The following is a 144,179-nucleotide window of genomic DNA, read 5'->3' on the forward strand; positions in this document are numbered from 1 at the left end:
TATCAACCTCCTGGTAGAATAATGAGGCTTTTTAAAAAAGCTGATAATAACCTGTCCTGAACACCTGGCCAGGGTCCAGGAAGACATTAGTAGGGGTCCCAGCTTGGACTAGCAGGAGCTCGACCAAATAAACACAACAGCTAGAAATAAAACACAGGGGTCCATGTTGATTGCAGTCGCTTTCAGAATAAGGAAAATAAGACATATTAAAATATGACATATTCCTGACATAGAACAAACACAGGCAAAGGGAATTTTGTTTTTCCTGAAGAAAGCCTGGACAACGTAACTATGGGTCTAGACCAGTATTTTTAGGCATTTAGGGTTTCATGACTGCTTTAGTTTGATGGAAAGAGGGACGATAACTTCAATACTGAGTAATTTTATAAGCAGAATGTTTTGATACTCCCCTTAGAGCTATACAACAGCAGGAAGGCCACCATATAAAAGCCACAATTATTCACATCCAATTACACACATACAGAGGGTATTATGGCAACAACATGGGTAGCTCCTCTTTTTGTAATAAGAGGCTTGAGATTTACATGCAAAATACACTTAGAAGTACTCTTAAGAGAAAGAAACTTTTACAAAGAACTGTTGCAAAACATTTTTCCTCTCACTCTTCTCTGAAATATACAACGTAACCAATCATTGCAATTTATCTACCTAGAGATTTTCTGAGTTTCACAATTCAATAGTTTAGCATATGAACTTTCAGAAACACTTAAAATAAGACCTTTGTGTATGAGGGACTGCTTTTCACAATACAGATACGCAGCACTGAAACTCATTAATGTTCTATTAATTAGGTCTATGAATATTAGACCTAAACTTTTGACTGAGGCTAATATTTGGTTTAAATAAACTGGGTGTCTGTATTAAATAGGAAAGCAAGATGAGACAAGGCCAGTCCTCCTACTGCCATGTGTATGCCAAAACATCCACAAGTTGTCATGCATCTCACACAGCAAGTATGATTCACTTGGTACCTATGAAGTATTAGGTATCCAAGACATCAGACTCTAGAATCATTAAGGAACGCAACATTTCCTTCCAGTGAATTTATTTTAAAACTACTGCTATTTTTTTGACACTAAACAAGATTAGATTGACCCAAATCATTTGAATTCTTGATTCAGCCTGAGTCATGTTATGTTGTGCAATATTCCGTTACATCCCATCTGGCACGATTTAACACTGCATGGTGCAACTGAGTGAAATCAATTAAATGTATACTTCAGATAAATGCTATCACTTAAATTAGGTTGTAAAGGCAGGCCAACAGGTAAACAGGCAATGTAGATTGGCAGGAAAATGAAATGAGTTACAACATACCTCCTCTGCTTCCCAAATATTCTTTGCTTCCTACCTAAGTAACTGGTAATCCGACAACAAACTTACCAGGCACTGAAAAGTTCTGTACCAGCACTGCATGGAATGTGCTCTGAAGCACCTTCTGCTTATGAAGTCTAGATGAGTTCATAGCATGTAACAACAGAAAAGTATGATGAATAAAGCAGAATATTAATCAACAGTAATCCAAAAAATGAAAATCCTGCTTCAGTCTGTTGTAATTTCTGGAAATGTCTCATTTATGCTCATGAAAAACTGAAGGTATACATAGCTAACAAAATCACGATCAACATATCTGGTTAGCAGATATCAAGGGGAGTCACATCTCATCTCTGTGTGATAATTTTATTAATTTTTTTTCTCTTCTTAGAGTCTCCAGAAGTTGTTGCAAGTCCTTTGACTCAATACCACTCAGGGGTATGTAAAACATATTAAGAAAAGGAAAGGTGCCATCAGTTCTATTTTTTGACTGAGCATCAAACTGTTGCATGCACAAGCTTGTCTGAAAGCCTTTAAAAATTGCTAGGAATGTATATGTGTGAGTTTTAAATGCCACAAGATCAGTGCACATGAGAACTACATTTATAAGCAAAGCCTAACACACCTCTTGCAGATGTGAAGCCGTATGAACAAAAGAAATTCCCGGTGTGAATTTTATATTAAACACCAAAAATTTGAAAGAAATCCCATAAATCAAAAATATATGGCCTCCACAGTTTTAGTTGTACCAGGTGCAAAAATCATAAAACTTTAAAATAAATTCCATAATCTTGTGCATCATGGGAGAGAAATATTCTTTCCTCCCTGCTTCATTTTACTGGAAGTACTTATATTGCGTTGCTGATGATGTGGTCAGGTCCCAAATTCCAGTTTTTTGGCTTTTCTGATGTTTAGAACTTTGTTCATAAAAGCTTTTTCCACAGCCAATATTTTCTCAGCCCTCACTACACTATCAGCATGATCCCATGCTCACCACAACTGTGGCACCTATACTCCCTTTAGAATGCAAATAGGAAGATTCACATTTTCTCATTATTTTTAACTAGCAATACCTATTTCTCAGGGAATCATTCCCTCCTCTTTGAACCTGCCTGATGAAGTCAGCCTCTGCAATGATGGCTAGTCCTCCCACCAGTGGTCCTAAAAACATACTCAGGCAGTTACCACTTCTTTCTTCAGAAGCTGAGAAATGCCCCTCCAGTGTGTCAAGAACAAACATGTCAATATTTGATAGCTAGGGGGAGATAACTGGGAAGAAGGTTGATGTTAGTTTGCCTAAATATTAAACTGTAGGAGAATAAAAACAAGTGAATAAAACTATAAACATTTATAATATTGAAACAATTTTAGGAACAAATTTGGTAAAAGCTATTACATCATGGAATCCAGTTCTCTGCTGTTACAGAAAAGCTTGTGATAGAATAATAATAGCAACCACCTGTGAAGCTCTTTTGAGCCCATTACTGTTGCTGGACATCCTTCTGCAGCATACTTCATGTTGCTTAACTGATTTGGTTGCAAGGTCCTTGCTTCAGACAGTCACTTGACACCACTGGAACTAGTTACTGGACTTCTTCCTCTAGCTCTCCTTAGCTGGGGAAATTAATGTATATTCTTTTTCGCAGACCAAACACACCAGAATGATATTCCTAAGGGTAGGCAGGCTGTCAAGGCTACAACAACTATATCATAGAATTGTTCAGGTTGGAAAAGACCTGTAGGATGATCCAGTCCAACCTTTAACCTAACTCTACTATCCTAGCTCTACCAGCTCACTGCTAAGCCGTGTCCTTAAGCATCATATTGATGTAATTTTTGAACACATGCTGATTCAACCACTTCCCTGGGCAGACCTTTCCAGTGCTTAAGAACCTGTAAAGAAGTTTTTTCTAACATGCAAATTAGACCTCCACTGGCATAACTTGAAGCCATTTCCTTCTTGTCTTATAGCTAGTTACGAGTGAGAAGAGACTAAACCCAGCCCCTCTCTAAAACGTCCTTTCAGGTAGTTGTAAAGTGCAAATATATTACTTTGAATATTTTTCATTTATCAAAAGACACAGTATGAACTATATGTACATATAAAATACTTGAAAAAATTATTTCAGACATTTTTTAAAATAAGAGGCAAAAAATAAATTTTTTCCTAAAAGTTTAATTCACATTATATTGCTTTTACTGAAACCAAAAAGTCTATTTAAAGTAATTAATATAATTATGCTATTTACAACTGAATTAAAACCTGAAAAACAAAACAGGAACATTTACAGACAAGTAACAGACTAAAAATAGAAAGACTAAAAAAATTATATATAATACTTTGTTGAAATACTTAATGTAAATATTTTTCTGTCTCCTGGTACTGCATTGGTAATATCTATCCAAAATAACACAGCTAAGAATAAACTGGTATCTTAATGCTAAGCATGAATGCATTTTGTTATTAACATCTATTTGACTTACTTCCAAATGAAAAACAACTTTAACATTGGGAAGTTTCAGTGAAAATAATTTAGCAGGTCAAAACTTCTTTTTAACTTTTGTATCAAAAGATTCTCATTAGAAAATTAAGACTGTAGGTTAGCAATTTACAGTAGCATCTAAAAATTACAGCAACATTGATCCCCTTAAATACTTGCATTGTCTTCTTAATTTCTTAGTCATAAACACAAGGAAATGCTCACAAAGATTATGGCCAAAGGTCCACTGTGCACTTCTCCATCCTCAAGTCCAAATGAAATTTCTTAATTTGTTCATATATGCAAGACACTTGTAAGCTTTAACAGGAGACTAAAATGAACTCATCTTCGAATTAAACAAAATCCTCGTGTTTCCAATAAGTGGTTTTTTCTGAAATAGTGCATTACTGAGAGATCATGAACACAAAACAATTCACTAGAGAGAAACAAAAGTCACTCGCTTCTTGTTTGCTATCAATGTTGCTTGAAACATTCATGAACTCAGAACTAAATCCTATTTTTTTTCTTATTATGAAGTAAAAGATTTTTTGATGTCCTTGAATTAACACTCAGTGCTCCATTTCCTGCAGAAAAGCTTCTAACTAAGTTTCTTGGCACATCCTGTTCTTGCTTCTGGTCCCTCATTTTCATTCCTAGTGGAGAAAGAAAGGTCATTACAAATAGGAGACACTCATCTAATAAACATAAGCAGAGTTTTTCCAACCTGAATCTCCTTTACAGAGCATGTATAAGACTTTTTACACATATTCTTGTACTTATTGAAAGCCTAATTTTGACATGCATGAATGGAGAATAATACAAATTCATATGTACTTGACTCACATCACTTCTTAGATTAAAACACGTATGTGCTGTAAAAGTGGCATATTGACTATGCCACTGGGAAAAGCTATGTGATTGGACAGCAAACTAAAACTTCAAGCCATCTTTGATCTCAAAACTGCTCAAAAACTTGCAGTAGGAAAGATTTTTAAGTGTATTTCTGAAGATAGACTGGAAAAAGAGAAATAGGTAAAGATAAAAGGAAAATTGTAAGGATTTAGCACATTAAAATTTACTGCAGGTGCCAAACACCTTAATGCCATGGACTAGGAAAGGCAGGTCTTTGGAAAGTTGTGAACAGAAGAGATTTGTGCACATCTAGTGAAAAAATTATTTGTAACTGATTTTGTTACAGTAAATGTGTATACCTCGAAGAGAAACCATGTAGCAGACTTTCACAGAATACCACAATAATATTACTATCACCAAATTGTTACAAGTAAAGTAACTCCTAAATATTGCTTTTAAAATAATTTTTCCTCAGCTATTGTGTTGGCCCAAAATAGCCTCAAAGTTTAAGCGATACATTTCTGAAAAACAACTTTTGTAAGACCAAATCAGTGCAGTGTTTGTTATAAAGCAAAGCAAGCAGATGAAAACAGGTATGGAAATTATTTTTTTCTTAATAAGCCACACTTGATTGACATAAAATTGGTAATAAAGGCCACCAAATCTCTCAGCAAGTACACAAATAATGCTTGGTGGAAGAATTTAATTCTTGGGAAAAGGTAAACTTGGTAGCAATCTCAGCTTTTGATTAGACACCATCAAGATAACTGGTTAGATTTGCAGATTTACTTTTTTAATGAATAGATGTACCATTCAAACTGATGGCTTATTGTACTGATCACAGCAGTTAATTTGACAAAATGTTGATTATCAACCTTAATTTTGGACCAAAGCAGTGTCATACATTCAAGTTTTGACACTCACCTACTATTTTGGGTACTCGCAAAGCTCTGTGGCTTAACAAGACCTCTCGACGAATGCGCTTTGGAGAAACATGGTCCTGCAGGCTGCCCAGCCCAGTGTTTGATGTGGAACTGGAAAAATAGTCAGAAAAGAGTTTGCTTTCAGTGAAATGATCGAACTACAATACAGTAGTTTAGGCCTTGCAATATAGAAATACATTAAACAATATTACCCAGTTTTGGTAGGTAGTTCATAATACAAGGCAAAGAATAAACTAATTTATGATGTGTATATTATCTACCCTTTTTCCTTTTCAAAACTTGACAAGAATGTTCCAACTGTAAAAATAGGAACTAACGTTGCCACTTATGTTAAAAGGCAGACCAGTAGGTCACAGTTTTTCTGGAAACCACAACCAGTTTGATTTGCATGCAAACACTATAATAATCTTGAAGCATGTGAGAAATCCTTGAAATGACCAAGCTGTGTTTATTGAACAAACTGCATTTTTAATTGCTACAATGTATTTTCTACAGTCTCCAGCTTCATAGCAGCAAATACTTCTTAGCTAAGCTGCAAGAAAGTTGTTATAGCTTCAAATTCATTAAGACAAAACCTCCATATTTTATAGACTTTTATGTGATGGACTTCAGATCTACAAGTGAAAATTATGAACCTATCTGATCTCACCCTTTTACACTTGCCTTTTTAACTTCCCCAGTTACATTCCGTAAGACAGCCTCATAAAGAAGCTAATTCTCTTTATGTTCCAGATTCCTATGCTTTTCCTGTTCCTCTAATGATATGGTATTATTCCCAATTTATATCCCTTAATTTACACTAGTTTTCTTAAAAATAATGTTTTGCCTAAATAAAAATATATAGCAAGCAATAAAGACCAAGACCTGCCTTGTGCCAGTTCTAAGCTCTATTCATGCATGCTTATTGGAAGAGAACTTCTGTCAGTAAGAATGTAATGCAGTAAAAGCAGCCTCTGTATTATGACTGATTTGTCTCTCATTCCTTGTCCTAGAAATACAACCGTTTCAAATTATATTTCTAATGTAGAGAACGTGGCTGAAATGTATATTTTTATTCTGTTGTTAGTAGATGAATGACTGAATTAACTACTTCAAACAGGGAGAGCTCAGGAGAGAAAAAAGGGGAAAATAAAGAGAAAAGGAGGTACTATGTGCAAAGTAAAAGCATATTCTTTTTCTCCTTCACAAATAAGCAACTTTTGTTCCTTCTCTTAATCACCAACTGCTAGACAACACCATCAAGAATTTTAGTTTCAGTCTGAAGCATAAGAAATAATGCTCAAAAAGGAGTAGAAGTGGTGGGGTTTTCCTGCTGTGTTATTCTAACTTGGAAACTGGAAAATGTATGTTTGAAACACAGAAGGAAAGAGAAAAAAGTGCAGGAAAAAAAGCTAGTCTTTTAGGAAGAAATAAGCATATATATGTTTGGAAATCATTACACAGTTATTGCAAGAAAGTACTCCTAAAGCCTGTCTTAGAGCATTTACCTAAAGATAAATCAGGCTCCAAAAGTTCCTGTACCTCTCTCCCTAGGGACAATCTAGAAAAGTAGCTCTGTTTCAGAGTAGGGGGATTCATTTTGCTCAATCCATAATCAACTATTTGAAAAATTGAAAATGTGAGATATAGCTCTTTTCTCATGCTACAGTGATACAGTTTATTCCTCATCCTAGAGCAATCCTAGTAAAACAGATAAGAGCAATAATTAATAACAACTAGAATAGGAACATGAAAGCAGATCGGGTAAATCTGTGATCTCCTAGGAATATTTTCTATCTCCAAGATGCTAATAAACCCCAAAAATGCTTAAGTTTCTTCCACATTCTCTGATTTATCTGTAGAACTTACTACAGCAGTCTTGCAGCATTCTTTAGAAGACCTATGAGGCAGCAGATGCACTCACTGCCTAGCAACAGGTGACGCATGATTTAAAAACGTTGTATCAATTTTTGCTTTCAGAAAAAAAAGAAAAAAGGGGAAAAAAACCCCCAAAACTGTTTCCTCAGTACTGCCCTGATAGCTGATCTTGAAATACATTACCAAAAGCAACAATTACAATTCCACTTAGTGCCTATTCAGTTTCAGCTTATCTGGTGCTCCTACTAACAAGCTTCTTTCAGGATCATAAAACAGAAGTGACGAAATGGGAGTTCTTCCCAGAGCAGACCACAAGGCTGAAGTCATCATAACAGAGACTGGAAATGAATTATCAGAAAAACAAAGGCACTGGCTACATAAGTAGTGTTAAGTATGTTCTCCACTTTCTATTTTGGTAATTTCTAATGTGTTCCAGCAAAGGCATATAATTTTCAAACAAATTAGATTTTTAATTGACGATGAAATTATTCTTTTCAGAATTACATGTCATCTTTCTATTTTGAGTGTACAGCAGATTTGGAATACACAATTGTCCTGGTTTGAGCCAGGATGAAGCCAACCCTCTTTTCACTGTTTTTTTTTTTTTTTTTTCCCCTTCTTCAGTGAGTTCTCTTTTAAGTAGCAGCAAATTTTCCAGCTAGTGGCCTGATAATGCTGGAATGTTTATGCTGCTGCTGAGACATCAAGGATGTTTTGCTCTGCTTGTTGAATCTGTGGCCTCAGATGTAAAGGAGCAGAAGAGTTGTATCTGCACCCCTCCCATGGGGAGGAGTGGACTAGACAGACAGCAAAATTGACCCAAGTATTCCATTCCATATATCTACATAAGCTTGGTATAAGGTCAGGGATCATGGAAGTCAAGCCCATTCCTGCTTATCCTTCCCTTCTCTTCAATTCATGGCCAGTGCCTGGGGAGGACTCCATCTGTCCATCACCATTGATCCCTAGATCTGTGTGTTCCTAACCCTCATAACTCTCTCCTCATCTCCTGTCTCCAGGACGTTCTGGAACTGCTCACAGCTCAGAAGAGTGCTGTGGGAGTTGCTGGGAGTTAGGGGAGGCAATAGGGTTTTGCACATTCCTGAACATACTTGTGTAAAATTGTATGTATTTTCTTATCATTATTATTTAATTAAGGCTGTCTAGTTTAGTTTCAATCCAGAAATTTTCTGTCCTTTATTCTTTCTCTCCTTCCCTACCTGGGTGGGAGGGGATCAAGAGCATTGTTATCTCTGGTTTAATTGTTGATCCTGAGTCAAACTGTGACAATATTAGCTTGTACTTCTTAAAACAACTTAAGTTTCTAAACCAAGAGTAATAAAGATTCTGCTCAAACTGCCAGAGAAATAAAACTGAATTGTGAAACACATTTGAATCAGAGTACCTCATATGTAGGTCCAGTTGACTTGTCTAAGTGGTTTTCAAATTTGAAATGTAATATTGAAAATGAAGTGAGAACGTAAGAAGTGGACACAAACTCATCTGTATAAGAGCAGCTGGTTTAATCTTACCTTAACACCTTTCTTTTTCTCTCTGCAGCAGAAGTCATTGACATGTATGAGGGCTTCTCAAATACTGAAGTAAGATTTTTGTTTTTTAAGGAAGACAGATCAAGTCTGAAACAAAGAAATTACATTATTGTAAAATCTATTCTGAGTGGAAATTAAGTGAACTGTAAATTAATATATATTATGTTGAAAAACAATACTAGAAACTAGTTTAATAATATTACTTGGGGCAGCTTTGCAGGACTTTACACACATGTGGCATCCCTCAAAGAGGTGAAGGCATCCATTTTACAGACTGAAAAAGTAAGGCTTAGAGAAAGTAACTTGCTTGAGAAATCACAAACAATTTCAAAAGTGCTTCATTTTCCTTTTGGTACTTGTCTTGTAAAACAGGATAAGCTTTCAACTTCATCTGTTGTCACTAACGTACCATTGATTTCAAATTATGGCACAATTGATGCTGATTGAGGGTTTGATTTTCAAAACGGTGGGTTTAAAAATAAAACTGGCATAAATGGAAAAACCCAGAAGTGAAGACAGACAGGATTAAACTGTTTGGGTAATATACCTTGCCCATATAAATGGAAAATACCTTTGCAGAATGCTATTGCTGCATGGCTGCGAGTCCTTCACGGATGAGTCAGTAGACATTTCAGCTGTTTCACCTGTCACTTCACTGAGAATTACTGTAGAGTTCATGTCAGTTTCATTGCACTCTGGGATTATGTCACATGTAGAGTCCAAAATTTTTGCCCTTTTCACTGGCATATCTATATTACATGCATCGGCTTCTTGAAGGCCTGTGAGGTGTAAAGCTTTCTTTACCACAGTCTGTGTGCAGCAGCTTTGTACTGACTTTCTGTACAATTCTGGTGTATACACAATGGGGTGGACTTCCTTGGTGAGGGAATCGTCCAGATGCTGGAGGCTGGATGGCTTGGATACAGCAGGACTTTGAGCTGTGACCGGCGAGTCCATCAGCTTCCGCCTGGCTCTCTTCTGTGGCGGTACCGCAAATTCTGCCAGTTGCGCTTCTTGTGATGATGTTCCAAAAGTTGTACCTGTGCAACACAGGCAACTATGGTTAGTACATTTACCTCTATTTACTACTTAAACCTTGCCTCTTCCCTCCTGAGATATGTTTACTAGCAGAAATTACTACATTTATTTCACTTGCATTTTAATTTGATCATATAACTTAAAGAATTTTTATTGCAGCATTGTCCATATGGTAGCATTTGTTCTGTGGCTCTCAAAGGATTATCAATATGGATAAGGCTGATAAAGTTAATCCAGAGATATACAAGTAACCGTAAGTAAGATACGACATGAGAACTGGGAATGGAAGAGTCAGAGTATTGAAAATTATCACATGATCATGACACAATTCTTAATTTAATTTAAAATGATATCACAGTAATCCACAGCTGCCTCCTGATCATGGCCATATTTTCCCTAAGCAAGTACCATGCAGTAAACTCAAAGAGACTGTTGCAAAAGCAATGATATAGACTCACTAAGAGGGACGAAACTCTTTGACATTGCAAAGGAGAAAGTGTTTTGAAAAAGGCGAAAGAAAGAAGTTACTTGGATCCTGTCATCTCAATAGACCAACTTTGAAAAATAGGTCTTTAGTAAAAACCCCACCCTTAAACATAACAAAGCAAGCAACTCAGCAGTAATTAGCCAGTCCCATTCATCTTGATTTATATTATTTTTCTTCAAGTGTCATAATATTTTTATTTTCAGGCAGGTAGTAATAAAGGCAATTGACAAATCATGAGAGAAAAGGCCTTTCTTTTATTTAAGTTTTTAGTAAAGAAGAATAATTTTAAGACAGACCACAATTCAAATGGCAAGGCTAGTGGTGACTTAAGCGGCTAAGAACAAAACATTAAGGTGTTTTTGTTTGTTTGTTTTTAAGCAAATCAAGAGTAGGAGAGGGCTGTTCAAAGTCCAACTGCTTTAACTTTCAGTGCAAATTTAAGAAATGAAGACTGCAATCCTTAAATTGACAATGGATTGCCCCCAGTTCAGCCAGTAGCCACATCATCCATATTTCTCCACTGCCTGCTCTATTCCTATGAGCAATCAAATTGCAGAAAGTGTTCTTGCTTTTTAAGTTGCTCCAACATACTCAGGAATTAACTATGGTATTCATGTAACAGGGCTGATAAATATTTATTTCTTCTAAAATTCCATTCCATTTTTGCCTCAGAGTAAGAAAGTTAGTTTAAACTCCTCAGTCTGAATGCTTCTTCAGTTCTGTCTCATGTGTTAATACTTACAGCATTTTAGCTGTTCCATAAACACTCTTTGAAGAGGAGGAAAATTGATTAAAAACATGTATTGCATTATTCTACCACACCCCAATTTGATTTCTTATAAAAAGCAAAGCTTAATATGTTGTAGTCTTTTCTGACTGTTTACAGCTTCTCAGCCTCCATTTAATTTTGACCTCATTGCTAAATTGCAACCCAATTTCCCATCGGCAAAAAGCTTTAAGAATGTCAGTTCCCCAAGTACCCTCAGCTGTTTTGGGGAAAAGGCAGAAATAAGAGCGTCATTGAAGGAAAGCCTTCAAAAAGACAAAAGAATGATTATGGTGTCAGTCTTTTTGTACACACTTTGGAACTAGATGTACCATATGATGAATTCCTCATGACCAGCTACATGAGATGATGCCCAATTAGAAGATACAAATTAGAGTTGTGAGAAGACAAGAAAGGATTTAAAGACTACCACAAAACCTCTTCCTGTTCTGTGTGCATGCACTCGTGGACAAGTATCAAATAAATTAGATGCTAATATATATGCCAAAATTCTCTTCTTTGCTCCCAGCACTTAATCCAGTAATGAAACCATTGAAAAAAGAAAGCAAACACTTATTCCTCACTCAAGGGCTCAGTTTCAGAAAGAACAATGTTTAAACTACCATGGTTCAACAAATATGCAACATCTTATCCAACAATGCATAAACAATAAAGCAGGTTAATTTAAGCCAAACTGCTTACGGGAAAAGATGTCTGGACAATTACACGAACAATTACAACTCTATTATGCTGTTTTCAGTTCTGAAGAAAAACAAACACAGAACTCAGACCTGAGAGGACTGCTTGACATGTAATGACTGAATTGTTTGTGTGCACATGTGCCTGTGTACAGTTCACTTCCCTGTATACGTGTAAAGGACTTTTTTCTTTTTTTAAAATGCAAAATACATTATTTTCTCATAAATAATCTTAGTCTAATTCATAGGCAGCATTCACTAGGTGAAGTGCAGCAAGTTGTTGAGACACTGTTGCTTAATTGTAATGTAAACATTAAGCTAACTCAGAATATTATCCATGAGCAGTGAAATTGAATGAGTAGTAAAACAGGGTCTACATCTTTCCCAAATAAGTCTTACCAGAAATAATACAGGTCTACTTTAATGAAGATATTTTTCTCCAAGTGTTGATAGGATTTTGTTAGTAACAAGAAACTTATTTACAAACCATTTTCAATATGTACTCTGTGAGACTATCAATAATGCTGTGCTTCATTAATGTGTTTGCTCTTTAATTTTGGTTTTATGAGTACAGCATTTTTCTTCTACGTAAAAGATTAACACTTCTTTCTTTCAAAAAAAAAAAAAAAATTCTAGGCATCACAATGGAAAATTGTGGCCAAAACTTTCTTGTAAAGATTTTCTGACAGCTTATATTCCTAAATACAACAATAAGCTTTATCTAAGAATTCCAATCTGGTGTTTGAAATAACTTCAGGATATATTATTCAATATTAATGTATTCATTTTTCCTCCTGCTTCTATGCATCTGAAAGTGTGTGTTTAGAGAAAAATAATGGTTAGAATTCTAATTGTCTGTTGATACATTAGGACAGGGAGCTTTCAGTTTCAGAAAGTTTGCTTACTGTAAGACACTGAGGTTTTGCTAATGCCCTAACTAGGAAGGAAGTCTGATAGAGAAACATTTTGGTGAGAGTGCCAAGTTTTAGAAGCTTGTCCAGCACTAAATACTGGAAGCATTTTTAAATTAACTGTAAATGCAAGCATTTAAACCATGAACTAGGAAAGGTAAAGAACACAAAAGTATCACCAACATTAATAATTTGTTGAATTTCATAATAATGAAAAGTATTTCATACTGTAATATAAATACATTAATAAAAAGATAACGGCAACAATTCTATATAGGGCAAATATGAGCTCTTAGTAAAAACCTAGACCTATTTTTAAAATATATTTATTTCTGGAATGAAACTTTTTGTAAAAAGAAGTTAAGACAAAACAAGCTTCTCTTGCCAGTTAAGTATTGGAAGGCATATAAAATATTCAAGAAGTGCTCCTTCTCAAAGCTTTTTGTGAAAGCATTAAGTTGCTCCTAACACAGTAAACAAAAAAGTAAACAAACACATCATCAGCAACATCATATTTAACTTGGTTTCACTAAATAGCATAAACCAAATACGATGTAATAAATACAAAAACCCAACCTCCAGTATATAGCTCCAAACAGCTATGATCTAAAATAAACATAAATACCGCAAGAACATTTAAACCCACAAAATACAGGAATGTCAGTGCTTTTTATTTCTGTCTTAATAAGGAAGCAAGATACTGAAAGCCAGTTACTAATTTTTTGCAGGTGCTTTTAGTAGCTGCCATTGAGAAGCTTAAATAAAAAGGGCTTAGACAACAATAGCTGCTACAAAATCATTACTCCTCAGATGGTCATGGTATTAGAAGTTTTTCTCCTTAAAAAAGTAAAGTATCATGAATTCATTTTTTGGTGATAATTTATTTTCAAATACTTCAAAGTCTACTCTATTATAAAACACTGATATTTAGAGGTATACTTTAAGATGTATAGATATAAAAACGTGTATTGAAAGAGAAAATTTAGTACCACAAGCTGACACAAAAGTAATATGCCTCAAATTGAAGCACCAAATCTTGTATTAATTTAGTATTGAGGGAAGACAATTTTAGCATACATTTGTCTCAATGAGCACTGAGTATTTCAGGAAACAATTTTAGAAAATTTGGTCATCTGTCACTATATGGCTTATATTGCAGTGGGACAGGTAAACCTTGGGAGAACTAGTTCCCCTAAATCCTATTCAAGAAGGGAAAAAGAAAAAGCTCCAGAGCAAACAACTTAAATATTTTAAAGTGGCAAATTCAAACTTCCAGCATTAAAGCAACAAAGAGACATTCATTTCATAGCAGCTCATGTCTACCAAACCCAAAGTATTTGTATGGCAATTTTAGGTAATGCTTTCTCCCAGGCTACCCTATTTTAACAAGTTTGTTGAGAGCTTCTAGGTGGGATGTATGTATATATGTTTTAGCACATGCTTTACCTTATTTCCTTAAATATTCCTATGAGTAAACACAGAAAATTGAGACAACAGTACATTCCTAGCTAGGAATGACTGAGGTCATATACAATACATTCATAAACGAGGACGAGGTTAATAAGAAATTACTTTATTTCCCATAGTAACAAACAGTATACACCCTGTTCATATTCCATACTATTTTTAACACCTGCCACAGAACAATGACACTGCTGAACTTACTGCAGTATGCTGTGGCCAAGCCCTTAAATATGAATGGGCTACAAGTTACTTAGAAGACATCTACTGGCAATTATTACATGTGATTGGTTCAATGGGACTTCCAATTGCATTGAAACTGGAAACTGCAAGTCAGCTGACTCTAGATTTGTTTTGCTATCACTAAGGAGTGTATTACTGGCAACTACTAAATGCAAGGTACTGAAGACAACATAGTGGTGGACCAAGTATGGCTTACTTCTATTTTCTTAAGGAACAAGTCTAAATAGTTCCTGAATAGATGCTTAATGCTAATTGTTACATATTGACATTATTTTTCTACTGAAAGACAAAAAAAACATTCCAACTCTAAAGAAAACCTTCAAACTTGTTCCATAATAAAGAACGGAAATGATGTTTATGGTTTGTATTTGATTAATATTTTATGTTGTTCAGTCTTTTGCATTGGATTACCATCATGATTCAGTCATATTTAGTTTACTTCTTATTTCTTATACAAAAATTAATGACTATATATTTTAAGAAACATCCTCAGCTAATCTGATCAGAGTAGTTTGAGTAGCTTAAGAGAATAATTTAGAAGTTGTATTTCCTTAGCTAGTGCTTTCAGCTACAGTACTTCTCTTTAAATACAAGCATTATTCCAAATAGATTTTAGATGAGGTGGTTTTGGTCATGAGTTTGTTGTATTATCTGTCCCAAAAAACTACCCAGAAGATCTGATTATCAGGAAAGAAACATTGCAATATTAGATATTTGCAGCCCTATGAGTTAATATGAAAAGCAGAAGACAGTATTTGTGAAACATGAGTCACAGGAAAAGTAAGTAGAGTTCAAGACAAGATGACTCTGATGAATTGGGTTAGTTCTAATTGATGTTTGGGACAAAATAATGGCCCAGACTTTTCCTCTGGAACTCCTGTTAATACACGCATAAGGGGATTATTTCTGGAAACTGTGCTAAATTAAGTCTAACAGGTTGTTCTGCTAAAGTGTAATAAAATATTAATGTATTCACTTCAATAAACATTTCTGGGCTACCAAGGATTGATCCAATTACTACACTAATCATACATTTTGATTCTTTTAACAACTGACTCATGGAATTCCAAATTGCAAATGAGGTCTAGCAAATACATTTCAATTATTTAATATTCATGTGACCAAATGGCGTCACTGTGATGGCCAGTTTCACAACAGTTTTGCAAACAACAGCTGTGAACTGAAAAAGGCTAAAATCTAGGCTGCATTCTTGTGGTTACCAGTGGTCAGTTGCACTATGTTACAGGGCATGAGGAAAAAAATGATATAGGAAAGCATGAAAAAGCTGCTCGATACAAGATCAATCTTCCCCATATACAAGACACACTTTTTTCCCTACTTCTAATCAATTCTTTACTACATATAAACTCCACCCCAGTTTTTCCAGTCATGCAAAATAATAACTGACTTTACTTTCAGATGTTTGTGACAAGGCGAGGTAATGGATACCTTTTCTTTCTTTTCCTGTAAATCAATTCCATTCTCTCAGTGGTAATGTACAGTAAGGCTTCCGGAAATGGGATGCCTGAAACAATGCCAAGAACTTCCCCATTCACAGAAATACTTGCAAATACCAGTCATAGCTCTCCACCCATCATCAGTCCATACTCTATGAATACTGTATGGCTTCCACTAACAGACATTCAAGAAAGGAAGCCTGAATATATTTAAAAGTTAGCTTATGCTGCTTCCATAGCTTATGCTTTACTTGGTACAAATAGTTGAGTTGTTCATAAGGTTGCGCATTTATGGTTTCGTAAAGCATGCACAAGCTGTTTTTTTAATGTACTCGTAAACAAAACTCAGAGTGCAAAAACCAGCATTTCCTCTACAAAACAACTCTAATTTTTATTTGAGGACAGAAGAAATAGCTAGTATGGGTGGACACCAAAATAGGAGTATACATTGATGAAACAATTTAAAATATCTTCCTTAATTTAAAGAATACTCCTCAAATTATAACATGAAAAATAACATTCAAGTAATAAGAAATGAACTGTAATGCTCCTTCCTGCTGACTGGTCGAGGTCCATGCAGTTATGTTATGTGCGAAATATGGATTTTTGTATAAGGGAATAATGACCACTGTGTAGCACGTGGCAGATTTATTTTTTTTTCCATCTTGGTACAAAACACTATCTCCTTCCCAACATCTTGAACAAATTATAAATCATAAAATATCAATGCGCCAAAGGTGCGAGAGGATCTGTATAAATCTTCATTTTTATTTGTTCACTGAGTTCTTAGGTCATCTCTTGCTAACATTTGCCAAGCATACTTCTGAGATGACTTTAGGGAAAAGGAATTGGATTCTTGAATAATTTATTTCATCTTTAAAGGAAAAGAGAAATTACTACATCCTTTGTATTTGATTGGGATGTTGCCCTTGTACTACTTCACATTTTCCTATACTAACTTATTTTTTCTGATTCATTTTTTTTTCCTAATACTTTGTTATATACAGTCTAGACAAGAAGAATGGATTTCCATAACATAATATGACCTAATAGTTAAACATATTTTAAATGTGAATTCAAGCAAACAACTGAAGAGCTATTTCATTCTGTGATCAATAGAAAAAAAAATGTAAAGCACTAGTAAGTGGATGACTTTTTTCCTGTTCCACCTCCCAGAATGTTTGAAAAGAATTGTGTAAACACCAGGAACATTTTAGGTAAGGAGACATTAAGATTAAAATTATCCTGTAAACAGGATGTTTGAAAAGAGTTTAATTTTTTTCTGAGCAGAATTGCTACTGTTCATGTTTATCACTTGTTACATGACTTGTTTATTCACCTGTTATCTCAATGTTTGAAAATTAAATAAGTGAATGTCTAATTAATAATTTTTAAAATTAAAATTTAATGTCTTCCAGAATGCAAAGCCAATTCTCAATTCAATTTCAACTCAATTTCAAATGTCTAATGTTGCTTTAGTACCTATTAAGAGTATGTCTTATTCTGTACAAGGACATGTTCAGAAATTCTTGTACAACAATGTCTGGCTGCTTTAAAGTAACTCTTACACTAATAAGGAGTATTAAGGGGAAAAGAGCTGTTGGAGAAAACTTAGCTCACCAACTTAAGCTGCCAATTAGCAGCTTGTGAAGATTTCAAGTCTTCAGCAATTTGGAAAAAAAATGCTGGTAACAGCCCCTTAAAGTATCAACACATTTATACAACTAGTCAAAAGTTAATTTGAAGGAGCACAGAATCAGATGAAGGGCATTAAAAAAAATTGAGAAGTGTCTTGTTAGAAATTATCATAAACTTTCCTGTAAAGGTTACAAAAATTGGAGGACAGTTGGTTCTACCATGTTTTCTCCTGTATCTAACAAGAGGAGGAAGGGAGTGAAAGTAATGTTTCCTTATTAACTTTTCCAAAGAACAAGTAAACAAAAATAAAAATACCACAAAAGATTTATATGGACATCTTCAGGAAAAAACACCATTTGCAGCTGAAAAAAGTTCATCTTAACTGAAAAATATCCATTTACTTCAGTGAACATACAGTTCCAAAACATGTAGAGCAATTATATAATTAGAAAACCTCTCTGTAAGACTTGCAAGACATTTCCCCAAATCATGTCTAATGATTTTGTTGGAGTGAAATGTTTATGCTTTAAGACTTCATGTGCAATTGAAATAATAGTTATTTTGGTGTTAATTTCAGTAAGAACATACCTGATCTCTTACAAAAAACCGGAACAGAAGTACATTAATCAAGAACTCCAACAAAATTTACAGGTGTCAGGAATTAAAATTCATTACAATGATACCCCACATAAGACAGAATCTCTACAATAATATTTAATTAGAAACTATATACAGTTTACTGGATCTCCATTTGGGAACTTCCTTCTACCTAGTCAGCCAAAAGGAAGTTGCCCTAAATGGAAAAAAATATATTAAAAATATGCCTATGGTATAAAATAAATACCATCAGGAGCATGGCTTTATGTTTTCCTTGCATATATACAATACAGATCTCCTAGCAAAAGCCCCACTGCATGTGAGTTTTGGATTCCTGTTCTACAAGTACTTTAGAAGAGTTCATACTTCTTTCCTTCTTCAGTCACAGACTTACACTTCCATAAATCCAACCTTGGCATGTCACACATGCTATTTTTTAGGCTTTTTTTTAAACTTATAAACAAATTACAAATTTCAGGCAGATAATCACAGTCTGAACGATAAATTAAAATACAGGCATATATAGATATATACACACAGAGGAAATATTAATGAAAAGAATGTTAGCACTTAAGATTCCAGTGTTCTAGCACTGAAAATAAGAGACCACAGTATTTGAATTCTAAAATGAGTTATGACAGGAGACAACCTGCACCTTCAAAACCTTCACTAATTTGCTTTGACATGACAGAATAAACGAAGTACAAAACCAGCTTAAAAAACCCGTATTATTCTTTTGGTTTAAAAATAGAGATAAAACTAGAAAGGAAACCACAATCTTTTATTTTAATTCCTTTCATAAAGCTTTGAAGAATGCATTTCCATTCCATTTTCTCAGAAAACACAAATGAAACCCATACCAAAAATCCCACAACCAAACACCAACCCCTCAGCCTTCCTAGCCTCTTCTCCAAAAAAAAAAAACCCCAGCCCACCCTCAACACAATCTGGCCTTTACATCTCAGACAGGGAAATATTAGGAATCAACTGTCTTAATGACACACTTAATGACAACAGAGGTAATAAATGGGTTTGGCAGAATAATTCTCAAGGTCAGAGTGGGCTGTGTAGACAGAGAAAGCTAAAGGAAGCACTTCACAGTGCTCCATGGTCAATGCTCTTCCGTGACTATCAGTTTCTGAGAAACAGAAGTATTATTTATCTGCCTTTCCCTTGTTACATATGGATGACTTTCAATGTTATGGATTACTAGCTGTAATCAGAAAGTTCTATTGTGTTGAGTGCTGCCTACCAGGAGCACAAGACAAAAACATTGCCCCACAGCACCTGCACTATCAGGGTGATATTTTGCTTGTAATCCCTCAGAACAGCAACTTCTGTAAGGATTCTTCATCCCTTTTTACTCAGACATCGCTCCAGTACAACTCACTTTTCAGCTAAAGAAAAGGCAGCGACATAGAGGTATGGGGAAAAATATGGGGCCTTCAGGATACAGTAAAGCAACAAATTCCATGGTAAAAATGGTGAAACCTTTGATTCTTGGAAAAATATAAGTTTATAAGCTATCATACTTGATTCCTGGTCGACATGTAATTAATGGGAAATCTCATCCCTCTCAAGGCTATTACTTGAAACTGTGCAAAACTGTAGCAGCTGTTTAACATTTAAAATCACTAACAGAATTATAATACTTACTGACACAGATTCCTTTGCCATCAATGTTATGTGAAAGAATCAAGTGGAATTATTAATGTCATTCATATCATAAACTCATTAAGGTTGGAAAAGACCTTCAAGATTATGAAGTCCAACTGTCAGCTCTACGCCCCTGTGACCACTAAACCATCTCCTAAAGCACCATGTCTACCCATTTTTTGAAAACTCCCAGGGATGTTGCCTCCACCACCTCCATGGGCAGCCTGTTCCAATTACCTCACCACTCTTTCTGTGAAGTTTTTCCTCATACCCAATCTGAACCTCCCCTGGCACGACTTGACCCCATTTCCTCTTGTCCTACTGCTAGTCACTAGAGAGAAGCGGCCAACATCCACCTCACTACCACCTCTTCTCAGGTAGTTGTAGGTCTCCCCTCAGCCTCCTCTTCTGCAGACTGAACAGCCCCAGCTCCCTCAGCCTTTCCTCTTAAGACCTGTTCTCCAGACCATTAATCAGCCTCGTTGCCCTTCTCTGCACCCTCTCCAGCACCTCAATGCCCTTCCTATCCTGCAGTGCCCAAAACTGCACACAGTGCTTGAGGTGAAGCATCACCCAGGCCGAGTAGAGGGGCAGGATCACATCCCTGGTCCTGCTGGTCACACTATTCCTGATGCAAGCCAGGATGTGGTTGGCTTTCTTGGCCATCTGAGCACACTGCTGGCTCATGTTCAAGCCAGCTGTCAATCAGCACCCCCGGGTCCCTGTCTGCTGGGCAGCTCTCCAGCCATTCCTCTCCAAGCCTGTAGCACTGCTGGGGATTGTTGTGGCTGAAGTGCAGGACCTGACATTTGGTCTTTTTGAAACTCGTGCAATTGGCCTCAGCCCATTGATCTATTCTGCCCAGATTCCTCTGCAGAACCTCCCTACCTTCAAGCAGATCGACAATCCCACCCCACTTAGTGTCATCTGCAAAGTTACTGAGGGTGCACTCTAATCCTTCATCCAAGTTGCCAACAAGACGTCAAACAGGAGCAGCCCCAGCACTGAGCCCTGTGGAACACTGCTGGTGACCAGCTGCCAACTGGATTGAACTCCATTCAACAGAACTTTGGACCTGGCTGTCCAACCAATTTTTAATCCAGCAAAGCCTATGTTCATCCAAGCTACAAGCAGACACAGCTTTTCTAGGATAATGCTATGAGAAACCATGTTGTATGATCTAGGAACATTGATGTATAGAGTATGTTACAACAAAAGAAGGACGGAGCTGTTAGCAGAGTGCAACTAGCCATTAACAAAGCAAACTTACTTCCTATAACCAATGAAGAGCACTATAATAGTTCACAGAAAGTGAGTCTGCAGATCAGTTTTACATTTGGCTTCAATATTGCATCCACTGTGTTTATGGATGACATATAGCTTTACAGGAGACATTTACAAGTTTTTCCAACAGAGAACAAAATTATATACTTACGGCATGGGGTGTTCAGTCTGTTCACGAGTTGTGGAAATGTAAAGATATCTGGCAAGTTTAGTTCATCTTTTTGATTTTGTTCCTTTTCTTCAGTCTGGTCAGCCCAAACTACTGATTTTTGTCTTTGAATTAACTGTTGTATCTCCCCAAATTCAGTCTCAGTTAAATTATTTGTCAACCCAGCTTCCTTCAAAGTCAGGTATTGCTTGCGAAGAACTGGAAGCAAAGTATTTAGTACTCTGTAAAATAAGAGGTAAGAAAATATGACTAAATAATAACTAATCTGATCTTTATTCCAGTATTAGGAATACAAGGAGTTTTTTTGCCCTTCTCGTTTCCCTGCCCTGCCCAAGCTGTGTAATTTATTTTAATTTATTTCTGGGGAATTCCATGACACTAAAATATTCATTACTAAGTAGAATGGTTTTTCTCTTTTGCAAAATTTGTGTTTCATTCTAAGCACTTACTAACTACAGCTTTTCCTCCATGTCCAAGATCTTCCATCCCTCAAACACCACAGAAACACAGTCAGCATATCTTGACTAAATTCTATCTTTCTAAAATTAAGAGTTCAAACCAAGCACATCTGAATTAGATGTGCTTAGAATCTCATTAGAAGCCTAGTCCAAATAAACATGGATACCAGGATCTTTTACTGAAGAATGGAATAAATTAAGATCCACACACAAATGCAAATCAAATTAAAGTGAACAAAGTTTAGGAATTATTTCTGAACACAATAATTAATTAACTGTGGAGTCAGCTGCAAGACTAAACAGTAGGTTCAAGCAATAGGGAAAGGGATGTGTAGATAAAAACCCAAACTTTGTAATCACCAGCTGTGTAGCTTTCAACATTTTCTTTCAGTTTTGCAGGTTTATGTTAGTTTTTGCAGTGTTTATGGTAACATCCTTTTATCCAAACAAGGAAGAAAAGCAGGTTACTTCATTTTGGAACAATTCAGTTATAAGCTGAATATACTTATTTACTGAATAGATTTATGATTACTTGCCATTCCTTATGTCATATTCAGAAAGCTAGTCTCAAAAGACTGACAATAGAAAAAGAGCTGATCCTTACCTGCAAATTGAACTTTTTTCACTCTGACTAGCTACGTAAGAATTTAATAGTAACAATTTTTACTACAGGTAAATTAATGTCTACAATACAAGAAATTAAAAGAGAAGACAAACACTCATAAACAATCAATATTGCTGTTCAACACAGAACAAGAAAATAAGATACCTTGGTCTATTAAACAATTTGTATAAACTATGCACAGAAGAAAATGAAATGGAAATAAGAAGTACTGGAGTAAACCTGCAGTTTCTGTTAAGCAATGGTAGGTACAGTACAAGATTTATGAGGTGATTATTATTTTACATGTATTTTTATTTAAGAAAACACAATTCTATCCTAGAAAAAAAAAAAGCTGAGAAGAATCTTGCTTCTGTTTCAACTACAACTAAATTCTATGGATATGTCTTCCAAAGTTACAAATGTCAGAATAGTCTCATCAAGTTTGCTATAAAGCCATACTTACTTTTCTGTCTGTTTATAATGCTGATCTTGAAGGGACACCAGAAATATCATGTGCTCAATCTGAGCTTTCAGGTCCTTAACTTCTAGGTTTAAATGGCAACACTGCAGATCTTTACTGAGTTCCTTGGGAAATTAGCAAGAAAAAACCAAACAGCTGTACACCAAACTGCTAGTGAGAAAATAAAATATACACTAAAAATAATATTTCTACATCCTATATTGAAAAGATGGAGGGAATTTCTATTATGGTAATAAAATTTTATGATAGAGAAGTATGATTAGTTGAATTTGTATTCACATGCATAAATATTGCTTTATAGATTCTTTTGACCAATAGTGAATGTGCTGCAATTAGCATTAAGAATCCAACAGGCACACACGTATACTTACCTATGAATACCCAAAAACATATTTGCTTTTTTCCTGTGTACTTGTCCCATATCTGAATTTCAGTGACAGTCTGGGACAAGTCCTCACTGTATTCAGTTATTTTTCTGAGATGTCAGTATGTTGTTTAAAAATCTTAGTTAATTTAAGGTATGAACACATTTTAGTAATCCAAATAAAAACAAAGGTATTGAAACATATTCCATTTCATATCACATAAGTGTGCATTACACTACCATTTAAGCCACTCCACCTTTCTTTTTCTCTTCTCTTTGCTTCTGCACAGACCTTTATCCCTTCCCTTCTCTCAGCTCTGGTGCTCACCTGAGGCTGCCTCTACTTGCTAAAACTTGGTTGAGAAATTAATACAACTTCCCACTTCTTATCCCCTTTCCACTCCTCCCTTAGCGATCTCCAATAAAAGAAAGGTTTTTTTGACTAGGCTAAGAATTAAGTTGTCACCTGGTTAGGTGAGCATCAGGAGGCAAGACTAGAAGCATACGACCAGGAGCAGGATCAACACTCCGGCAGCCATCTGAACTGCTCTGCCATAGCATACTTACTCTCCTTTAGCAACCATTTCTGTATGTAATTGTATACTTTCATGAGCAAGGAATACTTGCACAAACAGTGAAGTACTTTCAGGGCAGAAGAACAGAAACAGCTAACATTAGAATTTGAAAGCACCCTGAAAGAATGGCAGAATCCATGAACAGAAGCAAGACAAAATAAAATGCTATAAGTATAACCAGATGTTGCCTAGAAAGCACAAAATCTGCTCTTGGAGCAGAAGGCATTTTACCTTTGGAATACACCCATCGTGACTCAGGAGACGCATTTCATTTTCAACACGATGCAGCCAATTGGTATTTTCCTCAAAATGTTCAATCTCCTCTTCTTTCTTCTTCTGTGTGTGTTCGTGGCAGGTTCGAAGCCTTGCAAGCTTCTGATCCCGCTTGCAAGTGGCCTAAAAAAATATCAGCATTTAAGAAGAAAACTTTCAAATGATGTTCACAAATATCTCCATATAAAAAATAAATAAATCCATAGTTTTATACTCAACTGGGCATAACAAATATGTGGCACTTTTGACCAGTTTAATAGAAGTGAAGTAGCACTTTCTCCTATGAGCATTACTGAATTATATTTAAACATTTTCAATTTTTTTTTTCCTACAAGCCCTTATAACAGAGACTAGAGTGATTCTATTATGCCTTAGAAGAAAAATACATTTGGTTTGATAAATTTCTGTTCTAGGCCATAATTATCTCAAGCTGGAAAGACTGGAAAAACTACATGTGCACATGCAAACACACTTCTAGATAAAACAAACTCAAGCATGAATAGTAAGAAGGAATTTTATTTGCTTTGTTTTCCTAATGCAATGTGCCCTAGAAAAAGTCCACAAAAGGATAAACTATTTGCCAAAAGAAGAACCCTCCATCCTCAAGTATCAAGTTTCTTCCAATGTTTCTCTGAAATCTGATAACAAAATGGCACAAAACCAGCAACAGCAAGTTGGATATTAATGAGGTGGTTTCCTAACAAGACAAAGGAGACTCACTATTCAGAGGACAACTACAGTTTGCACTACACTTAAAAATTAGGTCACTAACACAACTAGTCAGAGAATGTTAACCTTAGAATTCTGAGTTCAGCTTTGCTGGAAACAGGGGCAGTTGTGTGGAAAATGGAAATGATTTATTAGTGGTTCAGGATGGATTGAATTTCACAAAATTAACTATGACAAAACTTTTGCAACAAGAAAGCTTTTGTAAGAACAGACATCCAGGTAACCTAAAAGCATGTTTTTTCCTCCCTCCCAAATTATTGTTAAGTTTTCAAATTGGGGATATTCAAGTACAGTTAAGATATAATTTGTTTCATGTTAACTTACCTAAAATCATTATTATATCTAGTTACTGAGCATGGACAATTAAGAGTAAAATGAGAAAATACTTCATAAATAAACTTTTCCCTTAAAAATTAGTGTTTCAGAAATATCCCTGTGATCTAACCACGTCTTTTACAAAGAGAAAACCCAGAGGCATTTAGGGAAATAGCAAATGTGTAAAAATACAAGAACAGAAGCATTCTTAGTGCACAAGAGAAACGTGCACAGTTACTTTGGTAATCAAACTACTCCAAATTAAAATCCAATTCATTCCAAGGTAGTCATAAAAGGACATTTAATTTTACCATTACAATGACTTACTCTTGTTAATAAATAAGGCACTGTACTTATAAGACAGTGACTTTTCACCCTTAGTAAATCACATCTATTAATTAACTAATGGCAAAACCACCATTTGAGTGCAGCACTGCTAACATGCAAACTAAAAATTAAATTAGCTCATAAGCACTGGTAGCAAATATAGTGTATGAAGTTACACCTCCTCCTTATGAAGAGAGAGACAGTTATACTCCATTGTAAGTAGCATATAAAACTATAGCACAAAGAAAATATTACTTTGGAGTTTCTGTGGTGTAACAGAGAATTCTAGAACACATTAGTCACTTGAAATATCTTCATTAGTGACAAGCAAACACGTGTGATATATTTTGACTTTGACATTTATTTAAGGACCAAGTTTTATGTGAATCACCGGGGAAAAAATAGTCATATGGTAAACTACAGTTTTTGGCCAAATACAGAGTGTTACTGTGACTAAGTGAAAAGAGCCCCATCCTCAACTTTGTATCTACATAAACCATATATTCCTTTAAGCTGACTTTTATGAGACAAATTAAGATACTATCTATTCACTTATTTGTAATTTGATTCTTCCAGAAAGACACAAGCATTTAATGCTGCACAACAGCAATGGTTCCTACTAAGCTCCCAAAATCTTTTCATAAAATCCAATAACTATTTCAGTCCACATAACTGTCCTTGAGGAGCTATCCAGATATTTTCCTGGTGACAACTGAAAACACCAATGATAAGAAACTGTCTTGTTTAGCAAGGTCCATGCTTTTCCTTATGAAACACAAATGAATCACTCAGCTTGATAACAGCTTCAAAGGCTAATTCAAACATACATTTACATGCATTAGTTTTGGACAAGAGCACCATGAGTCTAAGTCTAGTCAAGTCATAAGTAACTGACAAGCTGAAAAGGACAAGTTGAAAAGTTTCCGCAATTAGCAGTAATAAGCACATCAACAGTTTTTTGTGCAGTGTGGAAGAAATAGCACACCTGGCATTACTGCTACATTCTCTATATTAATGTCTAAAAATGCTACTTCAATGATAACCAGTGTGTCCCATTTTAATTACATATTTAAGCATTTAACTAATTATATAATCACTTGGGAAAACTCATACATTAGTAGAGCAAAATGAAGACGATATTTTATACCAGATTATAGAAAACTCACCTTTTCTACTCTTTCTTCAGAGCACACCAGTTGAATTTGTTCATGACATTGTTTCTGGTAGTATGTCTTCAGTGCATTTTCTTTCAGCTGCAGTTCCAACTTGAGGTATTCTTTTCTGATTTCCTCACGGTTTGCAAATACACTTTTAAGGGTTTCTTTGTATCTATTAGAACCAAAGGATAAGAATAAATAATGGATTACCTACTGAAGACTTTTTAATGACCACCTACTTTATAAGGGGAACTTTCAATTCCAAGTTAAACAAAACAAAAAAAGAGGAATAAACTAAAGCTTTTCATAGATAAGCATTAAATAAAGTCTCAGTACATCAGTAAAGATTTTACTTACTTGAACTGGAATGGGATGTGAAATTTAAGAGGTTGCTAAAAATAAACTTTATTGTATTTATGACTATGACACTAGGATTCAAAAGAAAGATACCTAGAACCTATTTTAAAAAGTCTTACCTCTACCTCCAAAAGACACTAGAAACCTATGTCCTCTACTATTTAGACCCATCTATTAAAGAAATCAGACTTCTGTTGCCATGGACTCAAAGTCTCCTTCAAAAAGCCTGATAACTATCTCTCAAATAAAGAATAACCACAAGAGCCTTCAGTTGCTCATTTTCTCTAAAGTTCTGTTCTACAATTTTAATCACTAACGGACGACAAAATTCAGAATGTGCATCACGTTTTAACACATACTGGGCTAACGGGGAAAAAAAAACAAACTAGTGATAGAAGGTTCTTGAGTTATTCCAAGGAGACCTAAGAGTCATTCCAACAAGACCATTGTTCAAGTGGCCTCAAAGTTTATCCCTGGTCTTCAACACAAATCAGAATAACAAGGATAAGGAGGAAGACTGGAAGCGTTACCATGTTGCAATATAAGTTGCAGTGGTGATACTTTTTCAGGTCACTCCTGACTACTGAAAATGCAGTACAGAACAGCCCAAAAGATACTGTGTATCTCAATAATGACCAAACTTGTGCACAAGCCATTTCAAAACATCCCATAGACTTGTTAGAACTTGACATAAGAATAATGATACAGTTTAACACACAAATGTCCTAAAGACATGTAACATTTGAAGCCATTACACAAACACCAGAAGGTGGATAAGGCTCTCTACACTGTTGCTAACAGAAGGGAAAAGGTGGCAGGTAACTTCCAAACCTATAAAGGAATAGGGTGCAAATAAACTCATCACTCAGATCATCAGTAGGATGAACCTGACAGGATCCTCATGAGGAACAAGAGAATGAAACATCCACTTTACTGATGATATCTTAAAGTGATGGGATATGCTTACATCTGTCTCTGTGGTTATTCTAGAATTTTAAAACCCAAGCATTCTCTGACTAACAAATACATCCAGCATTTTAAAAAAGACATTTTAGGGACCTTGGCATTGACTGATTCTTCCCACATATACAGAATGAAATAACTTTTAGTAAGATTCAATTCCTTATCATAAATACTGTTGATAACAGCAGTTCTAATGAAAATTTGATAGGAATAATTCACAGAATACTGTCAATTTAGTACATATTTACAGGAAAGTAACTATAGTTTCAATTAATCTAAATTGTGATGCCAGAGTGAGTTACATTAACTTTGAGGATCAGAGTACATGTATCTTAGTGTTTTACTGAATAATTTGCCTAGAAGGTTAATACCAGGATACTTATTCAAGTACACGATATTTGCTTTGTTTCAAATCCACCACCAAGTTGTTCTGGAAAGAAGTGATAAGCTACCCACACCTAATCTAAGTAAAGCAACATTAAGAATGAGGAAACCAATACTGAAAAGAGGTTTGTTCTCCAAATGCTTTTACAAGTTATGCAAAATCCAGTTTTGAAGCAAGATTTGTATGTGAATAACTTACCTTTGTATTTCCGCTTGCTGATTCTTTGAAAGTACTTCACCATCATGGTTTTCAGGAATGCCAGCTTGCTTTTCTTCATATTGTCTCAGTTTCTCTTTCAGCTTTAGGATCTAAACAAGAAAAAGTACCTTCTAGTTGGAATATAGTTGTTTTTTAAACCCACCATTCTGTCCTTATGTCTTGAAAAGCTTTACAATTGGCAGTAGGTAACATTCTTCTTAGAAGACAAAACATCTTACTTCAAAAGACCATATGGGAAAATTAGCACAGTACTGCCTTTTAGGCTCTATCCCATAAACTGTTTTCTGTATTCAAAGTTACAACAATCTTTCAAACTTGCTACAACAGATTTTTTACTTACCTCTTTCTTTTGTTCATTGCAAATTTTAACATACTGGCTTATGTGACTGTCCACACTTACAACATTGCTCTTCAACTGTTAAAGAAGAGAAACAAGTTAGAATTTAGAAAGCTCCTTCATGTTTTCCTGCATAATGAACACAGTGTAGAAGTACTACATAATTCCATTTGCACTGTATTATGAGGAAAGGGATTGATAAAATTCTGACTTGCACAACAGAAATGTGACTCTGAGCTTTTGCAGTCATCTGTTGCATACGTATGACCACGTCATTTCCCTCAACAGAACAATAAAAATAATTACATTTACATGTGCAAGCATATTTTGCATTTATATTCAGTCTAGCTTTATAATTTGATGTGTATCTTTCAAATTTTATTATAAAAATTATCATTAAGTATGTAACAAATGGAAACTACAGTCAACCCCATATTCCATAGAAGAAATCAGGAGCTGCAATACAACTGATTATGAAAAAAAATAAAATCAGAGTAGCAGAGAACAAAATACAGGACACCTCAGTAATTTGTAATTCATCACTGTAACCTCATTGTGTTTTTTGTCTCCAGCTGAATTCTACATGTAACAAACCCAGAATAGCTCCTGTACAGCTGCTCAGACATTTCTTTGATATACTTTATAGTTCACTGAGAAATTATTAGTAAGATACTCAAACTAGCTATGAATTCTACCAGCTGAGGATTATTCCCAAATTTAATGTTCACAAAACAAACTCTTTCAAACTGGCAGCATAACCCATTAATGGAGCTATGTTGCTTTTAGTCCAAAATTAGTATCTATGCTGTACCTACTCCACCTTCAGTCAGGAAGGAGCTGACTGTAAGTAAGAAGAGGTAACTGAACAAAATTTTGGGACAAAAGTGAAGGAAATTAAATCTTCTAAAAGAAATAACTCTCCTTGTAACCCTACACTATTATACTTTGACAAAAGATCAATAAAGACCAAGATACTCACAGAAGACTTGATATCCTTGGCTCGGTTTGCATACTTAAGAGTGTTGTATGTATCATCATAGAACATAGAAGACGGACTAACAGCCGCTATCATTACTGTGCGGCAGTTTCCTCCAAGAGAATCTTTCAGCAAGCGGGTAAGCTTGCTGTTCCTATAAGGAATGTGCTGTTTCTTGCTCTGGAAAGAGAGTTATAGGCATTTTAATGGATTAGTCAACTGTACTTCAAATATTCACCCCTCTGAAATCTGCTTTGAATTTCAACAATGCCACAAAACACGACAAACAGCCTTGGAACTTTCCCTTAAGTAATTTTTCTCAAAATGACATGTACTTCTCAAATGGTTTTAAATCTCTTGGAACTGTTTAAGACTCTTATAACACACTTATTAGCCAGGCTATTTTCTAATGTCCATATTTGTAACTATTTTTGTGATGTGGGCAACTAACGGTCTACTAACAGGCACATTGCATTAAAATACTTTCAGGTTGGAAAGGACCTCTCAAGATCCACCTAGTCCAATCCCTCTCCTCAAAGCAGGTGATACTCCTCTCTCAGAGTGAGGACTATGCCCAGCTGGGTTTTGAGTATCTCCAAGGATGGAGATTCTATAACCTCTCCAGGCAACAAAGTCTGCTCTGTGAAGCCTTATTTCAACTACACCTACAGAGTCTTAATTTCACAGTACCAATCTCACACTAAATTAGTGAACATGAAGAATCTTATATATATGTCTGCCTTCCATTCCAACCAGATGGTGATGAGAACATGCAGCAACAGGAACAGTAACAAAAGCTCTGACCATTTTGCATTGGGAAATGGGGGGGAACTGCTAGGTGACCAGAAGGACAAAAAGGATGCAGCTGTAGGCAATGGGCTTAACTGTGGCAAAAGTTTAGCAGGTTTTGTCATTCTCTCACACAGTTATTTCTACTCCTTCCCTCTAGCTCATGTGCCACATAAGGAGACTGACTTCCGTGAGCTGAGTGTGTGTGTGTGGACGTAAAAGCACAGAACAACTTCGGATAGATGTTGTTTTCTCCTATAAAAGCCTCCTCCCCTAAGATTAAATGGCACAAACCTCCGGAAAAACTCTTGTCCTTTTATTTATTTATTTATTCATGCCAGCTTCTCTGCATATGCTTGATTCTGATAAAGGTGGGTAAGAAAACCAGGTACATTCATCTTTGACATTATCCTTAAGTAGCTGGACATTATTTTTGAGAACTCTTTCCCATTGGGCCTGTCTTTCAGCTATCGCAGAGATAATGTCTGAAACCCGTAAGAACACCCACAAGGAAAATGATCATGTAAGAAGCATCAAAAAGGTAATCCCTACTACCCAATAAGAACTTACCATCTTTAAAAGTGTTTTCCGAATACTAGGAGGTAAAGACTGAATGGGAAAGCAGCACATACCTTTGGGTCTGCCAAGGCATTAATGACATTTCCAAGAGCTAGCAGGGAGCGGTTAATATTTGTTCCTTCTCTGAAACGAGCCCCCTTGGCATTTGTCACACTGGCACGTTCAGATCCTGCCAGGTCAATCAGAGACATTTTGGCAATGCGAACATTTTGATTTATACTGGCTGTTTTTTCTTGCTGCCTCAGATAAATCTATAACAAAATAAAATAATAATTAAAAAAATAATTAAAAGTAACCACTTAGCAGTCTGTTGTTACTCTAAGCAGTAAGTTAATGTTACAATGTAACAACTGTTTTTCAGAAATTCTTATTGGCCCTTCTTAACCAAGTTAAACCTTTCAGTAGGTATATAACACTAGCAAGCAGTTTGGTCTAATGGAAAGGTCTAAGGTCTTCACTTTGTAACAGAAAAAAAAAATGACAAATAGTGGGAGTGAATAATATTCTTATGACTTGCCATGAAACCAGACAGACACGTTTCTATATCAAACAATACAAGTTTTGTTGTACCATTTCTATTACAATATAAAAAAGGAAAAAAGAAAAAAAAAAGCCAGTTTCCTGTATGTAACTATCTCAGGCTGGTAGCACTCTACCAGAAGCCAGTAACTAGCACTAGCGAAGCAGGGAAAGGTGGAATGACAGCCAAACTATGTTGTATGACTCAAGCTTTCATAAAAATTCAGAAGATACAGGAAATGCCCCAAAGCAGAATCTTTTCTATTTCTTTGTCTGTCAGCAGAACACTTTCAATAGAACAGTGGTGCAACTGGGATTTTACTTTCAGATGCAGTAATTGCCTGACCTAGATAGAAATTTCAAACTTAAGACTGATGGTACAGTAAGGCAAAACTTGCATCTCTAAAATAATCTCAGAATGTCCTGGCCCAAGACTTTTACTACTTTTTAAGTCAGTCTCAGAAAATATCCTGCTCCAATAAAGTTAACAACAAAAACCAAAGCCAGCATAAAGGATAACTAATCTCTACAAACAACAGCAACACTTTAAATAACACAGGATTTAAAAATTAGGAGAAATCAAGACAGCAATAAGGATTTCTCATTTCTATCTGTGGAGCAAAAGAGGCAATAAAGGATAAGCAAGTAAGACATTTTGCAGAAGGTCACAGGTTTCTGGAAACAGATGAGAAACTGACTTAAGTGATTACTTGTAGTAGTAACTGACTAGATTGTAATTATTTCTTACAGGTGCCAACACTGCTATTAAGTGTGTCAAGTAGATAGGGTACCTAAGAATCCACTTAAAAAAAGTGTATAGTTGTGAGTTTGCTCAGCTTAAACCAGTACAATAACTAAAACCTGTTAAAGTTCCAGTTGCATTCATTAGACATATCTAGTTAGCAACAATAATATTTCTTTAAAGTGCTACATGCAGATGCAGCATTTAATTACACTTTTATTTACACACACATTTTTCTAAATGAATGACCTAATCCTCCACTCCTCTCAAGCATAAAGTCACTTCTGTGAAAAAGGCCTAAAACCCATTCACTCTTAAATGCTCTGTTATTCAAAGGTGGCACTAGTCTATCTTTGAGAACATATAATATTAGCAGGCAATTACATAAATCACACATTTGAGATAATTTCCTAACAAAACAAATCATTATTTTCACCAATAATTTGTGCACTTAATGGAAAATAACACCTAAGAGAAAGCAATTAAATATCCTGATTGACAGCTAAACCATCTCAAAAGACAAAGGCTTATCACATTACAAAAGTTAACTGGATTAGGAATCTTGCAAAGAACTCCAGAGAAAGCTTTTGCTAACTATACTATCCTTAAACAGAATCAGCCTGACAGTTCTTGTGAAGGAACTGTGCACTAGGACTGAATGCAGAGCATGCTTTGAGCCATGGCATGGAAATGCCTAATCTTTTCATTGAAGGTCTTTTCCTTCATGAAAGCTCTAACACTCAGATGTTTGTCCATGAATATCAAGCTCAGTCAAGCATGGCATTTAACTGACTGCAGCTGCACATAGAGACTGGCTGAGACAGCCAGTGCATTTTACACAACCTAGGCTACTTTGCTGGTCACTGCTGCTACAGGGACACAGACAAACAGAAAGACGACAGAGATTAGTCAGTTAACTCAACTCAAAGACAAAACTCTTCACCCTACTTTGAGAAATCTTAGGAATGCTATGATCAACAATGATGGTCTCAGAGAAAAGTTGTTCAGGGCTTAACATACATGAGCTGCAATAGTATACACCTCTTGCTTGTTAAAAGTCAGATGCTCACTGTAACAGTATTTGGTACACATTCACAGGATTGTTATTTGTACTTTCTCAGGCATCACACCAGTTTACAGTGTGTACATAATATGCACACACAAAAAAAAATCAAAGCTTGTTCATCTTATAATACAAAAAGGTTTTACAAAACCACTGAGCATGACATTCTCATTCAGTGCATGGCAAAAAAGCTGCATCCTAAATATATGTTTTTCTACATATACACACAGATAAATTATACATTTGCCGTTAGTACAATATTTAAATATAAGAGGGCTTGGGTTTTCATTATATTTTCACTTATAATGAAAAGAGTAAACAATCCTGTCACCTGCAAGCATTCATATTTGGTTCACTTTTGCTGTTTATAAGCTGGAAATAATTTAAAATTATGATTATTTCTTTTTTTAGAGTGTGAATCCAATTGGGGATACCAATCCATGTTTTGGTCATACATTTCAAGAAAACTGTGGCAAGCTATAGGAATTCTGATTTTGTCAGTATAGTTTCTTTGGTGACTATGCAACTTCAGCTAGCAAGTAGATCTATCTACAGCAAGACCAATTTGCCAGAATAAATATAAGGTTGGCTAGAGAAGACAAACTCTCCAACATCCCTATTCACCGAATTGTTTGTTGTCATCTTAAAGATACTATGAGTTTGCAATAGCTACCTAATTTATTTGCTTGCCACTATAGAAATTAACTTAGAGGAATGTAAAGCCTGACAGATAAGACAATCCAGAGCTTTTTCCTAAGTAAAGGTGAGGGAGGTAAGGCACTCTAGCCCAGCTAGGAAAGAAACAGAAATCAGCAGTTTGCTCTCTGATCTCAGTCTGTGGCTCTGTAGTTTGTGCCTCATTAAAGGCAGCACACTTATACAACAGCGCAGCTCTCAAACCAAACACCTTTGCAAGAAGTCTTTGCCTTAAATGCACAACCACGGGCAAGACTCAGCAGAAATTAAAACCTGGATGGGCAATGTCACAGAGAAGTCTCAGGTATGAAATAAAACATGGAAATGACTTTTGCTCCATTATATAACTTCAAAGTATTTAACACATTTATTGCCAATTAGCCACCTCTTTTCTCATTAGTAGTGACAGCAGAGCTCTGGAGTGCAGCCAGTTGCATTGCCATCATCTATGCCAAAATACAAACTTTTGGCTATAGTTATTAAGCATTGCCTAAGTCTGCAGATACAGTTAAGAACTGCCTAACAGTTAAATAGGTTAACTGCAATGAAAGGACCAGAATTCAAATTTATTTTAACATTTTGCAACCCAGAAGGGCAGCATATAAATAATTCAATATAATGTTCTTTGCAGTATGTACCAGCAAAAGAAAAAAAAAAGTTTTAGCTAACCAGGCAAATTATTAAGTATTTTTTTTAAAAAATCACAGGTTGTATTTAAGAGAAGTCGGAAGGATAAGGTAGGTGGGGGTTAGCAAATGGCAGTAATATTTGGAGAAGTCCTAAAGTTCTAACAGTTTGTGCAAAATGTGCAAAACTCTCATCTATGGATCAGTATTTCATCTTGGTGATGCAAGTATATATCTGGAGATACCTTCAGAGCATATACACTGCTTTAGTTGTTCTAAAACTTGCTCCATACCAGAATACTAAGAAATTACTTTAGTGTAAATATCAACATTAAGCAAAATGAGCAGTGTGAAAAAGTACCACTTGAGTATCTCAGTTTCTAGCCAGATGTGTAACTGCATTCTGTAAAATATTTTTCCCAGAAAAACACTGATCAACATAAAATCAGAGAGCATTTAAAGAAAACCAAACAAAACCCCAACAATTTTCAGTCTATGAAATTACAATATGGAAGTATCTTCGTATGTCAAAATTAGTTTTACAGAAAAGGTATTTCTTCTAAGCAGTGTTAGTTCAAACTACTGGAACTAGAGAGATCTTAATTGAATTTGTTTTTTTCCAAATAGAATCACTATGAATCTTTGCACGCTAACAAGGAATGAGAAGTCAACAAGAACAGTAAACTGGTCAACTTGATTCTCCTCACACAGTTTAAAACAGTTTTAAAAAACCTGCTTCCACTTAATTGAAACTGAAACACCTACACCTCACTGCAATGACCACAGTAGAGCTGCTATATCACTTTACCTGAAAGACAGCATGGGAGCGGGATGAGGAGGCATTTACATCTGTGGGATGCTGCGTTCTGTTTTTATTTCCATAATCCAACATCTGAAGGATTTCCTCTGCTGATTTAGGCTTTAAGGGTAGAGCACAAGATAAATGCATGTTGGTTTCTTATAGTTTTCATCAACTACAGGAGGTTCTACACTGATTTTAAGTTACATTAACATTCACTTTTGAAAAAAACAACCAAGGAAATTCAAATTTTAATTACATCAAAGTAAGAGAATTTTCCTGTTTTGGAGATGAAGCACTTCAAACAAACACTTTCAGTTACAAAGCAGTAAAGCAAACAAAGCAAGCACTTAAGTGCAGAAATTTAACCCAGATAAATTTTCTTTAGTAAAGAGTTTAAACAAATCTCCAAAGCTTCTTCATAGTTAGAAAATTTAAGTATTACTGCCTTTTTCTTGTAATAGTGCATTAAACAGTGATATATTAGTTTCTTTTCCCCCAGAACCTGAGCTTTGGGAAGTACAATGTTCATAGTGTGAATCAAAGTAACGACACTGTTACCTGTTGAATAATTATCTCATGTACACAAAAGCTGGAAGCTACATAGCATGTAATGTACACTAAAAGGCTGCAAGAGATTAGGTCCTTGAGAGTTGATTTTAATAATGGAAAATTAAGTTCTATCACTCACTTTACCCAAGAATTGTTATGCTGGCCTAGAAAAGTAATTTGAAGTGTAACTTTTCAAATGTGGTTATTTAAAAAGAAAAACAACCCTGACATATAGACACTAGACTTGCAAAAGTGTAGAACACTCCAAGGTGGCACAGCAGGCAGTGAATTTCTTTAAGAAAGGCCAAGATGTATTACTCAAAAAACAAATCTTCCACAACCAAGAGATGAGCAGCAAACCAATGGTACCCGTTCTACAATAAGGACTGGACTTTAATCCATTTCTTTTAAAAAACAAGTAGCAGATTTTTTGACAAGATGCCTTTCAATAATTAATTAATTAGGTTTGCAGGGCAATCAGGTACTGATGATCATTGCCAGAAAAAAAAAAGCTCACTAGGAAATGAGCAAGCTTCATACAACTTTAGCAAACCAATGGGAAACTTCATCATTTTCTCAAACACATTGTGAGACTTCCTGAATGTATCTATTTACACACCTGATGTAAAGTTAGCCCTTGAACTACCACCCCTTTCTCAGCATCTTCACGAACAGCAAGAGGTCCCGAGCTGACGAGCAGGTCACGGATCTGTTCATTGTAGACCTTTGAAAAGGAATTTAAAGTCTTTTAAGAAAACTCTCCCACCATAACTGACAGGCTTAAAATTAACTAACCAGAAACCACCATGGGCTTTTAAAATCTTTATTTAAGATAAAGTGACAAATTTGTTCTGTAGCATTTTTGCCAAACAGCTTTCCTACTGAGCTTGAAATACTCAGTTATTCAATTTGTGTGAACCTTTTTTTTTTTTGAGGTGAGAGTCACCCTTTCCTAGAAAATAACCTCTACTCTTTATAAAAAAAAAATAGTTTACTGTTTTTACAAAAAAAAGAAGTTTTGCAGCAAGCATGAATCCCAAGCATTTATTGTCCTCTATATATGTCCTTCATAGTCCATATATATGTAGCACAGGGCAAAGCAAAGTGTCCCCCATAGTTGTGTGGTTTCACAGTGCTCACAGGATTTTATGGTAACGTTCTGAAATATGACCCAGAAATAAATTTTCTTATACATATCAACAGATGTTAAGAGGGAAGCAACTGATCAGCAAGACAGCTATCATTAGAATGCTTCATGAACATACTAGATGAGACTGTCCTTTTTGGGCAGCCTTCTGTAAGACAGTAACAGGTGCCTATGGATAACATGAAATTAGTGGAGAACAGTCAGGTTCCATTCCTATCAGGGACTCACTTTTTATAGTCCCAGAACAGGTGGGGGAAGGCAAAAACCAGCTTGTTCTTATTTATTAAAATGTGCCTCATTAAAGCAACATACCAAATGAAGAAACTGTCTTACCTCTAAATAAGAGACAGCAACATTACATGTTTTCTCCTCTTTCATTTGCTCCATGCAGTTATAAAGTGTCATCATGGTTAAATACATCACTCCAGGATCTTCAGGGGAACCTAACATTGTATGAGTCTTTCCAGCTCCCGTTGCACCATAAGCAAGCACTGAATTTTCACAAAAAAAGCAAGCAAAAAGATGTACTTCATACCATTAAACTAATCAGGAATGCAAAATTCAAGTGGACATTCACACATCTCTGCCATTCTGCACAGCTGTTTTCATAAATTAATCAAATTTCTTACTTAGGCTTTACCTTTCACAGCTACAATCAGAAAGCTATTTCAAAAATCACATTTCTTTTTGAATTTTCAGTTCAAAATTCACCCACTGGCAATTCACATGAAAATATTTGCTTACTGCCATAATCCCAAGCCACCAACTTACTGTAGGCAAGTATTTAATTTCCTCACAATGTCTCACTTGCCAATTAAAAAAGCAAGTTATTAAAGAGAGTTCATAAAACAGGTTACCACACAGCCAGCGACACAACTGCTTCTGGTTGAACGTTTCCCAGAGGACTCTCCTCATAAGCATGCATATTTCAAATGAAGTTCTTAAGTCTATTATAACCCTAATATGAAGTAATTTTCAAAATAGAGTAGAGCTACTGTAACTTGTGTGGGCTAAGAAGTCAGTCCTTCATACTTATAAGTTAAAACAAAATGCATCATATAAATCTTAGCCTTTTTTAAGGCATCTGCAGAAGTTGGATACAACAATAGAAACTTTGAGAAATTTAGAGAGGTTTTTGAATTGAAGAAGATAAAGAGCAACACTACCTGTGCAGTTATATCCATTTAAGAAACCATCAATTAAGCTTTTGGTAGTATGCTCAAAAACTTCCAGCTGGGATGAACTTTCATCAAATACGGCATCAAACACAAACTTAAGATCTTTCTGTTTTCTTTTAGTAATGTCCCTATTGTTCAGTCTCTTCCCATGAAAGAAGCTAACTTCTTCCTCTTTTGGATCGAAGACCACTATGTGCTGGTCAACAACATGAACAACTCTGCTGAAGTTGCCATCTTTTTCCTTTTTGGACTCTGGACGGACACGGACCACCACTTTCACATGGTTACAGACGTCTTCTTCCTTATCAGCAGACATAACCACAGCCCTCTTGTGTCCCCTCTTTGCTTCCAAGACTCCTTCAGATCAAACATACAACCCTTTCCTGCAACTGGGGAAAAAAAGAAAAAAAAAAAAGTGTTATATTTCAAATATAACTGTTAAAATAGTTCACAACTTTAATCAGGACTAGTTTTTTGCACCTGTGCTGGATCTGCCCTTTGATTGTCAGCACGACAGACTGTTACAGTGACCACAAAGCTTCAGAAAGGGTGAAGAGCCTGAAGAGCTCACCCAATACAGCTCAGCTTTAACAAAATTGAAAAGCATTACCTAGAAAGCTGGCAAGCTTATTCAATATTTTAAACTACTCTTTCATCCATAGGCTTTCCTTTATTTCAGAGCGAGCCAGCAAGCAGGGTTCCCACAGACCAGAGCGGGTGGCTTTCTTGTCCTTCAGCAAAACAAAGGAGCAGCCCGCTTCCTCTGGGTTATTGGCTTGGTCACATTGCACAGAGACTTCCAGAGATATTAGAGGGGGGCTCACGTTAACGCAATCGACGTGGGACACAGAAACGCGTTCCACAGATGTCAAAACAGGTTTTCCCTTCACCGCCGCTGCTGCGAACTGCGGGGTGTTCCCGCAGCGGACCTTCGGGGGAAGAGTCCCGGTGACACCTTCTCAGCACCATAGCAAACTTGTCCTCCTTCAGCTGAGCCGCCCCAGGCGTGACCGGGACGCGGCCACGGCGAGAGGCCGGAGCGCGGCGGGAACAGGCCGGCGAGCGGCCCGCGGGAGGAGGAGCGGCGGCCCAGCCCCCCCAGGCCCTCTCGACTCACCCCGCCGCAGGCAGCACTTCCCCCGGGGGTCCGCTGCCAGCCTGACCCAGCGACACGAACCGAGGACGCAGCGGCAGAGCCGGCCCGGGCCGCCCCTCGCTCCCAACTCACCCGCCCCGCCAGGGCCGCGCCAACCGCCGCTCCCACCGGCCGCGCGATTCAAACACAAGCGGCCCGCCCCCCCCGCCTCCCTATTGGCCGCCGCCCTCGTGACGCCGCCCGAGCGACGGCGGTAAGCGCGTGCGGCCGCGCGGCTCCGCCCGCGGCGCGGCCTGGTCCCGGGCCGCTCCGCTCCGGTGCGCGGGGCCCGGCCCGGCGGGCGGGGAGGGGGGGGTGTCCGGGCTCCAGCCTCACCCCGTGTCGTGGCGGCCGCAGGCACCTGCTGCTGGGGGGGGGCTGGGGAGACGGGGTGAAGCTGGGGTGGAGGCTCGTGGGGGTGGATGCGGCGCTTCCCGCCTTTCTGAGCCCCTCCGGGGGAGAGCGGGAGGCCTGGGTGGAGGGGGGTGCGGTGAGGAGAGGGGTGTGTGTGTGTGTGGGGGCTGAGGGGCAGGGGCAGAGCCTGTCGCGAAGGGGGCTCCCCCTGGGGCCAGCGGGGCCGCTCCTGTCCTGCCGGCCTGCTCCGGGGGGAGCCAGGAACAGCCCTGCGGCCTGGCTTGGGCTGGGCTGCGGGCGGCTTCTCCGGTCTCCTTCGGGAAAAAAGCTTTATAATCCCTGGCTGCCTTTACCATCCGCTTGGCTGCAAGTCCCGCTCTGCAAGCGGCTCTCTCAGACTCTGCCCAGATGCTGCTTAAGACGCGTGCTGCAGGAAACTAGGTTTTCTGCTCACTTCTAAGAAAAAAAACAACAACAACTGTGAATTATGTAGGATGAGGATGGTTGTAAGGTAGCTGTTCTGTGCCCCTGGTATTGACAATACCTCCTGGGCTTGTACCAACCCAGGGCAGTGTGCTGCATGATGATTGTTGGTCTTCACTGTGCTCGTGCAATGATTGCTGTTGTGATTCGTAGCAAAACCTCAGGGCTGTGGTGTGTCTGTGCAAGGTTGTAGAACGATACATGCTTCCCAGGGGAAGTGCTGCCCAGCTGAAACTTAAATTATCAGAAGAATAACTTTCTGGAGGTGGAGACTCAACGTGTTCTTATCTATGCAGACAGAATTTGTGATGCTTCTAGCTAGATAAATCCAAGCAAAGCATGTACTAAAATTGTGGTACTTAAGGTGGCTTTTCTGTTAATGGTGTGAATGTAGAACAGCACTCTTGGAAGTTTTTATAGCAGAGCTTGCAACTTGCCTGCCTAACAGGAGAATATGCAGTACAGTATTACAGGAAGTCTCAGCTCCATAAAGGAATGCAGATACCTTGTAAAGAAAGCCTTATCGCTTATGTTAAACTTTAAGTTTATTTTTTTTAATGGAAGGTAGAAATGTGTTTAAGTTATACAGCCTTCTACTAGTAGGTTACTGATTTGGTTTTGGAATGTTTTCGACAGAGGAGTAAACCCATCAGTTCTCTGTGTAATTAGAAGACAAACCCTCTTTCCAGGGTTTAGAGTATTACTTCAGCTAGCTATAGTCTAGAGAACTCTTGCCTGTGGCTGTGCTCAAAATATTTGTTATTACAAGCTGTAAAGCATGATGAAAACCATACATTTGCTATGTGTATAACACTTAACTTGTAGCACCATTTTAAATAAGGGTGCAGGATTTGATTTGTCCTTTTCCATTATAACTAGAAATACACAAAACTTGGCAATCAGGGTGCTACTGTTCAGAGCAGTTGTCTCGTGTTTTGCGAAGCAGGGGGGAACAACTTGAAAGTAAAGTCACTTCTGGTTGTGCTGAGATTTGTTTAGTCATGTTAGTATCTCTGGGAGATTGTAACACTCTTAGAGTCCTGGCAGTGAAAAGGAAAAGAGTTGTTCCTTACAAAAAGAAAACCATCGCTGCTTAAATATGATTTATTGGTAGATAACACTGAAAATTCTAAAAAAAGTCAAAGTGAGAGGTTCTCACTTTTTGCTGACATGTCTAGAAGACCACCCATCTTGGACTGTGTAGTGCTTTGTTTTTTAAACAAACATATTTAAGTATTTGTTTCAAGTTAATTCCTGACATCTACTGTTTTTTTAGGTTGGTCACCTCCAAAATGTTGTCTCAGTGTCTGTGCCAACTTTACAAGTGTCTGTTTCTGCACAACTTAAAACTGAACTCAGTAACCGCGGCCACTTTGGCCAGATGGATCCATTCTTCAGAAAAAAAGCTTTCTGACTGTGAATTAAATAAACAAACCATCCAGCAACGTGAAAAAGAAGAGTTACCTGAAAGTACAGAAAACAATAATTCTGGAAGATTGCACATACCAGTGATGCTGGAGGAGGTTGTTAATTGTTTATCTCCTCAGCCAGGCCAGGTGAGTGAAATGATTAACATTTGTGATTCTGTAGCAGTCCAGCGGAAAAAAATTGTGCAGTGCAAGAGTATGTTTTGTTTAGAGGAGTAAAGGGATGCTCTTTAAGAATCAGTTGCACCTTTTAAAGGTTTTAAATTGTTTTGCAATTCAAGTTAAGGCTCTGTATTCAAAATAGTAATCTAGTATCTGTGTGCCTGAATCCCCAAATAAGCAGTATTAAAACTGTAGTAAGTATTTGAATTATCTCTTGCTTTTGTGCTTGTCTTTCTGGATTGTTCTTGTCTATTTCTAGGTTTGTGTTAATTACTGATAGTAGCAGGGAGTTCTTATACATAGTTATGCCATCAATTTGCTAAGAGCTGTCTTCCTTTTGCATAGGAGGTACTAAGTAAGTTTTAAAATCATCGTTATTCCACCTTGTTCTGAGATACTTATTTCCGTGGTTTCGTGTGGTTTGAGACACTATTTCCTTTGAATGTGCTTAGACTGCGTTATGTGTTTTGCTTAAAGGTATTGTAGTTATAAAATGGAAGTGTGTGGTACCAGAAATAGTTTAGCTTCGATATTGTGGAAGCATTACAAGTCATCTTACTTGGCTGTGGTTCTGTGAGTGGATTCCTTTTGTTATCTGGGTGAGCTCAGGTGTCTTTACACTGCAGTGCTGTTGTCTTCTCTGGAATGTGCTACATCCTCATTGCAAAGGCCACAGCAGGTGAAAGCAGGGACTGGGAGAACAAAGTACCCCCCACTGAAGGAGAACAACAGGTTCTTGACCATCTAAAGAACCTGCAGGTGCACAAGTGTGTGGTACCTGTTGAGGTCCATCCACGGGTCCTGAGGGAGTTGACAGATGCAGTTGCTAAGCCTCTGCCCTTGATATTTTAGAGGTCATGGTGATCTGGTGAGGTTTCCACTGATTGGAAGAAAGATAACATAGCCCCTATTTTTAAAAAGGAAGATCCAGGTTCAGGTTAGTCAGTCTTACCTCTGTGCCCGGCAGGACCATGGAGCAGATCCTCCTGGAAAATCTCCTAACGTACATGGAAAATAAGGTAGTGATAGATGACAGCTAGCTTGGCTTCACTAAGGGCAAATGATGCCTGACCAATTTAATGGCCTTCTATGACAAAGCTACGGAGATGACGGATAGTGGCAGAGCAGCTGATGTCATCTACCTGGGTTTGTGCAAGGTGTTTGACACTGTCCCATATGACATCCTGATCTCCAAACTGACAAGACATGGATTTGACAGATGGACCACTTGGTGGGTAAGTAATTGGCTGGGTGGCCACACCCAGAGAGTTGTGGTCAATGGCTCAGTGTCCATGTGGAGACAAGTGACAATTAGTGTTCCTCAGGGGTCAGCACTGGAACAAGTACTGTTTAACAACTTTGTTGGAGACATGGACTGTGGGATTGAGTGTAGTCCTCAGCAAGTTTGCTGACAATGCCTATCTGTGTGGAGTAGTTGACACCTTAGAGGAAAGGGAGGTCATCCAGAGGGACCTTGACAGGCTGGAGAGGTGGGCCAATGCCAGCCTCATGAAGCTCGGCAAGGCCAAGTGCAAGGTCCTGCATCTGGATTGGCACAACCCCAGGCACAGGCTGGGAGGATAATGTCTGGAGAGCAGTCCTGAGGAGAAGGACTTGGGGGTGGGTGTAGATGAGAAGCTCAACATGAGCCTCCAGTGTGAGCTGGAGCCCAGAGGGCCAACCATATCCTGGGCTGCATCAAAAGAAGTGTGGCTAGCAGGGCCACGGAGGGGATTCTGCCCCTCTACTCTGCTCTGGTGAAACTGCACCTGGAGTGCTGTGTACAGCTCTGGTGCTGTCAGTACAGAAAATACATGGAGCTGTTGGAGACGGTTTAGAGAAGGGCCATGAAGGTGATCAAGGGGCTGGAGCACCTCTGCTATGAAGACAGGCTGAGAGAGTTGGGGCTGTTCAGCCTGGAGAAGAGAAGGCTCCTGGGAGACCTTATAGCGCTTTCCAGTACCTGGAAGGGCCTGCAGGAAAGTTGGGGAGGGGCTTTTCACCAAGGAGGGTACTGGTAGGACAAGGGGTAACAGTTTTAAACTGGAAGAGGGGAGATTTAGGTTAGACACCAGGAAGAAATTCTTTAGTGTGAGGGTTGTGAGGCACTGGAACAGGTTGCCTAGGGAGGTTGGGGATGCCCCCTCCCTGGAGGTTTTCAAGGCCAGGTTGGATGAGGCTTTGTGAAACTTGGTCTAGTGGGAGGTGTCCCTGCTCATAACAGGGAGGCTGGAATACGATAATCTTTAAGGTCCCTTCCAACCTTAATAATTCTGTGATTCTATGTATCTGCATGGTACTGATGTAGGCGTGAATGTATAACCATTACACATTCTCTTAACAAAGAAGGTACACAGTGAAATAGTTTTCAGCTGAGGGTTGTTCAACACAATATTAAGCTGAAAGGTTTTCTTATGCAACTTAAATGCTTACATTATTTTCACATTCCACATGCTTCTGTCTGTAAAGTTAGTGCTTTTTATATTTGCTTCATAGAATCTTTTTAATTTAGGCTTATCAGTGTGCAGTTTTACTGCAAAGAATGAAATTATACATAAAGAAGTATAAAGTTCAAAGTATGTGTATGTTTGTTTATTTGTGTTGCCTTGAAACCAACACTGTCCAACAGCAGCAAAGGGATATGGATTCAGGGTTCAAAAATATGTGATCAAGTCTTGAGTCATTGCTTTGTGACAAGTTTAGTTTGGAGCACAGTGTGTTGTTATAAGTGTTTTGGAACCCAGAGAGAATCCAAATAGCATGATGATTGTAACCTGTGCATTGCTCCTGCATGTGTTGTACTGTTAAAGATCCCTAAGCTAGTGAAATACATCAGGAACTTAGAGTTCAGTTTTTGTTCATGTGTCAGAATTATGACAATTTTTTCATGCATTAAATGAACATATAAATTGTGACACTGTATGTGAAGTATTTTTCCGGTTGTGTAAATTTCTACTTAAGAATGAAGAAGAGGCTCATGCGGGGGACTGTTAATTTAACTGTGTTTATTGATGTTAGAAAAACTTACTTGGTGACAGAACTTGCAAAAAACCCTCTAGTTATAGTTTAAACCATGGAGAGTAACTATTGTTGTCCCTGAAGGCTTTTTGATTATTTGAATATTTGTGAATGTAAAATAGCTTATTACTGGAGTGGGATTTTTTTCAGGTCTTGTATACATGGTTTTGCAGATTCCCAAGCTGGTGGTGAACCACTAATGAGAGATAAGAGAGCACATGTGTGTTCTCTTGAGCAGAAGCATTTATAATATGGCTAACCTGTTTAGCATAACTAAAAATGAAAACAACAGTTGTTTGGTTTTGTTTTTGTGTTGTTTTTTTTTTAAAGGGAGATTAAATCTTATATTCCTAAAGCCTCAAGTTTTGAAAATAATGTGCAAAAGGCTACAATGTGTCAACTGAGTTCTGCTGGAGTAAGCAGCAGTGAAACTTTGAACAAAGATTGAGACTCTTTCTCACTGACATGAGTGGTGGTACAGTTTCTGTTAACATAGATGTAGAACTAGGACTGTTGCATCAATTTACAGATTTAAGGTTATAGTCATGACAAGGATGTCCCTGAACCCTTTATTTTGTGAGAAGGGAAGGTAATGTTCCGATCTTTGATTTTGTTTTTCTGCTGTTTAATCTCCTATGCACATGAAGATTTCCTTTACTTGATTTTAACACAGTTGTATTATTCTCTTTTATAAAAAAGCTGGTTTGGGCCTCTACTTCTTGTGTCTTAAGACAAGGAGTTGCCAATATAAAGAAAATCCAGTTAGAGAGACAGCATTCTCCCTATGGTTTTAGTCAGTGAAAGGGATTTCATTTTACTTATAGGGGTTCCTAAGAAAATAGATGTTCTTTAAGAGTGAGTCACAGTCGAGATAAATATGTTAGTATCCTCCTACTGAATATTATTTTCACTGTGTCCTTTGTGGAATCTGTTTGTCGGAGGTTTAAGCAACAGTATTTCCACTTATCTTTGAATCTTCTTTTATTGCCTTAGAGCTTGTTTCTACAAAGTCCCTGTAGTAGTCCTGTCTTTGAAGCACATTGTACAAATTAGTTTTTACTGACCTACCTCACTTCTCCTCAATGAAAAGTCTGTTGCAGTAAATCCACACAAGTAATTTCCTCTTTAAGTTTATTGTATTGACTGAACTATATTTTAGTCTTCTCAGCCCACTAGTGTTCTTTCCATGTGCTTGACCAGTGTTTTTGCAGTTGTCTGAGTAGCTTCAGTTTTCTCTGTTTTCTTAAACTTTAAAGGTAGCAAAGAACCAAGCATATGTTCAGAATGAATGTCTTTGGACATCCAGAAGCACATTTTCCCAGTTTTCACCCTACTTTTTCCTATTTTATTCCTTTGTAGTAGTCACTTGTCTTTTAACTAGAGATGTGGATCTCTTCCGCATAATATGGCTACAGTGATAGGAGAGCGAATTTCCTTAGCATTGAGTTCTATTATGAGTGCCAGAGGATGAAACATGGAAATGTTAATTATTCTTATGGTGATCTGATAACAAAGCTTCTTACAGGTTGCAAAGCTCTAGGTAACTCTTTTGACAGTGCTCCAGCATAAACAGCACACTTCTGTGTATAGTATTTAAACCCCCACTAGAAGAAAAAAAAAAGTATTATACCCTACTCATATTTTATGGGCAAGCCTGTAATCTGATGACATCTATGGTTTTGTCTTAAGTGTGATCTAGAATAGACTTAAGACATACGGTAAGTTCTGGGAGTATTGTTTTATGATACTTCTGTAAGCTTGTTTTTTAAATATCTGTCAATTAGATGGTAGGTGAAACTTGAGAGAGGATGAATGAGACCATTCCCTTTTCTCCAGTGTGTAAGTGATTTATTAGAAACAGTAAACTTCAGATGATCTTTTTACGTCATGTTAATTTGTGTCTGAAAAATAAAGCACTTAGTTTTCCCCAAGCAGGCCTTGTCTGACATCATCCTGAATTAGCTGGGACTTCATGTGGAGGTATCGTCTTCGATTCTTCATAAAATTACTCAGATTATTTTTACTATCCAGCTTTTATTGAAGGAGGTATCCTCTTTGTCTTAGAAATAATGGTGATACTTAGCTTCTAGAAAGAGACAGATATTTCTTTAAATCGTCCAGCTTTATCCTGAGTTCTCCTTTCAATATTGTTTTGTACTCAGGATAGCTACTGTTTTCATGCATCCAAATGTTAGATGAGTCTTTTTTAGCTGAGAGTTCATGAGCATGGCCTTCCAAAATAACAAGAGGGAGCGTTAGATGTTGCTGAGAGTCAGACATTGGTCTTTTGGTACTTGAATGCTGTTTGAACTCTGCAGTTAGTTTGAAGAGAGCAGTCTTTCACCTCCTGAAATTGTGACCACTGTTGGATGTTGTTGATGTGGAGCATAGTTGTTTCCTTCCTGTTCCACAGAGCTAGTTAGTCAAGTAATAGATGATGCTTGAAGGAAGCTGAGGTAGACTGTGGGTGTGCAAAACCAGAGTCTGTTCTGAAATTGTTGTCTTGTTTTCTTTATATCCTTGTCCATATGTCAGTATTGCTTTTCTTTTTCTCTCTTACGCTGGGTGTAAACTCTCAAGGACAAAAGTAACCTTTCTCTGTACAGCACCCTGCAGAGCAGACTTCTGTTTTGTGAGAAGGCCTTCCAAGTATCATGGTATATAAATAGTTCTGTGGCTGTGCTGGTGACCAGTGTACTTATCGTAGTACTTCCAAAGCCATCTGCAAGTAATTTGTAACTGGAACAACCCATTTACACTAAAGGCTTTAAAAACTGAAGTTTTCTACAGGGTGTCCAAGACAAACAGGAATTGAAAAGGATCCTGGAAAAAATATTTTTGAGTTCTCAAGCTGTATGATGTATTTTGTAGGATGCAGTCAAAATACCAAGTTTGGCATGTAATAATAATTACATCATGAGAGAAATGCTGAAATACTTGTTTTGGAAAAGCACAGCACTCCATGGACATAGTAGCTGTTTTTATAATTTTAACCTGTACCTGTAACCTATAAATTTTAACCTGGACTTGTAAAAAGGTGACATAAAACAAGTGTTTTATATAATGTTCTTTATTGTAGAAACAACTATATGTTTGTTGTTTGGTTTTTTTTGTGGGAAGTATGCTGAAAGTAGTTTAAAAATTATGACCAGTAAAAATTTTTGACAGGTTATTTCCTGTTCTGCTATTTTAAAAGTTTTGTCCACATTCTTGTGATACTAAGGAAAAGCATCAACTCTAACTGGATCCTGGTCCCTGAGGTTTGTTTTTTTTTTCCTGAGATTATATTGTCTGTAGCTCTGCCATTGACTCCAGTGGGCCCAGGATGTTACAGAACACACAGTCTAAGTGCAGCCATGCAGAATCTCTCTCTTGTTTCTTTAAGTGGAAAAAACATCACCAATAGATAGATAAACAAAAGCTGTTGTCAAACAGGAAGAAAAATCCTGGAGCTTGTAAGAAGCAATAAATTTAATATAGAGAAATTCTGAAAATATTCTGAGAATTGCAGAACATACTTTCTTCCCCATGATACCTCAGTGTTACTAGGGGGTGTTGAGAGTTGTTTCAGCTGATCATGTGGATATCCAGGTTTCAGATCACAGCTGTGTAGGGGGATGTGTAATAAATAAACGTGTGGAATAAAATTTGTGTAGAGTGTATTGATTTTCTGCAGTGTGTGACAGGAAATTTGTGAAATGGAATCTCATCAGATAGCACTGTTTAAGATGTTTTGCTAAAATACTTTAAAAGGGATTTTTTTGCTCATTTTGATATGCACAAGGTAATTCCTCAAATATATATTATTATTTAAAGGAATAATATTATATGTGTTTTATGATGGTAGTATCTACATGAGCATTTCTTAACTTATAAGTGATTGCTCTCTGCTGTAGCAAGCAATCTAAATAAAAAAGTAACAAGGTAGAAGGAGGATTATTTATTTAACAAATGTCATGCAAGTTCTACAGTATCTTCATCTGGATGAGGTCCATCATGAGTGAGGAAAGAAAAGGACAGGGGAAAAAAGCAAGACAGGAAATGGTGTTCATGAACAGACTGTCATTTGAGGGGGAGGAGAAAGTCCAGTCACACTGTTTAATTATTTTAAGTTTCTTGTTTTGCTGTCTTCTGTAGTGGGTTCCAAAAAAATACAGGGATCATAAATTCCCTAATGACAGACGAATTGAAACACATTATTTATTTGAGAGCACTGGACATCTGTTCTCTGTTTTGAAGCTGGTACTGCTGTGTGATCAGACTGGTAGCAGGAAATGAGAAATATTCGTGTATTGGATCTGCATGATGGCAAGACACAAAAGAGGCATGGTGAAAAACTCCCTTCAGATTTTACTTTTTTTTATACTTAAAGATTTTGCTCTTTAGAGAGAAAGCAGCTAAAAAACTTGTGCAAGGGGATATAGACTGAGTTGATGGTTACAGCTGCACAGGGAAAAATCTTTTGGTTGTAATTCTTGGACACCTGCCTGACCACCTCTTCTTCCCACCTGCAACATGGCTCTCAGCAGGCATATCTAAATGTTACCATCAGCAATAAGAAGCTAGCTCTCACCAACTTTATTCTGTATATTTCTCTATTGCAGTAGAGGAAGGGAAGCCTGCAGCTGCTATCTCCAAAGAGACCAGCAAGGGAACTTGGTCTGCCTACTGAGAACAACTCTGCAGATGCACCAAATTTTATTTTATTGTAATACTGGGTTAGCTTGCTGTTATCACTCTATCGCATAACAAATGATAGTGCTTCAGGAGACTATTTAAGATGCTGTGTTATAATAAAGCAAGATTCAGTGCTTTTGGGTGACTCAGCTTGTAATGACGCTGTATATGCTCTCCTTTTCTGTTGTGACAGCATTAGTCTTTGCACCTCTTGGGGAAAACTAATAAAATTCACCAGAAAGTAATCTAAGCCCTTTAAATTTTAACTTGAGTGAGCCTATGATCCCAGAAAGGGTGATAATTAATATATGTAGCTACTCATTTCCTCCCCATCTAGTACTGTGCGTCTTATTTAGTCAGCCTTTTGGCTAAGCTTCCTTATTAAATATTTGAGTTTGCAAACAGGAATACAGACTTTTTCTACCACAGAAAATATTACTAGGAGTTTAAGATCACAAATGGAGTATGGGAGATATCTGCAGGTTTGGTTTTTTTTCTTACTTTCTTGCAAGTTAATCCTCTTGTTTAAAATCTAATGTTTAAAATTAATGGGTATCTACAGTCATGCAAATGTATAGTCTGTTTTTTTTTTAATTACTTTTTTTCTTATTCCCAGAGTTTCTGAGCACATTATCTTCATTCCAGCGGTGTTTGTTGTTGCTCAGCAGCTTGAGAAAATGGTTTTCCCATTTAAAACAAAATTGTGTTTTAAACACTGAAATCAAGTGATACTGTTTCAGGTTCCCTCTTTATAAAAAGTTGTATTATCTATATGTCAAGTTGCTGTAGGCACCTGGCAGCCAAATCTTATAAAAAACGTGTACGTTGCTTTTTTGGGGTTAGCTAGCCATAAATATTAAAGAATGGATTAGATTTTCAGTTGAGCCTTTGTAAAATTTTCATTACATCTTAAATATATCCTCAGTTATAATTGAGGAAAGAAGCTTCTTTTGAGGCAGCTGAGGAAATCAGCTCTGTCTTGCTAAGTCTAGTGATTAGTTGAAGTCATTCAAACATTGAAATTTTCATTTCCTATGGAAATGCTAATAATGGCATGCTTGAGTCATAATGTGATTAAATCTAATTCCAGAGAACTTTACTCTTAGGAAAATTATTAAAGTAAATAATGCATACTGGAGCAAGGCCTGTCAGAGCTGACTAAAAGCAGGTGACAGAAGCAGGTGGTGGTAGTTTTTGTTTGCTTCTCTTATGTCTCATCTGAGAGGGAAGGGGGAAAAGGGCTGATATCTGGTTTGTTCCATAGAAAACATTTGCTCCCAGTAATCTTTATGGATGTTTCACTCAGTTACATGAAATGCAGAGTTTGGCTGGTGTGTTTCACACTCTGCAAGGAATTGCCACTTGGCCAACTCTAGAGGTTCTGGGACACAGCTCGTTTTGCTTCTGGACCTGCGAGGATCGGAGTGGTTTGCTAGCAAATGGACCTCTGACAGGCTTCTGTGAAGGACCTACAGCTGGTGGCTGAGAAAGCAGTCATGTAACTTAAGATAAATTGTAGATGTTTGCAGGTGGAGTATTCCAGTACGTTCTGTAGACTCAAGATCACACATTAAGGTATGTGGTTTTAGAAAATATGTGAAGAAGGCAAAACAAAGATGTAAAATGCCTTTTAAAATGTTATAATACAAAAAAATGTTCATAAGTAAAGAAGGGATTATCTTGCCTATAAAATTGCTGTTTCATAATTTAGCTATAATGAGAAAACTGAACCTGTGAAGAGAGTATATTTGAAACTAATTTTGAGGCTACTGAGTGATTATGATTGATGAGGGCTTCAAAATATATTCATAACCATCTTTTCTCCCTTCTGTGTTGAGTGATGTGGAGATAGTTGATAGAGAATGCAAGTTACTGAAATGCTTGAATATTTAGATCTAGGCAGTGATCTTACAGATATTTCACCTCTATACTAATATAATTTAGTAGCATCCTCTGTTCATGTAACAATGAGATAAATTGGAAAAATGGGTAATAATGATTGCATTATGTTTAATTGTTGAATACACCAGTCTTGGAAAATTATTGTACTTCATCCATTATGTGAGAAGGTTGTTTTCCTACAAAATGCCAACTACTTTTTGTAATGTAAATTGTTAGACTTGGAGCGTAAACAACTTCTTTATAATTTCATGTATCCTCTCAAAAATGCTTTTGGAAAAAATTGTAGTCTGGTTATGTTCCACTTATCAGTTTTTTTAAATTACTTGTAATCACGGTATAGGACTGATAGGAGATACTTTTTGCTTACAACTAAAATAATTTTTTACTGTGTACTTACTTCATTTGCTTCTTTCTTTTCTATATAGTAGATACCAGAAAAAAATAGTTTATATGGTGTAGTATATTACCATTAGAAAAAATATAAGGGTGTTTTTTTGTTGTCTTTTTCTGGCAGTTGGTATCATAAGGCATACAACTTGTTAATCCCTGTAGCATATTCACTGGCAAGTTCAGCTCTTGTGGGCTTGAGGAGGGTTTGGATGGGAGTTGTGCCTCTGTAGATGTCTCTTAATCTGTACAGTGTAGCAGCTCATACATTTTATAGCAATGTCATTAGCATCACCTTTTTGGTAGTAGATGCAGAGTTTTAGAAAGCTTGTTTACCTTTTTTATGTTTTCAACATTTTGAAGTAAGCTGCAGGAAAACTTGGAATGTTTGCTTTGCTGTACAGGGTAACCCCAACCACTTTTTGCCACAGATGTTTTTATTTTCCAGAAGCTACATTTTAATTTCTTTGTTAACTAGTTTTATATTAGAACACAGCAGTATTTTGTTATTGATTGAAGTTAAGATGACATTAAAACATATACTTGAGTAGTAAGTCACTTTCATTTTTGGAGTTCCTTGTAAAAGTAACAGAATGCTAATGCAAATTACAGCTTCTTCAGAATTGGAGGTAAGGCCTTCAGAGAATCTCAGTGTTTGTGTACAGTATGTCGTTCTCTTGATTTGTGGTAATTTCCCATCTGTGTGACAATAGTTTTGAAACAATAAGAAATCAAAATAGATATTCTCTAGTTTAAAAACATGTCTAAGTTACTGTATGAAAGGAGATATTTTTTCAAAATATTTTAAATTCTTGTTAGAGGAAGGAAGGGTTTTTAGTCTGATAAAGACTAAATAATGATTCTTGCTAAATTACAATGGTATAAAAATATCCTGATAAAAATGCATTAATATCTTGGACTGTCTTTGACCTCTCTTTTTTAGTATTCTAGGATAATTTTTCTTATTTGCATATGAATAACAGTGAAGTTTAAATGTATGCAGTTTCTTAATTTATTTAGAGAAACATTAAAACCCTTCCAGCACTTCTGTAAAAGTACATTTCTCTACTAATCTTTGTTGTGATCCCATGAGTAACTAGCTTTTATAGTATGTGTCACTGTGCCAACATTTTTTAACAATCCATTTTTATATAAAATAATTTTAAAAGCTCTGCCTTTTGTATATGAAGCAAAGATAAATTCATGGGTAGTTGTTCGAAAACAAAGAGAATCCTTTATCTACAGGGTTTATCTATGCATATATTAGGACATAGTGATAGGTGCAAGAAAAAGATTTGGGATAAATTGGAAGGATGAACATGCCACATCTTGAATTAACTGAAGAAGCAGCATTTATTACTGAGAAACATAATAATTAAAATTTAAAGATACATACTTTGGAATCAGTCAAGGCTAGATAGTTAGACTTTGCTTTTCAAATATAGTCTAAAGGCCTTGCTAAATGGCTGTGAGAAGCTGCACATCTTTCAACTTCCATGAGGAAAGTTCTTTCAACAGATGTCACCTCTAGCAGAGCCTTAGGTGTTGCCCCCTGACAGGAGAAGACAAGAAAGAGTAATAGAAACTTCCTGTCTTCTCATGGGTAATTGTTAATTGCTATTATTTTGATGATTAAAATGATAATAATCATGGAGGAAAAAAAAAACAACAACCCTCAAATGGTAGGTCTTCCTATCCATATTTTTGCTCTAGCAAATCTAGAAGTAGTTCTAGATTTCTGGTGCTTCTAGAAATAAGATCTGATTTTGTGAGTTTTGACAGATGCCATTTTCTAAAACCAGATGATGGTGATTGCAAAGTTTGAAGTAAATGTACATGATGGGGTGTGTGTGTGTATGTATATATATGTATATATTTTTGTAGAGAGGATTTATATTTTTCTCATGAAAACCTTTGCAGATGGGTAGTTGTTCAGCAGGACCGAATGCAGACCTCTCTGCTGGCCTTGAATGTATAACCAGTTATAAAAATGACAAAGTGACCTCTTCCTTATGTGAGAAATGATACCCTATTGAAAAGCCCTTTGTAATAGAACGTAAACCACTTATTTCTGAAGTAGTAAAATCTCCCTTGGCCACAACTAGCACTTAATTAATTGTGTGGGGTGTTTTCCTTCAATATTAGTCTATTACTGTCTTTAGAGAGCTTTCTGCTATACACATTTTATAATACTAATAGGGTTCCTGCATATTGCTTATATTATTTGGGGTAATGTTCAAGATGTGATTCATTGTAATGGTTTAAGAACTTACAAAATTATTTGCAGACTCATCTTGAGTATTTTATCTCTGTGGCATGATCTCGTTGGATTCTCTTTTTTGAATAATTCTGCAGACACAGTCAATACTCTCTTAACTACTTCTTAGTGAGACATTAAAGAGTTTAGGTTTTGTAAATAATTGTATTTCAGATGTTTTGAGTATGGCTTATTATAGGTTAAATGATTATTCACTACAGACATTTTGATCTGGTCTAATAAAAACATGAGCTATGTACACTGGATTTCCATTGCAAGCATATTTAACAGCTTGGCTTGTGGAGAGAAAAGTAACACTTAAGATGACTGTCTCCAGTATTTTTGGGTTTCTGTAGTTTGTATACTGGAAGAATTAATAAGCATGATTTAATTTTTTTACAGCAAATGTGTAAAAATACTTTTTCCTTTAAACTCAAGACTGTATTTGTGTCAAACTACCAGTCTAACCATTGGTTTATGTTTGATCAGGCGTTGTTAGTATGGATATAGACATTAAAAAGCTGCATTACACAGTGGTCTTTGTTATATCCAATCTTAACTCTATGAAGAGAGAGGAGGTTGAGTGGAGCATCATGTAAGTATTACAAAAGACTAAATATATAAAAAATTGCACCTTGGCATGACAAGTATAATTTGTGTCCCATGTCTTCTGATTTGCAGGCCTTTTAATACAACAGGGGATAAGAGAGTTGTTTAATTGTCACAATTGTGGCATTAAAAGGTTTTCTAGATTGCATCAATAGTTTCTGTATTTTGTGAGCTTCCTTTGGAAAATGCTTTTAGATTACATTAAAAAAAAATACATTTTAAAACATTGTTACGTTTAAAAATTATATTTAAAAAATACATTTTAAACCCCCAGCATCTTTGTTTTAGCACAGTACAAGGTCCATCTGCACTAGCATTTCATTTCTTTAGTAGAGAGTCTGCTTTTGAGGGAATGTATTGATTGACCCTGCTCAAAGCGGATGGTTTACATCGCAGGGCACAAACTGGATTTCTTCAGACTAAGCCAGGAAATGTATTCTGAGAACTGTTAATAAAAATCCAGCCTAGAGAACCAAAGTAGAAGTGATTTGAAGTAAATACGACTGAGTTGCGTTGTAGGGTCTTGGTCAGGGTGGCTGTTCTTCCCTTTGAGAATCTCCTTCCACTGGCCTGCTAAGGTGGGCATAGCCAGAGAGTGCTGGGTGAATAAGCAGATATTTTGTGGTGTGTGTTTTGTTGGGGTTTTTTTGTGCATATATATCTTATATACTGTTCCCTAGTCAAAGGCTGCTTTAAATTCAGATTTTTTTGTCTCATGAGTTATATCCCTACAACATTTGAGCTCTTCACAGATAGATAATCATAGAACCACAGAATGGTTTGGGTTGGAAGGGACCTTTAAAAGTTATCTACTCCAACTCCCCTGGTTTTGAAAACCAAACACAGACTTAAGGGGTTGATTCATTCCTACAAGGTTTGCTGGAAGAGCCAGGCTGAACAGGAAAGCCAGTGGAATGGCTTGGTGCTGCCAGAGAGGGCAAGTCTGGCTTCCCTCCTCCCCAGCATCTCTGTCTCTATGCTCCTGGCCCTCCCCGACTGTTCTGCAAGTCATTTAAATACAGTGATAGGGCAGAAATCAATACAGCTTTTTCTTCTGTATTACTTTTCTATGCCATGCTGGTAAGTGAAATTGGCTTATGGAAGTAGCTAGTAAGTACCAGTTCTTGCAGAAGTGAGCTAGAAGCAGGAAGACTTGCACATGAGAAGATAACACAGAATTTCACTGAGAAGTAAATGAAGTATGCCTGTTTCCAGAGCAGTTACAACTTTTTCAATTGGTAAAAATTCTGTTCAATATCTAGATCTGTAGATAGTGGTGTTGGTTCTGGGGAACACATGCTTTAAGATTCTCAATATAATTGCAACATTAATGCTGCCTGTAGCCCTCAGGTGCCTTTACCTGTTCCACCGTGTTTCAGACCTAAAATACAACTCTTAAGCTCTTTTTTTACAAGTTTGTCTGCTCCTGCTTAACAGGTCTGAAACTGCACTCTGTGTGCTGCTACCTGGGTATACATTCCTGCTGCTTCTTTTGCTCTGCTGAATCTGGAGCTATGGGGCAAGCTGACACCAAAGCTGTCAACTTGCAGTTCATTTTCAGGTGAATAAGTCAGCTTCCAGCCTGTAAGTACCGGGCCAGTGTGCAGCTAGAGCTGCAGCTGATAGTGAGCAGCCTGTTTTGAGAAAGAATGTTTACATCAGTGTGTACATATACGTGCTGCAGTACTTCTCAACAGGTTGCCTGCCTTGGGTCTGGACAGCTCTTGTCCACTCTTCTCTCCAGTTGGTCCCTCTGTGTTGGCACTATTGGAGCAGAGTCAGACAGCAGGAGAGGCAGGCTGCCTTTGCTGAGGTCCTGTACTTGGCAGCCTGGACATCCCAGCCTCAGCATTCACAAACAACAACTGGGAGAGAAGTCTTGCTTTTAAATCTAATTAGTTTTTGGAGGTCCATGAGGCTACCAATAGAAGAGTCATCCAGGAGTATCTTCCTTTTAATTTTCTTTTAGAACTTGAAAATGCCATTACTGCTCAATACAACGGTGGAATTGTTGTTGAAATTGTAAAATCTAAGCAGACATAGTTTTTTACCTGAACAGGGAAATGGCTGAAGGCTTTTTGTCATTCTCTTTGTGCTCCCCATCAGCTGAAGGCTTTCTGACAGAAATTTCAGCCTCCAAGTGTTAAAATTGGTCAGAACTCTAAGCAGCAGAAAACAGGATCTTTCCATGAAAAATGGTATTTTGTTAATATCTATATGCTTATTGAATAGCAGATTTAAAATCTGCTACTTCAGCTTCAAATTGTATAAAGCATTACTTGTATTTTTGGTTTTTTTTTGAGATGTTTATCTGAAATGGAGTTGAAACAATGCTCCTGAAATTCTCTCCTTCATAAACCTGTTTGAGCAGTTGTGTCATATACTTTTGGTCATCTAAATTTAAAACAAGACTTTTGCTAAGAAGGTCAATGAAACTATTTTCCTTTTGATCTTGCATCCTTGTGGGTGCCTCGATAGTTCTTCTGTAAGAAAAGTTTTACTGGATGAGTCAGTGCACTGAGTCATAGGCAGCATGAAGCCTGTAGTGTTCTAGACTAACTAATTGGTAACAGTCTCAAATTTAATTAAAGCACAGTTGTCAGGTCTGTGCTACTGATTGACATCCCACTGAAGTATTTTGTTTTCAGCAACTTATATTAATTGTTCTTTGCTGTTTAAATTTGTGTGGTTTAAGATCTTGTTTCTGTTGAATAGACTTGCCATTGCCATTATCTTACTATCCTCTTTACGATTTTTTTTTTATAGTGCTCACTTTGAATTTTTCTCCTGTTAGGTCACATATTCAGTAATTATGCTTTTTACCATGCCTGTGGATTTACAGATGTTTAGAGTCCTTTGAGGGTTTTCTTTAAAGTTTTCTTAATTAAGGGCTGTCCTGTTAGTACTGGTGAATGTTTTTTTTCACTTTTCCTAAATTTTTATAAGCATTATGCAAAATTCCTTGAACATTTTTAAAAAGTTTTTTGTGTTGATTTGCAGATCACATTTTCAGTTTTGTTACTTTTCATTTCTAATATTTATCTTGTGTTGCACCCTGTTTCATAGTAATGAATGGCTTTTCTTTAACCCAGTGTCTGCCCATCATCCCCAGATGATGGCAGTGGTTTCCAATATCATTGGAATCTTTCTCCCTCCTGTTCTTCAGTTCCTTTGTGTTTCTTTCTGTGATGCAGCTTGAAGAGGCGAAGAGCTATATGGTGGGAGGGCAATAGGATGGACAATACACAGAGGACATGGCTTGAAGCTATCTGTCTTTCATTAAGGGAAAAAAGCAACCTTAGGGCTGTGGGAGAAAAACAAAGTTTATTTTTTTTTTATCATTTGCATTATTAAAAAAACCCCTTGCTGACTGTGTAGGACTCTTGCTTTTCTCCAGCTGAGAATTGAGGAGTGAGAACTTGAATGGATGGTGACTTTCTTTGCAGCTGAGCTTCTTATGTTCAATACCTTGGAGACAGTATTTTTGAACTTTCAGAAACTATCTGTGCTACTGAATCTGGAATGGTGAAGAAGACGTATCTTTCTACGTACTTGCAGAGGTAGAAGATGTTATGCTAACATATTAATTCTTACTCTCCTGACCAGTTTTTCCTCTCTCCTAAGGCTCTTTAGATCCAGAGAATCTTGTTGAATCAGAAGACCATCAGAAGTGTACCTCACTAGTTGCTTGTTCTCTGGCAGTGCCCAACAGCAGGTGCTAATGGAAGCCTTACAGAAGGGGGTAGTAGAGAATGATTATTTTCCTACCTTGTGTCACTTTTAAGGCTCTTAGAGTAGTTTGAGGACATCCTTGGGGAGAGGAAGCTGAGAGCTGTATTTGTGTAACACCACTGGCATAGTCTTTTTTCAAGTTTGATTGATCTCCTTAAAAAAATAAGTGTTAGCCCTCTCCCTGCAACATGATAACCATAGTTTCAATATTTGCATGAAAGGCACTTTCTTTTATTTGTTCTAACTTGATGCGTGATAATATCATCAGGTTCCCTGGGCTCTTGTATTTTGAGGTAAGTGAATCATACCATCTGCTACAGCTGTATAAAAGCAATGTTAATAGTCCTCCACAGAAAATTGCTGGAGCCTTTGGATGTTATATTGGACCAGAGAGATGTGTCCTAAGGGACTCCTTTTCCACATTTCCCATCTTCTTGTCCTCAGCTAAGCCCAGTTTCATATAAAGCAGTAGTGATGGAAGGTGTTCTGTTCTCTCCTGAAACCATCATTCAGTTAGCTCTGAAATTTGTTCTTTGAATGTGATTTTCTTGTTTTCTGGATTGTAGGTTTCCCTCACATCATCTTTCTCCTAGGAATGCAAAGACTCAGTGATGCAGTTCATTCTGAGGCTTCTTCCTTTCTTGATTTGATGGATTTTCCTCCTCGCTTATTTCCTTTGCCTTGATTTTATCCAGTTCCTCTCCTTTTCTAGCAATTCTTTCTGTTTTTCCAGTTGTACTCATATTCACCATCACTTTCTACTCACTTGGTTTTGCATATATTTAAAGTGATTTAAACCCCCTGCATTTAAAAACGGGCTTATGGTTGTAACTTTTTCATGTAGCTATTTGTTCTATTTAATCAGTTTGTGAAGATGCTTAGATGTTTTGAATATGGTCACCAATAATATTTATCCCAGAAACTAGTGATAAAATCAGTTATTTAGGAGAAAAATGCAGAATATTTCAAAGCATCTTTTTAAATTTGAAAGAGGCAGTAAAGATTTAAAGCAAAGCTCCTCACAGTCACTGAGAATAAATTTCTATTGGAAGTATCCAATTTCTAGGTAGAGTAACATTGGATAAAAATCTTCCATTTCAGGTAAACTTTTCTTACTGTGTGCAGATTTATGAAGATTTCTGTTGTGGAGTCTTGCAGTTTAGATTTTACACTTTGGTTACTGTCATATTCTGTTTTGTACTGTAACAGCAGTAGTAGGATTTAGTGAGATGTGATTCTTTTGTAAAGTTACTGGCTCTTCCTTGGGCAAGTCCATTGTTGTACATACAATCTCAATTACAGAGTTAAAAATTGTGATAGTTTCCTATTTGTTCTTGCCTCGTTTCCCACACATCGTTTGTGCATACAAATGTACATGTGTTTTTTTTGTTTTTATCACTTCAGACTTCTTTAGGCTGGGTTATTGCCTATTGGATTGAATCAGTCTGCTCTAAGTTTGTGTAGTGAAGATAAGGAAATGACATTTCTAACCTGTTAATGGGATTTTTGCATCTCAGAACACAAGTCTGGAACATCCCAACAGTAGTGGGATTTTCATTTGCTTTAGGTAGATGAAGTATTCATGAACGTTTATATACACAAATTAATAAAGTCAAACCTTTTTAATTGTGTGAGACACAATGCTTTCTTAATAACACAAGCAAATAACATGATAACAATAGCCATTATTTTCCCCTGTACAGTTCAGTAGAACATTTAGGTGAAATACTAAGAGGTTGTCCTCAGTGCACAGACAGGGGGTTTGCCTTGCTGTGGTAGGTGGATAACTTTTACAAATGTTGCAGAAAAGTTATTTCAGATTAGTTAGCTCTTTCAAGCAGCATTAAGTGACGTCAAGAAAAACCAGTGCTGAAGTATTTGTTAAGTCTTGTGGCTGCTGGAATAATTAGAGAATTAAGACTTCAATTCAGTAAATGTTACCCAAAAATTCTCTCTTCTTGACCTGACTCGATTGAGTGGGCAAGAGTAAGTGCACAGAACCTGATAGAGCTGGCATTTCGAGAAGCCACAAGATGGAATTTAACACCTACTGAGGCATGAAGCAATTAAGGTACCAATTTTAGAATAATTTCAAAGCCTATAATAATTAAAATAATTTAACAAGCAGTCCAATAAGTACTCTTGGAAACATGCTCTCAGCCCTGTGATTTTTATAATTTTGTAAAGAACTTCCCTAACTGTTTTAGGAATGTCTGTTTTTTTTCTTCAAGTTAGGAATTTTCTATTTGAGTAGTATATTAAAATATATAAATGTTAAAAACAAGAGGAGAATATAAGGGGCAAATTACCAAAATCAACCATGCAATTATTTTAAGCAAGTATTGAAAGTTGTGTAAAACAGTGACTCTTAGCATCACAAATGGATGTCCATACTGTTATTTTAGGAGACTGAGCTTGAAGTTACTAGTTACCACATGAAACTGAGTTTCAAAATGTTTCTTTTGTAATTTGATTAAATACTTTTTGAGTGAAAGGATGTAATTTATAGATAATTATGGTAATGCCAGTTTTTCTTGGTCAGGCATTTTGTCTTACTACTGTTCTGTGAAGCACCTGAGGCTTGAACATCATGGCCAGCCATGTCTACCAGCAGAACATGCCATCCCTGAATGTGTATGTACCTATCATGCTGCAAAACTTACTTCTTCTTCAGATAGCTACATATACATTTATATCTTGGTTAAGGAGGTTGTAGGGTGAAAGATAGTGGTAGTGAATCCACTTGATTTGACAAATTGGATTACATCCATACCTTGACTTTCCTACTAAACACATTTTCCTCAGTTTACCTGCTTTCATCAGTGCAGCTGGGGACAAATGCAACCTTTGTTTTTTAGTGCAAACTGAATTCTTGTGGTGTGTCTTCTAGGGTATTGATCAGCTCCTGTCATGGGTTGATATTCTTCTATTTACATCAGCAATCTTCATGTTCAAAATGGAGTATTTTTTTATTTTGCAAGTTAGGTGTGTCTATGATAGCTTTGCAATGCTGGTAACTGATGTGTTGTCATCTTATTACTCACTGCAGATTAAAGTGTACAAGATAGTGAATAATTTGTCATTGACTTGGACAGAAAGGAAATAATGGGGCTAGGGTTTGCATTAATGTATTCAACTCTTCCATATAGGGATTTTTTTTTTAGGGTAGTAACAAACCCATGGTACTTAGAGTAGATACTGCTGTTCTTGAATGATTCCACTCTTTGGAAGAAAATGAAAGACAATTCAGGTTCTCCAGCAGGGCCTCTTATGTGGCCTCATTTGTATCTTGTTTGTGTAGACAGAGTAAGTGCATGTATCAGCCTGCATGAGGATGGTGTGTGGCTAAGTACAGCACATCATTTAAGAGAGAAGAATACTCCCAGTTTAAAATAAGCTTAATAGCATAAGGAATTATGTAAGATTTCAGTAAGGAACCAATTTGGAACGCATGTATTATACCAGTAGGATTAAAATCTATTTTTTCATCTTAATTTTGTTTTAGCAATTGAATGCTTGACATGGATTATACTGTAGTGAGAGAATCACTGCAAGTGTCACATAAAGAAAATTGGAATCTTGATACACAATGGAGAAAATAACTAGTTATGAACATCATCCAATTGTTTCAGTAACTGGTGTTATATCTTTACTGGTTGTTGCTGTATTCACAGCCTGAATGCTGAGCTGTGCATTTGATTGCTGTTGAAAAAATCTTTCACTTGAAAGTTAAGAATTCTAGAGGTTTCTGCTTTTGTCCAGTCCCACCTGTATTGTCTTGAATTGTGTTGGACTGGATTCCATGTTTTCATATAGGACTGTTGTCAGAGAATGTAGGGAGGCAACTAGGAAAGCTAAGGCCTCCTTGGAACTTAACCTTGCAAGTCGGGTTAAGGACAGTAGAAAGGGCTTTTTCAAATACATAGCCAACAAAGCTAATACCAGAGGCAATATAGGCCCACTGCTGAATGAGGTGGGTGCCCTGGTGACAGAGGATATGAAGAAGGCAGAAGTGCTGAATGCCTTCTTTGCCTCTGTCTTTACTCCTGCAGGCTTTTCCCATGAGCCCCAGATTCATATAACCCCAGAAGTAGTCAAGATAGGTGAGGACATAGTAGATGAGGATTGGGTTAGGGATCAGTTGCATAATCTGGACATCCATAAATCGATGGGTCCGGATGAAATGCATCCAAGGGTGCTGAGGGAGCTGGCGGAGGTCATTGCTAGTCCACTCTCCATCATCTTCGGTAAGTCATGGGTAACTGGAGAGGTGCCTGAGGACTGGAGGATAGCAAATGTCACTCCAGTCTACAAGAAGGGCAAGAAGGAGGACCCGGGTAACTATAGATCGGTCAGCCTCACCTCCATCCCTGGAAAGGTGATGGAACAACTTGTCCTTGGCACTATCTCTAGACATATCAAGGAGATGGGGGTCATCAAGAGCAGTCAACATGGTTTTACCAAGGGTAAGTCATGTTTGACTAACCTCATAGCCTTCTATGAGGAAATTACTAGGTGGATAGATGATGGTAGAGCAGTGGATGTGGTCTATCTTGATTTCAGTAAAGCATTTGACACCGTCTCCCACAGCATCCTTGTAGATAAGTTGATCAAGTATGGGTTTGATGATCAAGCAGTGAGGTGGATCAAGAACTGGTTGAAAGGAAGAAGTCAGAGAGTTGTAGTCAATGGGGCAGAATCTAGTTGGAGGCCTGTGACTAGTGGAGTCCCCCAGGGGTCGGTACTGGGACCAGTGTTGTTCAATATCTTCATCAACGACCTGGATGAGGGCACAGAATGTACCCTCAGCAAGTTTGCTGATGACACCAAGCTGGGAGGAGTGGCTGACACACCAGAAGGCTGTGCTGCCATTCAGAGAGACTTAGACAGGCTGGAGACTTGGGCGGGGAAAAACCTGATGAAGTTTAACAAGAGCAAGTGTAGAGTTTTGCATTTGGGGAAGAAAAACGCCATGCACCAGTACAGGTTGGGGGATGACCTGCTGGAGAGCAGTGTAGGTGAAAGGGACCTGGGGGTCATGGTAGACAGGAGGATGACCATGAGTCAGCAGTGTGCCCTTGTGGCTAAGAAGGCCAATGGCATCCTGGGGTGTATTAGAAAGGGTGTGGTTAGTAGGTCAAGAGAGGTTCTCCTCCCCCTCTATTCTGCATTGGTGAGGCCACATCTGGAATATTGTGTCCAGTTCTGGGCCCCTCAGTTCAAGAAGGACAGGGAAGTGCTTGAAAGAGTCCAGCGCAGAGCCACAAGGATGATTAAGGGAGTGGAACATCTCCCTTATGAGGAAAGGCTGAGGGAGCTGGGTCTCTTTAGTTTGGAGAAAAGGAGACTGAGGGGGGACCTCATCAATGTTTACAAATATGTAAAGGGTGAGTGTCAAGACGATGGAGTTAAGCTTTTTTCAGTGAAGACCAGTGATAGGACAAGGGGTAATGGATACAAGTTGGAGCATAGGAGGTTTAAGATGAATATCAGGAAAATTTTTTTACTGTAAGAGTGACAGAGCACTGGAACAGGCTGCCCAGAGAGGTTGTGGAGTCTCCTTCGCTGGAGACATTCAAAACCCGCCTGGACGCCTTCCTGTGTGATGTACTCTAGGTGACCCTGCTCTGGCAGGGGGGTTGGACTAGATGATCTTTCGAGGTCCCTTCCAACCCCTAGGATTCTATGATTCTATGATTCTATGATTCTATTTCTAGGAATGTACGTGAACTTTGTGCTTTTCTGGATAAAGGACAAATGAGTGAGGCTAAGAAGGATAGTTTCTATTAAAGAATGAGTCTCTTCTTTTAACATGCTCTCCTTGTATTTATTTAGGCTTCTCCGAAGTGGTATTACCCTGCTGTGTGCTGTAAAGTGGAAATAAATGTCATTGTTGCTAAGGTGGGTGGTTTTTTGGGAAATGTGCAAGAATATTCTCTGATAAAACATTTGCTGCATTTGGGCTAATATAGTATTTGGGCTATTACTGTGGTTTTCTTTAAGTAGTAGGGGGATTTGACACTCCCATTCCCTCTGAACAGGTGTAGCTGGTTTAGGGATAAATATGTAAATGTGTACTTGGTTGTCTAGTGGTAGGTGTCCTTTCCCATGCAGGGGGTTTGGAACTAGGTGATCTTTAACCCTTTATCCCTTCCAACTTTCATAGAAGAGTGAAAGGGAGAAGAGTGTGATTAATTATCTGCAGACAGAGACAATCTGGGGATATACTTTTCAGTGTTACAGTACCAGCAAAGTTGAGATCAGGTTGGTTGTATACAGAACAGTGCAAGCTTGCAGGCATTAAGAAAGGGCAATAGTGTGTTCATGTCTGGAGGAGATCAGTGCTGAATGTGTTGAGAGTTAGATAGAAAAAGTTTTTGGTAGCTCAGATTCTACTTGTGGCAGAGAGGATTTAAAATTATAATGGCTTTTTAATTTTTCTTCTTCTGCAACTAATTTTTGGATGGAAATATAGGTTAAAGCTAATGACTACGATACAAACAGACCTGTCTAGTTGCGTGCATTGATTCCAAGAGAGCCAAGCACCCTAGGCATGTTCTCAACACTAAACCCATGAATAGTCTTGTGGAGGTAAAAGAAACTATGTCTGAAGATGAACATGTCTAATTGCTTTGCTCCAGGGCAGATAAATACTAATCTGTGTAGTTGCATGGAATCATTAGTGTTGTCTCCACGGTCTCCCCTGCTCCATCACACTCATTTGTTTGTTCTTAAGTTGGATAATATGTTGGTTTGAAAAGAACTGTATTGGATGTGTGTACAGCTTGTAAAGCAAATGAGCTTTGCTAATGGTGAGTGCTTTGGCCTCTAATAAATGATCATGACATAAAAGCAGAATTTTAGTGAAACTCAGTAAAACAATTTGTTTGCAGGTGATAAATAATAGACAAAATGGACAAGAAAGTTTTCTGTATTTATACTCTTTTCTTTTTGTGATAAAAGCTGGCTTATTTCCTGCTGTTTGCAGGGATTTTTTAAACCAGCTTTTCACACGGACTTAACCATGTGTTAAGTAGCATTTGTTTGGTTAGTTGTGTTTTAAAATAATGCTATTGGTTCAACTAACCGGTTGATTTAACTACTGTGTATATCTAATCTGTAACTGAGTTGGATGTAGTTACTCTATGCTTCTTGTTTCAGCCAATAAGAACTAACAGAAGTGAGCCAAATCAGATCCTGATTTTGTAACATGCTGCCACAGGTAATACTTTGTAAACAAAGTGTGTTGTCAGAAAGTGAAGAGTTTGGTGTGCTGCCTTTTTCCAGCTTTTGGCTTATGTGATGGTATCTGTGCTGTCATGTTGAAATGCAAGCAATTAGTTTAACAACTTCAACGTAAATATAGTTTATTATGTTCTTAATGCACTTGTATTTTCTTGTTGTAATTAACAGCTGAACGTCATTTAAAAAAAATAAAAATTGCCCCTCCAAAAATGTGTACTTAGTCATGCCATTGTGTTCCATGACTTCTAGCATTGCACATTATATTAAAATACACAACTAATACAACTGTCAATGTTATTTGCCTTAAAAGGGAAGTAGAGAGACGCTTGTTCACACCACAGATTGTGGATACACATTCATTTTCAGTGACTTGTGTCAACACTGCAGACACTTGAAACATGTTTTATTACTGTAATTACATGTTGCTGATTAAGCCTTATTGTACTGCTATCAAACCAGCTGCAGTGTTGCCCGCAGGAGGCTGGAAATTCCCGGTGTTCTATTATATGCTCTGAGAGGCAGTCAGGGCCTTCTGTAATCAATGAATTATATGAAGACTGTATAGTTCTGCGAGGGTTTTTTGCTTGTTATTTTTGCCAGTGGTGAACGACAAGATTTTTCTCAGGGTCTGTATAATGTTTTGATTACTGTATTAATGTAACAGAGTGTTAAAGTAAATGGTATGTCGTCCTGTTCTCACTGGAAGTTTGAACTCATATTTGTGGTAGGGAATTAATCTGGTTTTAATTGCCTGTGAGCCTGAAGTATGTTCCTTTTTGTAAAGCTGATCTCACATAAATATAAATCAGTAACTGCCTGTTCTTTAATTATGTATTAGTGTATTGTACCTGCATACAAGATGAGAATATGAGCATCTCCAGTTACAGTGTATTGGAGGTCATTAAATCTTCTCTGCTCCATGAAGTGTAGTAGCACTGTGTTTCTCATTACTGAAAAATGCACTGTGTGTTTGTTGCTTCTTTTAGAGTGGCTATGTTTAGCTACAGTAAGGCAATCACTCACTTTCTAACTAAGACCGTAGGGATGTTTGATAATACAGAAAACAATTGGTGTAAAACATATAATTACAAAAGTATTTTTTAAAAAAATGTTATGGTAAATTATTTTGAGCTGTTTGAATGCAACATAAAATATCATGTCTGTTATTTGAGAATACTTTTTAGTATTTCTTAAGTACATGGCTGATTTCTACCATGGTCCAAAAATTTTGTTAATTTAATGAAAAGATAACTAGTGTAACCTGCATTGTCAGTAGTGGTGCCTCTTCTTCCCTTGCCACTTTATACATGACCTTTTCCTTCTCAGGCAGACATTATTTCTGCTAAGAGTAATGAAAATTTTCTAGAAAGGATGCTGAGGTATGTTTGGACCAAGTGATTTGCAGAAAATATTTTTATTTGCTTTAGATTGTCAGTCATAAGACTTAGGTGCACAAAATTTTACTGCTGTTTAGCAATAACTGCATTGATGAATTGTAAGGATAAACTTTACTAATACTGTTGTTGCCTTTCAGCAAATATTGCTGTCATATAAGAAGAAGAGCCAACACAGAAGAATTTGAGCCAACACATTTATCTCTCTTTCTAACAAGCATTGTAAATAAGGCTGATGGTCTAACAATACCAGAATGTGACTTCTGATGATATTTAAACTTAGCTCTCTATTAATGTATCCATTTATGTGTTTTGTTTGGGTGCTAGTAAATCTTCAAATGACTGGAACAAGAAGTGGTTGATCAATATAATACAAAAATATGACATATTCAAAAATAGCATAATATCATGGCATGGCAAATCTTTTCATGGGTCACAATATTAGCAGACATAATTAGCATCCAGTGCAAGAAATGGGGCATCAAGCAAGGTATGGAGATACCAGAACTAATTTGACTCTTAGGATATGCTACTTTACAGTACAATATTTTATTGCTACAGACAGTCCCTTGACAGCAGGTCCTCTGCAGTGGTCGGTGCTTCAAAGTAGAACATCCCTTTTTATAACTTTTAGCCTACTTTCTTGCAGTGTTTAAAGTGGACAATAGCAGCTTGGTATTTGACATGCCTGTGTTAGGGAAGCAAATGCTGCTAGATAGGTTAATGTGAAACGACATGATGAAGTCATAAATCTGTTACAAGGTTGCTCAAAGTCTGCTTCTAATGTTCTGTTCTACTGATCAACCCAAACATCTGCAAAAAGAAAATCATCTAAATTACAGGCTGCCTTTGGCAACTGTGCTGTATCCTGCTCCAGCGCAGTACTATTCCTATCCTGAGCAGGAAGCAGTCATCACGTGTGACCTTTTCAAAGAAACACAGGTCCTAGAGCTGGAGTAGGGTAGCCTGGGTTCTCTTAACATCAAAAAGAAAGCTGGTAGTATGTCATGTTTTGCTCAATGTGCCCCAAGCTCACATTTAAGTACTGTGATGTTTGAGACAAAGACAGGTGACACAGCAGAGCTGGAGGATGATGTTGTACATGAATAGCATGATTTCACTTTACAAACATTTTTATTTTTCAAAAATGTGAAGAAAAATAGCGAGAGATTATAGAATATTTCATTTTTCAAGTCAGCTGAGCTTTGGTATCCTAAAGAACAGAATGAATTCTGTTAATCATACTGCTTTCCTTCTGCCCAATTCCATGGTGAGAGAGTGTGTAAAATAAAAGCTCCCTAGAGAAGTTAAATTCTTAATAACTGAAATAACTGGAAATGAAAAATGAACGGATCAAGATAGTAGGGCAAGCATTGTAGTATTTTCTGAATGCCTACTATGGCAGATATTTCCATTAGGTGATAACATTGTTCAGTGTTTAAATGTGCATCATGTGTTTGCAGTTTAAGGCACTTACCCAACAGAGTTATGGTATGGACTTGTCTGGGGAAGGAGTATATGAAATATTTGGGTGGGGGGATGGGGTGTGTGTGGGGTGTTGGTTTTGTTTTTTTCTTAAACCTTTCTCATGAAATGAGACTTCTGTTGTATACTTTGTAGAAAACAGTACTTCCTGGTGTTTGGGGGATAACCTTTCCTAAGACATTACAAATGCCATAGTATTTTGAATTTCTGCATGTCTAACTTAAAACTTTCACCTTTGTATGCTGAGTTTGAGAAACCTTTTTTTAATATGCTCAGATATGAGTTACAAAGAATGAAATTAAGGAGTAGCTCAGAGGAGGACAGAAGAGATCTTGCCATGTTGGTTATTGGAAAAAAATGTTAATAAGCTTTTACTGCATGAATAACACTGAAAACAAATGGGAGGTTATTCTCGGATCACTGCCTTTTGACTTCATCTTATAGAGGAATAATATATTTTAAGTGTATTTGAAAACATGTCACATATTTTAAATATCCATTACATAATCAGTAGGGAGTGTTATATGAAATAATACTGTTAAGGGAAAATTAAAGCATTTGGGTGAGTAGATTTTTTTGGTGTTGAAGGCAAGTTACTCCTCTTAAACCACAACTTTCATTCATAATGTAGTTGAATTGGTAGCTGTGTACAATTCAGGATCTTCTATTTATGCATCGGCCAAAGGTGACCAAAAAAGTACATTATTTTTCAAGGTGACTGTTTTCTTCTGGTTTGTGGTGTTTGTTTTTTTTTGTTGTTTTTGTTTTTTTTTATGGTTTGGAGGTTTTGGTGTGTTTGTTTATTACTTTGGCATGCTCCAAACCAAACTGAGCATATCTTTACATTGTTATATTCTTATAATGGTTCAGTTAGCAGAAGGGCTGTTATTGTCATTAGTAATGTTGCAAAGTCATGTAATTATTATCTAATGATGGAAACATTTGTGTGATTTCTATACACTGTAGGTTTTTAAGCATGTTAGTCTGATCACAGTTGTAAATTGAGTCCAGCCATGAACTTCAGTTGACAGGAAAAAGACTCCATATGCCTTTCAGACGAAAAGTGATCCTACTTCCATTAGTCTCTTTTAAATAGATTGTTTGTTACCATAATAAGATGTTCCAAAGTCAACACCGACATGTTGGATTGTTCTGTGTAACTGAGCTGGTGTAAGTGACTTTACCTGTGTGTGACTTTGCAATGGCACTGCAATTAATAGGTTTTGGGGTTTTGTTTGTGTATGTAAATTTAAATAAGTTTTTAAAGAAATGCCTATAATTTTTATTCATACATAAGTATTTTCACAGTGGCCTAAGGGAAATAGTTAAAATTCCTTTTCAACTATATTCTTGTATTTGCTGCACACAATGACCATTATAATTTGTTCAGAAGTAATTATAAGATTAACTTAAAATACAAAAGATCTGAAGTATGTAAAGAAATTTGAAATTGCTTCCTTTTGTCTCTGACAAAGTTATGCCTTAATAGTGCCTTTTAAATTATTAAAAAGATTAAGTTTAGCTTGCTACGTGTTATTATCTTCTTCTTGACTGTGTTGTTCAGAATATGTCTTGAGATAGTCCTATTTTTTTTTTTCTCCCCATTATATTTGTTCATAAATGTGATCTGTCAGAACTACTCCAGCAGATGTTGACATGTGGCTTCAAAAGTGATGATCTTCTGTTTTCTGAAGACATTTTTGCTTCTTGATCTGGTTGGACAGTTATCTTGAAATTAGGATACTTGAATATGCCCATAAGTTTCTGGTTTTCTAAGGCATGTGGTAATCATAACGCAAAGCATTTTGGTGACATAAAAATGAAATGGAATTGAAGAAAAGCCTCAACAGTATACAAGCACTGATACTTTTTTATTGTATCCCAAAGAATGTCAGAAAAGCTGTTAAAAAGACCTGAATTAAATGTTTGTAACTTAATTCAAGTAAGTAGTATAGATTTCAAAGTAGCAGAGCTGTTTTTCCTGTCTGTTTAAACAGAATCCCTACTTTTAGAAGCTGGGAAGGTAGTTGAAGGTTGGTTCTATTTTTCCTTCCTCTTAATGTCACTTCTTAGATTTTTGCTTCTGATTAGCTTTCTGTTTGTGTTTGTTGAAGCTATAGGTTCAGTGAGGTTGTTATTAATAAAGAGCAGCACTGAGCATTAATTTTCAGTTTTGAGCTGATGGATTTTGAACTTTGCAGAAGGGAAGGAAAAGACTAAGAGACTAGGAAGACATTGCCTTTTGCCACTTCAGACCTTAAAATGTGTGCCCCAACAATAATCTGTATGCTTTATTTAAGAAGCATTTACTCTAGTATTTATTTTAGAAATGTCTTTATTAATTCATACCTTTGCAGTGACTAGTTGTGCAAAATGTGGTAACAAAAGTATGCAGAAGATCATCTATTCCTTGAAAAAAACAAATTCACAGTTGGAAAAATATTCCTATGGCATTCTTTGTCACTGCTCCCCACTTCAACTCAGTTTGTTATTCTCCTTACGTGTATATGAAATAGTTCAGTCTATTAAAATGGTAGGCTTTGGCAAACTCAAGATGTTTGAACAAGAGGTCAGATATATTTATATCTTAATGCACTTAGAGTTGATATTTGAAATATAAGGCAGAGTGGAAAATAAGTTGTGTTGTGACAATGAACAATTTCTTTTGTGAATAACAAGGAAATTCAGACAACAAGTTTAGAGAACATGACTCATCATAGAAACACCAGGAGAACGAAGAGGAAGAAAAATAGTCTTGAAATGTGTTGATTATTTTGTTTATGATATTACTTTTCTGTTCCTGGATTTTTTTTTATTTTTTTTTTTTTCACAAAGCATTCAGATACAAATAAAAGAAAATACTTAAATAGCTACTAAGAGGGCCTGGCAGTACAGTAATAAATATTTAGTGTTAACTTTAACAAGCATCTCAGTTCCATGCTAGTAGTTTGACCTTCAAAATGCAAAGACGCAAACACTAGCATTCCTTTCAAATGTGGAAACTGTGTTATTGTGATGAATGTTGGCTAGTCATTCCACTAAGAAAGATCAGTGAAAGCAAGGAGAAGGGCTGTGACCTAGTCGTGATTGGCTTGGAAGACACTAGTAGATGGTGGCTTTAGTATCACACAGGTACATCATGTATCCATCTCCTTTTTGTGAACTTATTTTTGTTAGAATACCCAGTATAACTATGGTAGGAAAAAAATACTGATATTTTGATGTTTGTCTCAATTTCATGGAAGTCTTTCTCTTATTTTTCTTCAAGCAGTAGATACTGGGTGTTCTTTTGTTCTAATGAACTGTAAAGTTAGGTAGTATAGCTTGGATGCTAGATAGTTGTTCTTCCCTTTACCTTTGCAAAGTTTGTTTCAAATAAATTGATATTCTGGTATTTCTTCTTTCAAAGTGTGTAAAAAGTGGAAAGAATGCCATTTGCTTTAAAACAAAAAAACCTCATGGAAGCACTGAAAAAGATAATTTGTTTTGTAATTGTTATTCCTTCTAATTCCTTATTTTTCTTTTGGAAGATGGAACACGGAGGATGAGTGATTGTTGAGACTGGGGCTGTGTTCTTGGCTGTGGCAGCAGGGATTGTGGGTGTATTTCCTTTCTCTACCACTCACAGGGCAGTTTTGTGATGTTTGTGAGGCCCAGTTTTGGGTGGAAAGTTCTCTGGCAGGCACGTACTGCTGTTAACATATTACATTCGTATATGATATTGATATGGTACTCACAAAGTGTGTGTTTTTCCACACATCAAGTTAATTAAAAGTTTGAAAATGTTAATTTTTCTTCTGCTCATAATTTAAACTTCATATTGTTTTCTATTCTGAAAACAACAGTTTTCTTGGCTTGCTTTTATGCACTTCGGGAAATACATCCTTCCTATTAGCTAAAAGAGGAAAAAAATGAAATAGGATTCTTTTCCCTTCTTTTGGATTGCTAATGAGTACTATTTTCTTCTCAGAATTACATCTGAACCAACTGTGATATGTTTCTGGTAAATGGCAGAGTTAGTTCTGTGTTTGTATAGAGTCCTGCATGGTTATTTATGTAGCATCAGCCTGTTTCCATGTCTGGCTTACCATTCTGTTTGACTGACATGATAGCTGTCTTCATTATCTTCTAAGTGATTTGCTCATGCTGTGCTTGATGGGCCTTATGAGCATTTAATTTGTGAGGAGGATACTCCAACAAATGTACTCTGAAGGGTACTGCAAAATGTTTTGCTCAGTACATTATCCTGCTATACTTGAATGACTGCCACTTAAATGAAAATTTCTTCAGTCAAGAAGGGAAAAATGCCAACATTATGATACAAGAGCATCAGAGGGGAATAATTGTGTGGCTGTCCCTTCTGTGAGTGTGTGTAAGTCTTTGGAGGAAGTATGGAACACAGGGCTAGAGGAAGGAACTGTTTTCCCAGAAAGGTTTATTTGAGATTAATTTTATTTATCTATTTATTTAATCAGTTAACTTGGTGGTAGGATGGATCTGCTGATGACCCTTGCTGAAGTCAGAGAGGATGGACACTATCAATACAGAATAGATTTATTTATTTTTTTTTAATAGAAAAAAGTGGATAAACAGGGCTGGGGGTTAAAAAAAAAAAGCAAAAAGCAGTACAGGGCTGTTTTTTGGGGAGTAAAAGGCACTCTGTTTTTAGAAGAAATTCCTGTTATCTGTTGGAAAGAGCAATGGAGAATGCCTTGTCTGTAATAGTTAATCGTAGCATAATATGATAAGTGTGAACAAGGTGAGACCCAGGTTTTTCTAGAGCAAAAGATAAAGAGCAGAAATCTGTCATGATTGACAGATGACAAATGATGGAAAAGAGAGAGATTGCTCCTGAAGAGCTGATTCCTGGGATAGAAGACTGCTTGGGACAGTACTTCATGTGCTATACTCCAGCTCAGAATGTCTTGGATATTTAGTAAAATTCTTCAAAGTCACTATATCAGGGCTGCAAGAGAAAGAAAAAAACATTTTATGAAAGATCAGCTGATCGCCTTGAAGTGCTTGAAAGTACTGAGAATAGTAGCAGGAAATAAAGTTATTCATCTAAAGAATCAAATTACTTTAAGAGCATGACAAAATTCTTGCTTTTAAAACTGAAAGAAAGCAGAGACTAGAAATTACTGGAACTGGTGAGAAAACTTGTATTTTTACATTTTTTAAAAATACATCTGGTGTAGTTTCAATTTATGTTTGTCATGTTTGAGTTTCAATTTTGTATCAGTTCTGCAATCTCATTTTGTTACATAGTAGATGAAAAATAATTGCAAGGGCTATCAGGTATTGTGGAGTAAAAATTATTAGATGAGGAATTGCAGATTACTTCAGTGGCAGAAAAATGAAGTGCTTAAAAGGTATTTATTAGGAGATGGCTTGTCAGTGAAAAGTCTTGTATACAAAAATGAGGAAGATGAACTCTCTGTATCTCTGTAACTATCTTAGAGCTAGCTGTAAAATGAAGGCTATAAAGCTTTTGTTTGTTGCTGTCTGTATGTCATGAAAGAACCGGGTGGTTTCTAAAATATACAGTCACAAACTGATTATAAAATTCCCAAGAGGAACTCTGATGGGTCTATCACAACTTAACAATGGAACAGTGAGTCACTGCAGGAGGAGTTCATGTAATAATCTTTTCCGGTATTTATAGGACCAGGAGGATAAAATGTCATTTAATTTTATTTGATTAAAATCTACTAGGCAGGATAGATAGAGGAAGAATCTTTCTTTTATTTCAGGCATGAAAGATGAATGGAATGTATAAAAAGCATATTATGAAGCAGTATAGTATAGTGATTAATTTCAAATCTGATCAGTGCTCCAAAATAGTTGTGTTAATAATAAAATTATTTCATTTGATAACATAAGGTGATTTAAAAAAAAATTTACATTCTAGGTACAAAGTGTTGCTTTTGAAGTTAACAGCTAGGTGATAAGGCATCTCTGTGTGTTCTTGCCTGCTAGTTTAGGCATATGTCTTTGTGCAGTTCAAACTGCATCCATGGAAGATTTTTCATTACTTTAAAAAGTTATGCCAGATTGTACTTAATGTAGCCTTAATTAGGTGAGCTAGGATGCCAAAGACATTTTAGCCTATCCATTAAAGCTGGTGATGCAGTTTTATCCAGCACTGTGTCCTGCAGTCACTTCTGCTGGAATCAGAGCTCTTTTATGTAGTGCTCCCAATGTACAGATGATGTCACAGGTGTCTACTGTTGCTTAAAGCTTTGGTTGGATTGTGTTGTTGGTTTGTTTTGGTTTTTGTTTTGTTTTGTGTGGGTTTTTTTTCCAGAAAAGGCAATATAATTTCATGAGCGTGTTTATTCACGGTGAATGCTTGCATGAATTCTTAACTAAAGCTTTTAGATGCAGTCACAGTATTGAGAGCTTAGCATAATGTCATGCTATAACAATCCTTATCCTTTCTTTTCTCTCCTTTGCACTGCTAGTATTAATTTTTTGCTTTAGTTGTGAGAACTTCTGTATGATGCATTAATATTCAGCATGTGTCAGGAGTTCATGAAGCTTAAAGTTTATCAAATTTAGAATTATTGAAAGCAGAGGCAGATGGGTTTGAGGAAAGGTGAGATGAGCAAAGTAACAGATGTAAGTATTCTTGGATGAGCTGCAAGGTCTTAAAAAAATAATACTGCCTTTTTTTTCCAAATTAAATATTGCTTAAATGGTAAAATTGTCTGGATATATGTTTGGCCAGAAAGGTCCCTAAGTCATCTTTTCATTTTGTGCTAGTCAAACTTGATGAAACAAAGGACCTTCTCCGTAGTACAGAAATGTTGGTGAGAAAGGGGCACAGAGGATAAAACCTGTGTAATAGAGATCACTGAGAAGATTTAGATGTTTAGGAAATGAACAGATGTGCAAGAAATAAGAAAATTGCTAGACCCATTGGTGAAGAAAGAGAACATTTTTCTGGAGCTTCACATTAGTAACATACCCATTTTTTAAATTTATTTTAAAGATGATGTAAATAGCTGCTTACTTCTAGCACTTCCTGTGCCTTCCTTGACTCTTCCTTCCAACACTAGGTCTGTTTCAGACAAGGAAATGTCAAGGTTTTCAAAAATGTTATTGTTAAATGTCTAGCTGTGTTATTAAATAAGAGCAGTTTTTCATTCTTTTTTAAACAAACAACCAAACTCAACCTAGATGATGTTACTCATGTTGATTAGACCTTGTTTCTTCCAACAGGAATTATGATGTAATTTAGACTGATTGTGATTGTTTGGAGAATAATTCTGCTGCTGCAGAATAAGTGTACATCTAAATGACTCTTGAGACTGTTGTGACAGTTTTTTGAGTGCATTTCTGAGTTAATCCTATGTAAGAAATAAAAAGGTGGGTTTAATTTTCTGTTGTTTTGTGATGTTTTTCTGAAGGGATTTTTCTGCAGAAATAGAAGATAAAAGTGAGAAGTCTATTTATTGCTTATGTACATTATTTCAGGTAAGGATTCAATAGAAATAAGTTTGAGTGGAAATTAGAGAATATTAGATAACTCTTGAAAACTGTAATTTAATAGCATATGCATATTTTCTAGAATTCATGGTAATTTTTGCAATTCTCTAAGCTAAATGCAGAGTTAGCAGTTATACTTTAAAATTAATCATATTCATTTAAGAAAGGTAATACAAAGTTTGCTAATTGGTTTAATATCCCATTCAATAGCCAGTATTGGATTTTTACAAGAATAGTACAAATAACAATACAGTCCAAAAAATCACTGAATGGCCTCTCTATTATATCAGAGGTTCTCTGAGTCTGAACATTGGTAACATGAGAGCTTACAGATAAAATGTTTTGAGTAGCTTGGAGTTTTTAATATATGCAAATATTTTCAAAACTTAGCTAAATTTTTGTGGCTAGTTGTGTTTTAAGGAATGCCCCCACTTTTCTGATTGGTTTTGCTTATCAAATAGCTTTCAGTGAGTATACTTTTGGTTTTGTTATGGCAGAAGATAATCAGAGTGCTTAAATAGTTTGTGAGAGCATTTATGGGTTATGGATATTATATCCTAATATAACTGTCTTATACATACTGCTTACAAAAAAAAATATTTATAAAAATAAGTTCTTTATTTCTTCAAATGAATGGTGCAATTTAATATTGGAAGATGAAGCAACTAAATATTTTTTTCTCCAGGAAAATATTATCGTGAATTTCTACTTACAGATCATAGGCTCAGGAAGCATGTTGGTATAACACAAATAAATTATGAGAGCCTAAAATCATAAAGGATCCTAATATTCACTTACTTTTAGCCCCAGTAGAGCTGAATGAGTTTCATAAATATTCAATGTTTATTATTATGGGGTTTCCATCTAAAAGCTTTTGTTTATGTTTTCTAAAAATCATTTCTGAAAAATGGGTCTTTCTTCATTGCTTTTGAATTTCTGTTTTCATCCAAAGGGAATCTGTGGTTGAATCATAATTCTTACAAGACAGAAGTTAAAAAATTTCCCTTAAAATTTCCCTGCTTACTTTTGGGGTGTGTAATATTTGTAAATAGGTTTAGTGCACATTAATTTATATGCAATATGAATGCCTATTATATGTGGTCTTCAAAAACTGATACTTTAAAAAAATAATTATTTGAAAAGTGGAAAAAACCCCAAAATACCAGGTGTCCATATGGAATGTTATGGATAATCTGTCCTAGTTTAGCTTGGATGGAGTCTGATTTTCCCCCCAGTCAACAGAGGTCAGTTAAATCAACAGAGAGGGAAGAGTTCTGAGAGTTCTGAGATGCAGAAGCTAGAAAAGATGCTGTTCAGTTGCATTTCTGCTTTGTTTTAAATACACTGTCACAAAACAATTAAAAATCAGTCTATTTCTAAATGCAATATGTTTTGCCTAGAGTGTAGAATTACAGATACTTTCTCAGTGATTTGAAAAGGAAATATTTCCTAGGTGGAATTGCAGTAGTACAACCTCTGTATCACTAGGTGAAGAGCCAGTTGTTTCAGTCAACAAATAGCTCTTGACATTTGAGCAGTTCAACATGGTGTTGTCAGGCCAAAGGAGGAAAGCACAGGGGGCAGCTTCTAGGAACAGTACTGCTGTTTTACAAGTAACAAAAGGCTTAAACCAGCATTAAGTTCTAGCTAATTTTCTTGTGTTTCTCCTGCTTGTGGAATCTTATGGCCCAACCTGCCTTGGGTCAAGGTGGTTGGCTGTGTTCCAAGTCAGTGCTTCTTAGGAAAGTCTCAAGATTAAAGTCTGTTGGTCTAATGGGCTTTGACTAGAGAAACCTTTCTAGAATGAGCCTCCAGAAGCTGCAGAGCCATAATGAGAGCAGTGTTCACCTTTCCAAAGCCTTTTCTCAGCTGCCTTTCTGCTTCTTCCTTTCTCATGTTGCGACCTGCTGCAAACCAGTTGCTCAGTCTCCTTTTTGAGGCAAACCGTTTGCTCCAGATGTTCTCTTCTGTGATGTCGCTGGGAATTAACCAGCGTTTTGAAGTCACCTGATCTCTGTGATATTTGATGGCCCCATCACCCTTCTCAACTCTGAGATAGAAAATATTTTTAGTTTTGTTTTAGGTTTTGTTTGGGGTTTTTTTTGTGTGTGTTGCTTTTTGTTTGTTTGTTTTGGGGTTATTTTAGTGTTGTTGGGTTTTTTTGGTGACATTTTTTGGTGGCAGGGATGTGAAATTTCCATTTTCTGTTTTCTGGAACTTTGAGTTCTGAGAGACTTGCTATAAGAATTTGAGTGCCCATTCTTACTCAACTTGTGCTGAATCTACATATGTTTTATAGCACGTTCAAATTTCCTTGAATGTGTCGTAAGTTCTAGTCCAGAAGAATAAAAAATGTGGACATGACATGTGTCCATGGCTGGTTAAGTATTCCTTGGAAGCAAGGAAATGTACATTGTTTATCAAAAGGTGTAACTCAAGCCCATAGAGTATGTCATGACAGTAATTGAAATGGGATTGGTGTTAAGGTGGGAATTCCTATGCTATTCTGCATCTAATTAACATGTGTAATGATGGCAGAGAAGATGCAGCAGGACTGGGCTTTGGCATGTGTTGATAACCTAAATACATGGTTTTGTCCTAGCACAGTGAACCTGAAATCAGTGGTACTGTGTCTTGAAAGTCATATTTTCTGTGCTAGTTCAGTTAGTCCCAGTGAGAACATATACATGCCTGTGCTGCCATCACACTTTGATCTGTGGTATAAAACTATGACAGTGTAATTTTTTTTAAATTGGTACACAAATCCATCAGCCTTTCTTTTAGACACACTCTTGCAGCAAAGTGTTGCTGATTACTTCCTATAATCCTATGTAGAAGAAGCTTTAAATCAACAGTTGCTTTCTGTTCTAGGTTAATGGTGTTGTCTTTTTCAATTAACAGTGTTTCCTTGACATGACGTTTGGAGCTGGAGGTCATACTAGAGCTCTGCTAGAGAAAGCCAGAGACATCACTGTCTATGCACTGGACAGAGACCCCACAGCTTATAAAATAGCTCAGCAGCTTTCAGAATCCTACCCGTAAGTTGTCTTCTCCTGCCACAAATATTTTCAAGATAAGGTTGATGCTAAGGTAGTATATACACAATTTAATACATTTTTATGGTTTTAATATATAGTTTTTAATGGCTTATTGTAGAATATCATTATATGCTGCATGTACTCCTTTAAATAGGAGATCAAGTTTATTTATGAGTAATTGTGTGCAAGTTCTGAGGTGTATGATGTTAAATGCATATTTTGTACTCTGTTAATTTTGAGTATACAACAAGCAGCCTGTTTTATATTTTTAAATTTATTTTAAAAACATTCACATGCTTTGAGATGTTTCTGTTATTGTACAAAACCATACACTTTGTGGTAAATACTTCACAAAAAGGATGGAATAATGTACTTCTAAATTCAATTTTAAGGTAATTTAAGTGTGACTTACGAATATTTTCATTTATAAAAATAATTGTTATTCAGTATTAGGTTTGACAAATACTTTGCCACTGGCTTCAGAAACTACTAAACAATTTAATAAGCTGCTATTTGTGTGTCAAGTCATACATCAACTTTCTTTTTAAAAAGAGTCTTGAATTTGCTAAATGAGCAATTGCTAAATATAAATTTTTAGGTTTTTTATTTATACAAAGGTCTTATTTATTTTATTCAAGAAACAGGCCAGAGCATGAGTACAATCATGCAAAAGTGTGCAATATGTAAACCTGAATATGAGCTTTTCAGAAAATGCTTGAATTTGACCAAGAAATTAAAATGCGTAGATAGAAACCTAAATAATATGAAATAATTTAGGGAAAGTAGGAATGAAAGGACACTTACTGGCATGTTGAAAGAGTATTTATTTCAAAAGAGCTTTTTACATGAGGAAGAGCAAATCTTTCCAATGAGAAGAAAATTGATAGAGGGGGATAAAGAAACACCTGGTTGTTTAGTCATGTTGTCTTGCATAAAAAGGAGTTCTGAGACGCAATAGTATTCCAGCAATGCAGAAGGTATTCCTCACCTTTTCTAAAAGTAAACTGTGCTTTCCTTGCTTCTCGTGTCATTGTCAGAGGCCCAGTGGGAAAAATTAAAAGCACGTGATAAGAAAGCATAGCTCAGTTAGTAGTCATCCTGCTCTGTAAGACTACTTAATTATATTTCTTTGAATTTCAGATCTTTGTGGGCTGAAGTGACACACAGTGTGTAGTTACAAATTTGTAGAATTCCTCTCCCAACTGTTACTACTCCAGAGAATACTCCCTTTGACAAAATAGTGCACAGAATATTGGCAAGAAAAGTTCATTTTCTTTTAAACTAAGCCTGCAAACTCCACCAGATGTCATTGGACTTGTAAAGTCTTCTGTTCTTTGTGTCAGAGGAAAAAAAAGTAGTCCAAACAAAAGCCAATCTTATATTTAATAAGTTTTCAGAAGCATTTACACAGCACAGACTATGATGAATAGGGATTGTCAGGATCACACTCTGAAATGATTTTCCAGTCCTAATTCTGGTCTTTAAATGATAGTAATGTGAAAAGATCTTATTCAAAATATGTTCATCTGCAATGTATCCTATGCAAATCTGGGTATGGAGGAAGTTTATTTTCTGGGTAGATTAAGATATTTTTAGAAGTGTTGGATGATTTTCTGCCGATGATCAACATTGTTAATTCTCTGCTTGCTTATATTTGTTTAAATATGAGCTTTAATCAATATAGTATTACAGTCAATCTAACTTGCTATGGCTTTAAGAACAAAGGAGGTCTCCCAGTTCCTAATTTTGTTTGTAAAATCATATAAACTTGGTTACTTGGACTCCAGACATGGTGTGGTCTGCCTTTATAGACACAAGTTATCATTACAGTGAAGTGAATTCTTAAGTAACAGTGTTAAGTTGTTAGACAGAAGTGTTAGTCACTGAAAGATGATTGCATGCCACTTGAATATATATTCTGGGCACAAAGCAATATTCTTCCTTGTTTTGGTGTTTTCCCTCATCTCCTGTCTTTCTTTCTGGAAAGGACAGGTGTGTTCTTTTTCAGAAGGTAAATGTATCTTTCATAATAGTTTATATTGAAAATTAAGGTAAAATCATGTTCATACACATGCTCACTATTTACTCTGGTTTCCATATGAAGAGAGTTGCATAAAGTGTAGCTAAATTAAGTGAGGGAAGGAGAAGGTTTATAATTTGTAAATAAGAAGTAAAGCTAGGGTTTACTTACAAGTTGGTTGTAAGCATAAGGGATTTACTTTAGAGTTATGGAACTTTCATAAATGGAAATTTTTCCTGTAGTATTCATTAAAAGATGGCTGATCTAATACTAAGGGTTTTTATTGTCCACTTTCTGCACTGTGTTAGAAAGAAATCTTTTCTCATAATTTTATCAGTTTAATTCCAATCTGTGTTGACATCAAAAGCTCAGGGAATAATTCATCTAGTTGATATCTTTATCTGGTCAGGTGTACTGTTAAATAAAATAGTTTCCTCACCTGTTTCACCAGGCAGCCACAGAAATAGTTGTGCTGTCTTAAAACTGGCACTGGCAGCATGCAATTGCAGGCTGAGAGAAGTGTAGGGCTGCCCCTTCTGTAATAAAGACAGCCATAGATGTGACTGAAGAGCTGCTGCACAGCTCCATGGTTTTTCTCTTCTAGGTTGTTTTTTTTTCACCTCTTCTGTTTAGCATTGCTGTTTTGGGAGAGGTTATTTGACTTACCAAGTGCTTGTCTTCCTTTGGAGGTGGCAGGAGGTAGTTGTTATGCAACTGTAACGAGTATCATCTGATTCCCACTATGTCTGAAATTGTGCAAATTGAAAGTCATGTATCAATTGAATCTTCTGTTGTCATTTTGTTTCTATTTAAAACAGAAGATTGTACCTGTTTAATTGGGAATGTTAACGAATTCCAGCATATCAACTACATTATGGATCTTTAGTCTTGCAGTAGTATTTGCAGCAGTCCTCCCTGCTGTAACACTTCCCTTAGAAGTATTCAGTGTTAATTGCTATTGCTTATTCTGGTTAGGTAACAGTAATCTTGGTAAAACCATATATTTCCAACTGTTACTCCTTGTGGGGCCTCATTTTTTAAGTATCCCATATCTTATGTCACTGAGTTACAAGATTATTAAAGCTCAAGTTGCAGAAATATGCCCAAATGGTTGGAAGAAGAGATAAGCATGGCTAAATTAGGGGACTTTTCTATATTCAGAACTAATAAATGGAGTCCTCCTTGAACTTAGCTGAAAGACAACTGGAGTAATAACTAACTGAATGAGAACACTGAGGAAAAATACATTTCATGTGTGTATTTTAAACGTGTGTCCCTGCTTCTTGGTAGTGATTTTGTCAGACTAAAATCTGAGGTGGGTAGAGTTCCAGCTGCAATTCTTGCATTAATTTAGCCACTCTGTTTATGATATATATTTAAAAAAAAAATATCTAATGTTGCTTTAATAAGGAGAAAATGGGTCAGGGCCTGTTAGATATTCAGTGTGTGGGTGGGAATCCTTTGACGTGCTTTCTGGGGAAGCCTCTAACTTGGGAATTGCTGCTGAGAATCCAGGAGAACAAGATGAAATTCAGTCAGTAGCAATATATATTACAAGTAAACCCTTTCACACCCACTGAAAGGGAGAGGTTACAGAGGTGGCTGAAATCTGGCAATTAACCAGTATCGTAGCAAACTTTTAAGTATGAGTAACCTACGCAAAGCCTACACAGAGAAGACAATATGTTCGTTGTAATTCTCTGAGCAGAATAAGAAGTTGTGCCCTGAAAGAAGGGTAAATAGTATAAAGTTCCTCATACAACTTAGCTGCCATTTTATTGTAGTTCTAAAGTCATTTTTAGGTGTGATGGTGCTTACGGGTTTTGTTTTCAGGGTTACGCAAAGTTTATAGAATAAGTGGGGAAGAACTATCAGCTGTGTATTGTATGTTCTGGGGAAAACAGAATTTATTTTGTTCATTTCTAGGGAAAAAAAAACTTTTTTCAGTTGCAGTAAGCTTAATTTAGGTGCTTGTGTGAGTGTAATGTATAGGCTACTATTTAACTTTTGACTGTAGTGCATAAGGGATACAAGTAACTGTGCAATCAAGGCATATTTGTTATAATGATGCCTTGACTATATATAAGTAAGTTAATTAGTTACCTGTAGTGTTATTCCTTAAGAATTTTCCTTGTTTGCCAACATCTGCCTGCCTCTCAAATGTAGGCAACATAAATAAATTAATTGCTTTAAGTATGAGACAGAAAAATGTAATTTGGAAAACTAAATAGACCACTGAAGACCCTTATATTAAAATAGTGCTTTTCTGTCATGTATTTTGTTCCCCAAAAGGTTTATTTGGGTAGCAAACATAAATAAGTTTCATTATTAAAAGATGAGGAATTAAAATTCTTTCTCCTGTTGCCTAAGTTCCAGCTGTGCAAGTCTCCAAATGACTCAAAAGCTTTGCTTTCATACATATGTTCTGATCCTTCAATACATTGAGTTTCTGGTTTAAATTTGGGCCCAATGGAAAGTTGCCCTGACATACAAAGCACATGCAACAGTCTACTTTTCACTGTTGTTTTTATTCCCTTTGTACATTCTTTTTTACCTTGGCCCATTAGTGCTTTCTTAAAACCTTGTCAGCTTCAGAGGGAAAGACTCTGGATGTTTTTGCCTGGGCTTTAGTAAAGCCCTTGACGCTGCTTCCCACAGCATTCTTCTGGAGAAACTGGCTGCTCTTGGTATGGACTAGTGCCCACTTCACTGGGTAAAAAACTGGCTGGTGGGCTGCGCCCAAAGAGTTATGGTGAATGCAGTTAACTCCAGTTGGTGACCAGTTACAAGTGGTGCTCTCCAGGGCTCAGTGTTGGGGCCAGTGCTGGTTAATATCTTTATCAATGATCTGGATGAGGGAATCAGGTGCAATCTCAGTAAGTTTGCAGATGACACCCAGCTGGGCAGGAATGTTGACCTGCCTGTGGGTAGGAAGGATTTGCAGAGGGATCTGAACAGGCTGGATCAATGGGCCAAGGCCAATTGTGTGAGAGTTTTCTTGATGTTTTCTCTGGACAGGGAAAGTTACTGTCCGTGATAGTGTGCATAATATGTTTTTGCTAAAGGAATAGAGGTAAACATTAAGTTAGCTCCTGAGCAGTGCAATACTTTCTGTATAGTTTAGTCACTCTTTTTATCTTTCTGTTTTGTGTTTTATTGATGTTTTTCTATAAAGGATGTTTGAAAACCAGAAGTATCAACGAGATTGTCACCCATGGAAAATAACATGGCACCATCTAGAGAATACCTTACATCTCTTCAATTTGTATGTCTATTCATACAAGCAGAAAGCATTTGTTTGACTTAAACAGCACATTTCATGTGGAAATAATCAGAGATCTATGAACACCTCCTAAGCATCCTCAAAACGTGGCATAGTTTAAGACCAGGTAGGCAAACAGAACCTCTTTAGAAAAGGAGATGGAAGAAAAATGATGCACAGATCCAAGTGTTTCTTTAAAACAATATGTAGTTCAGTGTTAGAAGTAAGTTTGGGAATATGTGTCTAGGAGAAAGCCATGAAGATCATAATACAAAAGGATGACAAACCTCAGTATGGTGATTGAGCAGACAACCAGTCTTCAGGTGTCAAACTGAAGCTTGAGAAGGTTGAATGAGTTGGTTGCAACTGTTTGTCTAAATGGCTTAATATCTTCCGCTTGTGATTTCGGTAGTGTCCATGAGTTACTCAGTTGAAAGTGTATTTACCTGTGGTCTTTTAGATATAAAAATCCTAATTTACTTTTTTATGGGGAATGAAAAAGCCCAAGAGAAAGCAAGTTTGTGAGTTGTCTGAAATAAGTGAATTTTTTTTCTAGAATAAGCAGGTTGTCCAGCAGGCTCCACTAAGCATATCCTTGGTGCACTGGGGTTTTACTCTGTCTCTTTGGTCAGATTCAGCTTCGAGCATGTTTCTTCCTTTCCTCAGAGATAGATATGAAAAATCTCATACACTGCACTTCACAGAGTGGGCATATGCTTGCAAGTGTGAGTTGCTACCATGTCCATATATATATGGAGGGGCTGAATGGGGTCCAAAACTGAGAAGTTTTCTCAGTGCCAATATTGCCTGCGCAGTGGATCTTAAAACTGGTATGTAGTGCCAATGGCAGGAGATGTTAGCTATTTTATGCATAGGAAGTCAGAAAACAGCTCTTACTTTTATTACATAGTAAGTAAAGGCAGAAAAGATTTCACTTTATATTGACTGAAGCAAGTTAATGTGTATGTTTGGGAAGCTGGACCAGAGCTTTTTATGTTTAAGGTCTAGGATGTTAAAGACTGATGAACGTGATATCAACATCTCTCCAATTCAGAATTCTTTTAGCACTGTATCATACCAGGATTTTAATACTGAATGACAAGGAAAACCTCTCTATCTGCTCAATTTAAACACTATAAATGTATTAAAATCACTTCAGAGCTCTAATTTTTTCTGCCTCAGTTGCAACCAAATCCTGTCCTGGCCTGACTCCTATTTAAGTTGGGAGATCTGTCTAGCTCAGGCATTGAGGTGGGATGGCTACAGGCCATTTCCAACATTAGTAACTAACTTTAAATTTCATATACTGGTTACATAAAAGAGGAGTCCTTATTTGCACTGTTTACATCTTAAAGGAGTAAAGTGTCTTTTAAGAACATAGGTATGTCCAAATATTGCCTCTGTATATTCAGTGGCACAAGTTGCAAGGCATGTGGTTATGTTGACATTCTCACTGAAGCTTTTATTTAGCAATAGAAATATCTGGAGAATTATTAAATACTAATCAGTCTATCAAGACATTCTATTTACAAGACTCTTATTTTTTTTGATGTTCTGTATATTTATTTCTTTTACTTTGGTAAAATTATTTGATAGTTATATTAATTCTGAAAATTACAGTCAATGTCATGTCAGAAATTTGGGGTTCTGTCTCTGTCTTCATACAGAAGTTCTCATGTGCCACTGCTAGATTTAATGTACTTTCCAATCAAAAGAGTCAGGACAGCCCTTTTATATGTTGCCAGTTTAGGAAAACAAATTGCTGCCATTTTGAGCTGAGTAGTCTCAAGAGAAGCTGCATCATCCTACTGTTTTAGTAGGAAAATCTTAGGAAATATGTTGACCAGTTTGAGCTCTGAAGAAAAGTTTGCAAGTATTTGCTTTAAAGCAGTGAACTGTTCTAGTTCCATGTATTTACCATTATAGAGTAATATTACATTTCATTATTAAGATTCAGTATAATTAGAGTTTTGTGAATAATTGATCTTTATCAATTGGTATGATAGTGATTTGAATTTATTTTCAGTACAAATGTCCAAATCCTGAATTTATTTTTAAGGACATTTTATATACCTGCTAGCTCAAATTCATATGGAACGCAGTGCCACGTGTTACTTTATCCAGCAGTAGTTCCAGACATGTCCATTATATTGGTTTTTTTTAATCCTTCTATGTCAGTGTAGTATAAAAGTGCTCAGAACATTTTAAAAGTTTAATGTTATAGTTCTTACATGCAGAGTGTTTCTGAGGACAGTTCTGTGAAGCTTAATTTGGGTTGTAGCTTTATTTCTAGAACGAACAGATGTCTTTCTGTTATTAAGTAAATAATTATAATGCTGAAATAATCATTGAACTTATGTGATCTACAAAGGACACATCAGCTTTTCCCTTCAGCTAGTTTCCCATCTTCTTGGTTTTGATAAGAAAGTTTTTATAGGAGTTTAGGTGACTTTTACATTACTTTGGTGACCACTTCATTACTAAAATACACATAAAACGTCTTCTGTTTGTTGAAGTTAAATTATAATTAAAATAGTTTAAAATGTACATGTCAAATACATTTAGAAATTTCTTTTATAAATATTTAGAGCATTTTTTTTTTTAGCTAAACAGTTGAGTTCTGGGCATATTTTTCATTGGAGTAACAAAACAGTTACAGTTACTAAACAGGGGTTTATAAAAATCACTGTTTCATAAAGGACACTGGAGTATTCCTTTCAGGTTTTTTGTGTTTTTTTTTTTATAACAGTGAAACTCAAGGTGCTGGTTTTGGTTTTAGGGTTTTTTTTAATGAGAGGAGGAAATGAAGAGAGTGTAGGTTCTAATCTGAAGTTTTTTGCACCTGGTAATGAGTTGTGTGCAGATCTTTTTGTCCTGTTGAGAAGATGGTAATTTAATATTTAGATTGCTGTTTGTCAAGAGCTGTATATATGACTTATTTTTATTCACATTTACAATAGGGAGCATTGAGGCACTCTGCACAAAGCAAGAGGATGTAAACTGTGTCAAAATACTCCTCCTTGTTTCAGATAATAAAGACAAGTGTATTCATCAGTACCTTGACCGTAATTTTTGACAGTAGAAGATTCCAGCATTTTCATATGAAGGTAGAGATGATAGAAATGCAGGAACACAATGGTTCTTGTCACTTACTAAGAGAAGGTCCAGAAAGATTATTGTTTAAGCTATGTATGTTGTTTACTAAGTAAATAAAACAACAACAAAAAAGCTGGTAGACTGAAAATATTTATCAACACGTTTTTTGTATAAGTATTGAGCTTCACACTTAACTAAGTATGAAATACAAATATATGGGGAAGTTACTTGGAGTACACATTATTTTTCTGACTGAGTCAAATACTTTTATTCATATCATAGATACATTAGGATTATGCATATAAGTGACATAAACTATAAAAATGAATTACTTCGTGTTTGACGATGTAATTCTATTTTGTTTCTTGTCATAATAATAAACAGCATTTGCATTTTAATTTGATATTGGCCTTTGTGACTCAGCTGTGCCAAGTGTTGTGCAGAATATTCAAAGGACTGAAAGTAAAATCAGACATTTAATTGCTGGCTTTGTTTTTGGATGCCTGAAACACAGCAATTTAGCTTGATCAAGCAGCAAAAATTTGGATAGAGAGATTTTGGACAATTTCTGTGTAAAACCATGGTGAAGAAAACATGTAATTTGAAATGGAAGTTACCTGTGGCCTTGTCACCACTGAACAGTGCACATGTTTGAGACCAATATTGACTAGTAATTGACCTTAACTCTTGACACACACATTTGTAAGAAGTAATGCAAATGTTATGTCTCAACAGCAGAAACAATCTGTCATATTGGTGTTGCTTACTATAGTCTTGCACTGATCACGAGACCTTAGAGGCTGCTGAAAGTTAAATTTTTAAATATGAGTCAGGAAAACAGAACCAAATTATTTCGGATAATGATATCCAGATTGGCCATTCATCTTCAAGGTGATCTGTGCCACCTGCTACCACCCTTACTTGCCTTGAAGTAGACTGGGAAGGGAATGAGGAAGATAAGCAGCACTCCCTTCCCCCAAGGCTTTGCATCTTTATCTCTTGGGAAGCAATGCTTTTATTTATTTATTTTATTCTAGTTGTTACATAGGGACCTGAAAATGTGCCCATTTGCTTATTGGAAGAAACTAGGAACCTGTTTCCTGTGAAACTGGGAGAGCAGCTGTTAAAAAGTCAGCAGATGATCCTTGAGGTCCCTTCAACCTCGTATTCTGTGTTTCTACGATATGTGTCAAAACCCATAGTTAAGGGAAGACTGAGTATGAAGGCTAATAGTGTGGTATGATAATGAGGGGGACCCCACAAATAGGATTGTTTTTATAATATGTTTAAGGTAGGATTTTTGTATTGTAGTTTATCAGTTGTGTAGTATGAATGATCTTCTTTCTGCATGTTTGGCTAGTGCCCTGTGACATGGAAAAAAATTAAATTTCTGAAAACAAAATGCATTTTTTTTTTCTATTCTGCTTTCAAAATAACCATTTTATCAACATTTGAATAGATTAATAATAGCATTGGCTAAAATGGCTGGTAAGTAATGAGAAATTTTATGACCAATCATGAAACTGTTGACCAATCTTTGATCTGTTTTTACTATTTGTTTTACAGTACAAAGTAGATGAGACCTCGCAGATCTTTCTTGTTATCTAGAATTTCCATATTACTGTTACCAGGCATTGGGAATACTACAGGTTTGTGGGCAATTTAGCAGAATAAGGAGCAGGTACATGGTCTCATCTGTTCCTTTGTTTTGCCTGGTCCTGTGCCTGATAGGGCATCAAAGTGATGTGTGAAGTAGCCTTGAATTTTGAGTATTTTGCAGATAACCAATGGACTGGAAAAGAAGCTGCTGGAGGTTTTTGGTATTAATTTGGTGTCCTTTTTCATAGCTGTTTTCTTGAGACACTAGTTTATTATAAATTTAGATATATTGCAGCAAGAAATATGAATAAAACAAAATTCTAATGAATGTTTTAAACTTTTAAAAATTCTAAACTTCTTTTTCTGTGCAATGATTTCATGGCTCTAAGACCTTTATCTAACTATGGCTAGAAACAAGAACTGAATCTCATTGTATAATCAAGGGAATTTCTTAGTTTCAAAGAGATGTGTTTCCATTTTTAATTCCATACTTAGTGAGATATTGAACATTGAGAAATAGAAGTGTGCAGAAATAAAAGTGTCTTGTCCTCTCCTCTCTCTAACCGTAATTACAGAAATAAAAGTCAATATTTGAGTGCCAATCTGGAAGCTTCTCAATGAGTCAGTTTTGCAAGTTTATCAGAATTAACGGGTAATAAAGTCATGGTACACAGAAATACATTTAGCCATTCATTCTGCAGTCACAAATGTAGTATAAAGACTTCAAGCACTGAAACTTAAGTTTTCAATTCAAAATTCCACACCCCTGTCAGGTCTGACAGGACTTTCCCTCTGAAAAACGGCTCTTCTCTCCTGTTAGACTTCAGGTTCAAGTCACTCTGATCCATTGTACCAATAGCCTTTGAATCCAGCTTTTTGCCCATACATTCAGTTGGTGCCTTCCATGTTGGTAATGGAGGAAAAAAAACCCACCCCAAATTATATTAAAATCTAATTAAATCCGCAGCTTTCCTGTTATCCACAGAGCCAGTTATTTTGTCTTAGAAAGCAATCTGGCTGGCCAGGAGTCTTTTGCCTTGGCTGCCCTGCTTATGATCTTCATGTGCTAGGGAATAGTTTCCATGAGGACTAACTGTATGGTTTCTGCAGTGATGGAGGTGAGGTCTGCCAGCCTGTAGTTCTCTGGACTCTGTCCTTCCTGGTGAGTTTTTGAAGCTATTGTGACACTGACCTTTTTCTAGTCATCAGGGACCTGATCACCACAGTTTCTTAAAGCTGATACAGTGGCTTTGTGGTAACATCAACCCCCTCTCTCAACACTTTTGGATATATGTCATCTGATCCCTTGGCCTTGTACATGTCCAGCTGCTGTGTGTGACCATCTTGCTTGGTCCTCCTGTGATGTGGTGTTAGCACATTTCTCTCCTAGTCTGTGAGAGTGGGTACACTTAGAACAGATTTTGCCAGTAAATATTTGGCCAAAGGCTTTTATTACCTCAGCCTTTTCAGTGAAATTTATTATTAGGTCACTTGTGCCATTCTCCAGTCATCCATATTTTCCATGTGTTCAGGACATACTCCTTCCCAGTTATAGTTTCAGGCAGATTTAGATGGTCCTAATTCCAGCCCAGAGCAATCCAGCTCAGGGTTTCTTTTTATACTCTTTGGTAGCTTGTCCAGCTTCTCTCACTTAACAATCAATTTCTTTTTTTTTTTTTTCTTTGAATATTTTTTTTTATTTTATTTGGCATTTAGGTCCTGCCAGCATTTCCCTATTTAGCCAAGCTGGCCTCTTGCTGCCTCTTTTTTTTTTTCCCCTGAGATGGGCATGGATTCTCTTGCACTTTGCAGAGATAGTTCATTGGAATTATCCTGAGTTCCTTTCCATGTCAGGAGACCCTCCCAAGGCCTCCTGCTTATCCATTCCCTAAACAGGCTGAAGTCTTTCCTGAATCCTGGGATTTGTAGTCTGCTGTTTGTCTTCCTCACTTCCATTAGGATCAGGAGTTTGGCCTTATGTCTTACACTGAAGAACAGCACTCTCTAGCCTAGGATGTTAAAGTTAAAATGTATTCTTAGACAGTTTTATTCCTTTTGTGAAAAATAACCTGTTCATGCACCATTTGCTGTCATTCCTCCAATATCTGACTGCTCCAGGAGCTGACTCCTGAAGTCCAATATTGTTGAAATGTTTGTTTCTGGTACCCAAGCTTTTTACCAGTTCTGCATCTTTTTTTACTGTAAGTGTACAGACTCCTAGAATGCAGTTGAATATAAGGATGCAGATTGTGTCTTAATATGCTGAAAACTACTTCTAATAGATTTCATTAAGAGTTTTAATTCCATTTTTCATTTATAAAATTAATGTAATTTCTAATTTCAAATTGCCTTTGACAAATCTGAGCTGTAGTTTATATCTTTGTCTTAAAAAGCTATTGCAGAGGAGAAACACTAACCAACGTAACAAATCAGTTACTAAAATGACCTCTTGAGATGAATTTAAGTCAACTCTGTCATTGACAACTTTGCTTAAACTCAGCAGGGAGTATTTTACTTGTTAGAGGTGAGGTTGGACTCAGCTGAATTTTTCTATTTTTTAAAAAAAGTACTGTCTGTATTGTGATCTTAAATGCTGGCAAATCCTCAAATCGTTATGACTGACTTAGAGATGTTTTGAATATGTCCATGTTTAAAAAAGAAAAAGAACTCTCAAGTCTGTGCTGTAAATATTAAACAACTTGATGAGAAGTTGAAAATTATGTTTTTGGACAGCAAACTCTGAGGGTTGTTTGTTTTTTTTTCTTTGATGTTTTGGGGGGATTTTTTTAAGGTTCCTGTGTAAAAGTAAAATGTGAAGTAAATTTTAGCTTGTTACTTTGTTTTTCACCACCTATGATAAGATTTGGAGAAAAAAGATCATGATTCAAGGTTCAGTGCTTCTTAGTATTGCTGTCTTGGGAAGTGAAGCCCCTCTCTAGAGTAGCATGTGGTCTTAGAAGGTTTTCTGTGAAGGTAAGAGGGGACTGGATATTTGGGTTTGACTGTATTTTAGAAGGCATGATTGAAAGAAAAAAGTGAAGTAGACCTTCTGGTTTAGGTCATACCCTAAGTAAACGATATTCAGGATGAGGAAAGCAGTTCCTAAACTAGTGGTTTTTTGGTCTTGTTTTCATTTTTTTTGATTAAAATAAAATCTTCTAAAAGAGACTTTGTTTGCTTTTCACTACTGCAATGTTCAATTGAGTCACAACCTGTTCTGAGTTTAGCACATCTCTGAAGAACTTTAGTCAGACTCTTTGAATATGTTAAGCTTGAAGGACGATTTCAATAGAGCTTTATATGAAAAATGTGCACCCTTTAACTAGAACCAGAATGTTCTCCATGTTTAGACTTTCTGACGTCTTTCTGTCCCATAATCAACTTTAAGAGGTACTGCAGGTGGCTTGAAGGTAGAGTGAGTTAACAATTAATAAGGATTTACTGAGCTTTTTGCGTCACTTTTTATTTCCAAATAATTTGCTAACAAGTCACCTAAGGGCTTAAAATCGACCGGGACAATAAACAGCAGGAGCCTGTAGTGCAGTTGATGCTGATGAGCAAAGGAAATAAATTATAAGTCAAAATAAGTATTATTTCATCAGTTGCACTTGATAGTATAAACATTTGTTTTATTGTAAGAAATAGAACCAATTCAAATAATCATTCTTCTATTGTAATTTTATTTAGAATCTCAACTTCCCGCTCTAATGCAGTGATTACTCAAATTTATCAAATGTTGCTCTATAGCTTTTTCTCAAGAACATTCACTCAAGTGGATATCAGCCTTAACATACAATTTTTGTGTGGTTTTGGCTTTTTTTGAGTCTTAGTCATAAGTCTGTCTGGTGGTTGTCATTACTGCAGGAAGGTATTATATCTTCAATTATTACAGAACCAGTGGAGGAACAAAACCAGCCATTTCCATGACCATGCTGAAAGAGTTTCTTGTGTTGTTCTTATGTTCCACTTAAACGTCAGGATCCTTTCAAATAATATAAAGCCTTTTACAAGCATTTAACTAACGAGTTAAATGCTTCTTCTCAAGAGTAAAAAACTTTGTTGAATGTGAAACAATGGGATACATTTTCATTTTTTAAATCACACCCTCCCCCAGGGTACTCATTTATGCATAGGAAATTCCGGTTCTTCTAAAGAAGACTGACAGACTTTCCTTTCTTACTCCAAAATTTTCCTCACAGATTTCATACAGTAGTACTTAAATAGTTTGATTAAAATATTGATTTATTTATGTTGGAGCTGAGCTTCCTCCCCTGCTTCTACAGGCTCTTACAACACTTAAGTCTTTTCTGTTGAAATGTTAGATTTAGTGTAGGTAACTTGTAAGTCTGTCACCAGCCTTTTACAAGGGTGGGATTTCATGTATGTGAGCTTTTGATCTACAGTGCTGAAAGCTATTAGTTTCCTTTTCTTTGGAAGATATGTGTAAAGGTATGAGTGTCTTAATATTCTTGAACTAGACTTTGAAGAGCCTGTGGGTCAAAATGACACTCTTGTTATTCTTAAACTAGACTGAAGTTAATGGGATTTCTTCCCTCTTTTTTTCTGGAAATGCCTATTCTAGTTCTGATTAATTTTAAAGGTCTTTGAAGGCTTTGCAGTTATTGCAAGATGATGATTTAAATGCTGAACCAGAAGGTAGTCTGGTTTTCTTTTTAGTTAAGAGAAGGAAAGAAGCCGAAACTATAGCAGTTAAATGTCCTCTGATTGCAATCATTATTTTTCTAAAATTGCCCTTGTGGCTCAAACAGAAGGTGCATAAATTGTTAATGTAATGCATGTCGTGCAGTATGCTAAATAAATGTCTGGTAAAGTTTTCATGCTACAATTAGTACTGAAAAGAGTTTGGGTATGCAGTTTATATTTTCATGTCGCACCAACTCCTGGATGTATCATGATGATACATAATGTGATATTCTAGTAAAAATACATTTCAAATAGTGTATTTTCAATATGCTGAATAATTTGTGTTGAGTGAATCTGTAGCAAAATAAAGCTACATTCTTCTGGTGTCTTGCAAAAATGCTGAATATCTAATTGGGAATAAAAGGGCGTTTCTCTTTCTTATTCTCTCGAGGAGCTCAACAGGAAATTTGATGCAAGGTTTGATCTGTTCTTTGCTTGTGCTATGGCTCTTAATTATAGAATGAACTGCTTTCCAGCAGTTTGCTCTAGGAGCTTTCATTATTGTGTTGTCATTATCCCTCACAGATAAACCTGTGTAGTAGAGTACCCTGTTGCACTTTACGTTTATTGGGAAAGGGACATTAAACATGAGCTTATTCCTGTGTATTTATGTGATTTCAGTGGTCCTAATGTAGCTACACCAAAACCAGGCACTGATTTTTCAGTCCCCTCCCCCAAAGCCTACCTTTATTAGGCTGTTTTGCAGAAGAACAATATTATTGCTAACCATGGCTTTTGTTTGAGTCTTCTAGGAGTATTTTAGGTTCAACAAATCAGGAGCATCTTTCCCTATTTTCTTGTTGCTTGCTAAGAAAGTGTTCTTTCCACAAACCCAGTGCTCACATTAGTAGACTCAAATCAGATTTTGAGAAGTAGTGGGCCTGAACTTGTATGTGGAGTGTGTTGCTTTGACAATAATTGTGAGACACTTTGAGTCGCCACTTAGAAATGGAACAGTTAGGCTTCTTCACCTGTCTCAGAAAATTAGGATATAATAGAGATTTCCAACAATACGAGCAATTACAGAAACAAAGCAGGGTGCAGATAACTAAATATTATGTTAAACTTCTTACTCAAGATCTTCATTGTACCTTTTTCAGTACTTAATATATTTCTTGAGTTGAGCCACATGATTGCCCATGTACAGAGCTCTTGCCTCCGCCCTCTCTAATTGTTTAATGACTTAAACAAATTTGGAATGTTATTAATAGTGGTGGGATATTTTGCTACTTCTGTCATGTAAGAAAGGGTTTGAACTTCTGTTTCCCAGTGGGAAGACAAAAGGTAGAAATCTCAATGCAGCACAAGATGAGGGATACTGATAAATATGGGGATACAGCCAAGGCAGTGAGTGTGCATTGCTTCACCATTGCCCCCAGCAAGCTCAGTCTTAGATGGTTCTGTCTCCTCTCCAGCTCTTTGTTCTTCATAAAAACCCATGGCTGAAACACTTGTTCCTTCTTGAGATGAATTTTCTGTTTTGCCAGGCTAGACAAGTGTTCCAGCTGATACTGGGGGTGGTGTGGGGAGCAAAAGCAAAACAAAGCGTAAGTCTGTGGTTTTGAGCAATGGTGTGTTTAAAAAGTAATGGTTATTCTGCAGTGTTAGAAAATAAAACAACATTAGAAAGTGATGAGGCTGCAAGTTAAATTAATATGGCATGTAAAAAAGTCACCTTTATTGAAAGGATTGCAAGCTGCCCTGTCTTCGGAAAAGGAATTGTGTCCATAGTCCATTGGACATTGAAAGGGCAGTTGTTGCTTGTTGCTATTTTTTTTTCTTTTTTTAGCATTTGCTGATACTCAGTGGAGGGAAAGACCTACTGGAAAATTAGGGCTGTTCTGCAGCTGAAAAAGCCTTGCTTGCAATATATAAATGTATCATTTACTGTTTAAAAGGTATTTGCAGACAGTTTTTGCTCCCAGTACCTTTTTTCTACTCAGGATCAAGTACTGAAAATGAAGTAGACAACTTGGCAATGAAAACAGTTAAGTATATGTAGTAAGCTATTTTTTGCCACACCTTGGGTACTCATGATGATCAAATGTAAGGACATCTTTTGGCAGGTTTTTTTCCTTTTTTTTTTTTTTTCTTCAGATTGGCACCAACTGCCCTAACACTTTTTCAAAGGACCCAGGTATTAAATGCTCACATTGGTATAACTTTTAATTATTGTTTAAGATCAGCTTATTTAGTTTTTAAATTATCACATATATTGAGTCCAAAACTCTATAGCAAAAGAAAGGTGAACTCTACAGCGGCTACAGGCAGACTGGATTTATTTTGGATGCATGTTTTCTTGGACTAGCATCTTGAGCATGGGATTTATTTTTTTTTAATTGTGAACACAAATTTTTGTGTATATTTGCAGCCATGCAAGGCACGGTAAAATATTCCAGTTACTTAGCTCACATTCTGATCTCTGAAATGGAAATAATGCCTGTTCTCCTAGGAATACTTAAACAAGTGCTCAAGGCTGAAATGATTTGAGATAAACAAGACTAGCTATTCAAGTGAAAGAAATTTATTAGTGACTACATGAACCTTTGACAGACTCTGCCCAAGATGCCTGCTGAAGGGAGAGAGGAAGCACCACCTTGGGAATTTCCTCTCAAAAGGGCCAGCCTCCTTATATTTGGGTGGCACTGTAGACCCCTGACATCTGTAAGGATTAATGTCAGGAAATAACCTTTTCACTTCTTGCTCAGAGACTGCTCAGGGAGGAGCAGTCCTCCCTCCTCCAGTTTAAGCCCTTTGTAAGGCACAACTGAACCATCTCCACAATTAGGAAACAACCATTTTCTGAGGTTTATAACCTGACCAAAGGAGGATGACCCCATGTGGCAACCTTTGCAAAGCACATCTCCAGGGACAAATCTCAGGGCAATGCTTAGGGGACCTGGGTCTCCTTTTTAGCAATAATTCACAATATTGAACATTTTGCACCTAAGTGACAGAGTAGAGGTTTTAATTGTTGGATGGCCTTTACCTTCTTCCAACTCTTCATCGTAGATGCATCTCTCACTGCCATTACACTTCAAGTTCCAGCTCCAGAACTGAGAGCTGCTGGGTGTGCTCAATTATCATAAAATTTTGGCAAAAATGCAGATGTCTTCTAACCTCAATTTTTACATCTTTTGTGGGAGTCCCTCAGCATTTTGGCTATCATAAGAAGGAAAATGTATCATTTATGGTTATCTTTTGGGAAGATTGCATGATCACATTTAGAAAGAAGATTAGTAATGTTCAGTGCCAGCACTGATAGTCTAGTTTTATCTATGTGGGATCCCAGATGATCATTTGGGGAACCTTCTCTCAGATCACACTTTATATTTCTAGCCTTGTGTGTTACCTTAAGAGCATTGCCCATTCCCTTCCCTGTGGATATAACCCTAGTTTACACAGCTAAACATCTGTCTGTGTGCAGGCATAGCTGGAAAGAGTCAAGTACTAAGCTCCACACATGTGCCATGGTTTGGTCCATCACCTGGGTGGCTCTGTCACTCAACCTGTACACCACTGGTTATACAAGCATGGCCCATGATTTGCATCTTTTACAGATTTAAATGTAAAGAGAGAATTCTGTTAAGTAGTTGCTTTATAGAAGGTGTTGAAAGGCAAAGGAAAGCCACTTACTACTTAGTGGGTTCATTAGGGAGGGAATCGGACAACTATCATAATGCAGACTTTTACAATTTGAATTTTACTAGAGTGTCTTTTGGGTGAAGGTACTATCAATGTTTTTAAAATATCACTTTCACTTGAAATTTCTTAGTCTAGTTTTGGCCATAGGTTTTGAAAAACAAAAGAGAAATAATCTCTGCCTTGGTTTGCCCTCTCAAATCCAACTACAAGGGTATTATGAGGTAGAAAAACCTATTTTTATACTACATATCACCTTTATTAACATTTTATTAGACATAAATCATGTAGTTTCAGGTTGCATAGTGACAATATGGTTCACCATGTATTCTATTTTTATAACTTTATTTAAAACTGACATGTAACTTGCTGTACCTGAAACCCCAAGTGAGCCAGTTATTGGAGTGTAACAAAGTTTTGACGTCAGAACTGCTATTTATTCCACTGGCAACCATTAGCGATGCATTACCCTTTGGCACTCATGTTTTCAGAAACATGGTTAAATTTTTATGACTGGTTCTGGCCAATTAGGATTCTTTCTCAATATAGAAATAAAGGAAGAGATCTTTTTTATAACGTACTAAATGTAGCTTTCCAAAAAACAACAGCATAAAAATATGAATTATTGCACTCAGAGTTCCCAAAAAACCTACTGTTGGGCTACGCTTCAGATTGACTGCTTGCTGTACAGGTGTATTTGAGAGGCAGGGGTTAAGCTAGGTTGCCTTCTCAAATACATGAGCCTTTATTAGATTTTAATATAATTATAGCTGAGTCATGCTTCCAGGTCAGTCTGGTAGCTTCAGGAGGATATAAAAAAGGGCTGGAGGCTTAAGGTAGAGAGAACTGGGGAGGTACAGTGGGTGTGGACGAAAACTAGGGGGGGTGGGCTTGTCAAAGACAATTGTCTTTGGGAGATTTCAGTAGAGGTCTCTATTGCTGGCTTTTTTCCCAAAAATTTAAACTTCAGCAACGCTAGACCTCAGAATGTTTGCATGCACAACATAGAGTGTGCTGAACCAGCTGCATGAGAGGCTGCTGTAGGATCTGGTAGTGTTCCTGGCTTTTTCTTTAGGATCACCCTCTGTGTTCTGTCAATAAGAAATGCCATCATGTATAAGCAGAACCTACAACAGACGTTTTCTTTCTGTTTTTTGTTATCTTCTCCTTGAGGGCCTGGTAATACACAGTGTGTTTGTGCATGAAGTTGCAGTTGCCTGTCTTGAAAATTTGCAGAACACTTGGTTGTACATGTTGCTTTACTGTAGGTTTGTGTTGAAGGGAACTCTCTTTTACATAATCTTATTTTTCTGTTCCTGCACTTTATTAATGATCTTGTGTTCTTCAGTAGTGGAAATATTGTCAGCTTTTGTCATAGGTTGTTTGCTAAAAAATGCTTCTCTTGAAGTCTGTGTTATAATTGACCAACTTTAATATATTGTGTAAATGTTTTTCGTTGCAAAGGAAAGTTCCTTACCGTTGGCAGCCATTTCTTAATTTTCCAAGTAAACAGAGCTGCTCAATCTTAAAGGATCAGGCATCTGCATTTATTTGTAATACAGTTATAATATGGTTTTCAGGTAATTTCAGGTGAAGAACCATCTCCTGAGCAGCCACGAGGGGGAAGAATTTTGGATATTCTGCTTCTACTTCTTGCATTTGCTATGTGTGGGGCCTTTGACAGACCTCATTCCTGTCTCCTGTAATGTGGGTGTTTGTTCTGGGTTCTGCAGAATCCGACAGCAGACACAGCACATCAGGGGCTCTGCTGTCCTTTACCAACCTCTCTTTTAACATCATTACTAAGTTAATGAAGACAAACATTTTCTTCTTGCAGGGTTGCGATTGAGAAGATTGTCAGAACATGTGGGGCAGAAAAATCTAGTTGTGAGGACTGACAAAGAAGGGGTTTGTTTGCCTAAGGGACTGAATAGAAAGACTGCCTAAGAGGTGATGGAGATTTGGAGACCATTAAAACAAACAGGAGAAAAGCTACATTTGATACTGGAAAAGAAGACAAACTGCGTGGGATATTTCCAGTTTCTTTGAGGAACACAAATAGGCAATTGAAGAGGGAGAAAGGATTTATTTTTTTATTATTTTTTTTTTTACTGTATGAATCAGAGAATGCCAGGTTGGAAGGGACCTCAAGAATCATCTGGTCTGCCATTTCTAGGTACTACTCTAGTTTATATGAGATGGCTCAGCACCCTGTCAAGCTGAGGCTTGAAACTGTCCAATGTGGGGGAATCTACCACTTCCCTTGGGAGACTTATTCCAATGTTTGACTGTCCTCATGGTGAAAAATGTACCTCTTGTTTCCAGTTGGAATCTCCCCAGGAGCAACTTGTGCCCATTAGCCCTTCTTTTCCATGTGACTCTTTGTAAATAGGGAGTCTCCATCTTCTTGATAGCCACCCTTTAAGTACTGGAACATTGTCATAATGTCTCCCCGAAGCCTTCTCTTCTCCAGGCTGAACAAACCCAGCTTTCCCAGGCTCTTCAGTGCTCTGTTCATCCCCCTGGCACTTCTCTGGACCCTCTCCTGCAGCCTGTCTGCATCCTTTTTGTATAGTGGGGACCAGAACTGAACACAATATTCTAGGTGTGGTCTGACAAGCACCAAGGAGAGCAGGAAACATCAAGTATGAAGGAGAAATCAAGTCTTCCTGTAGGCAGGAACAGTCTTGGACTTACTCCTGTGTTATAGTGAGCAGGTCACTTTGTACTTCATGAGGGAGATCATTAGCAGTCTTCTTTTCATTAGAATATCCACATTTTGAAGTTATTTCTTAGCTAGTTGTTTCTGTATATCTCTGAATGTGAGTAGAAGGGTGACTGTTTTTGAAAGATGGATATTTACTTTATATCTCAAATATAAGAATTACACTTTAATGTTATTCTGCTTTAAAATTACCACAAATATTTTCCTGCCCTTTCCTGAGTGCTAATAATTTACAGATATTTAGGTGATACTTGGAACCGTCATTTTAAAAACCTGAATAATGATTGTAGAATTTCTTGTGCTGTTGCACATGCAAGATTCAGGGAAAAGATCATCTGTTGGAGAACTTCCTGTGGAAAAGGAAATTAGAGTCACATTTTTAAAAGTTCTGAAGTAACTGTTCAAAATTAATTAATATTTAGGCTGTAACAACCTGCAAAATCTAGATGCCTTCAATGTGGATATCCCTGATATGCAGGTTTTTGTTAATCATGAGATATGGTTCTTGAACAATGACATTTTCAGGGGAGGCACTGCCCTTAAGTACAATATGTATTTGTCAGGGGCCTAAACCAGTAATTTCCTTGCTCAGATCTTGTTATAATACAACCAATAGTTGCAGTTTCACTGCAGTTTTAGTTCTCTTTCTTCGCAGTGTTTCCTTCCTCAAAAGTATCAGGTATGTTCATCACAAGTTCTAGCTTTTTAGGTGAATTTGCTTGAGAATATTCATCTCCTTCAATATGCTACATTAAGCTTTATAACTGAGTATCTGTAATTCAGAGACAGCATATTCTCTCATTGTCCCAGGAATGAACAAAGTGTGTAACAGAAGAGTAATGATGGCCCACAAATTAATTTTTAGGGTTTTTTTTTTTAATTTTTCTCAACATTCACCATTTATTTGGGAACTAGATTAATCTAGAGGTGCAAGATACACAAGTGATTATTTATTTAAGTCCAATTGGTGAGATATTGTAATGGGAAGCTGGTTATGAAGAACTGAGTCATATCTACATCACTGTGTACAGCCCTCTACCTTCAGCTGCAGTTTGGGAAACCATGATGTAAGTGTAATTAGCTTCAAAGTTTGTTCTTCATCTGCACAGAGTCGTGAAATTTCAGTGATTTCACGTTATTTAGATGGGATTTGTTTGTAATGAACATGAATATACTTAATTTTATTTCTCTCTGTATTGATGCAGTGGAAAAGAAGCATGGCTTATAACTATTTGGGTTATATATTGGTTAATGAGAAATAATAGCAAGAAATCAGTGTCCTAAGGAAAGCCTTCTTCCGCCTAGAAAATAGGAAAGGCTTTTTAAGTGACATTTTCTGTGGTGAACATCTGTTTGTTGTTCAGAGAATGTGGAAATTATAATTGTCTTGAGAATACCTATAGGATTTCATTGATACTTCATGGAGAAGCAGTAGGGAAATATATGGCAGAGAGCAGGAAATTCAGGAACATGAAGATAATTGAGAAAAACATAACAATTGAAGGATAACATGCAAGTCTAGATGGCAAGAACTAGATGGCAAGTTTTGCTGGGAAAAATGGAGCATCAGAAAAATACCAAAAGGCCGAGTGACTTGAATAATTCATGATTGAAGGGGTTAGGACATTTTTAAGAGGAATAATATGAGTCAGAGGTTAAATTAATGAAAAGATGTAAATGTGGAACGTGACAGGCAAAATTGCAAAGAACAGAAGTTAAGTATTGGTTAACCATTCAACATCAGTAGTTAAAATTTGTGGGAAAGTTGGGGATAGCCAAGAAGAAACTTTAGAGGAGTTCTCAAGTTATGGGCAAGAGTTTCTGGATTTTTTTGTAAGATTGAATAGCTCTGGGATCACCTGAGGATTACTTTTATAAATCAAATCAAGCTGTACACTTTGTAACAAATCTAATAATCATACTGTGAATATAACACAAAAGTCACTGGTATTGCAGGAGGGATGTGGTGGGGATGGAATTTACTGCACCAAGTTCCTGGCAGTGTTTTGCAGAGTAAGAGTGGAGTTATGCTTGTCCTAATGTTAATGAGCTCTGCTGGGGCATTCTGTTGAGTTTGGTTTGATCTTATTTGATATTTCATTATTGGAAATACTGTGTCTTTGAAGTTTCTTTTATAGAAGTTTTTCAAATGGAGTTACACTTCATGTTATGGCATGCCACCTTAGGGAAGAGTATACTCTAGATAATGCATTATACTGTTGAAATGAAATAGTAAGGGGTTTCTTTTAGTATTTCCCATGGGAGATTTGAAATGTTACCAGAGCATGTTGTAGGAACACCAGTGGAGCCATCTAGTGTCTTTTGAAGAATTTCGTGAATTATGCATGGTTTCACCATGGCAAAAAGAAACTTATCCCAAAAAAAGGGTTTGTTTTTTGGGGTGTTTTTTTTGTTGTGTTTTTTTTTTTTTTTCTTCAAGTGCTAGTATTTGCATTTATATTCATCTTGGTAGTCTGAGATCTTGTGAACAGGAACACAAATACACTTGTGTAATAAGAAAAAGGAAGAAGTCTTTTCAGTGCCAATGTTGTGTTTATACATTCCGTTTAGGTTTTTCTAAAAATAAAACAAATTGTTTACATACTTCAGGGGTAAGTTATCCATAAATTGAAGTGTGTTTATACACATGTAAAAAGTGTGATGTGTGTATGTCTTGATAAGTTTAAGTAAACATTTTCAGGGTGAACTTTACAATGGAGAATTACAATAGCTGTTCAAATATAAACATACTGTAAGAGACTGCTAGATCATTGAATCCAATTGCATGGTATTACAAGCCACTGCATAATTTAATCTCCTTCACTATGCTCTATCTTAAAAGTAATGAGGAGTTCTATATGTCGTGCTCCAGCTACTCCAGAGTCAAATTTTTCATTATATAAAACTTTCTTTAAATTTCCAGTTAAAGTAGTTATCTAATTTAATTCTAGTTGAGTAAAATTAACTAATAGTTGATTAATATCTCTTAGCTTTTTTCTCTCCCTGGCATTTAAAATGTTCAGCAGAGAAAATTAACATCTATTCTTGGCCTTCTTTTTTTGTATGCAAAACAAGACTGGATTTTTTTTATATATATACTTTCATCTTGTAATAAAAGCTCTCATTTCTTCTAGTCATCCTATTAGAGCTTCTCTGTGCCAGCTCCACTTTGAGTTGCTCTCTTTTAGGTAGGTCTCCCATAATGGCTTACAGTACACTGGATGAAGTCTTACCTTTAGTACTTTTCCTAATGGAAAGTCTTCTGGTTTTGTACATCCTAGGATTTTGTTTCCCTTTTTATGGCTGTTTATTGTTCATTTTATGATTGAATAAAACTTAATATTCCTTTTCCTCATGGTTATGCCCAGATCATGAGCTTCCAGCTCATGCAGGGTCTTTTTCTGGCACTTCAGTACATGATTTCACATGTGATGCTGTTCAACTCGTCACATTTCTCTTTGATTTCTTCTTTATGAACTTTTTCATCCTTTGCTTGTGTGCTTGCAACAAATTTATCTAGATTGACATTGTTTCTTACTAGAGGTTAATAGAAACTTGACTAGAGACACTTTTTTGATTGTAGTTTGTAAGGTTCATGTTTTGTAATAATTTAAATGGATTTATGCAACAGCTTCTATTCTGATAGCCTGGCAGTCATATTTGTATACATCCACATTATTTCTTCTATATGGTATCTGTTCATCTTGGCTGCTTGAAAAAATCAGATTGTGTTGATTACGTAACTGTTTTGTTACCTTTTACACTTGGTGGAATGACTCACTGTTTTGTTTTATCACTGGATGTCATCTTGTTTCACAAGTGGGGCATTTTTTCACTTTTAATGAATCTCAATTGGATATACTTTCCCTGTAGAGAGAAACAGAGCAGTAATTTAGAATTTTGTGTGTACTTTGAGAACCAAACATTCTTCAATTAAATATTCTCTTGTTCCTCCAAATACTTAAAACTTCAGGATTTATGTTTTCATCTGTAGTGGCAAGTAACTAGACTATGCATGTAGTCTCTTTACATAAAAAAATATAGGTGGCAAAAATGATGATAATTCACCAAAAACATTTATTTCCCATATTTAGTTAAAAGATAAGTTGCACAATTTCTGGATGTTCCTTGTGTAGCAGGGGAGTGCATTTGAATGACCGTCTCATTACTTGTATGGAGTAAAATGTCAGTGCATGAAACACTGATTACCAGAAAATATCATAATTGGTGAAATCCAGCTAGATTTTATGACAAGATATTTTGGAAATTGGATAACAGAATTAGAATTTAATATAGAATTGACTGCAAGACTTTACATGGATGCTAACTAGATGTGTCTACAGAGCAAGATGATAATGGTTCCTAAACAAACTAGTTTTATGATTGCATTCTAAAGTTGAAAATTTTAAATTAGAAAAAGGTCAAGGTCACTGGGAAAGTGAACTGCTGCCAAACTGTGTTTTAAGGCAGCATTTTAAATTGGAAGCATTCTTACAGTTGTTAATACTCCATTCTTTTGTATAACTTCAGTAGTTGTTCAGAATTTAATGCTTACCAGTGTAACCAGAAGTCTGTTCTCTTAGGGGATGTACCTAAATTTTCATATCTAGTATTTCAAAATCCTGACTTTCTTGAGATTTTTTTTATTTGTCAGACTAGTAAAATACTCCCTTTTAAATATGCATATAAACCTTATAATCTTTAGTAGGATTAAGTACATTATTTTCCTTCCAAGAATTAATTGCAATGTTTAAGGAACAAATACAGATTTAATTTTGATTTTAAGTGCTTTGTATTTTGGAACTATTTTCAGAGTTTGTAAACTCAGAAATAACAGGTGCGATTTAATGAGGTAAAGTAACTGTTTTGTGGGGGAAAAATAAAAAAAAAAGGGGGTAGTAGGAGCAAAGAAATAATCTACTCTAGATTTACCTGCCTAACCAGAAGGGTCACACTCAAATCAATGAGCTCACCAGTGAAGTACTGCAAGGATGTGTAGGCAGGGTATGCAACCTCTTTATAAATGATCTAAGTAAGACAGTAAATTGCTGGCATAATTGCTGATGGTTGTTAATTAGGGTATGTTACCTAATACGGCAAAAAATGAGACTTATTCTGAAGAACTAGAAAACCTCATAAGGCAAGTGGGTGAAAAGACCGTTAAATGTAAAGTGCCATGTGGCTAAAAACATGCTAGGCTTACTTATGTGGTGATGGGCTATGAGCTGACCAGTTAGTAGTGAAATACTGGGCTTGTAATACGTTTTTCTATGAAAACTTAGTGCTTGGTGTTCACTGGTGGTTAGAAGAGCATGCTAAAAACTGCTAGGAAAGCAATAGAGCAGAATAGTGAACATTAGCCAGTCATTTAAACCTATGATATGATTGTATTTTTAGTCTGATGCACAGTTCCTGTTCCCTGGTCTCAAAAGGGTGAGACCTGATAGATGCAAAGCTATGGAAGAGCAAAGCTTTGTGGCTTCTGTAATTTCCAGCTGAGTGATGCCCCAAGTACACTTCTGCCCTGATTTGCATTCCTCCTGTGTTCTGTTTCTCTTGTTTCTCCTTCCTACAATTAGGAGCATAGAGCTGGGAGATGTGACACTGTCCAAATGATGGGCAGACAGTTTAACATGTAAGGTGGAAGTCAATTAGGAATCTAGACATGCATATGTGATAAGAATGACAGGAGGGAAGAAAAAGTTACTTGTTTAATCTCTAGTAAATTCTTGATGCCTGGTGTATTCATCCTTAGCATCCTAAGGTGTATCTACCATGTTAAACAAAGAAATAGTTTGTCAAAGGAAATAAAAATCCTGTAGGTCTTTATCAGGCCACTCCAGTACTGTCAGCTGCTGAATAATCAAGAAAAGAAAAAAAAGCTTCTGTGGCTCAGATTGTTCTTCTATTTATTATGTCATAATATTGCCATTGAGATTCAGAGTCGAGAATGGTGTTTTGTTAACAAAACAAATGCTTTACAAATATATTCCCAGTATCAATATATTCCAAGTAGCAGCAGGTCTGTCAAAGCAACAATTATGCCCAATCTCAAGCAAGCTCTCTCCACGAATAGAGCACTTTAGAGTGTCGGAATTTATGATGTGGAAAAGTATCGTGTAAATTTGCTTTGTTAGCTAAAGAAAATTTAACAATAGTTTCATTTATTACTCAGTTCTGCAGGAAGGAAAAAGAGATGCTTTATACATGCTGTGTCTGTGTTTTTATAACAGTCTTACAAAATGTCAATCAAATTGTAATAGAAGTAATTTTAAAACAATTGAATGTGTGGGTTGAAGGTAGGAGTAGCCTTTTGACAGTTCATTGCATTTTAGTTTTTAAATCATCAGTGTACTTGCTCTTAACTTCATGTTTTATATGCAGGTAACTATGTCAATAAACAAAACCTTTTATTCAGCTAATGAATGAATACCCTGGGAAGTTGGATAGCTATATTCTCTTCTTGGAATAGACTTGACTGCAAGATTATTTTGCACTTTCTTCATCATCCTTTGTTTATTGACAGATTACTATTTATTTCCAAAATTAGGAGTTTACAGGAGAAAGCACTGAATGATTTAATATTCTTTGCTAGAAAAATAATGTACTTGATCTGAGACTGTTATATATGTAAAAGTTTCTTCTTCATTAGTATCCCTATTATGAAGAGAATAGTTAATTGCTGATTTAGGTAAAACAGAAACATCTTTAGACAGCCTAAACTAAAATGTTAAAGGGAGAGAAAGCAGTACAGAAAGAACACTTTTTTTTATTCATTTAACATACAGGAAAGACAAGTACTTTTGAATACTAATGTTTCATATATGGTATTTTGGTCATTATACATACACACACACACACACACATATATATATATCCAATCACAACTCTTCAGTAATTTACCAGGATTTAGGATTGAATGATTAATCTGTTCATATTTTGACTCCTCCCTGGAAGTGTTTGAGGCCAGGCTGGATTGGGCTTTGAGCAGCCTGGTCTAGTGGGAGGTGTCTCTGCCCATGCAGGGGGCTGGAACTAGATGATCTTTAAGGTGCCTTCCAACCCAAACTATTCTATGGTATGATATGATATATGATATATATGTGCCTTGTCCCCAGTCTGCAACCCTGAATATTATTTTAGATTCCTCTGAGATTGGGGGTTACCACTGGGAAAAATAAACATGTGTGTGATCTGTTCATTCCATACATGTTAAAAGAAAGAATATTTCTGCAATGATTGTTGGTACAGAATTTATTGTTCTTTATATTGATGGGTTAAAAGGTGCTTTTACAGAGCTATTAATTTCTGATGTCAACCTGCTGATGTAGACCCAGAATTTCTTTCTGTATTCTACAGAATTTTGGCATCTGAATTAAACGTAAGTTTTCTTCTTTCTAAAGCCAGTAGCAACACTTCTTTTGAGTTCAGTGAAGCACCCTTGTCTTTAATGGAAGTATGAATTTAAATGTGGCGTTTTGGGGAATGGGAAGGAAATTTTTATTAAGTTACCTTTAAGATGTTAGTATAGAAAGAATAAGGGATTAATACACAAGATTTATCAACTCTAAGGAGAGTTGCTGTCCTACCTTTTCTTACAGTGAAAAATAAACTTAGAACTTGAATAATGAACCTTCACCCTTAAAAAGTGATGGTGCAAATGATCAACAGAAATCCTACAAGCCCATCAAAACTTATTTCAGTAATTATTGAAGTAATAATAGTAGTTATCAGGAAATCTGAAATAACAATCAGATTCATTTATGTATATAATACATACATACTAGATCTGATAGGGTGGTGTGGTTTCGTTGGCTGTGGAAGTCACTGTGGAAGTCTCTTGCTTCTGAACTATGTGGTAGCCTCCTGGCTGAATGGAGGTCCAACCACAATGGCTGTGCTTGTAAATCCAAAACCATCCTGAAGTGCTGTAGTGGGACAGGTCTGTCTCAATAGAGACAATAAATCCTTCTGTGATTTGCCTCCATATTTTTTTTTTTCTCAGTTATTCCTCTCAACTCTTTGATTTCCATGACAGTAGGAAATGAGCATTTTTGAAAGGGCATCTGGCAGTTTTACTACATGATATGTAGGTTTTCCCAGCAAATTGTCCTCTGCTCTGTTGTCTTTGTGCTCCACTGTGTTCCTTGGAGGATGTATGAGGAGGACAGGAGAGGGAATGCAAACTGGTACAAAAAGAGCCAGAAATGTAAAGGAAGCTGGTCAGCTTTAAAGCTAAAATTAATGTTAATAAAGCTGAAGATCATAATGAGTTTCATAGACCAGAGATGATGATACAGGTATTAATTGTTGTTGCATGATGTGCACTGAACCTTGTAAAACTAGACTGTCCTATTGCTGTGAATGCTAACCTAACATATACCTGAAGCTGAACTCACCAGATGAGACAATGTGAAGTCAGAGACATATTTACGATTCTTCTAATGGATGGTGTTGTTTCCTTTGAACTGTCAGGTCTCATGAATGAAAAACAGATCATTCTAATGGCTTGCTTTTGTTTGCACATCTGACTGATGACAGCACGTTACATATTTTACATCTGTTATGTAATAAAGGTGGCATGCCTAACACTTTTATGTATGTTATAACTAAGGTTTTAACTCTTGTTAGCTGTAAATTGCATAAAATCATATAATTTGCTCTTATTACTTAGTAAGACTTTGGGTTTCTTAGGAAACTTAAAAATACCTTTTCTCAACTTTTGGCGAGGCATGTAATTTTGAAATTTGCCTCAATAATCACTGGTCTTATTCTATTAGTCTTCTATTTGCCCAGAAATAAATTACCTCCTTCTACCTCCTTAATCTGTGGTTTAGCCAGAGAGAAACAGTGTTCATTAGGAACTTAGCACTGGGGAGTATTTTGTGGTTTGCTTCTAGGTGTGCCTGGCCCATGCAGCTGTGAGTGGAAGTCCCAGCTACCAACAGCTGCTGAGTGATCTCGGTGAAGTGAGTCAATGATACCAAACAAGGTCTGCACCAATATCCTCATTACAGCTGGTGCTAATTGGCAGCCCTGGTGGCAGTCTCAGTGGAGTAAATGAACCAAAGCAAGCACGAGGTTGGTCTTCTCATTTGACGTGGGTTGGCAAGAGTTGGCTGACAAACTTTCTTCTCTAGTTCTTTCAAAGTAACTGTTTATTCTGGTGGAGTAGAAGGTAGTTGTTACTGTTGACAAGAGATCATCACTCCTGACTTTCTATGCATTCATACATAGAATTTGCAAGGGCAGCAATGGTGAAAGAATGAGAGCAAGTAATGTTATATATACATAAAAAACACTGAAGCACCATGAAAGCATAATTGTACTTTTCTGTAAAATTACTTGAATGATTGGTGTCACCGCAACCTCTGTGACAACAGAGGGAAACTAGATAAGGGAAATGAATTTCTCTATTTATTTTGTAGAAGTTATATTCATGCTTGAGGTTTTTTTCTGTGTGCATCCTTCTCAGCTGAGTAAAGTAAAAATGATATTTTTATAAAGCGTTGTAGAACACCAGAGGTGAACTGAAAGCAGAAGAGCCTGAAATACATTAGGAGACTTTGAACTCTTTCTCGTTCTGCTGTTTCATATAATTGAGAAGTGTGGATCTAGTGATGTCTATCAGAATTATTATGCTACATGTCATAGTACAATATAAAAAAATACTGTGTTATGACTGGAACAAAGAGTCCTCAACCCAAGGTTGTGTCTTATTTTCCAGTGTAGCAAGCAGCACAAGAATTCTGTGAGCTCTGGAGGTTGTTGCACAATAAATTCTATTAAGGTCCCAACAGCATATGTAGCAGCTGAAATAATGTTGTTATATTTAAAATTGGGTAGATTGTCTGTGTTCCCAATGCTCTTTTAAATTCTTGAGTGCTTTTTTTCTTAGAGAATGGAAAAATTAATAAAGAGAGAGTGAGCGTGTTGAGTATTTGGGGAAGTTAGAGTGTACTTGACTAGCAGTGGGGAATTCATCAAAAGTTACTGTTCTCTTACCACACACAAACGCCAAATGAGATCTAAACATAAGACAGGTAGTGTTTACTTTTTGACATCCTCAGACAAAAATCTCTGAAATTCTTGTACCTTTCTACATGGGTTTCTTCAAGTCATTCAGTATTAAACCCTGCCAATCTTACTTCTCCGTTTATGAGAGGGGCTAAAAACTCTTTATAGTTGTTTTATGTTTCTAAAATATTCAGAATATATAAGGTGCTTTTCAAGTGCTAGGTTAAAATATTTTGTCTTAAGATAATTGGATTTAGTTAGATTGTAACTTCCATAGGTCACTTGAAATGCTCACTGTCATTCATTGTAGTTTTAACAGCTTTTGACAGTATCCCCAAAACCCATTCAGTCTTGGTGTGTAATGTTTTGCTCTTCTCTCTCTTGGGCTTTTTTTGAACTATTAGCTTTGCATTCTGTTTGGTATTTAGGGATATTCCCTGATTCACCTTTCCTGCTTTTTCCACTAAGCACTGTTTTTGCAATATATTAAGACAGAAAGTGTAATAGACAGATTCTCATACCATGTCAGGATGTTCATGGAACACAAATCCTCTAATGCCCAAAGAAAACATGAGAACACCAGGAAGAGAAAGCAAATTTCTGCATACCTGGGGAGAACAGAAGGCATGAGACTGTAGGAAATAAACATTTTTAGCATAGAGTACACAGCTTTTACTATTTATTTGAGGTTATTCTGGAAACAGGATTTACAGATGGTGTAAGCAAAAATCTGAGGGCAGAAGAACCTGAGACTAAATAAGGCATTTTTAGAGAAAAATCATGTATTTAACAGGCAGTTATTATTTGAACATAGCTGTAAAGAGAAGTAGATAAGGGAAGAATTTTATTCTGTTCTAATAAATGCTTATGAATGCTTAGTAAAATATTTTTCTTTGAATCTGTCATGCTCGTAATCTAATAGATTAGTCCTTGTCTTCACTATCATCACTGTTACTATCCTATCAAAAAAGAGTTGATATTTGAATATCCTTTAATAAGGTAATAAATCTTTCATAGCTGTGTACTTGGTTTGATTAATTGAAATGTATGAGATACCCAAGGTGCTTACAGTTTCTTCTAGTCCACAAAGAAATAGGAATTCAGAGAACTAGCTTGAACATTTAATACACATTTGTTTTTAGCAAAGATTTATATTCACCAGGACACCTATATTCACTATTGCTACACAAAATACAGTGTATAACAGGTTATATACAGAGGCTGTAATTCATGCAGCTGAAAGGCTGACATCAAAATGTCACTCTTAACTCTTTCTCAAGCTTTTTTTATTTCCAAACTGCAAAACATTTTCCAGCTGAAGCATCTCTCTACCATTGTCCCAAACCTCACGGCCATCCATATACTTAGGACTTGTTTAAAGAAATGCTATCAAATTTCTAGCAAGTTATAAGTCTAGTTCAGAGTACTTTTTCAGATTGGTTGGTAGCACAGTACAGCACTAGTTCATAGGCACTGGTAGGGCAGGGATCACTGTCTGCTGGGGAAACTAGGCAATGGCAATGCATTATTTTTTTCCAGATCTCATTTGTTTTCATCTCCCACATCTAGAATTTTAAAGTTCGTTGGTTTGCACAAAGTTAAAAAGTTTTAAAGTTAGAAACGCTGCCTGGTTGGACAGATTTTTAGGAAAATTCCTCTCATTATGTTGAGGGGAAATACGATCTCAAAGCTGTAGCTATACAGCTTAAATTGGTTTAAATACATTAAGTGGATCGTTGTGCTTTTCAGGAACTGTCAGTTCTCATTAAGCTGAGTAGGTGTATTTAATTATGTGCTGGACAGTAATGAATAAAAAGATGCTTTAGTGTGATCATGAAACCCCTCATGAAATCTGTTTATTCAAGTTATTTCCCAGTTTTTGTGCTGTGTTAAATAGGCTGATTCATTCTGCTCTAATGAGGATACCATTGTGTAGCTAAATGTTCCTCCATATGGTTGTGTTCATAACAACTTTTTAATGGAGCTTTTTCTCTTTGTTTTGTCTTCCTTTTGTTTTGTTTTATGTGTGTTTTTTTCCCCCTTTGGTAGCATTTTCTTACTCTGATTGGATGGGTGCAGAAAAGGTTCTGATTGCCTGTCCATGCACTATTTTAAAACTGTAGTCACTGGAGTTGACAAAATTATGTCATAGTACCAGTTTTCTTGATGTTAAACTGGCCTGAAAGAAGGATTAGACTTAAGCTGAAATTTTAGATAGTTGCTTGGTTGGTTGTTTTCAAAATAACTTAAGTGCTGAAATTTCAAAAGGTAGATGGGCAGCTGTCCTTTTGTAGCTGAAACAGTTAAAGGAGTTGCTCTCTCCATCCATTCACTGCTGCCCATGCAACACACAAAACTATGTGAGTTGCCCTTGTGGACCTTGTAGTCATTAGAATGCTAAGCCACCCTGTTGAGGAGTAGGTATCCAAACTGTCATCAAAACTCAGAATGGAGGCAGTGATGACTTCTTAGGGGCAGAAATATGTTGTGTTTTGCAGGTGCTGGTTAAAAATGCAGCAAAGTGTTGGTTAACCTTTCTAATTATTTGGGAAATTCACTGAGATATTGACACAGAGATAAAATAAATTATTTAATTGTAGGTTACCCTATATATAAAAAACCATGAAAGGTCCAGGTTTAGACACCCAAGAAAGAGCTGGGCATCTCAGAGATGTGCCATCTTCTCCCTTGCTGTGCCACTTTCCTTCCTCACCATGGGAATATTAAGCAAGAATCACTTTCAATCTAAGGTGGAAGAATGCTAGGCACAAAAATGCATGTCAAACTCTTCTCTCCCCAGTGACTAGGTGCCTGCAGCAAAACTACACTGAAGTGTTTTATCTGTTTATGATCCAGTATGACTAATTTTGCCCAATTCTTTTTTGGAACAATAAATGCAACAACAACGAAAAGTGGGTTTATCCCATGGCAGGAACCCAGAATTTTTTTCCTGGCAGGTCAGTATTAACCACAAGGCTATGCAGTCATGTTCCACCTTGTCTGCTTCTCCTCTAGGTCCAAGAACTGTTCGTTCTTTTCTTCATTTTGGCCTCACTTGACGAAAGTCCTTGCTCAGTGCAGTGCTTACCCTGGTGGTCCAGGCATTCCCCTGGAATGTGGAAGGTGTCCGTTTGGGTTCTTGCATGTTGAAAAAATGAAGTTTTAGTCATGTTTCCATTTCCTTGAGATCAAACAGGGAGTAAAGAGTTAAAGAAACTTAAGTAGCTGCTGAGGGGTGGGTTGGACTAGTTTTCAATGTTGACATGTGAAAAGTACTTAAACTATTACTATGGGAATAGCCCTAGTGCTTCTGAGACAAGTGAGCACTACTAGCTGAATTCCTGCTATACAAGCACTGTTACAGCTAAAATTGAGGCTATTTATTTGTGATTTTCTTACAGGAAGCAGATTCGAGCTCTTCTTGGGCAGTTTAGCCAGGCAGAGGCTTTGTTAATCTCCTCTGGAGTTGAGCCAGGGACTCTAGATGGAGTTCTCTTCGATGCTGGCTGTTCTTCTATGCAATATGATACACCTGAAAGAGGTTTTTCCCTGAAGAAGGACGGACCTTTGGACATGAGGATGGATAGTGACAGGTACCTGTTAATGAAAAATTTCTCCTTGAAACTCAAAAGCTATGTGCTCAGCAACCCCTGCGTATTTATCTTGCCCTTAAATTGAAGAATTCTCGTCATCAAACCACATCTAATTTTACACTATTAGACTGTCTTTTCCCACAAAGCTTTTTCTCAATCTTAACACTTATAACCCTGGTTATCCTCTTTTCCTTCTCCAGTGATAATTAAATCCATAACATTTTTGTTAACTATACCATTAAAATTGTACATTTTTGGAGTGTATGGTGTACAGTTACAGAGACATCTCGTTTTCAGAGGCCTGTCTTCTCCCTGTTGTTTCCGCAGTTTCCCAGACTGTACTTGGACTACAGGCTCACAGCCCCTTACTGCAGTCCCTTTCCTTTTCTGCCACACTTACTATTTGTGAAATCTTCACTTGAGCACGTTCAGTTGCTCCCTCAGGAAAGGAGCAACCTCTCTCTTTTCTGCCATGGCCATCTGACCTAGTTACTTCTCTCTAAAAGAAATGTAGTATAAAATAAATAAAATCTCATCCATGATACCTGCCAGTTGAAAACAGATAGCAGCAATCTTTTAACATGCTAGTATACTGTTGTCTTACATGTCTGTAGATTTATTGTAAGCTTTCCTTTGCAATATCGTAAGCTTCCTTTCACATTGTGTAGAATGCACATCAGGCTTACTTAACTGTCAAATTAACAAGTACTAAATAAATTGCCTCTATTTAAATTATTAAAATTAGTGTTTAGTACATTCAGGAGTGTAAAAATCAATGGTGGAATGATACTTTCTATGTATTTAGCAGTTTTCATCTTCAAACAGCCTAATACGTTTCTGTAGTATTGTGCTTTTTACACGAACAACCAAATCTCAGTTTTATAGATGATGGCAGTAATTGCATAAGGCGTTATTGGGAGAATGAAAATGTTTGCTTTGTCTTTTGATGAACCTGTAGTTTTAAGAAGTGTCATTTGATCTTTCTTTGTTCACATAGAGCTGATGGGAAACCTCAGTTTCTAAGGAGTTATCTTCACACGTTAATGTTAAGTCTTAACACAGCAAATTTCATGGTATTTGCTTTTTCCAGTTTTGTGTAAAAAGCTCACATGATCCTTCTGGGATTTAGCCCTCAGATTTCAACGATATGAACTCCAGGCTTGTGTTTGCATCATGAGAATACATACATGGAACTGGAGCATAAGAACAAAGGATACCTGTGGCATAACAAAAGCCTTACGCTACAGTTGTTGCTATGATACTACTTGCCTCTGATTTCTAAGTTTTGTTATCTCTTGTAAGATACTGCAGGAGAGTAATAAATGCCTGGAAAATATACTGCACATTCATGTCTTTGTGGAAGAGAACTTAGTGAGTAGGTTGTATGCTTTGTCAGATTAGTAAACCCATATATGATGTTAAAAAAATACCCCAAACTATTGCAATAGTGAAGTGGCTGAGATTTAAAAGAAAGAAATTTATGGCTTGTTCCATTTATATTGTAATGATTCCTGTCATTTGTAATATTAGGTAATTTCTATAATCTCAAAGCATATTTGATATAACTTCCTATGCCTTTTAGTGCAAATTAAATCTAAATTATTTTCATGAGCAATAGTTTTCATAGCAGGGGATGTAAAAGAAAAGATCAGTGCTGACTAGAAAACAATATATAACACAAGGTGACTAAACAGAACCCATAAGGGAAAAGTTTATATTCTAAAGCTAGCTAAATAAAAAGTCACACAGCATTCCCATTTTTACACGATACTGAAATATTTTTCTTGTCGACTCATTAAGCATAGTTAATGATAACAGTTGGAAGTTCCAGCTGTTGAAATTGATGTGAAGGCACACAGTCCATTTCAGGTAGCGAGAGAAAAGGATGTAAAAGGTGCAGACTACATCTGTTTTCAGAGGGTTGCTGTGTCTTATTTGAAAACCCCAAAGGCACTTGTGTGCAGCCTGTGTGTGTTTGACTTTATGTCTCAGTGCTATGAAGCTTCACCTCTTGTCAATGCAAACTGACGTCAGGGAACTAATTGGCTGCCCTCGTGCGTAGGTGCCCCGACGTGCCCACGGCCGCCGATGTTGTCAACGCTTTAGATCAACAGGCGCTTGCGTCCATCCTGAGGACGTACGGGGAGGAGCGGCACGCCAGGAAAATCGCCTCAGCCATCGTTCAGGCACGCAGCATATACCCCATCACCAGGACCCAGCAGCTTGCAAGCATTGTTGCAGGTACTCTCATTAATTCTTCACGGTGGCTGAGGAGAGGAAAAAAAATCCTAATCCCCCGAAGTCCCAGAGGGATCTATTTGTACTGGAAATCATGCAGGATCTAATCCTGCCTGTTCTGCTCTGATGTCAGCTCTCCTTTTATTTATTATTTTTCTTTAACCTCCCATCTTTTATATTGCAGTTTGATGATTAATCATAGATTTTACATGAAAAGATTTATCATTTTGCCAGTGGAGTTGAAACATAGCATGACAGCACCCTAGGGAATTCTTTATCCCAGCTATTGATAAACCTTTAAATACCAGATACATCAGACACCTCTCTTAGTTTTACATTTCTACATTTTAATATTTTGAGGGGATGTACCATGGCAGTTTCCAATTATGAATGAAATCAGATCATTTGTGTCTGCTTAAAGAACCAGAAAGCAGAAAGTGAGGCAATATATAGCTGTCCTCACCTTGTGAATGCCAACGAGATCAGCCTGAAGCCACTATTGAAGTACTTCATCTTACTTGCTCTTCACTGTAAACAACTTGAACAAAATGTAGTTAGGCAAGAACTGTGCTCATATCTCTGTGTGTGTGTTCTCAAGTGAAAAACTTAAAGGAAAAATATAAGACACAAATCCTGTTCGTTAACATAATAATACATAATGTTGAGATATTCTGATTTCTTTAAACCGAGAAGGGAAAATTAGTGGTTCTTGTCACAAATAAGTCTAAAATGCTGACTCCTTTAAATTTAAAAAAACTCCTTAAAGGCTATGGCTATCCAAATTTAGCATTTGCTAAAGAATAGTGTTAAATATTGTATTTGTATCCTGAAGACCTTAAAAAAAAAAATCATGCAAATTTATATGACTTAAACTGGTATTTTAAGGGACTTATTTTTAATGGCTGACAAACAAATTAAAGAGGTGGATTTGGTTAAGTCAAGATACTTGCGTACAATATCCAGTCATGGAATCACAGAACTGTCAGAGTTGAAATAGACCTCTAGAGATCATTTAGTCCAACTCCCATGCTAAAGCAGGATTCCCTAGAGCACATTACTCAGGACTGCATCCAGGTGGGTCTTGAACATCTCCAGAGAAGGAGTCTCCACACCCTCCCTGAGCAACTGAGGCCCAAAGTTTAGCTGACACATCTTTGAAGAGTTAAATTTTTAATATAGTCATAGTCATCAACATCACAAACTAATAATTTATATTTTTGTCACATAAATCCCATACTTTTTGAAAAACTGCTGATTAAAGCGGTGTACCATTATTGAGATTGAAGCAACCATATTGCTATGCTAAAGTTGTAATATAGTATAGGCTGTAAACAAGCAACTCGGTGACTTCTGAAATAATTTTGTGCACTAGCTTGAACTGAGAAAATAAAAATACTATTGCATAAAAGACAGTGATTTAACATCCTTTCATCTTTAATGTATTGCATGTGAGTCATCACTTAATGGTCACTTTCTGTGACAGTGAGAAGGATTTTTTTGTTCTCAGTTTAAACTCTGCTATATTGGAAGAGCAGCTTGATACATGAATCAGGTATGCATCAGATAGTATACATGTCAAAGACAGTGAATCCAGCACATTATCTGCCAGGACATAAAACATGTATGTTTAGTGTGGGGTTTTTATGAAGGATACAAGGTTGGCTTTCTGTGCTGCAAGCCCACATTGCTGGCTCATGTTGAACTTCCTGTCCACCATCACCCCTAAGGATGTAATGAAAAAACAAGAAAAAATACCAGCTCAGCAGGAGTCACAGAGTAATCAGACATTTCTGAAGTTTGTCTTAGCAAGACTTATAATTTTAAGGTATAGCTTGAAAAAATATATTTAATGACTTGTATGTCAAGTAGCCTACAACAGCTTGGAGCTAACTCAGGTATCCCAACACTTTCTTGCTCTTCTTTGTTCCAGTTCAAGGAAATAACTTCTTATTTCTTGGCATAGTGCCCAAAGGTAATCTTTACATACTGTGCCAATGAATAAGGTCCTACAAAAAAAAATCTAAAAAAAGTTTAGACTTTTTTTTTGTTTTTCTAAATGTTGTCCAAATGGCTTCTGATCCATTTAAAGACGATCTCTGGGAGCTACAGAGTCTTCAGTTTACATGGAAAGGAGGAGTTTTCTGTTCTGTCATGCGAACATCATCTCTTCCTGCAGCACAAACTACTCACTGTTTGTAATTTTCACACAGGTACATGCAACGATGAATGATTTGCAGATTTGATCAGTAGTTCTTAACTGAAGGTCTGTGAATAGATGTGTGGAATTCGATTGAGAAACACTTCCTGAAGGCTTTTGCTATAGCTCATTGAGTTGTTTGGAGACAATAGATCTAACTCAATGTGCAAGAAAACTGGTAAAAAATAGTGACAATTTTGGAATGTCATTTTAATTTCATTACAACTGCTGATCTATTTTTATTTCTTTCAGTGGGTACTATACCTTGTTATCTATTAGATTTTGTTCAAAACCTATTTTTTCTCAGTGTTATTTAGGTACCTAATCTATTAACAGGAAATTTTGAGATCATGTCATCATTTGGACTTAAGAATTGATGAGATACTAGCAAAATTTGGAAAGTTTAAAAAGAACTTCAGTGGGCAAAGCCAGTCTTGTTTGGATTGGTTCACATTTACAGTCTTTAATTACTAGTTTGGAATTTGTAATATTTCCTGAATTTCAGATGGGTGAGAATTAGGACTGTACTGAGGAAGCCTAGACAAAAGGACATGAGTTGCGTCACAGAAACTTATTAAATGCAATGCTAATTCAACAGACAAATTCCTGCAAACAGGTGCACCATCTGAATTAATTTTTAAACTTCCCCACTCTCATACACTCTGGGGACTTTAATAGTTCATATTGACAGGCACAACACGTTGCTAATTTCATTCACAAGCTTTAAAATTTCAATACATTTCACCATGTGAATCTATTAGATTTTTTTTAAAGTGTGAGTAGCATCAGGGCACCACAAAACTAAAAATGGTAATTTCTCTCACTGGGATTTCAAACCAGTCATCTAGCCAGAAGCGTGGTGTTTTTATGAATGAAATTCATTTTACAAGCTTCCCATCCAGATTATTTTATAATTTTGTACTTTGTACAGCCTGTTACCAGGAAGGATTTTCTTTTAGTGTCATGGTAATTGGAGGAGGCTGGGTGAGAGATTTTGTGCCTTAGCAGAAAGCACAAATAGGTTTTTATTTAACTATACCAGAGGACTAAGAGAGGCATAGGAAAATTTTTCACCCCTGAAACAGATAAAAACAATGAAGGCCAGTGTGACAGAAATTACTACCACAGATTACATTTATGAGCTAATCCCAGTCTCTGAAGACAGACCAGTGAGTCCTTGAATTTGGAAATGATTTGATTTTGGTTTTAGTTTAGGGAGGTATGATAGCATAGAGCTGCAAAGTGGCTGCATTTCTTCACCAGTTTCTTAAATAAGGATGCCTCTTTAAGTAATTAATTGAAAAGTACTTACCACAAAATAGACACTGTCTTCATCTTATCTCTGCTTGTGAAGAAATACATGATTATCTAGAAGCAACAGCTAAAATCGTATGATCATCATATATTAATTTTTTTGTCCTTGAAAGCGTAAAATGAACCCCCACAAATACTGAAGTCACGTAGCCTATACTGAGCTGTAAGGTGCAGGACTTACCAAGCCCATCTTGATGATTTTTTTTTTTTTCCCCTGTTTTGGTTTCAGTCATCGTTCTGCATTTTAATTTTGCAAAACTTTGAGGGAAGAATTTTTATGAAAGATGGTAGAAAAAAATTAACACCCAACCACCAGCCAGATCAGTTTCATAGGGCTTACTTTCAGAAATGTGAATTCAAAGCAGAAAGTAAAGATATAAAGGAAGCTCCCCAGTCAGGCTTCAGGTGTAAGTATGTTTTCCTGTAAAGTCATCATGCATGAGTGGTTTAATGTCAGGATAACAATGTAGAAATAATGAGATACTAACATGTACTTTGTAACATTCACGACAGGTGCATTTCCAGGATCAGCACTGTATGCACGGAAAGACTTGCTTCAGAGGCCTACACATGTTGCTACTAAAACTTTCCAAGGCCTACGAATATTTGTAAATGATGAGCTCCATGAACTCTTACTAGGGCTGAAGACAGCTGAGAAGTTTCTAAAACCTGGAGGTCGCCTTGTAGCCCTCTCCTTTCATTCCCTGGAAGATCGTATCATCAAACGTTTCCTTCATGGAATAGACATGACAGAAAAGTACAATCTTGGCTCAAGGCAGAAGATAAGACAGGCTCTCAAGAATTGCTCCAAAGAAGATACAGAAGAATTTCCCAATGGAAAATCCAACTCGAGATGGATTTTTATACAGAAAAAAGTTCTCACACCTCAGGCCAAGGATATTCAAGCAAACCCAAGAGGAAGATCAGCCAAGTTGAGAGCTGCTATTAAATGTTAAAACAGAAGATATGATTTTATGACTGTATAATTTCCTTAATTTTTTTTTTTCCAGAAGGCTAACTGGACAGATAGTATCAAACTGAAAAATAAAATGAAGGCTATTAGAAAACTTTTCTCACCTTTGTGCTTCTTTTTTGTTAGGATGTAGTTTAAAACTTCAAAAGCTAAAATAAGTATATATAGGTGGCTGTCACTAATTATACAAAAATACATCTTTTATAAAAGAACATGCAAGCCAAAGTTTATAAAAAAATACAGGTTCAATTTATTTACAGTATTTCCTTTAGATTCAGTCCCCTGACATTGATAGTCTAAATGCAGTAAACATTTTTGTGGAGGTGGATTTCACACACCTAAGTCAGATGACTGGTTTAGTCTTCAGTAAGTTTAGACTAACCTAAGAATTCATGATATATAAATCTCTTTATCTCAGTTATTTGTTGTGTGAATGCCTGTGGGATGACAGCTAGTTCTTACATAAATTGATATCAGTATCTAATGTTCTATCCAGGAATTTGTAAGTGAGCTCTTTTTTTTTTTTTTTTTAATAAGTAACTATTTACATCTGAGTCATCACCTGGTTGTTTAATGTTTATGGATTGTAAATAATAAATGTATCTTGGGAAATAAGATACTTAAAAGACCACTGTTTGCAGTTGGACACTATAAGCAGCAAGCAAGCAGTCAGAAGGTTTGTACCTGATCATTTTAATTTCTTTCTGTGTCCCTAGATTCTGTGCATAGGTCCAGTACAACTTTTATGTGTTGATGGAATTATAATTTAACACATCAAAAAAAGGGGTATTTGGGGGTCTTATGAAGTGTTCTTCTTTACTGGTGATGTTTTATTAAGAGATGCTACTGAAGTAAGTATTGAATTTATAAAAGACCCCCAGTAACACCAGTTTCCTATTTGGATGCTATACTAGGTAGTAATACACGTAACATAATTTATTTTTTAGTAAGTTAATATGTATTAAGATATTAAAATCTTAAAAGACCATTGTTTTGCTGTGTGCTAAAAATTATCAGAAATTAGAGTAAGTTTCAACTTCCTTGACCTCTGACTCATCCCTTCAGGAAACAAAGTTCTTATGTGGATAATCAAATTGGTAGCAGGATTTCATCTGTGATGAACCTGAAACTTGGCTGGTAGAATACAAAATGCAATTTCTGACTCTGAGCTGAGTGATTGCTACACTGGCTTCTGAAAGAGAACTTTCTAGATCCTTCCAGACTTGATTTTCATCAAGTATCCACTTCATGTAAATGTTAACTTCAAGGGAGTTTTTTGGGTCATAGTGACACAAGTTGAAATTTAGGTTTACTGTTTATAGTATACAATATATTAAGATATCTATTGTTTAATTCCTTGGTAAAGCTAAGTCATGTGTTCTTAGCTATATGCATGATAACATCCATCACTATTCTGAAATAAAAGTCAAGTGATGATGGGCATTCCATACTTTTGGGAAATTTCTATATTTTCCCACAAGTTTCATTATACATTCTATTAAATATTAAACAGAACATCCACTTCAAATAATACTGCTTATTGTTGACATCTCAGAGAAAACAGACTATACCTTAAATAGACATTTATTTCAGCCAAACATTGAATATAGATCGCTACTGTTATTTTTAGCTAAGATTCCATGCTGAAATGTACTCCAGTTGTAGGTTTGTAAAACTGTGCTTTCAACATAGGCTTAGAAGGGCTGTAGTGCCATGCTGGGCATTGTTCAGGAACACATTTTGGGAAAAGACCAGCCAGTTACAGTCGAAGGTAAGTATCTGTATTTCAAAAATGATATTAAAGACTTAAAAATCCTTATGCTTAAAATGATGTTTAAAATTCACATTTCTCTAATTTCAAAAGCACAGTTTCTTACAATAGTTGAACTACTGCCTGTCATTTTTTGTAAATACACTCCCTCAGTTAAGGAAGTTAAGAGATTTTCTTTACCTTTAGGTTGGAGTCAGTCATTGAGCTCTTCCTTTAGAGGAATCTATTGTTTCTCTTCTCTCAAGGTCTTCTCACTTTCAACTTTAAAATTGTGGTACGAATTTTATCCTCTGCTTGCCTAAAATAACAATTTTCTGGTTTTCCCCAGAAGCCCCTGGTTATATTTAGTCAAAGTATTCTTTAAGCATTTAATTTTCCTTTAGTAGGTGAAGTTATATTGTGTGATGGTGTATTGGGTTTGTGTGGCAAGGTCAGGTAGCAAGGGACTACAGGAGTGGCTTCTGTGAGAAGATGCCAGAAACTTCCCCCGTGTCCCACAGAGCCAGTTCCAGCTGGCTCCAAAATGGACTTGCTGCTGGCCAAGGCCAAGCCAAACTGGTGGTGGTGGTGGTAGTGCTTCTGTGGTAGCATATTTAAAATGGGGAAAAACCTGCAGTGAAACAGCAGGCAGAGAGAGGAGTGAGAATATGTGAGAGAAAGCAACTCTGCAGACACCAAGGTAAGTGAAGGAGGGGGAGGAGATGCTCCAGGCACCAGAGTAGAGCTTCTCCTGCAGCCTCTGGTGAAGGCCACAGTGAGGCAGGCTGTTCCCCTGCAGCCCATGAAGGACAATGGTGGAGCAGATAACGACCTGCAGCCCTGAAGGACCCTACACCGAGGCAGATGGATGCACCCAGAGGAGACCACTGTGACTCTGACACTGGAGAAGGCTTATAGCAGGATGGATGACCCCATGGACAGAAGCCCACATGGGAGCAGGTTTGCTGGCAGGAGCTGTGACCCCATGAGGGACCCATGCTGGAGCAGCCTGTTCCAGAAGGACTGCACTGTGTGGAAAGAAGTCATGCTGGAGCAGTTTATAAAGAACTGTAGCCTGTGGGAAGACTCACATTGAAGAAGTTCATGGAGGATTGTACCCTGTGGGAGGGGCCCCATTCTGGAGCAGGGGAAGAGAGAGAGGAGCCCTCAGGCAGATCAACACTACCACTCAACTTGGTGTCATCTGCAGACTTACTGAGGGTACACCTGATCCCCTCTTCCAGGTCATTGATAAAGATATTAAACAGAACTGGCCCCAGCCCTGAGCCCTGGGGAGCACCACTGGTGATGAGCTGCCAACTGGAGTTAGCACCTTTCACCACAAGTCTTTGGGCCTGGCCATCCTGCCCATTTTTGACCCTGCCAAGGGTTTACCTGTCCAAGCCATGAGCAGCCAGTTTCTCCAGCAGAATGCTGTGGGAAACTGTCAAAGGCTTTACTAAAGGCTGGGTAGGCAACATCCACAGCCTTTCCTCATCCACTAAGTGGGTCACCTTGTCATAAGAGATCAGGTTAGTCAAGCTTTTGTACAGGTGTGTGGAGGTATTTGGTAGATGGAAAGAGAGGATTTCCAATGCAGGATGAACAGGGAGCATAATGACTTCAGTAAAGACTTGTTAGCAAGGGCCCCTCTTCTAGTAGCAAGTGTTGTATCGGACTTCTTGCATGCTGCTGTCCAGGGTAGTGTTTTATCATTATTAATGATTCATATAATTGCTCTAATATTACTCCTTGTATTGGAGAAGAACTGATATTAATTGAAGAGCTTATGCTCCTAAATAGTGTAAGAGCACAAGGAGGGAGCAACCAAAAGCAACTAACTCTGGCCTGAGGAAAGGTGATGTGCAGGGGTGGGGTGACTGCATTAAGCAGAGATGCAAATTATTGGTGATTTTATTCAATTAACTTAGATTTTAAAATAACTTCAGTACCAATCTTAACTCATTGTTTGGAGTATCACTGTACAAAAGGAGTGCTGAAAAATGAGAGGAATTTGAATAAACAGAGAATAAACTTATAAGCCAATTTGCTGCTGCCCATCTTACTTAGCATCTTTACCTCTAGCAAGAGTAATAAAGGGTTCAGACCTGCTTTTCATGTGCCCCAAAATCTCTCCAAGGAGGGCCCTTGAGTAGAATTAGAACCATTTACACCAGGATTACAAACACTATTCAGTGGAGTATGGGAATCTCTTTATATCCATTCATTTATATATATTTTTTCCTATAGCAATTGCTGAAAATGAATCTGTAACTTAGAATAGGATGCTGTTATATTTCTTTCAAAAGTATAATCAAATGTGGAAACCTTTTTCCACCTGAGATATAATGGAATTAAAACAGGATTTTGTGGACTCATTAAGCCTTCAGTACTACAGTGAATCTTGCATGTAATTTAAATGAATGTAGAACAACTTCTTCCCTTCCCCTTCTCCCAGCCCTTGTAGAAAATAGAAGAGAAAAATGTTTAATTAAAAAAAATAAGCAGCAAAGTTGAACACCTTAGAAAAAAATGTAATTTATGCAGACATCCAATTTTAACTAAGGTTTCTGTATGTAGTATTCTGATACTTTCTCTGTTCATTGCCTAATTTCCCTGTTTGGGGATAAGCAGTAGCAATGAGATCTCTCCGTACATGGATGCAGAGCATGGTTTCTAGTACGTAATCAAGGGTGGGAAGGTATATATGCTTCTAAATCCAGTTCTGTATATCTTTCTTTCTATCTCCTTTGCAGTTAGAATTATGTTTACCTTTCTGATTCCTCTGTAAGTTTATCCCAGGATGAATGATGGGGAAGGTCTTTTTCAGAAAAGTGTAATATCTCTCCAACTTTATTAAAATTCATGCTACTTAATACTTTTTGCATATTTTACTGATGACATGCCATGTTTTTCAATATTACTATTACATCACTAGGAAAAGGAGCAAATATTTGCTCATGGGAAATCTAAGCTAAAAAAACAGACCAAGTGATTGGTTGCCTTGAATGTCTTAAACCACTGGCTGTGTTGATAAAAAACAAAACTTTTTCACTGTGTCTTGATCTTTAGGCACATAATATTTTTCCTGATGCTTATTAAGCCTAATTTGATCGATTGTAACAGTCAAAAACAAGCTGGAGGGTCGTTTGTTTATTTTGTTAATTTTTAAGTTTGCAAATTAAACAACACCTTGTTTATAGCTGTCTCTTTAAAGAGTAAAACTGGAGATACAGCTCCCTCTGTCTGTCCTGGGAATACTGATGCTTTGTTCTTTTTGGAGCATACCTGCAAATGATTAGAGTAACAGCATGTCTATTGTCAAAGTGAAGATACAAGATAAAAACCACATGGATAACTTCTTTTACAGGGCAGTAGTTGTTTTAAGTTAAGTGGAATTTTCAAAGAACAAAGGATGAGTCATTTTATTATCTGAAATTACTTCAATCAAGATACCTAATTCAAAAAGCAGAAAAACAAACTTCCGCAATAAGGTTCTCAAACAGAATTTAGTATTAGAACAAAATATATCTGTATAAAAATGCTACATATTCTTTAGTGCCCCTACAACAGTGGCAAATGTACTTCATGGTTTGTTGAAATTTGTTTTAAAAAGTTTTCCGTGCTGGAGGAAGAGTCTGCCTAAGCAGCAAAACATTAGGGGATATGACAGATACTGGGATGAAAATAAATTAGGCTCTATAAATCACATCTTAGAATTCATGCATGTTAGAATACCTGAGTGAAAACTTAGGTTTTAGTGTACTCCAGTGCCATTTGTTCACGTTGTCTTAGTTTCAGTCTGTGAATGTGATTATGACAAAGAAAATGTAATCTGCTTTTCAGTTTCAGCTTGTCTGTCGTTTATATTTGCACTGAATATATACTAGAGCTCAGAATAAGTCCCCACTAGGCTTATTATGTTATTAGCATTTTACTTTAGCTGTAATTATACTAATAACATTAACAGCAATGTAACATTAACAAGGTTATATCACAAGTTAGTAACTATAAAAAAAATATAATCTTGAAGCATCGTGATATAACTTGTACACTAAAATGTGTGGAAGCTTAGTAATATCTTAGTAATCAACAGTTCAGGCTAGAAAACCTTCTTTTTTTAATTCAAACTGTATTTTAAGCTCATTTCTACTCGTGTTTCCTGTAAGTTGTATAATTTTCTTTTTTTAATCCAAAGTAGTTTTATGCTTAAGAACATTCCTCATAGACTTGGCAAAGAAATGACAGAAGTATTGACAGTCGTGGCTGATAAGCATCTGAAAGTGAAGATATCATAAAAAACTCTTTTGTAATATAATGCAAAACTATATTATAATCTCCAGAGTCGTGATGCATGCAAGCCTGTTAATACATGCACAGTCTGAGAGCTTAATCTTGCAGCCTTAACTTATGGGTACAGTTCTGTTATGCTCACAATTTATTTCTAAACTGCCCCGTTTCTCAAATGTGTGATAAAAACAGAAATTGAAATCTTGGTAGGCAATGAGATCTAACAGAGAGAGCAGAGCTTAGGCTGGTAAGGGGGTCTCTGTGGAAGCAGAAAGGACTTCACACTGCAGAGCAGGCTCCACTGCCTGTGGGGCAGTCCAGGCCAACTGCCTGGTCTCATATGGAAATAACTAAATATGATAATGCTGAATTAACAACATTCTTGGTGTGGAGGCAGGTCCACTGGTGTGTATTACACTGCCATTAACAATGGCATAACGGGGTGGTAGTGGGTTTTGGAAGACTCAAGTTAGGATAATATTCAAAAAGTCCTTGGAATGAAGCTGGTTCATAATATATCTTGCTGCCTCTGGTGGCAGCAGGGTGACAGAAAAGTTATTTGAGAGGAAAGAGCATTTAGTCTCTACTGTTGGTGCTCCTAGTAAAGGTAATAAGCTTCCATTGGTTAAAAAAAATGCAGGTTCAAGGCCTAAACTGCACACATATGGTAGTTTTCACTATTGACCTGTCTATTGAAAAGTAGCAGGTGATGCAAAATTATAAACCAGCTGATTAATTAAATGAGGTTGGCAAATACCCTGCTGTAGACTTGTACTGCACTTCATGCTATTCTAAAACCAAAGTAAATAAGGGATGATCAGAGATGTCACACTAGCCTTCCCACCAGGACCCTGCCAATTTTTCTTGTCTGTGTCTTAAGGAAGAGCAGCAGTGTTGGGCTGCAGCCTGCACACCTGGGCAGGAGCCCTGCTCCAGCTGGTGGGGTGGTGACTGACAGGGAGATCAACATCTGAGCCTCCCCTGGAAGTGTTACAATATCATACTTTATATAGAGAGGACTGCCTTCTTAGCTGATGCTTTATTAACAAAGCTCAAATCATTTGGGAAAGAATGTATTACCAGCTGAGCATAGGGGGTATTTTCTGGTGGCTGCTTGAATTTTATAACCTTCTTTTCTTTTTTCTTTTTCTTTTCTTTTTTTTTTTTTTTTTTTAATTCCTCAGGGCAAGCTAGCTATTGTTCTTTAAAAATTGAGACTTTCCTGGACCAGCAGCAGTCAACATTTCTCTTTGGGACAAAAAAGTAATGAATGAAATTAATTGCAGTGACCATTAGATCCGATTATACACTAATGGGAACATGATCCTCCATAAATACTACGTTTCCCAATAGTTCAGCAATTCAGCAGCATATTGAAAGTATTTTGCAGATTAGCCACCTCCATTGTTATAGCTGGCAAATATTTTATTCAGCCTATCCAACTCATAGTGTAGTTTCTCAGGATTCTGCTTCATTTGAGCAGAAAACAAAAACTTTTTGTAAAAACAAAAAGTTACGTTGTACTTATTTTTCTGGAGAAGGGCAATTGATTCTTTATATATAGTCTTGTGCCAAGAAGATGGTGCTTTTTTTTTTTTAGTGTTTTTATTAGTGGTTTTAGCTTTGATGAGAAAATGTAATCACTTCTGCCATCGTGTCTCCTTTGAATTCATTGTCTATATTAGGAATAGAGACTTAATACTGGCTACTGAACAGAACTATTGACTATCATGTTCCCTTCTCCACAGTCACATGAACTGCCCTAACTCCCAATCACTTCCTGTGGCCTGCAGAATACCAGGCACTCCTGAGCATGCATTCACTTTTTGATCCTCTCAATTTAATAACAAAGCCGTAAAAGAACTTTGCTACTTTAGATTTTCTTTTCTCTAAGTGAAATCCACACTTGACATTTTATTTCTTTTGCATATAAAATTTCTAGGTTCAAGTTAACTCATCAGATTTAGCACTGGCAGCACTCATTACCTTTGGAATTGGTGATGTTCTGTGTTTTTGCATGGGTATGAGACTCTCAGCTTTCCTGAAACATTAAAGTCAATTTCCAGCCTTCATAGACACAGAGAAAACCATGTGGCTTAGAGCTCCTTATCTTTTCTGTAAGTATGAATGGGAACTAAATGCAATTTTTTTCCTTTTTTTTTTCCTTTTTGTTTTGGTTTTTTTTCCTTTTCTTTTTAGGAAAACCATGTCAATTTTTGAGCCTTTCTTCTTATTTTTGAAGATTTATCAGCCCTTTTCCCTTTGCCCTCTGCCAACCCAGAAGGTGTGTGCATATTGGAGCATGGAAGAGCCTACAGGGCCAGCTCTGTACTTGTCACCTTGCATGCCATTCTTCTGTGGTCCCAACATGTACCATCTCAATTACTGTAGGACACTGTTAATTAGCAGTTTGCCACAACTTGTAATGGCACCATCTAAGGAAGTAAACGCATAGAACACATCTGGGTTTGCCATCACACACCTCACTGCTGTATGGATGTGTGTTCCCTGCATAGATTACTGCCTCTAGTCCATTTGAGATGCTCTTGGTTTTTCATTTACTTGCACAATTATCTGGCTTTTGTTGAGCACTGCCTGCTGAAAAGCTGCAATTTTAGTTGCTGTCTTAGGAGTACAATAGATGGGGATCAGATATCTTTGCTTTTAAATTAATGCATAGAATTTGAGAACATAATATAACATTTAGGGCTTCTCCTAAACGTCTTCCAAACTGAAATCTGAGCCAAATAATTTGTTTTAATGGTCATGTCTCTTTTCTATCTATCCCAGTCGTGACACAGTTCAGAAGATGTGATGGCACTGGTTTGAAGTGGAAGAAAAGAAGGATTGTTGCCTCATCCTAATTATATGTGATTTTGCAGCTGATCAGGTTATCTTAACACAAAAATTTTTATACTCTTTGAAGCATAAAAGCCTGTCTTAAACTTGAACCTTTATGAATGGATCCTTAAAAGTGTTTCTTATGCTTTATATGCCTGTAAGGTGACAGATTGTTGAATTGAATTAATGAATGAAAATATTCACAAATACAGCGTTGTAACCACAGTCTTTCCCAATGAGAAGTTTCCTAGATTTCCAGAAGAGCTTCCAGAAGGATGGGCATTCATGTAGCTGGAAGGAGACTGCCAAGGCTTCAGGGAACTAGAGATTTGGGATCCATAGATTTTAGCAGCTCATCCTGTCCCTAAAGCAATTCTGTGACAAAGTGGTAGGATGTTTGAATGTGGCTGGGTCTGGCTATTGACTGAAGTTTGCAAGGATTGTTCAGTGATATGAAGAGACTGAGGAATCCCTCTAGCACTACATGGTTTAATTGGCGATTATATAATTTAAAGTGGCCTTGGGTAATGATAAAGATGGAGAGTTATGACTGGAGAATGAGAATAATTTTCTCATTCTCAAAAAGAACACTGCGCATGACTTAGGCATGTTAAATTGGAGGTGAGGGGGGAGACAGGAGATATTTTCTGCAGTGGGGAGAAGTGTTTAATTTGAAAGGTAGTTCTGTGTGAATATGACTTTCAGTGATTAAAGTCAAGATATAATTCAAATCACCTGAGTCGTGCTTTGATTGCTGTGATCCTGTGATTTGGGTTTTTTCCCCAAGTTATGCTACACTGGTGGGCCATTAGCAATTATGTGGAGTCTGACCCAATGTTAAATCCAGCAGCTTAAAATGCTCTAAGGCCTTAAAGTGTCTTTGTGAGAAAATGTGAGAAACATTAGAACGTGTGACCAGTACCCGCTGCTGCCATTAATAATTATTATTAGCTCTGTTTGCATTCACTGCATTCACTCTGCTTCCCTTCCAGAACCCAAGGAAAAGGGAGTTGTAGCTGACTCTTTGCCTTGGCACCACGTGCTGTAGCAGCTTCTTATGGATAAAAGGGACAGCAGGATAAAAATGTGATTTTCCTTATCTCAGCAAACTGCTTAGGGAAGGTGTATGCAGGCACCAAGAGTTGTTAGATGCCTGAATGTTGCAAGAAAAGCACATGATTTGCTTAGAAAAAGGGAATCATAACTTCACTGTGATTTTACTTAAAGAATGATCTTAAATGCACACAGTCTGTAATTACTTATGAATTTTAATAACTGATTTATTAAAACGTGTTCAGGTGTGGGAACACTTGTGGAAATAAAAGTGTAGTTAAACAAGAGTTGTTAATCCTTGTTGAGCAAAAACTATTAGTGGGACAGTGTGAAAAAATAAGTATATTGTGTTTGGGACAGAGCAGCCATCTCTCACAAAGATGAAGATGAGAGGAGACCTCATCACTCTACAACTGCCTGAAAGGTCATTGTAGAGAGCTTGATGCTGGTCTCTTTTCACAGGTAATCAGTGATAGAACAAGAGGGAATGGCTTCAAGCTGCAACAGGGGAGGTTTAGACTGGACATTAGGGATTTTTTTTTTCACTGAAAGTGTGATTAGACACTGGAGCAGGCTGCCCTGAGAGGTGGTTGAGTCACCATCCCTGGATGTGTTTAAGGGTTGTTTGGAAGTGGTGTTGGTGGATATGGTTTAGGGGAGAACTTTGTAGAGTAGGGATGGTGGTTGGACTCTGTGATCCCAAGGCTCTTTTCCAACCTGAATAGTTCTATGATTCTATGATTCCTTTTCTTGAACAGTGACCCAAGTCAGTAGCAGCTTGGGTTTTTATCCATACCATTCTACTTGATAGCATGTCAGCTGACTTGCAAGCATGTTAAACTGCCATTAAATACCAATTCATGTTATATTTTAAACTGTTTTCTTTGCAATTTTTCCATTGATCTTTTTATAGCATTTTTTTTACACTATCCTTTCTAGAATAATTTAAAAGTATTATGTGATGAGCAGCAGTGGGGCACACCTTGACAAGTACAGTTGGGCAAATAGTATAGTTTGGGTGTTTTGTTTTTTTTTTGTCTAAAGATGTTAAAAACTCTGTAAAAGCCTTTACTCTTTGATGGGAAATAGCTGTGCAGGATACCAACAACTATTTGTGAGTTCTTCTGAGTTTAATCTACTGGAGGATTCATCATCTGTGGCAGATGTCTGTAAATACACAAGTCTGTTGATCTAGGGATCATTTTCTGCAGAAATATAGCTGGCAAGGATATTTATTTCTCCTCCATGCTGAATGTAAAACATGTTGCCTTATCTAGAGAGAGAAAAAATGAAAGCTAAGGGGGTTTGGTGCATTATTGAATAGCAGAGGCAGTAGTAGTTTGGGAATGTAAGCTTTCCTTTTACCCTTGCTTCTTTCCTATCATCTGCACTCATCAATAAATAAATAAGTTAATTAAAAAGCCGTTTCTAAGGGACGAAGTACAGGTCCTTAAGATCTCTCAAAATCACAGGAGAAGATTTAGCCTCTGGCTTAAAAAAATGCATAAGGTTATGGATGGATGAAAGCCCTCTGATGGATTTTTTTTTTTTTTTTTTTTTTTTCATCATTATAATGAGCTGCACAAGTTGCAATAATAAATGAACAGTCCAGCTCCCACCAGAGGTTGTCTGGCCAGTGGGCCCTGACAGGGCCAATGTGCAGAAAAGTTCAGATGAAAATCCTATTTACAGAGATGTCCAAAATTTCATAAATATGTTTAAGGAGAATCCTAGTATTTTGGAGATGTTCCAAATCCATATGAAAAAAAATATTCAGAATCTAATTTAAATGTCTATGGGAAATTCTTTCTGATGTTCAACCGGGGGTTATGAAGTATAAATAAGTGTGTGTTCACATGCAGAAATGAGCATATTGCTTAATATTTCAATAAATTATTGAATGTATTTGTACTGTGCACCCCTTTATTTTTATGACCTCTCTTTTTCTACCTTGCAGGCTGCCTGTGACTGCACTGCTCACCAGGCACCTTCTCATTCTCCTCATCTGTCACCACCGACATTCTTTGCTGACATGACTGCTGGGGGAGCTGCCGTTCTGAGCTCACTGTGACAGTTCAGGTTTCTTTGCAAACAGGTGTATGGGTACTAAGTGCTCCTTTCAGGAGGATTGTCTTCTGTGTTTGGAGAGTAAGTGGTCAGAAGCTGAATAATGCAGAAGGTGAGCTGTGCTTTAAGCTCAGAAACATCTGGCACTTGCAGCTCTCCAGAGCCTGTAGCAGCCAGCCCAAGTGAGCAGGCACCAGCTCCTGCTGTGTTCTCCCCTGAAAGAAAAGGTGGAGAGCTTCTCTCAGTGAAAGGACAGCTTTGCATTCCTTGAGAACAAACCAGCAACCTTCTAGAAATAGCTAAGTCCACCATTTTGCTTGCAAACCACGAGTCAAACTCTGGTGGATATTTTGGTCGCGGTTGTTCCTCTGAGTTACCTGAAGGGAACAAACACTAAACTTTGTTGCAGTCAACAGAGGTCTTAGAAAAGGACTTGTGAAAAAGTCCTCATTTTTCTCTGTCTCTGCCCAAATTAATAAATAAAGTTAAATACTTTACTGACATCTCTAGGTGCTTTTTTATTACATTCAGTGCTGTTCACAGCCAGAGGGGTAAAGCAGGTGCTCGTCTGCATGTACAGCCCAACACTGTGGGTGGCTTTAATGAAATCAGCTTTGCTGTCTGTGTTGTAGCTGGCTACAGTCATTCTCACCAGCCACAAACATGCATTTTGTGGACTATCAGTTAGAAAAGGTGAGAATGTTTGTTTATTTCTGAGCAAATGTGAACAGCTGTGGAGAATTCGTCACTATTCTTTTCATAAGACTCAACACATTAATAGAAGAGTTTAATTTTGCCTGCTTAGTTAAAAAAAAAGTTAGAAGTAAGTAAGAGGTAATAGCAGCCACAGAAGACAAAGAGTGGGTGATTGAGATTCCCATTATTTTTCTTTTAATACGAACATCAGCCCTACAGCTTTGTGACTCAGTTTCATTATTTCCTTCAATTTAACCTAAGTGGCTGTTTTGGGAAAGATACCTTTCCTTGAAGATTAGTTCATGAGTGCGTTTAGTATATTCTTGCAGAAATATGTTATTGTTTTCTTTTATAATCTTGACAGGGAGCAAAACATAAGGTTTCATTAATTATGTCTCATTTTCTTTCTTTAAGCTTTTCTAAGACTTAAAAATAACAGTGTTATCGCCTGTTTCAGCACTTTGCTTTCTGTAAAGTTCCAGGTATCCTTATTTAAGTCAATTAAATCTGTATTTACAAATAGAGTTGTGGTTTCCCTGCCTATGTAAACATATCCTTAACTTCCCATTATGAACAATCCACCTGCTGTAGATATTTTCAGGACACTGTAATGAGACACTTTCCCTTATGCAAAGGGAAGTGCAGTTTTCAAAACTGAGGGAAAAAACCTAGAGAAAGGCAGGGAATTCTTAAAAAGAGTTCAGTTTATTCCACAGAGCTGGAGTTAGCAGAAAAGTTAAGTAATTTCTTGTGCTGTGTGGTTCCCTGGTTACTTGACATTACAAAAGATCAAATTGGGAATAAAGTATTGTGGAGTATTGTGAAAATTGTTAGTAAAGTGTGTATTAACTAATATGAAAGCAAGTGTAGTGCTGACCAGGCTGCAGTGGTCAGAGAGGATGGCAACCAGTCAGGGCTCTGGGTTCTGTCCCCAGCTCAGTTCCTGCCTCCCTGACTGGCCAGCAACAAGTCAGACTGGGATGTACTGGTATGACTGCTGAAAGTCTAAGGTATGCTCTAGGTAGGAATGCCTAAATCCATATTTCATGAGTTGCTTGGCTTTGTGGAAATGTTGTACACCATGGCTTCCACTAATCTGAAACAGTAAATAGAGTATTTTTTAAGTTCCCTCACCTTCCAGTGTTAGTTAGGGGAAAGAGGAGGCTTCTGTTTCACTTTGTGTTATTAAATAAAAGATAGTAATAGTTTTTAGTAATTTCTGACCAGGAAAAAGAGGATCATAAATATGTATAGATTTATATATTGATGTAGCTATTTATAAATAGCTTTTGTATTGAGAACTGAGTGACAACAAAGCTTTTATTAGTATAATTACAATATAATTCCTGCAGCAAAATTGTCATTGCACTGACATAATCTCAAAATGGGTTACAGCTCTGACTTTGTCTCTATCAGCATCCTACTTTCTCTATAAAAGAAAACATTCACCACATTTCTAATAAAACTCTGTTTTATGTGAATATTAAATACCTTCTGTTGAGTGAAGTATCAATGAAGCAATGAATTGCAAGCTCATGTAATTTGTTTGAAATGGTGCTAATTACCACTGTTAAGGTCTTTATTGATACTGAAGTCTTTAGATGTAGACTGAAGGGATAAACACCTCATGTTACACAGATCAACTTTCACGTGGTAGCATCTTTCAGTTGCTGCTTACCAAGAACTGAAGTATTTCTTCTCAGGTTTTGTCTTTCCCCTGTGTAAATCCTATCCCTCTCCTCTCTTCATGTTACTGAAATAATGTACAGCTTGTTGGAAAATACCCTACTCCTGGTGAGAATATTACACCTCATAAAAGTGACGAGCATGGGAAAACACAAACCATTTTCAGTCAACATGCTGAAGGAAATAGAAAAACATCTGTACCTCAAAACAAGTGTCTTTTTCAGATTTTAAGTAGAAGCAGAGACAAATTCTGCTTTTCTTTCTTTACCCCAAAAAGAAGATACAGAAAAAAGTGAATGAGTTCTTGACCATTTTTTCCTCTCGGTTTTATTTTTCTTCAAAATTTGGAGCATCTTTGCTGGAATTTAGATCAAATGTTCTTTTTACAGAGGTATTAATGACAATAGAAAGAGTGCTGCACTGGCAAATGACTCACCAAAGAGGGCAGTGATAGGACAAGGGGTAATGGTTTTAAGCTGAAAGAGGGGAGATTTAGGTTAGACATCAGGAAGAAATCATCATGAGGGTAGTAAGGCACTGGAATAGGCTGCTCAGTGAGGTTGTTGATGCTCCCTCCCTGGAGGTGTTGAAAACCAGGTTGGATGAGGCTTGTGCAGCCTGGTCTAGTGGGAGTTGTCCCTGCTCATAGCAGGGAGGTTGGAACCTGATGATCTTTAAGGTCCCTTCCACCCGTAGGTTATTTGGGAAAGTAATGCCTGATACTTCAAGAGGAAGAGGGCAGGCTAGTGAAGGGAAGTTCATAAGTAGGTAAGTTCAGTAGCTGGTGAATGGATCAGACATTTCCTATGCATGTCATCAAAATTCTAGCATAAATACAACTCTGTTTAATCCCTACCATTTATCAAACATTTTCCAATTACATTATCTTCTTCTATATCTCACCAAAGTCCCATTTTTGTATTCTACTGCCTTAAGCTGCTAAACTATACAAAATTCTCAACTGAAAACATATCCCAAAAGGGGGTCAAAAAAGACACCTGAAAAGGTAGTACAAAGGTCAAGTATTTTGGTGTAAAAGCCACTTCTGCAGGTCCAGTCACCAGATGCCAGGTTGTAAATTCTTATATGTGAACGTTGATAATGGGCTGCATTTGCTAATCCTTTTATTGCAATACTGTCTTGGGCCTGGGCAGATCTGGCATCTGTTTGGTTCACAAGTGACCACTGGAAAGATTTGTGATATTTTAATATAAATACTTGGAGCATGGAAAGGGTAAGAGGGGGGAAATGTTGGGGTGGTGTGAAGGGGAAAACTGGAATAAATAGGTTTTAAAATAAGTGTGAATTTAATGGAAAACTCTATGTTAACACAGATTTTTCAGAAGAAAATGTGGAGATGGCTTTGCCAGGATGTTTAAAATCAGACTTGATGAAGCAATGACAGCTATAATGTAAGGATTTATTCTGTACTGACAGGGGAATGAACTGAAAGAAGTCCTTTCCTCATTTTAGGCCACTTGTTTATGTGGGTGCTAATTGAGCTCTGATACTTATATTTGATAAACAAGTAGCTGGAGATGGAAAATACTGATAATCACCTTCTTTTTTCCTGCTCTGTTCTGGTTTCCCCTAGCAATTATCATAACTGACATACATGTTTTCTTCCCAGAAAGCCAGAGTATTGCCCATCTATGTTAATGTTTAATTAAACCCAGCATTAGTTAATGTCAGCATTTCTATTGTTGTGTGATTGTTTGAAAGTCATGTATGAACAGGCATGTAGAGAAATAGATGGACTTCTGCAACTAAAATGAAATTGAGATGGCAAATGGTGTTACTGAACTCTGGTTTCTTCATAAATGACACTTAAAATGTGTTGGTTTTTTTCTCTGTGAGGGTGTTTTGTTTTGTGTAGTGTTATTTTTCTAGTATACGTAGCTTAGGAGAAGAAACATGGAGGCCTCAGTTGTTTTTCAATTTTCTCCCTTAATGTGTAGCTCATATTTACATGTGAGTGACACTGCAGAGACATTCTGAGCTGTAGCAAATTGGCAAAGAAAAGTTCCGCATTCCCCTCTCGAAAGACCCCACTTCTCTTGGCCCTGCAGAGACCTGTTTGTCTATAATGCTGCTGCTGAAGAGCACGTGGAGTCTCACATCACAACTGCAGGCTTTGTCCTCTCTTGGCTGACTGGGCTCATACCAATTATTCTTTTCTCCTGTATTGCTTAATGATCCTCCAGCTCTTTCCACAAAGTGTGCATGACTCAAGGCTTCACCGTGCTGTTACCCCTGAACTATTCTTGCCTTTCTGAATCACAGCTTAGAGGCTTGGGAGGGATTTATTAGGGGAGACATTTGGGAAGACCAAATTGTAATATTAGATTCAGTTCTTAAAATGGCAGTTTTGTTTAAACGGCTTTGTTCTTAATACATGGAAAGGTTAATCTGGAAAGTTTTAGAGATTCAACTTAAGAAACACACCGAAGTTCAAAGTTTCTGTTGAACCCCCTTGGAACTTTAAAACAAGGTTGAGAATTATGAGAAACCTTTTGCTCTTCAGTTAATTTGAATGAGTAAAGGAAAACTATGCATTAAGCCTTCCATTCATGATTTTGCAACATTTCTAAATAGAATCAATAAGTGAAATAAAGGAACAGCCGGAATTTTTTTACGTGATTGATTAATTAATTAACAGAAGTTGAAACAAAATAGTGGGAATTAAACACCCTGAAAATCCCTACATGTTCTTATCTTAATTTTCAGGTGTTTGAATAGCAGACTTTTTCCTGAAGTTTTGACAGCTTTTGGTTTTATAGTATCAACAAATAAATTGAGGAATAATTTAATGTGAATCACAAAGACTTTTAAATAAGAGATATGAAAATTTTATCAGCCTACATTGCTCTCATATGTTACAAACCATTTTCCTGCAGGTCCTTTTCATTTTATCCTAGAAAGATAGTTCTAATGGCTTAGCTTAAGGGAATAAAAATCAAACAAAAGACAAAAGAAAGAAATATTTGGGGTTAATGTCATTTCAGATGCTAAACCCTTTAACAAAGGGTTTACAAAGAATGATACTGATCCGGGTTTTTATTTAATCCAGTGTGACTATTGCTGCTGGGAGGCTCAAAGCTTCAGAGTCTAAAAACAGCAGTAATGTTGCAACTCTAGTAATAAAATACACACAGCCTCATTATTCTGTGTTATTCTTTTTTTTTTTTTTCCCCAAATGATAACACACATTTGTAATAAGGATTTGTTATGACCACTCAAATCATAAAAGCCTCTTGCATCTTAGCAAAGAGCTGCCAGAATTAGCACGATACTGTATTTAAAGTAGACTTTAAAAGCCAAATTTCCCAGCTTTTATCACCTTACTGTCAAGACCATCTCAGTAGCAACTCAGCTTTCATGTTTCAGGGTCAAACACATGAGCAGACTATATTTTGGAAGAGAGAGTATGCCTGTGGTGAGGCTGTACATCATCTACCTGGTGCTTTGTAACCTTGTCTCTGCTACAGGCAGTTGGAAGCTGGAGTTGTCTGTGACAGCAGTGTGGCCACAGAGACATAAACCAGCCTGGGTGTCATATCATAGAATGGTTAGGGTTGGAAGGGACCTTAAAGATCATCTAGTTCCAACTCCCCTGCTGGGAAGGTACACCTTCCACGAGACCAGGTTGCTCCAAGCCCTGTGCAACCTGGGCTTGTCCTCCAGACTGCTTCCAGAACTAGTCACCTGCAGTCTAGTTGTTGTAAATCTCTATGAATAGTGCATCCACCTGGGGAGTAATGATATATGTGGAACCCCTGGAGATGATCCTCTGCTGGCATCACTGAGGCGAAGTGTGTTTTAGCTGTGTTTTCTATGGCTGTGTTTCAGGGGGACTCCCTGTGTGTCTGGTTAAATCATCTCACAGATTAACACAGCTGAAGTTGGTGTATCATAATCTAATATCACTCACCAGAGGAATATATCTGGAGTGGCTAGGGACCTCAGGCTAAACTGTTGAAGCAGGTGGATAAGGGTGAAAGCTGAAAAGGTGAAGAAAATAGATGCACCTAACTGCACTGTGTGTTGAAAAAGCAAGACTCAAGTAGTCAAGTGAGCAGGGACTAAAATCCTCCAGATGAAGAAAATTGAGTCTGATTATGGCATGGATATTGAGAAGAAAGCAGTCAAAAGGAAGAACAGAAGGAGATAGGTATGAAAAGGCTAGCAGTAATCTCCACTCTTTGGACAACTTTTTTGTGAACTGTTACTTCATGCATTGCTTTGGCTGTTATTCCATGGGCTAAGCCATCCCTGCTGGGATGTGAAAATATCAAGCCAACAGTAGCTTTAAATCTGTATGTACCCAGAAGGCTGAGAACACTTGGTTGATCTGCGTTGCTCATATTCAGTGGAGTAAATCTGTGCTCTATGATGGTATTTTGAAATCTTGGATCTTGTCAGATTTTTGGGACTTTAAATTTCCTTAAATAACTGGGACACAGGCATTTCTGAGACTCCAGAGACTAGCCAGCCAAGGAGCAAAAATTAGTTCAGATACACGTCTAAGCCTAATGTAATTTTAATCTAGGCTATTATGAAATTATGTAGTTACTTTTGGAATGTAAGACTTCTGTGTTGGGAAAAAAAAAACAACACACACAACAGTTGGACCAAAATTCATTTGGCAAAATTTGAAATTCTCCAGTTCTGAAGGGTAAAAATAAAATGTCTGGGTTTCTTTTTGTCAATGATATTTCTAGTCTTCTTATTAACTTTCCTACTTCTTTAAAAAATGTTACTCTCTGCTAAACAAAGGAAGAGAGGGTAAAAATCTCACTATGGTTTCTGACAGATTCTATCAATCATAGTAACATGCCCAGATTCAAGAAGCTCTTTCACAGCAGGGCTTATTCACCCATGGAGGGATGACTAACTGTATAGCGAGATGCATAGACATGTAATATTATACTAAAAGAGAATATTCCACTTTTAAGTAATCCTTTCAGTCAGATCTAGAGGTTTGCAGTCCCTCAGAAGGCTGCATAAGGAAACTGAGCCTCCCATTCAGGAAGTCTCCAGCCCCAGGCGAGACTGAATCCAGGTAATGTCTTCACAAACAAATGCCTCATATGCCCAAAGAGGCTGCAAAAATGATTCATGTATCTTAAAAAACTCCAGTTACCTCTTTCTGGGTAGACTGATGAGGAGTGGTGTCAGCAAGGACTAAGGGCTGCCCAGGCTTACAGTCCTGCCGGATGCACTAGAGCCTCCTAAGGAAGACTCTGAAGGTAAAAAGGATATTCACAGGCTTCTGTCATGCTTTCAATGAAGGCAACTAACTGTATTACACTAAGGACTTGCCACCATGTGTGTTTGTGTAATTCTGCACCAATGGGTTGCTCAATTTTACCTTGTCCTCTGCCTCTTCTTAGGAGCATCTCCTGTAGTGAAGTAGGAACCTTGCGAAGCTGAAATCTCCTGAATGTATTCTGTGTTTTGCTCATAATATCACTTCAGTGTTTTGAATATTCTTATGTGATGTTTTTCTGTAGAGAACAGGAATGTGCTGTCCTCTGAGTGGTTTATCTCTTCAGTCTGCTGCTATACTCTGGAGAGCCTGGCTTCATCTGGGCCCTCCAGTGCAGCGAGCGGGAGCAGCTCTGCAGCCTGGACCTTTCTGAGCACTCTGCAGTTCTCTTTGGACACTGTGGGGGACTAAGGTGATCAGGTTCTTTTCTTATTATTATTCCTTTTTTATTTTTATTTTTTTGAGGTGAATGTCTGAAAGTGCTTGCAGGTTTCTTTCCTGCTATGTCCCATTAGCCACATTCCATATCAATGAAATAATATCAAACTCATTAATATGTCGTGAAGCTGTTGACCTGTTTACAAGTTTTGAGCTCCTCAGGAAAAAGATGTTACATAAAGGCAAAGATTTCTTAATACTAAAACTTTTATATGGCATCATTTTTTACAATGTCAAAGTTAATTTTCACTGTATATTCCCTAGGTGAATTATTTTTCTAACCAATTCAAGGTTTATCTACACATTTTTTATTTCCTTTTCAAGTTACAATCAGTTTCCTGTTGTCATACACCATTCTGCTGGACACATCCATATCTGTAGGTCTGATAGTTTTGAAAAATATTGTTCTCAATGTTTTGTAACTGTCTATACATTTTCAGAAACTTTTACTGAAATTTACACCATCCATGCTATTGAGCGAATAGATTGTTTTCATAATGAAATTATTTTCTTTTTTCTTTTTCTAGTGTCATCCATCTTCTCACTACTAAATATTTGATGATTTATGACTTTTTCTTTTCAGGAATACTGTCTTTAAGGATTCTTTTACTATTTTTATTTTTTTTTTAAATCAGCAAATCAGTTCCTACTACCTGGGAAAAATTATTAAAAGCAAAACGATTTTAAGAATTAAATTCACATGTCATTATTCAGCCTGAATACTTGCATTTGAATTTTCTTCAGAAATTCAGGAGTACATTCCTGTGTGATGAAAGCACTGGAGCATTGCTCTGGAGAACTGAACTCCTTTTCAAGGCAGATTTTTCAATGCCTGGGGAAATTGTTTTATCTCCATCCACCTCATTTTGCAGCCTGTGGAAAAGGGCCTGGAAGAGTTTTACCTTTGTCTGTAAAATCAGTAGCTGTTTTTTGAATAAGGACAAAATTATCTAATCTTTCTCAGTAGAAGATATAGGAATTAGTGAATATTAGACAGTAGGCTGGAATAAAAGTAAAGGAGCTGCCCTTTTAGACCTGATGATCTCTGTGGTGATGAACAACCTAAAGCAAGCAGGAGCCTTCCGTGCCTCACAGCCCCTCTGGCTCTGGCAGACAGGCAGATTGTTGTCATTTGTAATGCAAGATGCATGTGACAGGGAAAGGCCTAAGTACCAGTAAATATGAGATTTCATGTCAGTATTTTTTAAATTTATGTTAGTCCAAAATAGAGAAAATCTTTCAAAAGTGAATGAAATGTGTATTCTACTCTTGGTCTGACGTGGGTAGGTAAGCATGACTGGCAACTGAATTCAGCACTTGTTCTTTGTGCAAGCCTGGAAACCAAAAATATTACATTCTCCAAAAAAGAGATGTAAGCAGTATGAAAACATCCAAAGTGTAAACACCCTGAAGGTTAAGTTCATTCCAGGAATTTGTTCCAGGTGTGCAAAAGGTACCTTCACAGAGAAAATCTGTAAAAATGTGCACACTTTGCCATGGGGTTTCCTTCCCTGTTTGCTTTTGGTAATTAATCTTAGAACAAGCTGTGCTTAGGTCTTTGGCCTCCTTGCAGAAATTTACCTTATCCAAAGTGGCATTTCATTTATACAGGTATTGGCAAGCAAATATGTACCATTCTGAAATAATTTGTTAAATAGGGACATGTTAGTTTACAAGTTTAATCCATATGATATTGGCAGTCATAGAGGCAGTGACAGGCAGCCAACACACTATTCAGTGGACTTTTCCACCCATCTGTTTATCCATCTGTTACTTGAAAAATAGATCCTTTTTTTTTTTTTTTTCCAAAAAAAGCATTGTTCTAGCAGGCCAGTGAGATAAAGATATGTTGATGTATAGAACTCATAACAAGATGATCTGAAATATCCAGCAATAGTATCTTGATATGAAATACTGCTAGTAGCTGGTGTGTCTCTGATCCCCACACCAGTACAATTGTTACTGGTTCACTAAAATGAACTCGTAAAGGAGAAGCTGAGTTTACTGTTTTGTGTGGGAGAGAACGAAGAAGGTGGCATTTTGACACCTTGACATTTTGTTATCTTCTTAAGGAATATGTTGCTCAGCACCCCCCCGGTTTCTAAGATCAGAATGCTCTGAAAAAAACTATCATTCTGATCTTTAATCCGAATGGCAATATTAATTTGTGCACTGTGTTGACACAGAACACATCCAAAAGAGAATCAAGTTATTAAATTTTTGTCAGATGCTTAAAAATTTCATTAATGTAATACACATTTCTGAAGCCTACAGTCTGGTTGTTTAGAAACGTGATATTCCTTAATTGGGAATATGCTTTTGAAAGAAATATTAAAAACTAAACTTGATCATACTCACCAGCTATTCAGATAGACCCACACCAGTGATATCACTACAAGCACAACATTCAGGCATCTATTTTGTTGGTGCAATTGTCCTGAGGGAGACAACTTCTGTTGTCACAGAGTTACCATGTTCCTCATTTCTGGTGAGCCCTAGAAAAAGTGTGTTAAGAGTAGAGCCCAGAGATTGATGTGATTTTTATAGCATTCACACTGAAAGTGCCTTAATAGGAGATTCTATATGAGTTCTTTTGACGACATGGTGTTCTACAAAATGAAGTGATGACAGTATCTGGCAAAAACTTTCTATGGGGAGATCTGGTTTCAATTTGGTAATGTTTTTAGCCAAAGAAATGTATAAATTGAGAAATATATTGATAAATAACTTCAGTAGTATAAAGGGCCTTTTGCTTCAAAAAATACAAAGCTCAAGAAAATCCTACAGGCACTTGAGCTGATTCAAAGAAAGTTGCAAAGGACCTGTGTGAACATGCAGGAACATGTAGGATGGTCTGTTCTTCAGCACAGTTACTGTGCTACCCCTCTGTAGAGAGAGGGAAAGGAACTTGCTGTTTCTTCATTGTAAGAGTGTTTATCCAATATATGCAACAATGGAGAAAAATAAGGCAAAGCAGAAAAGAATCAAGGAGTGGAGAGGTTTCAGCAACTGAAAAATGAAGATGACAACAAAGTAAGGATGTTGTTGTTATTACTTGCCCATCAGGCAAGCAATGTACAAACATGACTGTTTAATTTTGTTGAAAGCATTAAGAATAATTTACCAAAGTGGACCAATTTTTAATATTTCCTAAGGGAGTTTTTTCACAGATTTCACAATTATAAATAATCTAGTTAGGAGACAAAGATACTGTAGGATTTTCCTCCCCCACTTTCTCTCCTGGGATAGCAGAAAGATTGTGTGTAGCTCATTGCACAAT

The 144,179-nt window shown here is 36.8% G+C and overlaps 2 protein-coding genes across 4 annotated transcripts; one reads left to right on the forward strand and one right to left on the reverse strand.

The window, feature by feature from the left end:
- Window positions 1-3,680: 3,680 nt before the first annotated feature.
- On the reverse strand, window positions 3,681-39,767 carry KIF18A (kinesin family member 18A). Its single transcript, XM_051622080.1, has 17 exons — window positions 39,751-39,767; window positions 38,622-39,022; window positions 37,789-37,946; window positions 36,928-37,032; window positions 35,766-35,876; window positions 31,365-31,562; window positions 29,947-30,123; window positions 28,971-29,045; window positions 28,610-28,719; window positions 26,716-26,878; window positions 24,137-24,301; window positions 22,949-23,070; window positions 21,406-21,644; window positions 9,590-10,058; window positions 9,001-9,105; window positions 5,592-5,701; window positions 3,681-4,468 (listed from the first exon to the last, which is right to left on the reverse strand). The coding sequence occupies exons 2-17, from the start codon at window positions 38,947-38,949 to the stop codon at window positions 4,323-4,325; spliced, it is 2,781 nt and encodes a 926-aa protein (XP_051478040.1). The 5' UTR covers window positions 38,950-39,022; window positions 39,751-39,767; the 3' UTR covers window positions 3,681-4,322.
- A 552-nt stretch (window positions 39,768-40,319) lies between these two features.
- On the forward strand, window positions 40,320-120,903 carry METTL15 (methyltransferase like 15). Of its 3 annotated transcripts, XM_051621269.1 has the most exons (7): window positions 40,320-40,633; window positions 41,882-42,161; window positions 64,612-64,677; window positions 79,293-79,429; window positions 113,896-114,087; window positions 116,150-116,328; window positions 120,350-120,903. In XM_051621269.1, the coding sequence occupies exons 1-7, from the start codon at window positions 40,617-40,619 to the stop codon at window positions 120,790-120,792; spliced, it is 1,314 nt and encodes a 437-aa protein (XP_051477229.1). In that variant the 5' UTR covers window positions 40,320-40,616; the 3' UTR covers window positions 120,793-120,903. The 3 variants fall into 3 exon arrangements, with proteins under 3 accessions (XP_051477229.1, XP_051477232.1, XP_051477231.1); XM_051621272.1 differs by lacking the exon at window positions 113,896-114,087; XM_051621271.1 differs by lacking the exon at window positions 64,612-64,677 and having other exon boundaries at window positions 40,323-40,633.
- Window positions 120,904-144,179: the final 23,276 nt, after the last annotated feature.

The sequence above is a fragment of the Apus apus genome, chromosome 5 (assembly GCF_020740795.1).
Source record: "Apus apus isolate bApuApu2 chromosome 5, bApuApu2.pri.cur, whole genome shotgun sequence".
Classification (NCBI taxonomy): Eukaryota; Metazoa; Chordata; class Aves; order Apodiformes; family Apodidae; genus Apus; species Apus apus.

Coding starts and splice junctions, on each gene's coding strand:
- KIF18A (XM_051622080.1), bottom strand. CDS start 38,949: ATGTCTGCTGATAAGGAAGAAGACGTCTGTAACCATGTGAAAGTGGTG. Junction 31,563..35,765: donor GCTCCCATGCTGTCTTTCAG/GTAAAGTGATAT, acceptor ATTTTGTTATAG/ATTTATCTGAGGCAGCAAGA. Junction 21,645..22,948: donor CATTATAAACAGACAGAAAA/GTAAGTATGGCT, acceptor CTTATTTTACAG/AGTACTAAATACTTTGCTTC.
- METTL15 (XM_051621269.1), top strand. Junction 42,162..64,611: donor TATCTCCTCAGCCAGGCCAG/GTGAGTGAAATG, acceptor GTATTTATTTAG/GCTTCTCCGAAGTGGTATTA. Junction 79,430..113,895: donor CAGCTTTCAGAATCCTACCC/GTAAGTTGTCTT, acceptor ATTTTCTTACAG/GAAGCAGATTCGAGCTCTTC.